The following is a 136431-nucleotide window of genomic DNA, read 5'->3' on the forward strand; positions in this document are numbered from 1 at the left end:
AGATTTAATTATAAAAATTATATTTAAGCTATTTTGTCAAACACTATTTGGGTTTTTTTTTAAAAAACTCTACACTCTAATACCCTAAAACCCTACATCTTACACCCTAAATCCTAAACTCTAAACCCGAAATTCTAGTTCAAAATCATCAATACCCATAAAGGTCATTTCACAAATAATAAAAATATGTTAAATCATAATTTTGATGTAATAAATCCACGCGTCGGAATATAACAGGTAAAGATGACCACTAGACATTATCACGTGGTATTACGGTAACATATAAAAATTTCTCGTATTATATAAGCGATCTAGCGGCATTAACAATAAGTGACTCTTTCAATTCATCAATTTTTTTGAATTCTGAAAATTTATAAACATTGCACAAATATTGAATTTAATTTAAAACTTGCGCAAGCAAGACATATTGCTCTCTTGTGTACTAAATGAATCAGTGTTGGAATTAGTGGAAGACGCAGTGGTTCCCCTTAGTTTATGAACTACAAGAAACAAATAAGTAGAAGCAACAACACCTATACAAGCAGAACCAGCAAATTTGTGAACCAATATTGATTCTAGATATATGGACCTGTCGAATTCTGAATGCTAACCGTAAACTTCAGAAAACTTAAATGCTCACCGGGCTGAATTCTGAGCAAGGGAAGGAGAAAACTGTTTTTGTATGGTGACTAATGTGTCTTTGATATGCCTAGTCTTTGTTTATAAAGCAAGAATCTTATGTGCTTTGTTTGTTTGTTGATGTGATGCATTTGTTTAGGGTTGGCTCGGAATTCGTCTATCATAGGCTTCCTTGGAGAGAGCCGGATGCGCCTTACTTGCTCGAGGTTCTGTATGAGGATGATGATATGGTGAGTTTCTTGATCCTGTCACAGTTTGCTTCATTTTCGTCATAATCAATGATGCTAAAGACCTAGGATTAGTGTATTGGTATTTAAGATGAGTTACTTCACACTATGTGGATACAGTTGCTAACTGAAAGCATGAAATTTCTGCACTGTAAGAGATTTAGGCTACTGTTGTTTTGTGTTTGGTAGTATTAGATAATTGAATGCAGGCTTCAAATATCTATATATCATTATAGATTATAGTTGATTTGTATGCAGTTAAATTGGATGACAAGAAAGCTTTAAAGACTTTCTTCAAGCAATTCTAAGCCAGAAAGTTTCTCTTAACAAGCATGTATTAGTTGAAATGAATATCTTAAGATTGCCATTACTGTTTGTATTAGGATCAACTTTTGGAGTCCATAACAATTAATCATTCAAGACACATAAGTTGCATGTTCAAACCTGTTCCAATTAACATCCTCGGTGAATGCTGCATTTTACTCCGAATTTTGAACTTTTATTATAAATTTCCCATTTCAAATATTTATAATCAAGTTGCTACATTATGTCCATAAATCATAATGAACAAGCAGGAAGTGTACCTGATTAACTAGCTGATTTTTGAACTGTTCAGGATGCAATTTCCTCTCTGAATGAAACGCATATGATACTTCAGCATCCATTCCTAAGAAAACCATGAAGAAGTAGGGTTAACTTCAAAGGAACACAGTTTTGAGGAAACTACCAGCAATTAGTCAGCCTATACGTGAAAGAAAACAAAGAGATTGAATTATATGGACTCAGAAAAGGAGATGGGCACTAGAAAGAATCAGGTAAGTTTGCATATTAAACTTCAAACTTTGTGAAAGAATCCAAGGGAAAGTACTGGAGCATTTGTTTGGGGTTTATTTTTCTTAGCTAACACCGCCAATTTGTTTCTCTCCTTTGAGCATCATCATTCTATTTCTTCCATTTGACCTTGAAATTCTGTTTCTTTAGTGCTCATTGAATCTGGAGTACACTGAAAATATTCATTCCTACTGTTAGAGCATTACACAAAAAGAAATTTGTTCATCATTGCAAGAAGCACACTGATCAAGTACTTCTCTGAGAGTTGTGTGGACGTAGCTACGACTATGGAGGATTGAAGCCAACAACAAGCCAACTTGACGGATCAAGTTCAAGATACGATGAGTGTTTGCACACTTCTTACGACTTAAGGAAATTTCGAGGGCGAAATTTCTTTAAAGTTGGTAGAGTGTAAACTTCTAGAAATTTTTCTTTACATTCCGGCAACTAAGACTAATTTTTCCGACATTGACTTATATTTTTACGACTTTATTATTAAGTCGTATGTTGCTAATATTTAGTTGTGTCTTTTTTAAAAATTGTTTCTCTTAAAGTTTTTGTCTAAAATCATTTTCTTATATTTTTATTTTGTTTCTTTAAAAAATTATCTTTGGGTTATTTTTTTTTTAATTTGTGACACATGTGGTAATTGTATTTCCCCACCTCTTCTCCACCGAACCAACACACTTTTCCCCTCCTTTAATTATTGTCTCTTTCATTGTGTGAAAGCCATGTTTCCTCCACCTCTTCATTTTGTCATTGAGCCGCCTCTTTAATCATCCTTTTTTTTTCCTTCTTTTGGTGCGACACCACAAATAAGACCAGTTCCTTCTCTTCCTCCTTATCTGCTCGCATCACCATCATCTTATTCTCGGTTCTATTCACCTACACCAACAAATTAAACATGCAACCAAATATGCAGCTTTATTGGGAATTTCTGTTCAATTTGATTCTTATAATTTCTGTAATGGATCGAAGCTTCAATCCCTCCAATCTTTTTCAATTGGTAAGCTCAATCATTTTCTTTAAAGTTCAATTCGATTCTTGCCCAGATTTCTTATAATTTGATTCTTATTTATGTTTTCTTCTTTTTCACCTCTGTTTCTGGAACCGACGCCATCACCCATTACTATCAGTTTCTTTAATCAGAAAGATCATTAGAGCCTCGTGTTGAGTTCAAGGGAAGGATTAAAGTACTGATTTGCAACTTAAAAGTTTTGGAAAGGAGGAAACAATTCTGTGAAGACCAAAAGCCACCGATATTTCAATCTTCTCTTTTATAAAATTTGCTGAGGTAAAGAACCCAGTCTTTTTAGTTTTTGATTGATGTTTTTGTGTTCCTGTTATTGGAAATTACACATGGTTTAGCTTATGTTTAATTTTAGAATTGTTGGCATTATTATATATTGTGTTCTTACATGTTGAATGAAGCCTTAGATTTCCAGATTTTTGAAACAAACTTTGTAATCGGTGATGAAATGGGTCAATCTCTGGGTTTTTATTTTATAAAAAGTTAACCTTTTACAGTTTTACGGTCAATGTGAAATGACCCTTTTACCCTTAACATAAATTACCTTTTTACTGTTTTATTTTACTTATTTACTATTTTATTTAAATAACTTTTTTACGGTTTTATAAATTACTTTTACTGTTTTACTTTAACCTTTATTTTTAGTAAAACCTAACTTTAAAATATGGCGATAAATGACGTAACGTCATGTTACGATTAAACGTTTGTTTAGATTTACGCCCGGTTCGGAAATCGTGAACTTGTTAATTTAGAAATGTGTTGGAAATATGTTAATAGCCCTCCCGTTGTGATATAGAATGCTATCGAATTTCCGATAGTTATTTAATATCACGCGGACATTAAGTTTGATGATTATTGAGTTTCTTGGGTTTTCAACTTGGTCTAATTCCTGGTCATACTAGGAATGTCTTGGTCAACACCAAGTCAACCTTGGATTTCTCCTGGTCAAATCAGGAGAAGGACAATTCGACCATGATAATCGTCATATTTTCGTATTCGAATCGTTTAAATTACTAACCCTTTTATCAAACGAAATTCAGGACTTCATCGTTTTTGGAACACATGGATTGAAGTACGAGACGTGGACTTCGACGCTGCTATATCAGGTAAGGGGAGCCGCCCGTTAGGGTGAGCCACTCTCTTCCAGGTTAGTCTTTTCCAATTTGTATAATGCTCTATTTGTTTCTATTTCTTGTGTTTTATGCCTATATCCGCATTTTAGTCTATGCCTTAAGATTTACATAATTCAAATTTACTATTTTACCCAAGGACTAAAATATCGACGAGAACGGAAATATTGAAGGTCCAAAAATTAGAAATTTCGACTGCAATTTCGAGAAAATATCAATTTTAAAAAATAATTAAGTAAATTGATGGAAATTTAAATAAAAACATGGAAATTTTGAATGAAATTTTGAGAGATATTTATTTTATCAATTATCTACTATATTTCATAAGAAATTATTATATAACTATTAGTCTATAGTGAGTTGTAGTCATTTAAGGTGAAACAATCATCGAGAATTATTAAAAATTTACTTCAATTTTTTTAATGGCTAGGAACCCAAAGGGAGGCTATGTCATCACACCTTATATACATACGATACATTAAACATGAAATTACATGAGTGATTTAGAACCACATAGAAGATCTATGAGTTACAAAATTTTCACCGTCTTCATCATCTCCTTGAGTAGATACAACATATATTACACATATAATATATATTATAAAGCGTCAAAACATAACACAAATTGACTTAATAGAGTTGACTAAGTGATCCATTTTCTAATGAGGTGAACATGGTTTGATTCCCCTCAAGGGTTTTATTTGAATTTTATTTGAAACATAGAATGAAATATATTTAAAATGTCTTTATAGAACAATAACTTTTCTTGGTAGAGTTGGCTACACATCTTTTTTTGCAAAGAAATGACCAGGGTTCGATTCCCTTCAAAAACATATTTGAGTTTTAATTTCTAGTGGCGACACGTGGGCGATGAACATTATATTTTCCGTAGGTGTATAAATTTATATATACTATAAAGATCATATATATAACAATGTGCATGCTTAGCTGGGTTAGCTAAGGCTTTTAGCCTTCTAGCTGGAGAGTAGGGTTCGAATCCCCCTACTTACAAGTTTGATTTTGGTGGAAATTTTGGTGTAGGGGAGGGGACGGTGCCACGTGGCATCCTCTTCGTATGGTCAACGGTCAAATTTCCCATAATATCGTGATATATCGAAAATATCGCGACATTTCGAAAAAATTCTATAATTTCATTCGAAATCAAATTGGTAAGGAGAAGATATATCCTCATGTGAAAAAAAACGAAAATATCACCGATATTTCGACTATATTTTCGATTTTTCAGTCCTTGATTTTACCAAGACTAGACTTCATTCATATTTTATTTCTTGAGTAGACCTGAGAGTGAATGAGAACCTAGAAATATGGACACCCTCGGTGTCGATAACCGTAAACTTTCGGAGGGGCAATGTCATGTTATCATTCTACATTGCGCACTATATTTTTAGGGTATTGTCTTAAATGGACACTCTTGCTTACTTATTGCTATTATTAGCAATAAACATAGTTAGCCTCGACTTAAGGGGTGGTTATATTCCCTCCTCGTCGCTAGGTCCGGTCACCAAATTACTAAAAATTCTGCGGATTATTATTCTCAAAATATTCTATCTATTTTGGTGTTAGCATTTTTGCATATGAGTTTATGCCAAGAGTAAAACCTTCATAGTTTCTATCTTTTATTATTTTACATGAGCGGTCTAAATATGTTTTACATATATGAGCATTACCACCTTTCATAGTTTTCAAATCTGTTTCGGTTGAGTTCAGCCCTTTCCAGGTTAGCGAGGATTAATGCTCACCCTTACATTTTCAGGTACCTTAGTTCGAACTTAGAGGAGCCGATCTAGGAGTTAGACGAGGCAGCACATAGCCTTCCTTGTTCAACGTTCATGGTTCATTGATCGAGTTCACCTCCGAGGAGTCATTTGTTTGCTCGATGGTATAATTGTTTTCTTTGATCTCCGAAATGTTATAAGATATTTGTTGGGTTGCATTCTTGTTTTTGAGACTTAAGTTCTATTTTCTTATATCCTTAAAGTCTCATGCCACCTTCTGTAAATTTGAAATGGGTTATTTGTTTGTAAATTATCAACTCATTTCTATCTACGTTGTTCAAGCTATTTAATTCTTTCCTTTCAGCCTTCGGGGTTCGGGTTAGTAAGTGGTTAACACGTCTATTTGACATGTTGGTTATTTGCTAATTCGGATTCACGGCGGTTATTGCCATGTTTCGGGTCCTGAAACGGTCCCAGGATGTGACATGTATGACTCTGAGTACTATTACTGTTCAAAGATGATTGTCTTTTGTTGATATTTCCTATATACTATTTCCCAATGCACTGTTCATCGGCTAATGAACAGTGCGGCTCCGAGCCGAGCCAATGATAAAAACATATATTTGCTGCCTTTCATCCTTATCTTCGTTTCCAGCACCTCTTCTTCTTTCTCTCCCACCAGCCGATCATCATACGTATCTTTCTCCCGTAAATTTTATGTACTTTCTGGATTTCTTCCTCAAGCATTGGCAGTCGTTCGTACCCTCGGAAGATCTACCACTTAACCTCTCATCCAGTCTTCATAGGTATCTGGGGCTTTATCTTTTCTTCCTTAAATTTGGTGGGTTTGATTAGTCTCGATGTCTCTAATTTATTTTTCCTGTGATTTTTTGTAAGAAAATTCCTCACAGTCAGCCGAGATCTGGGCGACTTCCGGCTTCTCAATTTATATCTTACCAAGGTTAGTTTCTCCATGAAATTCAATTTCTTCTTCTGGGTGCTTGGTTGCTGCGTGTTTGGTGCTGTTTTTCTCTATGTTTGGAGGTGGATTGTGTCAATCTACTCAATTTCTTATGCACTTTAATTTCCAGCTTCCCTTAAGTTTCCTTCTACTCAATTTTACAAGGAAGTCTTGATGGAGGAAATATGTAATCCTCACATACAACTGATCTATCGACCAATCAATTTGATGTCCATATTTGATTTTGGTTTCCTAATCATTACCAATCAACTAATAGTTTCAATATGAGTATAACCAATCAATTTCAACCCATTCGTCCAAATAAAACAGTGGACAATAGAAAGCCACTATTAGATATAAAAAAAAGAAGCACATGCCTAAAATTACAACTGACATGTTGTAAGACCTGCAACTACAATCAACCAATTCATTATAGTTAATTAGATTTCTCTATTAAATTGGGTTTATTCTTTGTTTTAATCCATGTGTTGTGTTATTCATCTTGGTGGTCATAAATAGAAGAAGCACAACCAATACAGAGATTCAAAAAAATTATTTTGTAAGGGAGGGTGAGTTGGGTTATCCGGCTTTGTTCATATAGTTGTGTTGGGAACTCATACTATTTGTTACTTCATACAGCTTTGTTTTGTTTACTTTTGGGTTCTTTTAGGGCTTTTAATAAAATTTTGAAAAGTTTTTTTTCTATTGGGAAGCTTATATGATGTGCATGGTCCTTATGCTTTCAAATTTAAAGATATTCTTTTTTTTTATGAATTATTAATATATACAGCTGAGCAGCCACCTCTGTATATATGCATTAGCAACCTAATATATAGAACATGGTGTGATTATGTTAATTTTTCCATTGCACATATAGAACATGGTGTTATCTACTAAGAAAAATGCATTATTTCAGTTATGCCTCCTAAGAATAGAACAAGCAGAAGGAATAGAGTTATTGGTGAGTTAAATAGTGCTGGTCATCAAGCTGTGTGCCATCAGCCAACAATTTTCCTTCAAACTGATGAAGGGGGTATAAATCATTTGGTTACTGCTGCAACAAATCGGAGTTCAACTGACACGTATGGAACAGGTAATTGTAGCACAACTGCTTGATACAATAATTTATTTTCTATTTGTGACTATTAATATATATGTTGTGTGGTTTATTAAGTAAATATTTTGTGCCTTTTTAGCTATGGTTCCTAAGTATACCAGCAAAAGAAAAAGAATGGACAAGAAGTGTAATCTTGATCATCAAGGAGCATGCCATCAAACAACGGCAACCTCACATCAAGGAAGTACGAGTCTGACAACAAATGATGCAGAAGGTTGGCCTTTTAATTTTCCCTGTGAAATTACACATTGGTAGTTGATTATGGTCTGCATAATGGTGTATACAGAATGGTATACATAATGATATTTGATTATGGTATGCAGGGTTGAATCTATCATCATTTGGCCAAGCATTATATCAGAGGAGTCGACAAGGTTGATTACATCACTATTATGTTTTTCCCCATTTGTATATAGATAATTCAATTTCTAAAATTTGATAGTCATGTAGGTGGTATTATAATTTATTCTGATGGCGGTGATGATTGTTTCCGATGTGGATACTGCAGTGCATTCTTTTGGTCAGGTGAGGCACTTAAACAATCTTATAGGAATGCACTTACTTACACCAATTGTTGTTTGCAAGGAGAGATTAAAATTCCAGTACCGAATCCCACACCGAGATATTTGGAGGTATTATTGGATCCAAAAAGTGGTCAAGAAAGTCGTTATTTTCGAGAGAATATTAGAGTTTACAATTCAATGTTAGCTTTCACTTCAATGGGTGCAAAGATAGATCATCATATAAATGTTGGATCAGGACCTTATGTTTTTAAAATATGTGGACAAGTACATCACTTGATGGGTTCTGTATTACCACCTGAGGGTGACAGTCCAAAATTTGCCCAATTGTATGTTTATGATACGAGAAATGAGATCTCCAATCGTATAAATGCTGTTGACCCATCTCATGTGAATAAAAAAATAAAACCAGATATAGTGCAAGGATTAGTGGAAATGCTTGATGATGTAAATGAATTAGTGAGAGAATATCGAAATGTTAGAGCTCAATTTGAAGATGCTTCATTGGCGTCATATAATATGAGTCTAATCGGTCCACACCTGAATAGTTACACTTCGAAACAATACGAACTACCAAGTGGGAACGAGATAGGCGGTTTAATTGTTGGTGACATTGGAGAATTCAATTCGAATAGAGATATTGTTATACACTCAAATGATGACCGTTTGCATCGGATCTCTAAAGTACATCCAAAATATGTCTCTACAATATCCGTTACTTTTTCCGTACGGTGAAGATGGATTCAAACTGTATTCTAGATTGCAACCAATCGTAGAACGCCGCGGCAAAAAAAGGCTTAAACTGACAATGTTGAAATTCTTTAGTTACCAAATTCATGATAGAGATGATTATGCAAGTACTTTGTTAAAAGGTGGAAGATTGTTCCAGCAATATTTGGTCGATGCTTATGCAACTGCTGAAGAAGATGCTTTAGACTATTTAAGAAAAAACCCACCCAAATACAGAAGTGAAAAGCGCAACAAAATTTATGAGGCTATTTCTGGTGGAATTGATGAAGGTCGTGATGTAGGATGACGAATTATCCTTCCGAGCAGTCATACTGGTAGTCCTAGAGATATGGTTAATAATTATCAAGATGCAATGACAATTTGTAGACAATATGGTAATCCAGATTTATTCATAACTTTTACTTGCAATGTTAACTGGCCCGAAATAAAAAGATATTGCCAAAAAAAAGGTGGGTGTAGACCTGAAGATCGACCAGATATAATTTCGCGTGTTTTTAAATTGAAACTAGATGACATGCTTTCTTACATTAAATCAGGCGAACCATTTGGTCATGTTGAAGCAGACGTTTGTACAGTCGAATTTCAAAAACGAGGACTGCCTCACGCTCATATGTTATTTTGGCTTTAAAAGGCTTACAAATGTTATACACCGGCTGATATAGATTCCATTATTTCAGCAGAATTACCAGACTATAATGTTAATCCAGAACTTTACAAAATCGTTAGTCAGTTTATGATTCATGGACCATGTGGACAAATAGATTTAAAAGCTCCTTGCATGCGTGAGGGAGGATGTACCAAATCTTTTCCAAAACCATACAATGCCTATACACAGTTCGACGCAATAAAGCCACTTGTATACAGACGACGTGATGATGTTACAAGATTTGTAGAAAAAAATGGAGTTCGCCTTAACAATAATTATGTCGTTCCTTATAACCCTAATTTGCTACTACGATATAATGCTCATATTAATGTTGAATCATGTTCTCAATCTATGTTGATTAAATACTTATTTAAATACATCAATAAAGGTCCAGACCGAGCACGAGTGTTAGTACATGAAGATATAAATGATGAAATTCAAACTTATTTAAACTGTCGCTATTTAACTCCTCATGAATCAGTGTGGAGATTATTTGAATTCTCTATTCATTCTAGACATCCTGCAGTAATACGTTTAGATGTTCATTTACCTTATGAGGAAAATGTGGTTTTCGATGAAACTAAATCTCTAAAATCGGTACTAGAAAATCCAAATATAGAAACTTCTATGCTAACAGGCTGGTTCGAGGCAAATAATACTTATGAAGAAGCAAGAAACTTAACATATGCTGAATTCCCCACAAAATTTGTTTGGGATAAAGGTAAAAAAATATGGACACCAAGGAAAAAATATAGAACCATTGGGAGAATTGCTCCAGTACACCCTATGGCAGGTGAGTTATATTATATGAGAATGTTACTGAATATACAAAGAGGTTGTGAAAACTATGACTCAATTAAGAGGGTTAATAAGATATCATACAGTTCTTATCAAGAAGCTTGCCAAGTATTAGGACTGTTAGATGACGATAAAGAATGGGTTGACGCACTAAATGAGGCTACTTTTATTGCAACATCTAATGAAATACGTCAGTTATTTGTTACAATCCTTCAATTTTGTCAAGTTGGAAATCCAAAGTCATTGTTTGAAGCATATTGGGCAAGTATGTGCGACGATATTTTGAAAAAAACTCGAATAGAACTCAATATGCCTAATCTGAATATACCTGAGTCAGAGTTGAAAAATAGTCTCATGTTTGAACTGGAAAAATTACTAAGTGTATCGTCTAAATCATTAAAAGACTATCAATTGCCGATGCCAAACATGAATAGAATTGAGGAACTTGATAACAGATTATTAAGAGAAGAACTTGATTACGATTGTAATGCTTTGAAATACGAACACTCAAACTTAGTCTCAAGATTAAATGTTTGCCAAAAAATTATATACAACGAAGTTATCAAAACAGTTAAAGAAAAGCAGACTGGAACTTTCTTTGTCCATGGTTGTGGCGGAACAGGGAAAACATATTTGTGGCATACAATAATAACTAAATTGAGATCGGAAGGAAAAATTGTTTTAGCGGTAGCTTCATCAGGTATTGCGTCATTACTACTTCCAAATGGTAAAACAGCACATTCGCGGTTCAAAATACCACTGGATGTATTGAAAGATTCAACATGCCCAATTAGTAAAGGGACTCATCTAGCAAAGTTACTCCAAAAAACAGATCTGATTATATGGGACGAGGCTCCGATGTGTAACAAATATTGTTTTGAATCATTAGATGAAACTCTTCGCGACATTGTAACAGATTCTAACAATCAAAAATCAAAAACAGTATTTGGGGGAAAACCAATTTTGTTAGGTGGAGATTTCAGACAGCTCCTACCGGTTGTACCGGGAGGAACAAAAGAAAAAGTGGTTGAAATTTGCATAAATAAATCGTACTTATGGAAGTCATTTAAAATATTTTACTTAACAGAAAATATGAGATTGTCCAAATTAGGTTTATCTGAAAAAGAAAAAAATGAAATTGGCGATTTTGCAAATTGGATATTACAAATAGGAGAAGGTCGATTGCAATCAGTTTATGACACATGTGACATTGATGCATCTTGGATTAATATTCCCATAGATTTATTAATTTTTTGTAACAAAGATCCGGTTAGAACTATTTTTTTAGCTACTTACGCAAATTTTGATATGAAATATAATAATATTCAGTACTTAAAAGAACGTGCTATTGTAACACCACGAAATGCCACAGTTCATGAGATAAATAATTATGCAATGAATTTATTGCCTGGTGATAAAACTACATATTTTAGTTCTGACTCGGTCTCGCTGAGTTCTGGAAATAGTGAAAATATTGATCTCCTATATCCCCTAGAATTTTTAAATCAACTTGAATTTAATGGATTACCAAAACACGAGTTAACTTTAAAAGTTGATATGCCAATTATGCTACTTAGAAATATAAACCAGACCTGCGGTTTATGTAATGGCACAAGATTGATTATAACAAAATTATACAACAGACTAATAGAAGCGAAAGTGATAACAGGTAACAATGTTGGACAAAAGTTTTTTATCCCAAGAATTGTGTTAACTGAAAAGGAATCTAGATGGCCATTCACATTTAAAAGACGTCAGTTTCCTGTAAGACCCTGTTATGCAATGACAATTAATAAAAGTCAAGGTCAATCGTTGAACCAAGTAGGTATATATTTACCAGAACCTGTTTTTACTCATGGCCAACTATATGTTGCGTTATCGAGAGTCACATCTAGAGAAGGCTTGAAAATTTTGATAAACAATAGTGACAGCATACCGAATAATTATACTAGAAATATAGTCTACAAAGATGTGTTGCAAAAAATTAGAAATGAACACAATATATGATATGATATTTTATTTAAAAAAACCACATATGATGGTATAAGGAAATTAATATAAAGTTTTATCATACAACATATTTTGGACTTATACAGTATAGCTATGTTTTTCTTTTGACTATCAATAAATAGAGCCATACGGAAAAAATACTGATTATAAGGCTATAAATCCATGGTCATAACATCCAAGTAAACATGCATGCTTCAATCCAAGTGAGTTGTTAGAGTCAAATTAATGTCCAAGTGAATTAGGTGGATATATATGCTTCTATCCACCGATTAATCTTACATCTTGCACCCTAATTCTATTTGTTCTTATCTCCTACAACCCTTACTGGTGAGGTTTTCTCCTACGGCGGCTACAATTGTCCAGCTCCCCTTTTTAAATTAATAACCTCCTCATCTTTTTTCCATTCATCGCCCTGTCCCTCTCGCTGAACTCCACGAAAACCTTCAACCCCTCTGCACTTATCACCTCTTTTTTTCCTTCATTCATTTGCCGCTCTCTCTTAATCCCTATCTCTTCCAGCAAACGGTGGATGCATCTATTTAAACCTTGTTGCCTCAGCTTTTTCATTCAGCGCCTTCATTATTCTACTCTTCACAGAAACTTTGATCTTCATCTGTAGGTAATTAATTGATCTGAATATAACTATTATAAATATTAGTTATTGTCTGCTTCTGTTTGAATTGTATGCAACATGTTAAATAATCTATACGAACCACGGAATTCAATTTCGGTTGTACATATAAAATTAGCTTTTGTTAACTATTAATTTGTTTTGTTATCAGTGTTGACAACTGATGGAGCCAACTCCGATCAGAAATTTAGTACCCTTTCAATTTAACTTCAGAATAAGGGTCCGGGCATCAAGAGTGTGGCGACCAAGGAAATTCAATAGCAAAGATTACGATGGCTTGCACTATGTGTTGGTCGATCAAATGGTGAGTGACCAAACGGGTAATTGATGTGAATTTAATTATAAAATAGAACACAACTTTAACATGTGTTCCTTTGTACATATACAGGGAGATGGAATCCATGGTATGATAGTTGAAAACGTCTGCGCTCGCGTTCATAATAGGATGGAGGAAGGACAAATATATGATGTTTTCTGTTTTTCGACCCAAAGGGATGCTGCTAGATACAAGGTCATGCAGCATGGAACAATACTGTTATTCAATGCAAGAACACAATTAGTTATAGTTCCAGAGACTTTCCCACCAATTCCACAACACTCATTCCACCTGCTTGAATACAGTCAGTTGGAAGAAGAAGTAGACCACCAAGAAGTCCTTGCAGGTACTTAGTTTTCTGTCAATAGAAAGACAACATTCAATCTTTATATGGTATTTATACATTAATATTGATATATTTTATCCCTATCAATGCCAGATATCTATGGTTGCATAAAAGAAGTCATACCCGAACGTTCGATATATGTGAAGTCTGAAAAGAAAGTCGAATCAATCTGTGAGATTGACATACAGAACCTGAGGTATTACACTACAAATTCCTTTGCATCACAGTTTCATATTGCAAGACAATATAACTAGAACTCACGTTCTGATATTTGTCATGTCATAGGAGGGAGGAGCTTAGAATCACCCTTTGGGGGGATCCTGCTAGGTCATTTCCTCTAGGATTTGTACAGAACTCCGGGACACCGGTATTTGCTGTGTTCACCAGCCTAAGGCTGTCAAAATTTAAAGGTACACGCTGAATGTGAATCATTAACTGCAATATGTATCTATCAAATTTATCTTCACTATTTATTCGTCTTCATTTCAGATCACATCAAGGCATCAAGCACCAACCACACATGCATCATCATAAACCCAGTTGTTCCAGAGAGAGAGCATTATGAGCATGAGTAAGTTGCCATAAGATAACCATGTAAAAGGCAAACTAATAAACATGTGCAGATGTCTGATTAAATATGTGGATCTTGGACTTATAATAACCTATCTAACATGTTATATCATTTGTATGATTCATTTTGGAAATATTTGTGATGCTTATCTCACCTTTAATAATTGTGATTTTTATTTTATTTTCAGATTTACTAGACCTGGAGATATGGCAAGAATCATCCCAATACCGGTTAGGTATCAGCAAAATGAAGAACAAAGGCAACATATTCAAATGTCATTGTCTGAACTGAACGCTTTGAACCCGGAGGCATATGTGGTATATCTACATGACACAATCTGACACATGTAGTTCATTGTACTCTTTCAGATGATATTTAACACCATACTATCTATTGCAGAGAGACACAGTTTTATGTGCTGCTAACATTATCGCATTCGACAACACCCTTTGGTGGTATAAAGGTTGTCCGAAATCCAACTGTCTCAAACAACTAAAGAAGAGAGAGGAAGATGGGGGGTACATGTGTGCAGCGCACACCGACGAGGTTCATGAACCACTTCCATGGTAAGCTAACTTATTGTACACCACTTCCCTACTCTAATTTATATAATAACTTTACCCTTTCCTTTGATATATATCCATACTACATCAAGATAATTCTGACCACCATGCTTCTTGCCTCTTGCATACAGCTACATGATTCGGATGACAGTTGATGACGGGGACAACGAAGCAACGATGACTGTATTAGGAAAACAAGCAGAGCAACTGTTCAATGCAACTTGCCAAGACCTGTTGAGCAAGAGATTTTATGCAACTGAAACTGATTTGCCAGAAGAGATAACACAAACAATAGGTCAAAACCACATTTTTGAGATCAAGGTCAATTTCAACCGTGAATTAGTGGTGAAAGCTGTGCTTCCAAACCCCCAGGCCGTCCTAAACCCAACAGATGAACTACCAATTCCTATTACGGCACCAGATGATACCCATTGGGCAAGGAAAAGAGGAAGAGAGACAAGTGAAACAACCCTGTTTTCATCAGAGGCTGGCAAAAAAACCAAAAGGTGAGTACAATATCTCTAACAAAATTATATGGTTGGTCCATCTCTATTTTTATGAGGTCAACCGATATAGTATTTGGTACTCATACAATCATTATTTTGGCTGCTTTCTTACTGTTAAATTTGCATATGACCCTTTGTTTTCCTCAAATAGCTCTTTACTTCATTTTGGATGTGTCAAACTGACAGGGAAGGAGACCATGGAGCATCATCATCATCTACTGGTCGTAAGTTAGGCAAAGAGAAGATGAACTAGATGTTTCATCTCTTTTTTTCGTAGGCTAACATCTTCTCCACAGCTGCAACTAGCTACTGATCAATACCTTTTGTGTGATGCACACCTCACCCATAGTAGGAGCCTTTTGTTGTAGCAGCTCCTCATCCAACTCCAATATGCAGCTGTTTTCCTAATGTATATAAATGTATATATGTATGACAAGAAAGTCTAATGAAGATGTAGCCAGAAATTACTAATGTAAGGTGTGAGTGCAACTAGAAATAAATAAAGCAGATCGTTATGTAAAATGATTTTAACATCTTATTTCATCTTATTTTGAATTTTTTTTAACCTTCAAAATAAATAAGAGCTGTTATGAAGATTTTTTTCACAAACCTCCTGCTGTAGCTGAAAATTGCCAACCAAATCATAAATCATTGATTCATTAGATCCAACATAACATTTCTGAAGGGTAGAAGAAGAATCAAAACATGCAGCACATAACCGACGATATACCCCCGGGTCATCAAACCCGCAGCAATTAATTAAGGAAGAACAACTGAACAAACATAGCACATACCATCAAACACAAACATAGCATTCCCAAAGAGAAAGCAGGACGTCCTATTAACTAAACCAACCATCAAATCACATTCATAGCAAACAATTAAGGACTCTTTATACACGCGGCTAGCCGCGGGCTATCTACCTAGTAAGATACCATAGCATAAAGATTTATTTTTATCATACGTTTGAGTACCTGATTCGATCATGTCTATATAATTAGAAGTTTCAAACTTTCAAGTTGCAATTTTTGGGTTGGAATCTACATGGTATGTTGTTGACCTCTTTCATTTTTCTTGATTTCTGCTAATCAGTTTCAATTTCATCTTGAATTAGGGTTTTTAATTTGTTTTGCTTTTGGTGTAGTGTTATAAGATTTAGGTTTCATTTACTATATTTTAAAACGCAGTAAGAGAGGAAAGAATAAACGCACGTGCAGGCGCTGCCCTTTTGCACACGTATAGCGAGTGTAGAAATGCTAGTATTAAATGATACGTATATTAATTATGAAATTGGACTATAAAATGGGTATATTGAAAACAATATAATGAATGCGAGAGAATAATGTTAGTTTTATTAATAGATATAGAGCCTTATATATAGTCATTACATCAAAGATCCCGATGAATCAGAGATACGATATTATTCCTTAACTAGTTAGGCTATACTAATTAGAACAAGATACACCAAGAATATCTAGGAGATGATTCTCCTACAACACACTCCCTTGTATCACGATTCTAATGTGTCATAGTGCAATATTCTTACCTCGATAAAAACCGTACCAAGCAAAACAAAAACCTCTTGGGTAAAATTAAAAGCTTTGATCGAAGGAGAAAAAAAGTACAACGCACTAATGAGAAATGACCGATGCATGTGACGTAGACTCCCACAGATGTATACAAAACTGCTCCCTCTGATCATTAACTCAATTTTGGAGCTTTGATAAATGACGCGATCTAATGCGTCTCACATGCTTCACAAATGTAGATTTAGGTAAGTGAACAAATCTGTCACATTATCCTCATAACGAATCTGATCAACTTAGATATTCAACATCTCTTGTTGTTGCTGATTATAAAAGCACTTTGGCGAAATATGCTTTGTGTTATCACCCTTAATGTAACCTAACTTCATCTGCTCAATGCAAGCCGCAATCTTCATATATACAAGTTGGTTCAACTATAGTAGAAATTAATCCACTAGCATCTCGAATATGAGTAATTATTGCTCGAAACCAAATGCATTATTTGACGGCTTCATGTAATGCAATGATCTCAGAATGATTTGATGAAGTAGCAACAAGGGTTTGCTTGGTTGATCTCCAAGAAATCGCCGTATTCCCCATGGTAAAAACATAACCAGTTTGGGAACGTCCATGTGTAGATCCGAAAGGTATCCAGCATCAGCAAATTCTATCAACTCATCACTGGAAGTTGTAGGAAAGTAGGAATCACAATTCAAAATGCTAAGAACTAGCACTGGCGGTGGCAGCGGTAGAGCTGTGTCCGGCTTTTCAGGATGTTGTGGCGGCGACACGGTCACATACCAGTCTGACATCGCCATCAATTCTTGTCGAAATAACACTTCTCTTGTCGGAATACTGATGTGCTTCTATTATCCTGTAAGTATATGCCTCATATCCTTGGTTTATATGTTTTGTTCTCTAATTTATTATTGATTTATGTTATTTTAGTGTGTTTACATGTTTGAGTGAAAGAGAGAAGAAAATAGGCTAAAATGACCTAACAAAGATTAAATAACGATTATATTTTTCATTGTCAGAATCTGTCTGTGCAGAACATCCAACTTTACCGATGTCTTGAGAGAGTTCCAGATCGAATCAGACCATGAGCCATATATCACTCGAAAGATATGGATGTCTATTTTCTGTAAGATTTGACGGATCTTGATTTCGATATTCTGAGAGGAAGTTATGATCGTATGAGTGACGAGCGGTCAGCGCTGAAACCTGCTCGAGTTCACTAGCATTCATGAAGAACTCAAGTTGTTTTGCCAAGTTCATTCAATTCCAATACATCAAGATCAATGATTCAGATGAAGATGCATATGATACATGGATTCCTACTTCTACAAGAGATATTTCAAGGTTTTCCCATTTGATATCAAGATAGGAGTCTAAAACCAAGTCTTATAAGGAAATTGAAGTCAAAGATGAGCAATAATCTTCTCTATATAAGGGAGCGCGAATTTCATATGAGATGAGGTCTCAAAAGCATAATATAGACGCCTGAGGAGTAGAGACCATCCATCCATCTTCACCATTCCATTCTTTTATGTTTTTGTTATATTTTTCTTAGTCGTGGTTTGTTAAACCTTTTTCTAGGGTTAGGATGATGCCCTATCATGATTATTTATGTAGTTTGATGTTTTATTGATGGATTTGTAGTTTCTTTATGATGAATTTTTAGTCACTATTTGAATTGATGCTTTATGTTTAAGTTATTTGATTGAACACCTTAGGGCTTTGCATATAGTAATTAGAAGATGAATTTGAGGCGTACCTGCAATATAATTCAACTTAGTCTCTTATGAATTACATTATTGTCGTACCTGAGGTAATTGTTTGCATGGTTCTTTTATTTTCTAGAATGTAAGGAGTACTGCATGGTAGGATATACGACATTTGCCGTACCTAGAGATATTATACACTTAAGGAAAGCTGTGGTCTAAGTGTCGTATCTGGACTTAGATACGGGAATTGTCATCTAGAGATACGAAAGAATCCTTTAGTTGCAATACATAAATAAGAGTATGAGTGGTTGATTCTGATACCTTAGATTTACATCTTGTTTGTTTGTTATATTATCTCATTTATTATTTGAAAATCTAAAAACTATATCTTGATTGCTTTTGTGATTTTAGTTTAGATTAATTAACTTAGGATTAAATCGATTCTCAATCCTTAGTTGGAACGACGTCGTGCTTGCACACTATAGTAACGACGATTCGTGCGCTTACAAGTTTTAATTAAAATTTTACAACAAATACTGATAATAAAATCCCATATTAATAGAACCATTCAAACACCTGAAGATGTTCTTAATACCATTCCAATGATGAATGGTTGGTGTAGAACTCAACCTGGCCAATAAGTAAAGCTAGATAAGGTAAAGCTCCTATAGCACTCAAATATGGATATTCAGGACCATGAATCTCTTTATCATCCTCTTTTCTGACGAAATTGATCTTTCTTGGTATCCAGACTTCTTATGACCATGGGAGTACTAGTAGGGTGCACAACTTTCTCCATACATAAGCATCTGAGCATCTTTCGGACACATGCAAACTGGTGTACAAGGATTCCACCAACTCTATGCTCAATTTCCAAACCTAAGTAAAACAGAGTCTTTCTCATGTTTTTCATCTCAATTTCTGCTTTCATGTAGCTTATCATCTGATGAATCTCATTCAGAAAACTAATTATATTCATATCATCGACATAGAAAACTACTATAGAAAAACCAGAACTATTGTGTTTGATAAGTACGCAAGGGTACAGTTCATCGTTCTTGTATCATTTCCCAATCAAGTATTTGCTCAAATGTTTATACCACATTCTACAAGATTGTTTCGATCCATAAAGTAAGTGTTGTAACCTAATAGCATAGGCTTTACGTGGTTTACTTGACTTGGGTACTTGAAGTCCATCATAAACCTTCACGTATATTTTTGTATATAGATCCCCATAAAGATACGCGGTTACCACACCTAACAGCTGCATGTCTAGCTTTTTAGAAACCACCAGACTTAATACATATATCAGAATGTAATGATATCCATAACTGGAGAATACGTCTTTTCATAGTTAACAGTAGGATGCTAAGAGAATCCTTGATTGTTGAATTGTACTTTATACCGCAGGACTTCGCCTTTCTCATTCAGCTTTCAAACAAAGACATATTTATGTCCAACATGCTTAACATTCGACGGTATTTCAACAACCAGACTGAAAACTTGCATTTTATTCAGTGAGTCTAGTTTTGTCTGGATTACTTCCTTCCATTTCGGCCAATCTGCTCTTCGTCTATATTTTGTAACTCAGCGCGGTTCCATATCGTCGTCGTCAATGATTTCCTGAGTGACGGAATAAGCAAACATATCATCAATCAACATGGAATTCTCATCCATGACTTCTTGAGCATTTATTTCGGTCAATGAGATTTTTTTGCTCTCTGATATCAACAATGAGTCCAAAGCTTCCTTCAAATCATCAAGTGTTGATTCATGGACATAATTATGATATGTGGATCTATTTGTGCCTTGACTTTAGCTCTTTTTCTTGGTTGTAAGTCTGTGGAACCTATTGGTTTCCCCATTTGATTAGGAGGGGCTGACACCGTTGTCGTACCTCTACCTGGGATATGCTTAACTGAGCCATGCCCAAGTACGTCGGTATCTTGCCCGAAGATCGAGACTTCTAACCTCGCAGGTAGAGGTTGCAAACGGGCCGGGCCGGGCTGGCCCGGTCCATTTTAAACGGGCCAAAAACATGCTCGTGCCGTGCTCGGGCCGGCCCATTTATTTATCGTGCCGGGCTCAGGCCGGGCCATTTCCTTAAATATTAAGCCCGGCCCGGCACGGCCCATTATTAAGCCCGGCACGGCCCACAGGCCAAAATATCTCGGCTCGGCACGACCCATTATAATAACGGGCTCGGGTCGGGCCGGGCTTCTAACGTGCTCGGGCCGAGCCGGGCCGATTTATAACGGGCTGGGTCGGGCTTTTGGGCCCATTTGCCACCTCTACTCGCAGGACAATTTGCAGTAGGTATACTTGATCTCGTCACTTTTATAAAATCTGTAAAAGCATTAGGCATCGAATCTGCCACCTTATATAGTTATAAAACGTTGCGCTTCAATCTCAAAATGAGATGTGCGGGGATCATAATGAGACATAGTGGGGGGACACCATATCCGTTCTCGATGTTTATGTTAAAGAAATATGTTCTTTTCTCCCCCTTAAACGCGAGAAGTGTCTCATCAAAGTGACAATCTTCAAATTTAGTAGTAAAGAGACCTCATGTCTCATCTATGTAGACCCATTTTCTTACTCAGTGGAGGCCACATAGGCACATAAACCGCGTAACCAAATATGCTTAAATGTGGAATGTCATACTCATATCCAGTTACCACCTGATACACATGAAAATGTTGCTTGGCGGTAGGTCTGAAAACGAATAAGTACAACTGCATGCAAAATTGCATATCCTCAGGCAGTTATGGGTAAATTACTTTGCATAACCAGAGCCCTAGCTATAAGCTAAAACCGCTTAATTATCTCTTCTGCTAAATAATTCTACGAATGAACATAGGGTACGGAATGTTTAACATCTATCCCGATTGACATGCAATAATTATCAAATGCAATAATAGACTTAATCGGATGATCAAGGTGGTGAGCCCTGAGCTTTATTATATGAGCAAGTAGATTCAGAAATGTAGCATTGCGTGTGGACAATAAATCGATGCATCTACCATAATCATAAAGTATCTAAATGGTCCGCACTCTGGTGTTATAGGTCCACATATATCACTTTGGATCCTTTGTAAGAATTGTATGTTATGTATATTATCAACTACAAAGGAAGGCTTAGCCTGCATTTTTGTGTACCCACAAACTCTACAAAATGATTGATGGGCATTAGAGATCACGGTAAAAGCATTGCATAACACCATAGGATGCATCACGGCCACATAGGACCGTGGGATAGCCTTGGTAGGCAGTGAGGCCAAGCCATGGCCGGACATAGGTGCCACGGGTTTGCCACCATCATCTATTGCGTGTGGGGTTCCCACATGCTTTCTAGCCTTTTGAAAAATGGATAACCGTTTGAAGTATATGAATTATCATATCACATTGTCACACCCCAGTTCCGCCGGTCGGCGGTCCCATGGAGCGCAACATAGATGTTACAGTGCGGTTTGTAATAATAAAGACAACTTATTTCTAGGATCTTCACTCTAGCTAGGATTGTCAGATCCTTTCCAACTCGACACACTACTATTATTTGCAAAAAGAGTGTATAAATGGGTGGGTGAGCAAAACCACACGCTCAGTGAGTGTGTAATGTAATATGCCAGCAAAACCATGTTATTTCACTCACGCTATAAGAAAACAGTATATCATATGCACATCGATCACAACAATTCATCACATCGTATCCTTCCTTCTCATTGATTATCCTTTAATTTAGTAATCCCCACGGGTCACCTAATGTACTCTTACCCTATATCTCCATGTGCCACATCTTTATTTTAACATAACCCAATCAGGAAGTTCACTGTTCCATGACTTGTCACATAGTGGATCTAGCACCATAATACATATAATTTTAACACAGTTCACAAATCAACATGCTTCATTTGAAAATAGAGAGATATTTAATAAATAGATCAAAATTATGCTTAATACATTACAAAAATCACTCACCTCGAGAATATGAATCGTCACCCGGATCATAAATCGAGACATTTAAACGAGCATTCTAAAAATCACTGTCGGATCTAGCCCAAACCCCAAGGATGGAAAGAGTACACTGATACAAATCCGTCGCCAGTCGTGGATTGCAAATCGGAGTTACAGATCAAAACTTATGATCCGTGGAATTTTCTTCGCAAAACTAATAAAATAATATAAAAAACTTAAGAAAGAAAGTATTTAGGAGAGAGAGAAAGTCACGGTTGAAAAGAGGGGGCTGTCCTTTTAGAGATGACACATGTCAACACAAGAGAGGACCACAATTCATATTTCACTAAGTGACAAATATCACATGACTCATATCTGATGATGATGTCAGCATCCCACATGGGTCAGTTGAGAATTTACCATGTGTCACCACGTCATCCATTCTGAGCTCGAGACGTCATCGAACGACATAAGTTAGATGAAATTTCGATAAATCGTTAAAAATAGATCGGGACTCCAAAAAATTGACCGAAACATACGGAAAACTCGTGGCGACCTCCATTTTCTATTTCTCAAAAGAAAAATAAAATTTAACCTACATAAAAAATCAGGTTGTTACACACGTCCAAGATGACTTAGACGATCATGTCATAGCTTGTAAGTATCAAAATCACAGAAAGACTCGCTACTACATTAGATTCAATGCCACATAGTGTGGTAAAGTACAATCCACTACTAACATGCGCAAACCTCTCTAGAGCACGACGATGACATCTGAATCCAGAGATATTCAGTTTCATTCACAACTTTTGTGTTCATGTGATAATTTTGGCACAGATATCCTTCAAATTGAGTAAGGTTTGGTTCCTTTTTGGTGCATAAAGTGCATCTTTGACTGTTATAGGAGTAACATTAGGTAGCAAGAATGACACTACTACGTCCTTAGATTAACTGATCATTCCCAATAAGACAAGTCACAGAGGATTTGTAAGGTATAAATTTTGTGAAAAATTGCTTATCACCGGTTGACATCTACAAGTAAATTGTAAAAAGTAATTATTATTTTTTTGAAAAAGACAATGCGAACGTTCTCTAATGGACGATAAAAATATGAATACTAAGGGTCAAAACAAGTTGGGATCCCTTAAATGTGCATAACAACATCTTAGGTATGTAGAAAAATCACATGACAAGCTCAATTGGTTGCCAAAGTGTAAGTATCATGTCATTTGATCTAAAACTATGATCAGCATAAGACAATGAATATATAAATGCAAGCCCTCGCGGGGGGGGGGGGGGGGGGGGGGGGCTGCGGGGAAGTCGTGCAGGTGCTACGGGGGATCCCTGCATGCGACAGTAGGGGCATGGCAGTGGGGTGCAGGGGGGCTTAGCAGCGCAGAACAACTGCAGGGAGGCCTGCAGAGCCGAGGCAATGCAGTTGCATGGTAACAAAACAGGGGCCGTGCATGGCATCTGCAGGGCTACAACAGGGAGTCTGTAGGGCTACGGGGTAGCTTGCAGGGCTGCTGCAGGGGGGGCTGCAGGGCCGAGGCCGAGCATGGCAGAGCTAAGGCAGGGAGGTCTGCAGTGGCATAATTTGCGGCAGTTCGGCAGGGCTCAGGCGGTCGGAAAAAAAAATTCTTTTCCTTTTCATTTAACGTTTTTGTGGGGATAAACCGAGCCATGGACTGAACTTCTCAACCGAGGTCAAGGGCGTGCAACGCAAACTTGTTATAATTTTGCCACTCCCCTAAGCTTTCATGTGTTAGTTCAATTCGAACGATAAGTTCTCAAACATCACCATAATTGTAAACCGTTGGAATTCAATTCTATGAAATTTTCTGTCATAGATTCCAAACCATTCGAGCATTAAGAAAAACAAAAATAACGCTTGTCCACATTCTTGTAACAAATAACCAAAAACGAAACTTTTATTAATATGCCAAATTGAAAGTACATCAACATTGTTCTGAAAAATAAACATTTGGCTTAATAAAGCCTTATTGTGGGCAACATTGCCATTATAAATCAAACTTAAAAACTTGAACAAAGTAAGCAGAATAACGATAGTCAATCGACATGGATCTAATCGAAATCAAGAGTGAACTGAGCCTCGGGACCAGCTTTCTCATTCTCCTTAGTCTGAAAGTCATATACTTTGAGCATGATAGTAGCATTAGCGTCAGGCATCTGCTCAGAATGCACCGTTCTTATATAGAGAGAGGCGCTTTCACATCTTCTTAACTGACACATTTTCAACAAAGTTAGCTTCCTCTAACAAGTACTGCTTACATTTCTTGTGAGCTTGAACAATCTCCTTAAGAGCACGATATTACTTATGAACTTTTTTTGTCCTTGCATTGTTGTTATTGAGAATGATCTCATGGTGACGTTGCTTCTTCTTGAGAAGGTTAATCAAATATGCAAAACTGTTGATTCTTTTGGCCTCATTATCAAGGTGATATTGGTGAGCTATTTCACTCGCAGATTCTGGGAAAGTCTCTAGGGTCTTCTTGATCATGTCATCGTCAGTTTTCTCCTTGCCACACATGCTCAAATATTCCTGGAGATTTAGCATTTCCTGATGGTAGTCATGAATCTTGGCATAGTCATGTAGACATATTGATCTCCATTCTGCCAACAAAGTTGACTGCCATGCATCATGCACATTGTTAAACCGTTCCTTGAGAGTATCCTAAAGAACTTTTAGATCTATGAGCTTTAGGCACTGTTTATTGAGCACTTTGTCTATATGGCGCTTGAGAAATATCAGGGCCTGAGCTTTTACCTCTTTGGACTCTTGGTCCTCTTTTTCTTTTGGAGGTTTGATGACAGCAGTAAACTTCTTTCTGACTAACATGATTCCCACTTGGATACCCATCGATGATACTCAGTACCATGAGAATCTATGATGTCAAACTATGTTCATGTATTTTCAGACATCTACAAGAAAAAATTTAAGATGTTTGTTTTGAATCAATGAAATAAGTTTGATTAAATAAACTATTTAACAACAATTGTAAGGGTCAAATCGATGCGAATTTGCGGCTATGACTGCCACGATCGAAATTTTCTTTTATTGTTGTTCCTTTTTTTCATATTTAGCTACACACAACGGTTACATATGGTAATAATGGCAATCGCAGCCGCTCCTAAAACACTATATCAGTTAAGTGGCGAGTTCCCCTGATATCTACTCGAGAAGCATAAGAATCGGGTTGATAAGAAAATGAGTTTGAAAGTCCCCAATGCAGGACAAAAATCTCATCAAAGTAAATTCATTGTAAGTAGGAACTTTAATTTATAAATTTACCTTGAATTGCAAAAGTCTTGTAAAATTATTACTCTTCTTCTGCTTTTTCTTTGCTCGGCAACAACTTGAAGCTTGATTTTCTTCTTCTCTTGGTGCGGCTGCAAAGGGAGCTAAGATTACCGAGGAGCGGCGGCCGAATGAGGCAGGGGGTGGAGGCTGGCGGCGCTAGGGAAGGTGCGGCCGACTAGGAAAAAGAATAAAAACTAGGGTTTTTAGGTTTTGTTTTTCGGGTTCTAGGTTTAGGGAAACTCAGTGCAAGAGATGTGCGCTTGATATCATGAAACAATAGAATGAATTCGAGAAAATAACGGTAATTTTATTGATAGATATGAAACCTTATATATAAACATTACATCAAAGGTCTCCATGAATAAGAGATACGATATTATATCTTAATTAGCTAGGCTATATTAATTAGGATAACATACACCAAGAATATCTAAGAGATGATTCTCATACAACATATATCAGTACATGATATATTTATTAATTACATTAAATGACGAGTTGTCTATTTGACAAAGTTTCCCAATAGAAGACAAGCGAGAAAAATTAGCTTGCACACGGTTGACATATATTGCACGTGATGCCTGTGACACTAGCCAACCCGCATAGCTATTGCCACACATAAGAACAAAGATTACCTCTAAAACTTGGAACGATGGCATTGTAACGACCCTAAAATTTCGAGCTTAAAAACTCAAAATTTCAAAGTCGTTAAACACTAAACAATTTCAATGAAATCGAAATCATTTAAAATGCCAAAGCGGATCATCTCTGAGTTCAAAATACAACTCAATCAAACCGATTATTACAACCCAAATTATAATTCAATATTATAACAAATGGAATTGCGTAATCCTCACAACAAACTCACAAGATAGTCACACAAAATCCTCACACCAGCTGGAGATAAATAACTTCAAGTCCACTGAGCGGTACGTCAATTCCCACTAATCCACACCTGCGGAGTTATCCACTACACCATCGAATTGGTGCACCGGGATTGTAAACACAAACCCGGTAAGCTTTACAGCTCGTATGAGTAAAATGAAAATATAACTCGCATAACAATATATTCGAAAATCCAGAAATCAAACAAATATAAATGCACTCATGAGTGAATGGACGGCCCATCTGGTTGTCCCAAAGAAATATGAAATGAAACGCTCATGAGAAATTAAGTAACCCTTCTGGTTACCCAAATGCATTTATAATACGGGTACCAAGAACGCTGGTACACATCTGTTACCCCTTTCGTAATACACCGCCGATATTGGGCAACCACCCGCTACCCAATATCCAAAAATATGAGTACTCATGAGCAGATAACCACCCGTTACCTCACATGCAGGACTCTGGCAGACAGACTAGAGCTCTAACTGCATCGTAACTTTCGCCCGGCCAAAGGCTAGGTTCCGACTTGCCAAACACGTACAATTATCTCACATCATATTGTACCAAATCAAGTTCGAAGACAAATCAACATTTTAACAATCTCAATGTTAAAATCACGTACAATAATCTCACATCATATTGTACCAAAAATCAAGTCCGAAGACAAATCAACATTTTAACAATCTCCATGTTAAAATCACGTAAAATAATCTCACATCATATTGTACAAATCAAAATCACATGCTCGATATATAAATCTCGTCATCAAAATGACATAAATCACGATAAAATCATAACAGTATATTATATAACAAACTATATATATGTACATATTTACCATTTATACAATATATATATATAATCCATTATATCATATACATGTCATATTTCACAAACACGTCCGAAGACAAAATTCGTCCGAAGACAAAACTTATTCGAAAACAAAACTCGTCCGAAGACAAAACGTTTTAACAAACACCATGTTAAAACCACGTACAATAATCACACCTCATATTGTACACATTAAATCACATGCTCAATATTTAATTCTCGTCATCGAAATGACCAATTCAAATGAATTCATAACAGTATATAATATAGCAAACTATATATATATGTACTTATTACCATTTATACAATATATATGTAATCCACTATATCGTATACATGTCGTAATTCAATATTAAAAACTCTTGTAAAATCTTGAACCTCCGCAAGGGTATATTCGTAAATATGTGAGATTTTACTCACATTCTTTCCTCCGTGCAACTTCCACGACCCTGAAAGTAATTTCCTCACTCGTTTCGTCAGTCACCTAATAGCACGATAAATGCTTAGAAAATGATACTTAAAATATCAGGTGACGAGTTCAGCACAGCTAAATGTTGTTCTTAAAACATTGTTCACGGAACACTGTTCATGTTTACTAATCACTGTTTTTACTAAACAACTGTTCACAGTTACAGTTTTGCCAAAACACTGTTCACAGTATTGTTTTACCATACCACTGTTCACATTCACTGTTACAGAGTACTATTCACATACACTATTCATGCGACGTCACTGTTCACATGAACTGTTACAAATCACTAATCATAGTTACTATTTATGCGTTGGTACTATTCACAGTTACTATTCATGCGGCGTTACTGTTCACCGACTGCCACCAATCATCACCAAGTTTCACCACCACAACCTAAACAACATTTCTAACAACTTTCTAGTTGACACCAAGGTCTAAATCCGAGCTTAAACAGTCCAAACAACGAAGAACATAAATTCGGCACTATTCACAAACCCTAGAAATTGAAATTTTGATTCGGGTACTTACACTTCGATTTGGCTCGATTCCTTTTGTGGGAACGTTGCTGGGACTGAGACAAGCAAAACCCCCCAAGAATCTCGAGCTATGGTGGCCGGAGGAGGCGGCGCCGCCACAGCAGCAACTTCCGGTGGTTGCTACACCATGTGTGGTTGTCGCCGGTGTGCAAGGCGTAGCCTAAAAGATGGGGATCGTCGAGTCCGTCAGTTTGATAGGTGGCACGACACGAGGCAACGTCGGATGGTGGAGAAATCGGCCAGAGAAGGTTTTTGGTCGGGTGAACAGTACCCGAGCTGATTTTTAATCTCCTCTCCTTCCTTTTATACTATTTCCAAAATCGGAAACGAACTTCCGACGTTAATAACTTTCGCGTCCGACGTCCGATTCGAACGCGTGACGTGCCCACGAACTCGTATCGATGAGCTCTACGACTTTCGTGAAGGACGTTTTCGGAACCGAGCGACAAAATAAAAGTCGATCTATATATTGCGGTAACGTTACGTTTTCTAATTAAACGATCCGAGAACGTTTCCGTTTTCGTTTCGAAATGTCGCAAACCTCCAATTGTCGTCTTGAATTAATTTCACAAGTTTAACACTTTGAAAATACTCGACATTTAGTTTCTAAAAATTCGGGTTATTACAGGCATGGCCACGCAAGCAACTGAAGAAAGAATCCAGAAGTTTTGAAGCCACAATTTTGAATTAAATGGGTACTGGTTCACTCCCTGTTCATTATCATGATATGATTTACAAGTCAGAAACTACCATATAAAGCTCAAATTGCTCAATAGGAATTAATTCGCATAGGTAGGGTTTCCGTGCTACCCAGAAAAGGAATGGATATCATATCATTCATAATTTAGGACATTTAATTTCTCCCAACTACTGTAAAATTGAAAATCAAATCAAAACAAGAATCTCACAATTAGCTCCATTAATCAATCCTAAAATATTCAACACCTCACTGGAGGAAGATCAGATCTCTTATCATCCTCCACAGATTTCTTGAAAACCCTACTGCCAAAAAGGAAGAACCCCAAAGTATGCCCAGCAACAGCAACCAGAAACACACCAGCGTTAAACGACATGACAGCCAACATGACCATATATCCCAACCCGACCCTCAGACAGTGCAACAGAGTCTGGACCAGTCCGGCGGCCACGTGTCCCGATCCGGCCTTGATGATTCGATAATGGGAGAGCCACTCTACGAGGACAGCAAGGGCGAAGACGAAGAGTAGGGCCACGTAATACATGCCGGTGCTGGTGCCTGGCCAGTTGGAGAAGAGGACCTCAGCGGCTGTGCCCCAGAAGAAGGTCATGTGCATCATAATTTTCCGGTGAGGCATCGTCGTCGACGAGCCGTTCATGGATGGCGGTGGTGCCATGGAACCCATGTCATGGTTACCATGATCCATACCTTCTATTTCTCACACTCTCAGCTCTCTGGAAAATTGGTGAAATCTGTGTTTTGGGGTTAAGATAAGATCAATGAGGCGGTTTAAGGATTGGTTGTATGAATTTATAAAGGGTGTTGGGGTGTCTTAATGAAGACTCTGCTCGTACAATATTGGGGCTCGTAATGTGTAGTACAGTTCCAGAATTGGGAATTGCAAAGGAATTAAACGTAATAGTATTTTATTTATTTCTTTATCAATGATAATCAAATAGATAATTGACTTTTATAAATTAATTTCTTTTTTAGAAATTAAACGTAATAGTATTTTACTTATTTCTTTATCCAATGATAATTAGATATATAATTGACTTTTATAAATTAATTCATTTTTTTGTTACATTTAATTTCGGGTTCTTACGTGACCTGAATGTATGATAATAATAAAATGTATAATAAATATAAAATAGCTCGGGAGAGTGGATTTTACACCACATTTTTAAATTTAGTTCTAATAAGAAGAGGACTATCCTAATAATAAGAGGTCATTGGAAAAAAAATTCTGATTGTTATGAACATAGTCATCACAAATTTCACTTTCTGATATCTCATTCTAATGAGATAGGGTAGGGGTGGCACTTAAGACAGAAAAACCGAAAACCGAACCGAAAAAACCGGACCGAAACCGAAAAAAATTGAATCGAACCGAACACAAGAAAAACTGAACCGAACCGAATTAATCAGTTTTGTTTCAGTTTGGGCACATAAGAAACCGAACCGAACCGAAAAACCGAATTATTTATAAAATAATGTCGTTTTACGTTTATCTTACCGAATATTTGTTTTGATTAATGTGATTTTAGGTTTATATTATATATAATTATATGTTTTTTTTGTAGTGTTATATATGTATATATAATCATCTATGTTTATATGTATGTTTCAAATAAGTTTGCTAAAACAAACACACACATATATATACAAGCGGATGTGTAATTACTAAATCGCCTCAATATGAAGCAACTATATGAAGGAAACTTCTCAAGATCGATCGACACCAGTCGATATGATTGATATGTATATATAGTCACCTTGTAAAAATTTCATCCAATTCGGACATCGTTTAACCGTCGGAATTTCTGGTAAACCAAAAACAACATTAATATACCCTAAGGGAGAACCCATTACTAAGATGCGAATGAGAAAAGTTGTTTACATATTTGAAGTCACATAATTTTTGTCATCGATCGTGCGTGGTCGAAATAAGGAAACTCATTTGGCAAACTCCCGGTCAATGGGATTTTATTATGTGAAAACACATGTTTTTTGGTTGACCGTTGGTACGGACGGTCAAACCATGTTCAAAACGGACGAAATTTTTACGGGTTCCCTAAATATATATACCGATCACATCTACTGGTGTCGATCGACCATATTTCAAACTGGAGTTGTCGATCGCTGAAGTGTCCACTAATGTACCATAACCTTTATATTAGGGTTATAATAAAACTATCACATTATGAAGCGACTATATGAAGGAAACTTATCGGAATTGATCGACACCATCCGATGTGATCAGTATATATATTTAGTGATCATTTTAAAATTTCATCCAATTCGGACCTCGTTTGACCGTCGGAATTTCCGGTAAACCAAAAACAACACTAATATACCCTAAGGGAGGACCCATTACCAAGATGCGAATGAGAAAAGTTGTTTACACATTTGAAGTCACATAATTTTTGTCATCGATCGTGCGTGGTCGAAACAAGGAAACTCATTTGGCAAAGTCTCGGTCAATGAGGGTTTTATTATGTGAAAACGCATGTTTTTTGGTTGACCGTTGGTACGGACGGTCAAACCATGTTCAAAACGGACGAAATTTTTACGGGTTCCCTAAATATATATACCGATCACATCTACTGGTGTCGATCGACCATATTTCAAACTGGAGTTGTCGATCGCCGAAGTGTCCACTAATGTACCATAACCTTTTATATTAGGGTTATAATAAAACTATCACATTATGAAGCGACTATATGAAGGAAACTTATCGGAATTGATCGACACCATCCGATGTGATCAGTATATATATTTAGTGACCATTTTAATATTTCATCCAATTCGGACTTCGTTTGACCGTCGGAATTTCCGGTAAACCAAAAACCACACTAATATACCCTAAGGGAGGACCCATCACCAAGATGCAAATGAGAAAAGTTGTTTACATATTTGAAATCACATAATTTTTGTCATCGATCGTGCGTGGTCGAAACAAGGAAACTCATTTGGCAAAGCCCCGGTCAATGAGGTTTTATTATGTGAAAACGCCTATTTTTTGGTTAATCGTTAGTATGGACAATCAAACTATGTTCAAAATGGATGAAATTTTTACATGGTCCCTAAATATATATGTTGATCACATCTATTGGTGTCGATCGACAATATTTTGAAACTAGAATTTTTTTTAAAAAAAAAAACCATAAAAACCGAACCGAACCGAACCGTTCGGTTCGGTTTTCAGTTTGCCTTATTGAAAAACCGAACAGTGAACCGAACCGAAGTTTAATTTCAGTTTGATTTATGGTTTGACCCCAAAACCGAACCGTTTAAACCGAATGCCACCCCTAAGACAGGATCGCCATTCTTCGACGACTCTCGCCCTTGCTTTGCATCGAACATACAATGCAGATATTAATTGGAGATATCCATCAATATTATGTTACTTGCACTCAACTAAGCTTCACTTACACCTGTTTTTCCCGTTGTAAAAACCCATGGATTAGTAACGGTTAACAAAATATTTAAGTTCCATTCAGATAAGATTGACTTGATATAAATAGTGGTCAAGAATAATTGAACAAGGGTATTAGCTGAAGTCGACAGTGACGAGGCATCAGGCATGTCTACCAAGACGGCAAGACCATGTCCATAAGTCCATTGTGTCAAACTTTGCGTGCATGCATAAGCCGCATAAGCGGCTTGCAATATGCCAAAATATGCAACATGCATGTTTCTCTATCAGCCTGCGGTCTGCGGAGCTGCTTAATTTGATAGTACAATACTGCAATTCATCCACAGAGAAATCAAAATCTAAGCACCAGGTAACAATGACGGAAGTATTAATCTAGAGGGTTAATTCGATGCAGCCATGACGTACTGATGAATCAAAGACCATGATTGAGTACTTTAATTAATATTTAGAAGGGTTCTTATCTAATTATAATGGACTACTGCATTACAATATCACATTATTCACACACACACACACACATATATATGCATGAGATCATTTTTAATTTTCTATGAAAACAACTGGGTGATATATGGCGATTCAAATGGATGAAGGGGCGGTATGAGGTTATTACTCAAATGTAATTAATAATCTATATAGATAATCTATGATTGATTAAGTTGTTATAAGATGCACAATGTTGCATTCATGTTATCGAGTTAAAAGAGTTAAAGATATATATTTAGTTTAGAGTATAAACTTTACACTTACAAGTTACAAGTGTGGTAGTCGTTAATTATAATTTCAATTTTTAGAGGAACACCATAGTAATTGGTTAGTGTGTGATGCCTCTGATTGCCAAATGCTGATATGACTTTGAATCATCTTTTTTATGATGTACGTGAAAAAGTTATATAACATTTCAAATAGTTCATGTTTTACCATGGCATCTGGCCATCTGGGAATTCTTGCATGGGGCTTGCGTAATATATATATATATATATATATATATATATATATATATATATATATTCTTTTCGTTTCCATAGAAAATTGATGAAATTAACAAGGTGTATCACCCTGGTGTCGAGCTAAATTTCTACAAGACCATTTTCTATCTTTAGTATCTCATTATCATCATCACGTTAGATCCGTAGAGAAAGTGTTTAACCACCAATTAAGTTCGATCCAGATGGTTTCTACTGATACTAGTCGTTGGCATTCAGAATGTTATACTAGGTTTTGGTAACCATTGATAAAGATAACAAGGTGCACAATTGATGCATAAAATGATTCGTGATGAAGAGTCAAAGGATGCTGAGGTACCTAGTAGATTTAGTCAATCAACTAGATTATGTCCTCCGATAGACTCCTTCAAAGTATTGGAAGAAAGAAAAGCAAGAATTACATTAACCATCTTACATTCTTTATGTGCGCGTTCCATACATAGGTGGTGCCTAACTACTATATGTCTATTCTTTTTTACGTTGGTACTAGGGATGTTAATCGGTCCTGGTGTCTGAAGGAACCATTGGAACCGAACCATCTAAGCTCCGTTCTGTCACGATCCCACAATTTCGAGTATGGAACTCAAATTTCGAAGTCATGAAAAACTCTAAAACAATCTCAATAAATCGAAATCATTTAATGTCACAGCGGATCATTACTGAGTTCAAAGTACAACTCAGTCAAATCGATTATTACAAACCAAATTTATAATTCAACATTATATCAAATGGAAATGTAAAAATCCTCTCAAATCCTCACCACAAGATAGAATAAAACAACTTCAAGTCTTCAGAGTTGTCCGTTGATTTCCACTAATCCACATCTGCGGAATTATCCCCTACATCATCGAATAGGTGCACCTGGATTGTAAATACAAACCCGGTAAGCTTTGCAGCTCGTATGAGTAAAACAACAATATAACTCGCATAAAAATATATACGAAAATCCACAATCATCAATCATAAATACATTCATGAGTCATTAGAAGACCCATATGGTTGTCTAATAATATGAAAATATATGTGCTCATGAAATTGGGCAACCCCTCTGTTTACCCAAATGCATTTATAATACGGGTACTCATGAGCGCTGGTACACCTCTGTTACCCCTCATGATAGTACGCCGCCGACATTGGCCAACCACCTGCTACCCAATATCTAAAATATGGGTACTCATAAGTCGATAACCCATATGTTACCTCTCATGCAGTACACCAGCAGACAGACTAGAGCTCTAACTATATCGTAACTGTCGCCCGGCCAAGGATAGGTTCCGACATGCCAACACGTCTGAAGACTGGTCCGAAGACAGAAAAACACGTCCGAAGACAGAAAACGTTTTAATCAATTCAATGTTAAAACCACGCACAATAATCATCACATGATATAGTACAAATCAAATCGACATGCTCAAATAAATAAACATCAACGCTAAAATGAACTCATTCGCAAACGGAAATTATGACAATATATAATATAGCAAACTCTATATATGTACCTATTTTACCAATCATACACATATACAATCCACTATATCATATACATATCACAGTTCATTTCATTTTAATAAAGCGTAATCATGAATCTCCACAAGGGTAGATTTGTCAATGTGACAGTTTTACTCACCTTATAATCCTGATGGTAATTTCCACGATTCCGAACTCAAATCCTTTACTTGTTGTGTCGATCACCTAGAATAGATAAGAAGTGAATTTAAAATCGTTACGTAAAACCTTAAATGCTGAAACAGTAATAATATTTAACTGTTAAGCAATTTCTGGTTTTTATGAAATTACCGTTCACGTAGTTACTATTCACGTATCAATGTACAAATACATATTAATTACGTATTCATGTATGAGTACATACTATTTACATATTTCTGTACAAGTACATAGTATTTACGTATTCTTGTACGTCCATGTACTATTCAATCGTATATAATGACTCAGTAAATAATAATTACTGATTTACCCTTCAGAATTTATTTTTACAATTACTATACGTAAAAATTATTTTACATTCACCGTACGTAAAATAAATTTATATTTACTGTACGTAAATTACTTTTTACATTTACCGTACGTAAAAATAAATTTCACAAAATTACTGTTTTAAATCACCGTTCACGCGCCGCCGCATGTGGGGGCGCGTGGAGTACACGCGCCACCTCCGGCGACGGTGCATGGCGCTCACGCGCCACTCACTGTGGCAGTGCGTGGGGCCAACGCGCCGACTCCGAAACCGGCGCGTAGTACGTCAGCGCCGCCCCCTAACCTCTCCATTTTCCCTCATCTTCTCCTCCATGGCCTCCTACCCTCCTCACGCACCCACACGCGCCGCCTAAGGCGGCAGTATTCTCCCCTCCTCCTCCTCCTCCTCTGATCTCCTCCACATCCTCCTCAAATCCATCCTATACAACCAAAATCACACAAACAATAATCACAACAACCAATTTAATCGAATCCTCACCTATTTCCTGCCTTGGAAGCACCAGAGCTCATTGGAGAGCTTGGACCGACTGTGCTCGGTTCGTGTGAGGAGAGGCGTGGCTTCACGGTGGCGAGGGAGGTCGTGCCTTGTTCGGAGGAGAGTGGAGTCGAGCTGGTGAGGACCTAGGAGCCGGCGGTGAGGGCCTCGTCGCCCGGAGGAGGGAGATCGCGGTGCGATTTGCAGAGGGAGGGGGAGCTCGGGGAGAGAGAGAGAAGAGGGAGGCGGGGTGAGGTGAGAGAGAAAGGGTTTCCGAAAATGGAAACCCTACTCCTAAAAAATTTCCTTTTATACCCACTTCTAAAATCAGAAACTAACTTCCGTCGTTAATAACCTTCACGTACGACGTCTGATTAGAATGCGTGACATGTCCGCAAAATCGTAACGACGAGCTCTACAACTTTTGTGAAGGAAGTTTTCACAAACGAGCGACGGAGTAAAAATCGATTCTTGCGTCGCGGAAACGTAACGTTTTCCTAATTAAAATTTCCGATAACGGTTCCATTTTCGATTTACAAAATCGTGAGGCGAAACCTTGCGGTTTATTAATCATACAAGTTTATAAAAATTCTACCAATTCAATAAATCGATCCCGAAAAATCGGGTCATTACACATTCAGTTCGGATCCGGCAAGAAAAAATGCTTATATTAGTAGAACTGAACCGTATTTAAACATAAACGGTTCGGTTCAGTTCTAGTTGATGAAATTCATTAGAACCATTGGATTTTTACTAATGTATTCTTGACCGTTAGATTTCCATGAGTTAGGATAATGAAGTCTTCACTACAACTCTGCCGTACAGACCTTTCAGACCTCTTTGTCCTCTTCTCTTAGACCTTTCTTTTTTCTCAGACCTCTTATAATCTCTCAAATACTCATACCCATCAATTCTCTTCTCTCATATAAATTTGCGATAGCTCACTCATTTGATGGCTCGATCGATTGATTTAATTCATTAGATTGAGGGTGGAGATTTTTCTGGTCTCACACTCTGAATCACTCACTCACTGAGCTTCAAATCGAATCTTTCTTATTTGGGTTGGTAAGTGCACTATATGTTTAAGACTTCCTCTGTCTAATTTTGGGTTTAATCAAATCTGTCTAATTCAAATTGTTTTGTTTCTAATTGGAATACAGAGAGTAAGAGAGATAGAGAAAGCGTTGGTTGGGAAGTGAAACTTGCGGACCATTTCAAAATTAAGAACGTTGGTGGGTATTCCTATTTATCTTTGGTTTTGTAATGTTGTTCAATGATATATGTTTCATAACTTTGTTTCTTCGGGTTTCAGATTTCCTTCGTTATTGCTTTGTTTGCTTACTTAATGTGAAATTGAATACGAATGGATCATTGTTCTGAACAGTTTTGGTGTTTGTAGCATGATTGAGAAATCCAATTGTGATCTTGAACTGCATTTTGGGGCTTTTGGTTTGAATAATGATGGCTTAGATTGAAGTATTGTTCTTCGTTTTGAATTATTGGTTAATTTGATACGTAATTGTGTATGGTTTTTCCTTTTGATAGTTTTATATACAAGTTGTTGTGGATAAAGGCCATTCTTTTGTTCTTGTATTTTGTTATAATAAGAATATGAGATATGTATGTACTTATTGTAATTTGCAGGTATTCAATGTTTGGATCAAATAGGAGCTATTATTTTGATGAGTCTGATGAGTACAACTATGGAAGTGATGACTGAAATGTGATTATGGTTGTTGATCATATAGTTCAAAGGTAGGAGGAAGTTGCCAAAGCTCGGAGTTGAAAGAAAGCAGTAGTTAGTAATGAAGCTGCTTAACTTCCTGAACAACCCGAACCTGTAAAAAATGGAAGAAAAGAAGTGCAGAATGTGTATCCTCATTTTGTAACTAAGAGTCATCCATTGATGGGGGATATTGATGGTGTTCACAAGAAAGTTGGCTCATTCAAAAGAATCCACTGTAAGTATTGTGACACATCCTTTGTTGTTAATGCAGCAACTCATGGTACTTCCACACTTAGGAAACATGTTGAGCAGATTTGTAAATTTTATCTCAGTAGAGTTAAGGTAGGATATAGGCAGCATGTATTTTTTAGTAATGTGGTAAATAGTGAGAGCACTGTCATGATGGTTAATCGGACACAAAAGAACTATGTTAGAGTTGCAACGCATATGATTGTTGTTGATGAGCTTTCGTTTAGTTACATTGATGCTCCTGGGTTTAATTACTTTTGCAAACAAGCTGTGTCTCTTTTTAATGTTCCATGTAGGCAGACTATAGTGAAGAGATTCTTAGAGATGTATGATTCTAACAAGGAGGAGCTTAGGAACAAATTCAAGTCTCGTAGTGTTTGTTTGACGATAGACACTTGGACGTCTTGTCAAAACATTAATTAAATGGTTGTCACTACCCATTTCATTGATAAGGGATGAAATATGCATAAGAGAGTGCTTGCATTTTGTTTGGTACCGAATAATGAAGGTGTGACAATTGGTCAGATTTTAGAGTTTTGTCTCTTTGATTGGTCAATTGATAAGGTTCTATGCACTTCTATTGACAATGCATCGGCAAACAAAATTGCCATCAACTATGTGAGGGATAAAACGTATAGTTGGGAGATTAAACCGGTTCTTAGAAATAGGTTTATGTATGTGAAATGTTTAGCTCACATAATAAATATCATTGTGAGATCTGGTTTGAAGACCTTGGAGAAGTATGTGGTTGCAATAAGGAATGTTGTGAGGTATGTAAGGGGTTCTAGTGCAAGAAACAATGAATTAGAAAGTGTGTCGAGAATGAGAACATTGATTGAAACAAGGTTTGCACCTTAGATGTTCCAACAAGGTGGAATTCCATCTATTTTGGACTCGACTTGGGGGTATATCAAAGCTTTTGACAGATTGTATTATGATGATATAAGGTATACAAATTATTGGGATGAGGATGAACCTCAGGATGAAGATGAGATACATATGGCGAGTGAAGTAAATAGTAGGGTTGAAACAACAACCAAACTAGTTAGTGGGAGAAGGGCTGCTATGCAAGAAGATTGGGATATGGTAAACAAAATGAGGAAATTGTTGGGATATGAAGTTGATAGATATTTATTGGACCACATTGAAAGACCTATTAAAATACCTGGTGAGGAGGAGGATTGAGGGATTTTAAACTGGTAGGAGGTGAATGGTGATAAATATCCAAACTTGCAATCACTTGCAAGAGATGTACTTGTAGTACAAGTGTCTACAATTGCAAGTGAGTCAAGTTTCATTACCAGAAAAAGGGTGATAGATCCGTACCGAGCCTCTCTACTATCTAAAACTGTTGAAAAACTTATTTGCCTTCAAAATTAGTTGAAATCTGAGGCAATTATAGTGCTGCAATACGTTCTAAAACCAGGAGAAATGGAGACATATCAAGCCCTTGAAGCTAGTATGATTCTGATTTGTTTTCTTAACAATTTAAAGATTAAAGTTGTTTATTTAATGCCTTGAAGCTTATATGTATTTACATTCTTCATTCTTCACATTATTGTGTTTTTTTCTTGGTGTAGAACATATAAAAAAGGCTCTTAACAAGGCAGCTACTCCAACTAGTGCTAATGGTGCATCTACATCCTCACCAAGTGTGAAAACTACCAAAAGTTCGGAGGCTCTAGCTTCAGCCCCTACAACTACCAACAACAGAAAGAAAATGCAAAAAAGAAATTAAATGCGGAGAATCAAAAGCATTTGAGAGTGTATGAATTGAAGATGTTATATATGATTAGCATTGTTCTTTGTTTTAAATTTTTGAGTTTTCATTGATCATAATCTCATATTAGCAAAGTGTTTATGTTTTCTTTAAATTTTGGTTATGAATTTATGACTGATTGCAAGGTGATCTAGCAAAGTTTTGAACCATAATTTATTTTTGTTTAAATAGGAAAAGTAGATGTGGGACTTAGCTAAATGTTGCTAAGTTACTATCTTAACATAAAAGCTTATTACAGATTTGTCAAGTTCCCTATTTTTAGCAAGTCTTGACATGGAGATATGCACATATGTAACTAACCTCAAGTACATGCTTAACAATTTCTTGAGATTATGTTTCGTTGCATTATAATGATTATATAAGTAAAATTTAAAATTGTAAACATAATGCACTGTTGCTAAATTGCTATGCAGTAAAGGAGTTGACTTGGTGGCTACATAACTTTCATTCATGGAGGCTAGAGAGTGCCAAAGTGGTCCACATAACTTGATTTCAATTTACAAGCTTATTTTTAATTTTATGTTATATATTGCAACTTTGTTTTGTTGGTCTATAATTTGCTATGCTTTCTTGACTATTTTATGAGTTTAGTACTATGGTTTGTAATTTGGTGAGCCTCCTTAGTTTACTCAATGAGACTCAGTTCAGTATTTTATGAAGAAAACTTAAATGTTGATTGAATGATTGTAATCATGAAGCATATTACATTGGATAGTAGCACTATTATTTTATTTACTTTGTTACAAGTCTTCCACAATTGCATATTGTCAATATCATAAAAAAATATTAATGTTTAATTGTTTATACATAGTTTCAACTACATGTTTTGCAGGAATCGTTCGAAACCAAATGGAACTGTTTTGGAATTGAAACCATAACGAAACTATTTTAAAACCGAACTGTAACAAAACCGTTTGATTCGATCCCTAACGGTTCCTAGTTAAAAAACACAAAAACTGAACCGTTTATATAACACGATTTGATTTACGGTTCCAGTTATTTTTCGCGATTTTGGAATGGTATGTAGCTCTAGTTGGTATTAAAGTTAATAAGTCTATTATCGAGAAGTGGAAAGGTCAGCAAAAAGAAAGGTGGAAGAAACCAACGATAACATCACTAACATAATGTTGAATAACAGGACAGGGCCACTCCTTCCTCTGAGGAACATTATAATTTAATAAATCAAATGTGAATTGTCTGCCAAAAAGAATATGAAGAGCAACTCAATTTTTGTTCTTCTTCTTTCCAGGAAAATGAAAAGAAAGATTAGTTACACGTACGAGCTTTAAATAGATCAATAAACTTGTATGAGGTGGCGTTCACTATATGCTAATTCCATGCAAACTACGATAAGGGAAATTACAAGAGAAAGAGCAAAAGCAACACTATGTTCTATCAACACAGCAATATATAATTTCATAAAACTTTGCTCTAATTAAATTTCACAAAGAAATTGGGCAAAAGTACATATATATAGTGCCTACATCCAAATTAAAAGGGTTTGAGGAGATCAAAAGGCATGAGTTTGAAGACAGAGAAGAGGAAGGTACACGTTTTCGGAGATTCTTATAGAGTTTGTCCAGTTCGAGTGGCTGGGTCTTGATATCGTACATGTCCTCTCGACTGGAACACCTCCGTCGCTTGTCCTCCAAGCAAATGCAAACGCAAATGCAAAAGGGGGACCATAAAGTTAAATTTCAGTTGGCCGGAGGGAAGAACTTTCTCCACTTATATAATAAATAGAGAAATTATTATATATACTCGTTACATATCCCACGTGACATACCCAGTTAATGTTATTGGTTCATTTTTTACTGTGATTATTTCTGATTAGTTCATATATGTAAATAATTTTTTGCAATTTTCACCGCGTGCATGTTAATTATACCATGACATAATATGATTGGCTGTGTACACCACATGACAGTTCCACGTGGTGTGGCGGGTACACAGAATAATTACTCAAATAAATATATGAATCATCTAAATATTCGACCTCTGATTCCTCCGATGTAACAACTTGCAACCATTTAAAGCAGACTTAGACCATGTGTAGCTGAAGAATTAGAGGAACACCACCGCATGTGCAGATGGCTTCTTTCCTTTTCTAGTTGGATGTCGATCCCGTAACTGGCTGGAATCACATATTTCACATATGAAAAAAATTCACCATAGTACCTGAATTCTAATGGCAAGGCCAATGTGGTACCTAGACTTATAAAATTAACATTGTGATACCAAACTCATTATTTGCTATCAATGAAGAGACGAATGCCATTTTTCGGTATATACTCATGTGCGCGGCATGTGCCCATTTAAAAAAAGATATAAATGATTTTTCTATCTTTCAGGTTTTAACCACAGAAAGCTCTTTTTCTTCTTCTTCTTCTTCTTTGCTTTGCAGTACTCCTGGCGAAGGCTGCAACAAAAACTGACCTCCAAACACCCAATAAGAGATTCACCTCCCGTTTGGATCTCAAATCCTCATCCCCTTCTCTCCCTGCTACTCCGGTTTCTGCCACTCCCTGCCACTAGTTGAAGTTCCGGCAATGAAGAGGAGGAAATCTCTCGGACCCCACAATTCGACACCGCAAAAACCAATTGAAGATGCCAAGACCTCCAAATATGTTCATAAAGGCATGAATCAAAGAAGTCCAAGCACGAGAAGGAGCACTATAAAGTTCTCACTGGTCTCGCCGGAGCTGTTGGTCGAGGGTCTATTCGCTGTGGCAATGGGCGCGGAGGTGGAACTTAGCGGACTAGTACTTACACTGGTCGTGGCCATTGCAGGCGTCACAATCACATGAGAAGCACATGCTCATGGCGCAGTCATTGGTCAAAGGGATGAGGCCGAGGCGGTGGGCGATGAACTCGTCATTGAGGACGAAGGATTTGATTTTGATCTCGACAAGGTCGATCACAACGTTGGGGACCTTGGTGATCATGACACGGCGGAGCACGTTGGTGGCGGTGTCGCGGAGCTCTCGAACTCGAGATAGTCATGCCTCATTGAGATAGTCACGTCGGATTTTGACTCGTGGGAATCTATGGTCTGATTTCCCTTCCATCTCTCCTCTCTCTCAGACTCTCTACTTTGTCTCACAAAGATGGGTTTTGGTGAAAGAGAGTGATATACAGGAAAAAGGTTTTGGCGTTTGTGGCTTATATCTTGTGTTTTTGCGGTAGGGGCCGACGCGACATGAGCTGGTGTGGCTGTAGCAAATTCGGCGGCAACCGAAGAAGGAGATGGTGACGACATAGAAATCTGGGAATTTGGTTCGGCTTGATTTGGTGGTGTATAATAGTGAAGGATCGAGAGGGGGGGAAGCAGCAGCAGTAAGAAGCGTCTAAGCAGCCCAAAAATGAACATAAGGTTATTTTGGTATTTTTGTCCTTTTTAAAATGGGCACGTGCCACACACATGAGAAAACTGACAGCTCCTGCTGGAAAATGGCCTATGGCTCCTCGTTGATAGCAAATACTAAGTTTGGGTACCACAATGGTAGTTTTGTAAGTCTGGTACCACATTGACTTTATCGCCAGCACCAGAGTTCAGGTATTGATAGTGAATATTTTTCTTCTTATGTATATGCATTGTAGAATTTTCCGTTTTGTATAAGGTCAATGGTGGAGCCATATTGGAGCCTACTGGCTCCTGTGCCCCAGTAATGCTTCATATAATTTATAGTTAGCAAATGTTTATGTTTGTCAATTTGTTTTGGTGGTTTGGAGTTTTCCTAGCTTATTTTAGGTGCTCAGTTCGACACCTAGCTTTAGCGTTTTTTGGTTTTGCACAATTAACAATACGTGGCATATATAACTGTATATTATACTTCCCTTTAGCTTTAGAACCTTTAAAAATGATTTGATCTAGACTAATTTTTTTAAGGACGGATCTCAACTTTATATATCAAGTCTAGCGGTGATAGAGTACTAATTGTGAACCGAATGAAGTGTTTAAGACCCCATATATAGTTACTAGTATATTTGCACTAGTTTTTCTATATATATAGAACTAAATAATTAAATTATATAAAAAATATTGTATCTTCAGTTTTTTTTATTTTTTATTTCTAAATAATGTGATTCATATGAAATCCTACTTGTACTCGATATGGCCGCAATACATATATATTACATAAAAAAATTTATAACCGTAGATCAGTGAACCAAAATTCATGGCAACGCCACTGTATAAGGTTATCATATATTCTACATATTTGTTATGTAACTTCATTTTGTTTGAAGGGGTGTACGTGTTATATACAACTCCTTACCTCCTTGATCATTTGGAAAAATTAAATATCTGAAGGTGTAGCTAGCTAGTTACTAGCTGATCAACTCAAACAAGGATCTCCAAATTTTCATATATATTAAGGTCTCAATAGAAAAACTAACGAATTAATCCATTGCGATTGCCGCTCAATGTCATGACATCGATATCACGAAAACATGTCCATAAACCTGTCAACATGTACGTATTTGTCAGCAAAACAATGAAATAAATTCATGATAATCTCTCAAAATAGCATCCTTTCAACAATAAAAAAGATGATGAGTTCCAATCCGATCTGATTCATGATCAGGGATGGACCGACCCGTAATAATTAAGTACGTAGACGTTCCACCGAACAAGCCACAAGAGGCCAATATATCTTCCAACTAGAATTCAAATACATGAAACTACAAGTAAGACTGTTAGAGTGAGTTCCAGATCTTCAAAACCAGTGGCTAAGAATGAGTTTCAAATCTTCAAAAACAGTTCTATCCGGCTTGTTTTGTATCTAGCTTATTCATCTCTGTTTGCTTACCTAGTATTACTACAAATGGAAATGCTCTGCTTCTAAAATCTCAAGGGAATCCCAAACACTAGTGCATTAAGCCATCTTTCATCTTTGTGTGATATCTGAGATTGAAGAAAAACAGAGATGAATAAGCTGGTTCTAGTTCCATGTCCATACCAAGGCCACATAAACCCAATGCTTCAGTTAGGTACGTTTCTTCACTCCAAGGGGTTTTCCATTACCATAGTTCACACCCAATTCAACTCTCCCAGCTCTTCCAACCACCCTGAGTTCACCTTCATCCCTATTCCTGATGGTCTAACGGCTCCTATAGTCTCATCTGGGAATATTATAGCTATTCTGCAGACTATCAATGCCTCTTGCGAAGCAAGTTTCGAACATTGTTTGACCACTCAGATAATGAAACAAGATCCGGAGAAGAAAATCGCCTGCATCATTTACGACGAATTCATGTACTTTCCTGCAGCAGCTGCTACTCATCTAAACATCCGGACCTTCATCCTCCGTACTACCGCTACGGCCAATTTTCTTGCTCGTAGCACTGTCATAGAACTTCACTCTAAAGGCCTCATTCCCTTCCCAGGTATGTGTCATACTTGAGTTCCAAGTCATATATGGAAGTGATATTGCTAGCTAGATCATTTATGCAAACTAAGATGCTTAAGCTTTGTGGTAGAGTTCATGTACACTTCACTTTCTATATCACAGAGTCTGTGTCATCGGACCCGGTGCCCCAACTTCATCCCATCAGATTCAAGGATCTGCCAATCTCACCCTGGGATACAATAGAGAAGTTTCTGGAACTAATAGTTAGCTCACATGATGTTAGGAGATCTTCGGCCATCCTCTGTAATACCACAGTCTGCCTTGACCAATCATCACTAGCACGGGTCCAACAACATTGCCGAGTACCGATCTTCTGTATAGGCCCTCTTCACAAAATCACAACAGCTGCCTCTAGTAGTTTACTTGAAGAGGACGCGAGTTGCATCGAGTGGCTTGACAAGCAAGCACCCAAGTCAGTTATCTATGTCAGTTTGGGGAGTGTCGCATGCATTGGTGAGAAAGAACTTGCAGAAATGGCTTGGGGATTAGCTAACAGCAAGCACCCTTTCTTGTGGGTGATCAGACCTGGCTCCATTACGGGCTCAGATTGGATAGAGCTACTGCCTCGAGAGTTTAGAGAGGCTATTGGAGAAAGAAGTTTCATAGTGAAATGGGCACCCCAAAGGGAAGTTTTGGCTCATGGTGCTGTTGGCGCGTTTTGGACCCATTGTGGCTGGAATTCAACACTTGAAAGCATATCCGAAGGGGTTCCGATGATTTGCAAACCGTGTTTTAGTGATCAGAAGGTGCATACAAGGCATGTTAGCCAAGTGTGGAAACTAGGTTTAGAATTGGGGGACGAGTTTGAGAGGGGAGAGATCGAGAGAGCTGTCAGGAAAATTCTGGAAAATAGTGATGGGGAGGAAATCAGGGTGAGGGCCAAAGATATGAAGGAGAAAATAGACGTTTCTATGAGCAAGGGTGGATCTACCTACAATTTCTTGAATGAACTTGTTGAACTCATTATGGGATTCTAAATTGCAGCAATGGAGTCTTCTCACAATTAGCTAGATCAGGCATTTATAGGCTCCCTTGAGTTTCTACATAAGGATATTTAAAAAAAAAAATTCACGATTGACCGAGACAAGTATTTACCTTTTCTTCTCAATATATAAGAGAGAAGTATTTACCTTGCTCATCATAAAGCTTTTATAGATCTGGCTGTGTAAAAGAAGCTTCTGCTCTAATATATATAGCAATCTGCTAAAGTCTGAAACATCAGACTATTGAGCAATAAGCCTCAGCATACTCACCTTATATAAGATTTCAGATAGGAGAAATGTTGGACCTAATGGAAGTACTAGACTTGAGAAGACTAGGAGTTGACATCTGCAACAAGCGGGAATTGAAAACTGCAGCATGAAGCACCAAGTACAAATAAAAAGTAGAGAAAATTAAAGATATACCCAATATTGGAGCCCCTCTTTTAAATTAAACACACACCTAAATGTTTTTTCAATCTAAGCCTAAATTCTTTTTCTACAATCCTATTTTGCTCTTTTGATCATTTTAGTTTCCTTAATCGTAGCATCTATTGATTTTTCACTACTTTCATTTGCTGAAAGATTTGATTTCAAAAAAAAAATTATTTATATAGCTCATATGAGAGTTTCAGAATACAAACATTACTCTAACTTTTATAGATCGTACGAGAGAACACAAAGGTTGTTGTGGACTTGTATCATTTGTCATTTTTTTCACTCTTTTGAATCTATCAATAAGGTACGTATGTTATCCATTATATATATATTTTCTCAAATCTTTTATTTTCGTATCATTGTACCATGAATATTTTTCGTGTGGTAAATCTTTTGTTCTAGGTTTCAACCTTCATATTTTTTCACTCTATGTTGTTACCTAATAGATAGAAACATGCATATTAATATAAATATTCAACATATCGAAGAAATCTTTAAAATTAGAGAATCTCTAACAAACAGGTTGATGTAAAAATTACCTAATAGATAGATACATGCATATTAGTATAAATTTCAAATTCAACCTACAAAAGAGATCTTTGGAATGATAAAATACCTAACAAACATGTTGATGTAAAAATTCATATAAGAGATGTTAGCTTTAAAGATAAATACCTAATTTTTAGGTTGTAATTAAAAATAAAAACCTACTAAATAGGAATTAACAAAACTTATCTCTACCTCAAACTAAAGTTGTAAATAAATAGTTGAAATGAACTAAATTACCTATGAAATTATAAATTATAAATTATTCAACAAAAATAAAAAAGGAAAGTTCAAATCACCATAAAGTGATTTCGATTTTGAATTGATTTAAATTTTAAAAAATTATGAATTCTAGATTTGTCAAAAAGGAAATGCTTCATTATTTCTAAATTTGTGATGAGTAAAAGAAAATCTATAATTAAGGCAGTTAATGAGAGCACAATTTATTGATTGATTATTCACTAATTTTTATCAGATTTTAATAGTGGCATTTTGTAATTTAGATTTAAACGAATAATTATAATTTAGTGCATAATGAAGAAAAAATAAGTGGGTTTATTTTAAAAGAGCTTCTAAAAATTGGGTATACATTAAAATACCCCTAAAAAGTAAAGGTGAGCTACGATCTCAACCGCTAAAAATAGGAGTGAGTTCAAGTATCTTCAGCAAATAGCTTCTATATTTCTATTTAGTAAGGACCTAGAGAGAGAGAGAGAGAGAGAGAGAGAGAGAGAGAGAGAGAGAGAGAGAGAGAGAGAGAGAGAGAGAGAGAGAGAGAGAGAGAGAGAGAGAGAGAGAGAAGCTATGTTGCAACTTGCAACACAAACATTACTCTCTTCCTCTGTTGCATCACCTATTCATCAGAGGTAAATGGAAAAACGACGACATCGTGCTGCTTTCTGTGCCTAATCAATGGCACACAACCAAAATAACCCACTCTTATAAAAGAAGAAAACTCTTAGGTCATCTCTAATAAGAGGGCTATACTGGGGGATTCGTTTATGGTGCAGCGCTGCATACCATACTTGCAGGACTTATGGCACAAAAATTGTCTCATTATCCTAGTATTGACAACGATGAGTTATACTTTCTCGTTATGGACATAATTGCTTTCCATACTTAATCAATAGTAGTGTCCATGAAAACTGATTTGCAGCATATGATAGTGGTCATATAATAGATTGCGACGCTCGAGAGAACGTAGTATAATCGGTTGCAAGAACTCATACCCATATATGTTCATATGAAAGCTAATTTTTGATTCTCGATTCCGTCTAAGTATAAATGATGAAGAGATTCAATGAGCTATACATTCATACATGTTAGTGTTGTTGGGACGCTATTTATTTCATTATGACGTGATTAACTATACACCTATGCATCGTCATTGGACTTGCATTGGTCCTTTGACATGGGTTTAGTTCTACACTTAGTGAACCAACACAAATTCTATCCACACCAACGCCGCCAACAGCTCCAACAATATCAACGTACGCCTTGGTGTAGCAGTCGACACTGGTAGCATAGAGGATGCATACGGTTCTGTCTCAGACCAAAATCAGTCATTCATTGGTCCATCCCTCATTCCTTTGTGAAAGACACATTGAATGTGACAAATCAGAATCTGTCCAGTTTCATAGGTCAATTTCAATAAAACCTATAGGACACCTCGCTCACTAAGTGTAGAACTAAACCCATGGCAGAAAAGCAATGCAAGTCCAATGACGATGCATAGGCGCATAGGTAATCACGTCATAATGAAAGCAATAGTGTCCCAACAACACTTACATATATGAATCTATAGCTCATTGAATCTCTTCATCATCTATACTTAGACGGAATAGAGAATCAAGAATTAGCTTTCATATGAACACATTGGTATGAGTTCTTCCAACCGATTGTACTACGTTCTCTCGAACGTCGCAATCTGATTACATAAGCTCTCCGTGGTCTGGAGGCATTTAAAGTCCCTCGGGCACTCTCATATCTGTGTCAAGATCCCTTTACAGATATTTTATGACCACTATCATATGCTGCAAATCAGTTTTCATGGACACTAATACTGATCAAGTAGCGGAAAGCAATTATGTCCATAACGAGAGAATGTAACTCATCGTAGTCAATAATAGGATAATGAGACAATCTTTGCGCCATAAGTCCTGCATATATCGCATGACTTCATCTTTCTCATTACACTTACGAACAACGACCAACATAACAAGTCTAGTTCAGCCTGTATTGATTTCTTCCACTTTGGTCAAGTTGCTCATCGTTGATGCTTTACAACGGAATAAGAGCATAAGCAAATACATCATCAATCATGAGAGATCAATCCATTAAACATAGGCGCGCGCTGTATACGATTAATTCATGAGATTTATATTCTTCTCTAACATCAACAAAAGGAGTCTGTAGCGTCCCACAGAAACTTAGTTGATACACATGTTTAGAGAATATCTCTTGATGATGGGCAAAATACTTGTGCCTACACACTTCTCTTCTTTCTGGTTTTGATTTCAGAGAATAATGGTCTCCCCCTCATCTAGGTAGGAGCCAAGACCGAAGCTATGACCCTTACTAGTTCTCTTTGCGTTTGTCGCCCTTGTTTTGTGGTGCAATACCACGGGCGCCGACAACACCACAGCGTACAATGGTGCCATCGCCGGCTTCCTTCCCACTGTCAGGGATGGTGCCAACAGTGCTAGGACCAGGTCAGATGAAATTCTCCCATATTCTGAGAGTTCCAACCTAACTGGCACATCACAGCATTTATGTGCGATCTCGTCACTTTCGCAATATCGGTAAAGTCATTGAGCATCGAATCTTTGACTTTCTGGAGGTAGATAATGCATTGCACATTTGCTTACTTTGAGTAGTGTGGGATCTTAATGAGACATAGTGCCACACCACATCAATTCCTGGCGTTAAAACCGGAATGGGAGCATTCCATATCTCCCCCTAATGACGGGAAGTATGTCTCATCAAAGTGACCGTCTGCTAATATCGCAAGATAGAGATCAACAATTGTAGATTGGAAATAGCGGACAAGTGTTGGTGATTCATAAATCATAACCAACCAGAATACTTAATCGTTTCAAGTAGACCCATTGAGATAACTACAATAGAGGCACATAAACAACTTTAACCAAATAGGCCTTTAATGAAAAGAACGTTGGGATTGTATCCAGTAACCATCTGGTACGCACTAAACGCTTGGCAAGTTGTGGGTCTAAAACGAATAAGGGTCACTGCATGCAACATCATTACATATCCCCATGCAAAAATCGGCAGTTTAGTACCTATAACCAAGTCCGAGCTCTGCTAGATCGTACAGTGAATGAACATGAGAAATAATATGTTCAACGACGATCCCAGTTGACATGCAAAACGAAATCATCAAAGTCGTGGGGGTGAACTCTCCAACGGTATCCATTCAAGTAGATTTGAGAGGATAGGAAGGGTGGTGAGCCCTTAGGATGATGATCATAACTAAAAACTTTAGCAAATGCAGCGTTTCTTGTGGAAAGCAAAGCGACGTGTGACCAACGCGTCGATGCTCTTAACCTATACCATAAAAATACCGAAAAATGTCCACATTCGGTTGGATAGGGTCCACTAATGTCACCTTAAATACTTCGTAAGAATGGAATGTTCTCGGTTGGAGCCTTAGCAAATAAGGACTTCCTTGAAATCTAGCAAAAGAACAAGCTTTGCAAAATGAGCGATGGGCATCCGAGATTACCATGGAGGCATTAGAAAACATGGGAGGCATCACAAGCTCCTGTGAATGAGGGGATGCCGCCACCGACGGCCTTAATGCCATAGAGCCGCCTAAATAGGCAGGCTCGGCCTCACCGTGTGGAGTATGGGTGAGGTGGTCCTCCAATCGATTCGTGAACATGCAAAATAGATGATAATGTGAATTTCAAAGAACTCGAATCATCATATCTTGTTCAAAATGACCAAAAAATGATCATGTCAAAACCGAGAAGACAGCAAAACTGAATCCATGATTCAAAGAATCTTGAGTTACATAAAGCTACTGCTGTAGGCAAGCAAAGCTATGTCCACAGGCTAACAAATCTACTGTCTAAGCTTGAAAAAGCTATTGTCAATGAAATCTGACAGATTTATTCCTCTTCATTCTTAACACAAATATCAAGATGAAAATCCATCATTGGCATGTATGGCCTTTAAAACTTAGCAAGACACGAAGATATAGAACACAATATCCGCACGAGATCCGTAAAACAACTACCTGCGCCGTAGGACAGTGTGGGTGGTTACGCAATTAACAAGACACTCGATTTGACGGCGGGACATTCTCAAAATGAAGATTAAGAGAGTCAACGACGCGGTGAACTTCTCTAGACAATACGCCGTAGGATATTGTAAGAGGGGACATTGAAACAAATGTGCAATCCAATCGAGTGTATCACATGGCAATAGAACTACATTCTTCAACGTAAGAGTTGGAAAAACATGGTATTGGAGCAGTTGAATACCAAAAAATTTGGGTGGTAAAAACCATCTAATTGGTGCGAGTGGTCACCAAAAACAATAAAATCGTTTGAGCAATGCACCAGTGGTACAATTGTAATATTGTAGATTTCGGTAATACTGGAATCCAAGCAATGCACCAAATGGTCTAAATAGCGGTTATCGGTATCGTATCGGTTTTGTAAAATAAAGATATATCGAGATATATCGGATTATATCGGATTTCTCGTTTTTGCTAATTTTTAATTAAATTTAATATATTTTTAAACATATACATCAAAATATACTTAATAAACTTGAGAAATTAAAACTTATAGAAGTAAATGTACTAAATAATCTTCATAAAAAATATTTGTTGTTTTGACAATTAAAATACATAAATAGTATTAATTAATAAAAATAGAGGTGATCATTCATCATAAACTCTCTCGTCATCAAATGATATCGACAAAACTTCTATTTTCTTTAAATTATTTTTTCAAAACAACGTGGTTTTAAAACAAAATTTTAAAAAGCACTGATATATCGGGTCAAACTCGGTTTGACCCGATATTATCATTTAACTTGATTTTTCGGGTTGACCGATATAATAAACAGATAAGCAACTTATCGTATCGTTTTCTTAATATCGGGGATATATCGAGATTTTTAGAACATTGAATGCACCCTAGATCTTGTTGTCGAGGGATGAAGAGGGTGGTGCTCCAGCGGCGGCGCCAATAGTAGATGAAATGGCCGGAGAAGCGTTGGGGCTGGAAAGAGGGATTTGTTGTATGATTAATTCCCACCAATATCCCAATGATGTAGATATCTAATTATCTATACATGTACGTATATGAGGTAGACATGTATTTATATGAAGTATTCCTAGAGCATGGCTACCCATATTTGCCAAATTTGCTTCCCATATAAAGTCTGTGCACACCTTTGACGTTCAACCAACACAAATTCTGTTTGCCCCAAAGAAAACGTTTTATTGGCAACTGACAATAGGAGAAACTTCGTGTGATTTAAAAGTTACCACGGTTTCTGTAAAAAATGTAAGAATTGATATTTAGGAATATTCTCTTCTGCACCAGAAATAAACTCACATTACTTGTCACTGTTGTTCTAGCTATTTCTCAGGTGTAGATAACAAAAGCAATGACATTGTGTTGCTTCGTTGCACTCTACACAGAAATAAACAATCACTAGAAAGAAGATCAAGAAAATGATAAGCATAACTTTGTATTTCACTTTTGACTTCCATATCCTTTTATTAGTTCATTTTCGTTTACGTATTGAAGCACAAGACGTATTCTATACATTACTTGGTAATCAAGCCAGAAACTAATTCTTGGTCTTAACTCCTTAGTCGTAAATCTTAATTAATATCAATTTATCTATTGTTAGCTCTCAGCTACGATTTTCCTTCCCCAGACTTTGTCCAAATGTCTCTTCTGATCTTTAGTCAATATTTAAAAGAAAAGACACTTTCCAGGAAATTCAAATTTTCAACTTTTATATATTAAACAAACAACATATTTTCTCAGATAGCATCGAACTCAAGTCTAAGTTTCGAGGTAAAGTGTCTATATAAACTACATAACAATGCATTTCCAACTCACCTGAGAAACACAATACCTCGTTTCTCTGTTTTGCAGGCCCCTCTCGGTGCTAGGATGGAATATCAACAAGCGAGACGCTGCAGAGTGGTGTTGGTCCCTCTGCCCTTTCAAGGCCACATAACCCCAATGCTTCAGTTGGGGGCTATCCTTCATTCCAAAGGCTTCCACATCACAATTGCCCACACCCAGTTCAACTTTCCCAACCCGCTGAATTACCCTCATTTCGACTTCTTAGCATTGCCTGATGGCATAGGGGCGCAAACTATTTCAGCGGATAACTTTATAGCAACGATAACAGCTTTCAACACCAAATGCAAGGACCATCTCCAGGATTCGCTGGCTAGGATAATGGAAAAAGATGATCAACACAATAAGACTGCTTGCATTATCTATGATGAATATATGTATTTTGCAGAAGAGGTCGCCAAACATTTAAGGATATCTAGTATCATATTGTCTACCAGCAGTGCAGCAAAGATGCTAAGTTACATTGCGGTTCCTATGCTCCAAAAGAATGGTTACATTCCCATTCAAGGTGTGTAAAATTAAACATGTTTGAACTTTGAACTTTCTGAATGCTGTATTGACGTACGTAGAATTCTCTATGACAATCCCGTTCTCTATGCTTCTCTACTTCTCATGCATATATTTAACATGAACTTTCTGAATGCTATATTGACGTACACAGAATTCTCTTTATGAGAGTTCCGTTCTATGATTATCTACTCTTCATGCATAAATTTCACATAATTCGTAAGAACTCTGATGCTTTACCTATATGAGTGCAGATTTTCAGATGCCTTAACATGAACCCCAACTCTAATGCTTTGCCTGTATTAATGCAGACTCTAAGATGCTGGAACTAGTACCAGGACTCGAACCTCTCAGATTTAAAGACCTAACCATCACATATTTCAGAAAATTGGATGACTTGCTACAACTAATGGCAAAAGCCCTTGATCCAAGGTCATCCTCATCCATTATCTGGAACACCATGGATTGCCTCGAGCATCTGACGTTGGCAAAGATCAAGCAAGAATACCAACTTCCGTTGTTCCCTATTGGCCCTCTGCATAAAACTGTTCCAGCCATATCCAGCAGCTTATTAGAAGAGGACCATGGTTGCATGTCATGGCTTGACAAACAACCACACAACTCTGTCATCTATATAAGCCTTGGAAGCGTAGCTTCCATGGACAATAAAGACATAGTTGAAATGGCATGGGGGCTTGCAAACAGTGAGCAACGTTTCTTGTGGGTTATTCGAACAGGATCAACAGCACTCCCAGAAGGTTTCCAAGAAACTGTTAAAGACAGAGGTTGCGTAGTAAGATGGGCACCCCAACAGGAAGTCTTGGTACGCACTGCAGTTGGAGGCTTTTGGAGTCACTGTGGTTGGAATTCAACCATTGAGAGTATCTCTGAAGGAGTTCCGTTGATATGTCAACCATATTTTGGAGACCAACGAGTGAATGCAAGGTACTTGACCCAAGTTTGGGGAGTGGGGTTAGAGTGGGAGAATGACATGAACAGAAAAGATATAGAGGAAGCTATACGAAAACTTATGGTGAGTAAAGAAGGAGAGCTGATAAGGCAAAGAGCAAAAGAACTGAAGGAGAAAATTGAATCCAGTATGAATCAAGGTGGTTCTTCCTACAATTCCTTGAATGAATTGGTGAAGCTTATTTGGTCATTCTAATTGTATTAGATGCTGTAGATGCAACTGTATGTCTATATTACTGCAAGTAGAATAAAGATATGAAATTACTATATCAGCAATTTCAAGTTTACCTCAAGACAAATCCAATGTCTTGGCAGACATCGAAGGGAAGCATTACATTCTTGAACATACCTAAAACACACAAAAACACAAACTTTGTGTTATCGGTTTCAATAGCCTAAATTAGATCATAATTTTGGTAAACTTTATACAATTTCATGTTAAATGCCACATTTTCTTTATCAAAGCATAAATATATGAGACCAGTAGATGCAAGTTTCACAGTAAGCAAACAGTACTCAAAGATGAACCCCATTCCATAATAGATAGCACACCATATAAATTATCAATGCACTACAAAGTCGCCCCACACATGCAAAACAGATGAAAACACAAATTTCATTCACATTCTGACATCATGCAGCGTCAGCTAGGGAGACAAACATTTACCTTTAAAATCTACACGTACTGATACAATTTTCACATTATGCATTGCAAATTTACACCTAAATATACAACATAACTTATACTAGATTACACTACGTAACTCACATTATGCATTACAAGTTCAGTGTAGGATTTGATCTCATAAACCTGATGTCGTCCATATCATATTTTAGCCAGATAATCTGGACGCATTTACACAGTAATACACACCATATTCAGTTGCTGCAAGATTCAAAGTATACAAGCAGTCATTGCTGATAAACCCATTTTCATTATATAACTACATATTCATGTTCATAGAAACATTACAAACTGGCACCACACAAACACATACAACGACAAAAACGTCACTCAGTTACTCACATTTCGACATCAAGACTAATCTTATTTAGCCAGAAGTGGACTTAATCTTCCCATATTAATACAATTTCAGACTACCTGGGACATAGCACAATATAAACACACAAAGCCACAGACTTTATTGACACTGTGCATTAAACTCGATTACCAACACCTTACTTTACCCAGATGATCACCTCAATCTTCACCAGAAATTTCAATGACTCTGACATTGGGTCTCCTAGCCTCCACCTTAGGAACCGTAACAGTAACAACCCCATTACTCATAAAGGCCTTGAGCTCTTCAATCTTGGCGCTCTCGGGGAGCTTAACCTTGGTCATGAAGCTACCGCTGTCAGTGCTGATCTGAAGCACTCGCTCTTCTTGAAGCTCAACAAGAACGTCCTCGTCTGCAAAAGCAGGAAGAGCTGCCTTGAGAACATGAGCGTTTCGGGTCTCGCTCCAATCGAAGCGGGAGTTCAGTGAGGAAGAACTGGGGTTGAGTTGGTGGAAAACGTTGGAGAGTGAAGAAGGGAAGAGCGGGAAGTCGAGGAATGGGTCCCAGAGGTCGAGGGCCGAGGGATCGAAGTCTCTGCTGCTTCGTTGGTCGTTGATTGGGATGATTGACATGTTTGTTGAACTGGGTTTTTGTTGGGGATTGATTGGAGGTAGAGACTGAGGTCTGAAACAGGGGAAGTGAAAGTGAGCGAGTGAGACAAGTCACAAGTGAAGACGGTGGAAACTGGAAAGTGCTTTTAGGAGAAGCAGTTTGAAGTTTCTGGTAGGTTCTTCAAATTGGGGTGGGCCGGGTGAGGAGGGTTGGATACTTAGCTGATTTGAACAGATTGTTATCTGACTACACCCAAAAACTTGATCACTCTACCCACAATTTGAGAGTTTTTTTATTTGTTATACAAACGCCGTCCATACAAATTATTTTTAGACAATGACTTTATTAGTCAAGGTAATAATTGTACCAAAAATTGTAAAACTTGTCTAATTCGAGTTGTATATCGCTCGTTTTTATCTGCACTAGTGTGTATAGAGTTGTATCTTTATGAATTTGTTCATTTTTTGAGTTATCTTTAAAAATCAGTCGGTTCGTTTGTCTAATAAATCTTTGATCACAAACGGTAATGTCTAACATGCTTCAAACACGTATTAGTAAATGGGAAACGGATTCGATGCACCTTCTGTTTTAATGGTGTATGCACACCAGCCAATATATTTGTAACACGTGGTCTTTCACAGTTTTCCATAAACAACTGAAAAACATTAATCATTTATTTTGTCATTAGATTACTCTTTTGCCCCATTCTCTCTCTCTCTCTTTGTTGAATCAAATCTCGTCTCTACTTGGGCATCATTCTCGGATTAGTCGGATAACGGCGGTGCCGGACCATCATTCTCTTCATCCTTTTCTTCATTTGATCTGTGCGAGATCTCTCTGCTTTCCTCCTTCCGGAAAAACCACAACACGCCGGGAATCCAAACGATGTCGTGACAAGTCGGCGGCCGAGCGGCGATGAGAAGCGGAAGAGCCGAGTGTGTGGTTTAGAGAGAGAGAGAGAGAGAGAGAGAGAGAGAGAGCTCAAATCACCGAGCCCTTAGCTTTTGTGAGAGCAGAGATGAAGGTTGTCGCCACTTACTTGCTCGTTGTTTTGGGCAGCAACGCTAACCCATCCGCCAAGGACCTCAAGTCCATTCTTGCCTTTGTTGGAGCTGAGGCCGATAGCGACAGGTTTGAGTTGCTATTGAAGGAGCTCAAGAGAAGGATATCACTGAGATCATTGCGTCTGGAAGGGAGAAGTTGGCTTCCGTGCCCTCTGGTGGCGGCGGCTGCCTCGGCAGCTGCTGCTGGTGCTGCGGCGCCTGCTGTTGCTGAGCAGAAGAATGAGGAGAAGGTTGAAGAGAAGGAAGAGTCTGATGATGACATGGGCTTCAGCCTCTTCGACTAAGAGATTTTTCAGTCAATATGCTTGCATCAAGGCGAGTTAGATCTTTTAGGTGGAATGGATATCATAATGTTTTAGTTTGATATGCTCACATACGTGAGAGAATGATGAATAAAAGGGTAAAAATGGAAACTTAAAACAAAGTATTAATTTAATATCAACAGTTGAAACCCACCCGTCATCTAAAGCATTAAATTGTGTAGTGTGCACACACTGCTAGAGCACACAATACACTCCCTAGTAAATGATATGAATCTATAAAATAATTGATATGTTTGCCGAGATGATGGTAAATGGTAATGCAATCTCTAAAAAATACTCATTTCTTTTGGAGGTAATACAAATGAATGCGATAAAATTGATTTAGGAAAGAAAATCAAAATCTCCACTGAAGAGAGTCCTTTTCAGCTTCCAATATTAAAACAGTTGTCTGTTGTAATCGATAAACCACCAAAGCTTATCCTAATCTCATGATAATGGCAAGGACAGCCTTACGATTTAGGAGTTAGGACTTTTTCATCTGTCAGAAAATCCCTAATACATTTTACTGGGGAGAAAAATGGCCTCAAATCCCTAATCCCGTTTTAACTTCTGTTTCTCACTCTGAGACGTCAGAAGACTCCAACCCATTCAAACCTTTACTTCGCTTTCTCAAACTGAACCTCAAGTTTCTCCCTTTCTCCATCATAAGATATAACTACCACAACCTCAGTTCTTCGCATTTGTTGCTCTCAGAATCTGCCTGGAGGTATGAAGCTTTTCCAGCTCTTGAAGTTTATAGTGTTTTGTTAGATTTCTGTCGCTATATTTTTACCTAAAATGGTTGTTTTGCGGTCTATCTTAATGCTTGTAATGGTTTGTTGAATTTTGTCAAATCTAGTGATTCAAGAATACTTGTCCTTTATTTGATCTGCAGTTACAGATTTATTGATTTCTATGATACTTTGATGGCTGAATACTAAAGTAATCAACTATAGAAGACTAAGTTACCTAGCTTTGGTTTGATTAGTGGATCTTAGTTGTTAAAACTAAGAATGGAAATTAAGTGTATCAAGTTGTCAACTGTTATTGTGATCTGGATTCTGGACTGTGTTTCTTCAGTATAGGAAAAAAAATATTGGGAGCTTGATGATGTTTACTATTTTGCATTTTGAAACAGAACGACCATGGAGAAATATTTCAAAAGAAAATCAACGGAAGGGTTGACAGAGTCATCATCAGCTCCAAAGAAAGTAAAAAAACAGTTCAAAAGAAGCTAGCTTGGGTATAAACTTGGAAGATTTCCCCACTGATCCGGGTCTACGTACTCGAATTTGGAGTTACCAATCTAATGTCCGGGAAAAGGTTCGAATGGCCTATATACAAAAAGGTCCTTGTCAGCCTCGAGACTATAAGTTTCCCAAGAAGACTCTTGCAGGAAACTCAGAAAGACGGTTCAATCCTGCTTGGTTTGATGAATTTTCTACTTGGTTGGAGTATAGCATTGAGAAAGATGCTGCTTTTTTTGTCTCTGTTGTTACCTCTTCAAACCCGAGAATGGAGAACAAGCAGGGGGTGATGCTTTCACTAGCAAAGGGTTTTCGAATTGGAAAAAGAAAGAAGCTTTGCAAGGTCATGTTGGAGGACCTAATAGTTTCCACAACAAAGCTTGGGGAAATTATGAAGCCTTATTAAAGAAAAACCAAGCTCTACGTGATTGTCAGACACTTTTGGGTGCATCAATTGATTCTAAGTTTCTTATGCGACGTGGTCTTCTACTTTATGGACATGATAAAAATGAAGCTTCAAACACCCAAGGAAGTATTGATGGACTTTTGAGATTTTTATATGATCATAGTACAGATATAAATTATAAAAGCCGCTGCATTGAGAAATTCTACTGAGAATCTGAAGCTGACATCATGTGATATTCAGAAGGACATTGTAAGTGCTATCTCAACTGAAATCATACATATAATCACCAGAGACATCAGCGATTCACCATATTCCATTCTTATTAATGAGTTTCATGGCATGGCTTCAATGAGTCAAATGGCTATTGTGTTACGTTTTGTGGACAAGGGTTCTGTAATTGAGAGATTTCTGGGTATCGTGCATGTTACTGATGCTACTGTTCTCTCCCTTAAGGTTGCTGTTGATGACTTTTTTTCTAGTCATGGATTAAGCATGTCTAAATTTGCGTGGACAAAGCTATGTAAGGACAAGTAATATGCATTGCGAGTTCAATAGTCTTAAAACACTGATAATGGAGGACAATAAGTCTGCATATTATGTTCATAGCTTTGCTCATGGTCTTCATTCAATTCTCATGGAGGAGGCGAAAATCCATAAAGAAGTCATGGGTTTCTTTACTGAGGTTACAAATGTAGTGAATGTTGTTGGGACCTTTGTGCAATGTCGTGATACACTTCAAAAGAAACATGGTGTGTTAGTTCTCGAAGCACTCAGTACTGGTGAGTTTTTAAGAGGACAGTGTCTCAATGAGGAAAGCTCAATATTTAAGACTTTAACAAGCTTTCTTACTGTGTTTTCATATGTGATAGATGTGCTTGAGGTCATAGCAGAGTTTGGATCTGATTCTGAGCAGAAATATAAAGCAGAGGTTCTATTGGATTCCCTCCAGTCTTTCAATTTCATATTTTGCTTACATATGATAGTAATGATTCTGCGAATCACACTTGATTTGGCACAAGCCTTACAAGGAAAAGATCAAGATATTCTGAAGGTCATGAGATCGGTACAAATATGCAAAAGAGAAACTGAAAAGGATGAGGGAGAGTTGGGATTCTTTACTTGATCGAGTTTCTAGATTCTGTGACAAACAGCATATTGAAAAGATGGATGATGTGTTTCTAACTCGAGGGAGGCCAAGGCATAAAGCTCAGATGATCACAAACAAATACCATTATTGTGTTGATTTGTTCTACAATGTTACAGATATGCAGCTCCGAGCGTTAAACAGTCTATTCACTGAGACGACTACTGGGTTGCTTCGTTGTGCGGTATGTTTAAGTCCAAGTGATTCATTCTCTGCTTTCGATAAACTGAAGTTGATTCAACTTGCTCAGTATTATCCAATTGACTTTTCGGCAACTGACCTTATGGTTCTTGAAGACCAGCTTGAGAATTACATTTTTGACATGCATTCTAGTAATGAGTTCTCAAGCTTGAAAGGAATTTCTGATCTTGCTGAAAAACTGGTTGAGACTGGGAAAGATCAGGTTTTCCCTTTAGTTTATTTGCTGGCGACTTTGGCCCTGATTTTACCTGTTGCAACTCCAAAAGTGGAACGGCTGTTTTCTGCTGTAGATTTTTTGAAGAATCGATTACACATGCAAATGGAAGATAAATGGATGAGAAATAGCTTAATTGGATATGTTGAGAAGGACATTCCTGATAGTATTGATAACAAGGTCATACTGCAGCGCCTTCAGCATGTTAAGAAGTTTTCATGGAAGCTGTAGTATTGATAACAAGGTCATACACTCATACTGCACAGCGACTTCAACATGTCAAAAAATTTCCATGGAAGTTGTAATGAATGAATATATTCTATCAATCAATATCATTTCACATTATTATCATTTTCATTGTTTTATTTCCGAATGTGGTTATTGTAGATTGATATACCTGATCTGCATCCTTAGAAGTGAACAGGTCTTCACAACAAGTAATGAGAATTTGATGGCACAGACAAGGTTAGTGCTTATGAGCTAACATGAACGTTGTTTTCGTCCTTATCAAACACCAGCTGCGAGCATTGGCTCATCTCCTGGTAAAATGCAACTGAGGTTCCTTAGTATCCTGCTCCAATTTCTCCTTGTTGTCAACTCTTTTCAGTGAAACCTAGTTTGTTTTAAATTACTGTTCTAACTGCTAATCAAGATCACCAAAACGGATTTATGCACTCAAAGATATGAACTTTAAGACATTAACATTAGCAAAACAAGTTTAAATATTAGATTCTCAAATACATGATATTACAACACAATGATACTTGGTCACACTCATAATACGCTCTTTATTTGGTACTCACAATATTCATACTAACAGAGAATTAGTAAAGGTGATGTAAATCTCTGAAATTTTAACCAGAGATCTCAATGGCTTTCACATCAGGCTTCTTGATCTCTGCCTTAGGAATCGTCACGCTGAGAACCCCATTCTCCATAGAAGCCTTGATCTCTTCAACCTTGGCATTCTCAGGAAGCCTGAACCTCCTCGAGAACTTGCCGCTGCTCCGCTCGACCCGGTGCCAAGTGTCGTTCTTGTCCTCCTTCTCTATCTTCCTCTCTCCACTGATCTGAAGCACCCTGTCGTCTTCGACCTCCACCTTGACCTCCTCTTTCTTCAGCCCAGGAATGTCAGCCTTGAACACATGGGCTTCCGGGGTCTCCTTCCAGTCGATCCTGGTGTTGACAAAAGCCGAGTTTTCGCGAGGGAGTTCGGGGAAAGCAGAGAGCGATGAAGAAGGGAATGGGAAATCCTTGAAGGGCTCCCAGAGATCTAGGGAAAAGGGGTCAAAGATGTTGCTGCTCCTGTTCCGTCCGAAACTGGGGATGAGTGACATGGTGAATGGTTTGAAACTTTGGATGATGTTACGAACTTGTTACTGTGAGTTAGCTAGCTTTGTTGTGATTGGTGGAGAAGGAGAGGATTGGCCAAGTATAAATAAGGATACCAAGATGCTTCTAGTACATACTCGGTCCTCAGATGACTTTGTTCCTCCTTCTATCCAAACCTTTCTAGGACCTGCGAGAAGGTACGGGACAAAGCCTCCTTTCAATTTTTCACTTTGGATCAAAGATATTAAATTCGGCCCACAACCCAAAAACATTGCACTATCCTTTTGACAGTAAGAAATCCAACTAACATCTTGGTAAGATGAGATTTTCAGCGGGTCGCTAGCCCAATATTTTTCACCACAAAAGACAGCTGCTATCTAAGAGCATCTGCACTAGCAAGCATCTGCAGGTGGTGTGCTCGAGCAGGAGGAGGGACCGGCCGGAGGAGCTCGAGTAGGAGAATATGAAGCTCGTACCGGCGAGCAGGAGGAGGCGAGCTGCTCGCCCAATCAACCGAGCTGATTTGCTCGCCCGATCGCTCGAGCAAGTTTCGCTCGAGCAAGTTTTGCTCTGGCGTTTGCTCATCCGCCAGGCGGAGCCCACTGCCCGTGGGTGATGTCAGACGCGGGCCTCTCTTTTTTCTGTTAGGCGCGTGCAATGCACGCGCCAGTAAAAAAAACGGGGGCAACGGTTACTATTTGATCATAACGGAAATAAACCCAAAAAATTATTTAAAAATCCCAAAAATTTCAAAACTCCTCCCAAAAAATTGCCTATAAATACTACTTCAATTTGTTATGAACTCACACCAATTTGTGCACAAAAAATTTCACATCTTCCTCCATCACCTCTCTCATTTCGTTTAGCATTTTTTTCCAAAACAATGGGCACCCATTGGCTTCCTTCCGAAGATTTACAAATGTGCATTTCTTTTGTCCATCATAGCATTGATGAATATGACGGTAACAAACAAAAGAGAGACAAATTGTTGGAGACAATTTATGGCGATTATATGTAAAATTGGGTGCTAGCACCGGGTGAGAAACCTCCAAAGGAGCCGAGGACCCGAATCGCGCTCGCTTCTCACTACAATAAGTTCAAGCTACTCTTGCAAAAATGGGGCGAATGTTTGGCGGCATCACGACAACGTATAGCTAGCGGCACTTCGCTAATGAACGAAGTAAGTACATTTTTTTATCATATATTATAATTTTTATTTGATTATATGAATTAAATTATGTAATTTATATCTGATTTGTTTAAATATGTAGCATTGTTTACATATTTAATTATTTAAATATATCTAATTTTTTTACATTATTTGTTTTATTTAATTTGTTTAAATATGTAGCATTGTTTACATTATTTGTTTTAATATATCTAATTTGTTACCTTATTTGTTTTATCCAATTTATTTAAATTATGTAATTAAATAAGTAATTAATATAAGTTTTTTACATCATGAACGACAAGCTCAATCATGTACTATAATGCCAAGAAGAAAAAGTTGACACACTTTGAATGTTGGGAAGTGGTTAAAGATCATCCATCTTTCGTTGCGGTGTTACCTATTACTTTATCTCCATATGCAAGTAGTTACCACGGTACTCCGTCCGCAACTGAAATTTTGGATAATATCGAGTCGATAATGACATGTGGCACATTATTATTGGTTGTAAATATATCTGGTAAAAAAATTAATTATTTCACAACAAGACAAAATTGAATTGCTCAAGCAAATTGTAAATGGGTGTGTGAAAAAATCGATATGCTTGAGCAAAATATGAAATCGATTTGCTTGAAGCAAAATTTGTTTCTAGCCCTACCATTTGCTTGAGCAAATCCAATTTATGGATGTGGATACTCTAAGGAGTGAGGCTGGTAAAAGCGTCATGCCCGTTAGGACCCCAGTACTCACTAACCTACCAATAAGAAACTAATGATGTTTGGGCTCAAATTTGAGAATGGTTTCCACGCACGATACAGAGTACATTTTCATTCAAGCTACATGTATCAGCCCAGAGTATAATTTATTTCATCTAGAAACACAACTTGGTGGGGGGAGGACCCTAGAGCATAGAGAACTTCCCGTGTGTTCTTTCCTTGAATGACAACGAGCACTTCACTGTCATTGGACATGCTTGGTCATCCCCGAGTAGGAGTTGGTGACGTCATGCTCCTTAATTAAGGAACGTAGGGAGATGTTGGCAGTGGATTGTGTTAGAAGAAGGCAAGGTTTACGACAGTGGTCGAGTGTGGTGGCGTAGCCATCGTGGGGCGCGCAGTGAGATTAGATCGACGAGACCATCCCAAATCGGTGTCAGCGGCCAACTTTCATCAGATTTGACCCTAATTGATGTTGGATCGGCGGTGTGGAGGATGTTTTAGTGAGGTCTGGTTTCCAAATCTAATTAGTCCTTCCGACTTAGTACGACGAAGAGGTCAAAGTGTCGAGTTTTGGTGCAGGCTTGGCGACAAGTGGATGGTGGCAACTTAGTGTTTATGGAGGGGTGGCTCTACCACGGTAACCTCTTGACCGCTGGCGGTGTTCTCATCTCGATCTCCCCTTAGTTTGGGGTTTGATTGGATTAAGGAAATAAACTCATTTAGGCCAATTAAGTTTTTTGCTTTACCTTGTTTTATTTTATTAGATGTTAATCATTTAAGTGCTTTGTGTTCTCTAGGTATGCAGCAAGTTCATTGCTTCGTCAAATGTTCATTGACGCATACTAACTGTGTGAAACTTAGTGATGTCGGATATATTCTTTCGCGGTAACATAGTTAGAGAGCTTTATTATTAGACATTAAGTTATGTAAGGTTGTTACATGATCACTCCATTATGTAGCCGCATTTAACCAAATATTAGAAATGACAATATAGCAATTTTCTCTGCTAATTAGTGTTTTGTTAAGTTCTTATTTGTAGAGATTTATATTATTATTTCAAATCTTTATAATCAGGAATTTAGGTTTAACGTCTCTATTAAATGAGTTGTTCCAATTTACAACAACACAATACTAGAAGCAGCAAATCTAGACTCTCTACTAGACAAGATTTCTACTACATTAATATGGTTGTAATTGTAAGACTTATAGTATCTATGTTTTATACATAGATCTACTATTATATCTCTCATTCATACATAGCTATAGGTATATATGTACTGCTATAAATATCCTCCAATCTGGAATTCTGGTGATGGCCATCGATTAGAGTTTTAGATAGAAAACATAAAAGTCACCGTGAGTGTGTGGGATTGTCATAGACATGTGGACTAGAAAGAATCATGTGTGTGGATGTGTATATTAGTAACGGTCTACATTAGTTTCTTGTTTAAATCTCAGGTGTATAAGATAATTAAAATTGATAACAAGAGCTATACTTCTTCTAAAATAGATCAAGGAAAAATACATATGTATACGTGTCCATCACGTCTCCGTGTCTAACATATTTTATGTTTGACGTGTGCACGTATCGTATTGTGTTCAATACGGACACTCGTGTCCATGTCCGTGCTACTTAGGTTACCAGTGTTATAACCCCATTTCGAAACATTCCTATGTTTCCATGGATGTTACATTTTGTGAACATGAGCTATATTTTTCCCCAAAGACTCCTCTTTAGGGGGAGAGTAAAATTGAGGAAGAGCAGTCTTTAGGAGATTTCTTGGGTCCCTCATTTCTCATGGTTGACCGAGTACATGAAGATACTTCAGTGATAGAATCTAACATGAAGATGTTGAAAGGAGTAACCAGTCACCTCAGCCACCCACATTAGAAATTGATCAACCAACTCCAAAATCACCAGATAGAGATTGTTTCCCCCTTCCAATACCTCATTAACACCAATACTCCCTAAGGATGATCGAAGGTAATTATTAACCATGTGTCTGAACTTCATGATATTTATGAGCCTAACTCTGGAATATAAGTAAGTAACATTGTAGAAGTGTCAAGATTGTCGTTTCGAAAAAATCGTGGCCAACCAAAGGCTCAGTATGAGCCAGATCCTAAAACCAAGGCCAAATATCCGATAAATAATTACATGTCCTCCCATAGATTATCGAAGTCATATGCGTCTTTTTTACTTCATTTATCTACTATTGTCATTCCAAATAAAGTACATGATGCTCTAGCGGATCCTAACTAGACCAAAGTTGTGGAGGAGGAAATGTAAATCTTGCAAAAGAATCACACATGGGAACTAGTGCCAAAGTCAGCAGGGAAGAGAACAATCGGTTGCAGATTGATCTATACCTTGAAGTACACGGTTGATGGTACACTAGATAGATACAAAGCTAGGTTAGTCACTAAAGGATATACCCAGATATGACATGGATTATCAGGAGACCTTTGCACCAGTAGCCAAGATGAATATTGTTCGAGTATTGTTATCATTAGCAGCCAACCTAGATTGATCTCTAAAATAGTTTGATGTGAAGAATGCTTTCCTACATGGAGACCTCAAAGAAGAAGTCTACATAGATCTACCTCCTGGCTATTCTCTACCTTCAAAAGCATGAATGGTGTGCAAGTTGAAGAAGTCTATTTATGGACTAAAGCAATATCTGAGGGCGTGGTTTGGAAGATCCAGCCAATTTATGAAATAATTTGGTTACAAACAAAGTAACTCTGACCATACATTATTTATGAAACGCTATAAAGATAAACTTACCGTATTTATCATTTATGTGGATGATATGATTGTGACAGGTAATGACCTAAAGGAAATAAATAGACTTCAATAGCATCTTTCATATGTTTTTGAGATGAAAGATCTTGGAGGATTGAAATACTTCTTGGGCATTGAGGTGGCTAAATCAAGTGAAGGCATTTCCCTATCTCCGAGGAAGTATGTGGTTGACTTACTCATGGAGACTGGTTTTGCTAGCATGTAAACCTACAGATACACCTATGGCGCAAAATAATAAATTAGCAGATCCAGACCAAGTGCCTACTAACAAAGAGAGATATCAAAGGTTAGTAGGAAGGCTCATTTATCTCTCACATACCCGACCTGATATTGCATATGTTGTAAGTGTTGTAAGTCAATTTATGCATGCACTAAGTGAAAATCACATGGATGCGGTGTACAAAATTCTGAGGTATTTGAAGGCTAATGTAGGTGAAGGGATGATGTTTTCAAAAAATAATCACACGGAGATACTTGGATACATATTTGCAGATTGGGCTGGTTCCATCACTGATAAGAGGTCTACTTCAACCAACATTACTTTTGTGGGAGGTAACCTGGTCACATGGAGAAGTAAGAAGCAAAAGGTGATTGCTAGACCTAGTGCATAAGCCAAGTATAGAGGATTGTCTCATGGACTATGTGAAATGTTGTGGCTTCGTCATTTGATGAAAGAGTTGGGATTCAAACCCGAGATATGGATTTGTATTGTGACAACAAAGCAGCCATCGACATAGAACAAAATCCAGTTCAATATGATAGAACAAAATATGTTGAAGTTGATCGACATTTCATCAAGGAGAAGTTGGAAGCATAAATCATTAACATGCCACATGTACGCACTGAAAATCAACTCGCATATATTCTAACCAAAGTGTTTTCTACTAAAGTGTTCCACAACTCACTAGACAAGTTGGGTATGCGAGACATCTACTCCCCAACTTGAGGGGGCGTGTTAAGTGAGCTGCTCCAATCTACATTAATACAGTACTAGAAGCAGCAAATTTGGACTCTCTACTAGATAAAATTTCTACTGCATTAATGTGGTTGTAATTGTATGACTTATAGTATTTATGCTTCATACATAACTCTACTATCATATTTCTCATTCATACATAGCTATAGGTATATATGTACTGCTATAAATATCCTCCAATTTATAGAAGAATGCATCTGGGAATTATACCATATCTATTTTTAATAGTCTCTTCTTAATTCGACAATTTCATTAATCAAGACTTAAGAGCAACTGCAGAAGTCTCATAAACAAAAACACAACCTTTGGAATTTTTTGTTTGGATATTTTCCTAAACCAACCAATTGTTGTCCATGAAAGTATTGAAGTTTTTTATTTTTTGAAATAAGCGACGATTTGTCATTGATAGGAAATGTAAGAGTACAATATAAACATGATCCACCTGCGGTAGGATTTTGTAAATTAATGGAACCATGCGAAATAAACCAAACAATGTCTAGCAATCTCAATGTTGTAAACCCTAAACTTGAAATCAAAAAAAGAACCATAGAACTATGAGATGAGGCTCACTTATTGCTTGGTCAAAACTGACTACGAATCTGTGAAACCAAGCCTCTAGAGCTAACTTATAGGAGCCACCCTCAAGAAGGAACCAAAGATGCAACCACCAGCCACTGCCAGGATCCCACACACAAGCCCAGCAGTGATTGGGCCTCCAAAAAAACCACCTTATCCTAAACATCTTCAGCCTAAACCCAAAGATTCGCTCCAAAATATGATCTGGGCACCTACCAAAGACCAGTAGCACCCACATTGGCCCCGCCATCTCCACCGTTGTCTATGTTCTAGGACCGACGTCTACAACAGGTGTTGCCACAGCTTAGATGGCCAGTCGTACCTTGATGTTGACCGCCAGACTGACCCACTATTTAATCATAAAGCAATCCATACCAAGCGATCAAAAATCAATGGTCACTGAGTCAGGACATCTCACCACCAATGCTGATCTCAATCGGTCCTTGATTGGCAGGAAAACAGTGGACAAAGCCAGCACCCATGGCGAACTTGGATCCCACAACAAGATTTGAAACCTCAAATCCGGCAATACCAGGCAAGAATCCACACTTGCCCACTTCAGATCCACCCCCATTGCCCAAATCATGCCAATGTGACATGAGGCTTGGACTCAGGAATGATTGAATTGTGACGTCAAAGCTCTCTAAGGAGTTGACACCAAGAGAACCCAATACTCATGGAGAGAGCAAAGGGAGAAAACGACCTTGGGAAGGCCAATGGAGAGACATCATGATGGAGGTCGAACATCCAGTGTCATAACAAGCATAACCCATAAGCTAGGGTTAGTTGCCGCCTACTGAAAGAGAGAGCCATATGAAAATATTGAAGTTAATCTCACAATTTGTATCACATGAACAATTTATCATGAATACACAACAACGAAAATAAATAAAATTAGACTTATGTGAGTTAAAAAGTAAATTCTTTATAACTTTATTATCTATTCAAATAAGAAATTATTACATAATTTTATTGTCTTATAGAATTAAAGTAACCGAACTGATGTATTAGTAATTTATTATTTGGGTCGATTTCTTTATTGTTCTGGACCCTTCATTATATTAGGTACAACAACACATAGGGCCACTTATACATTTGACATTGTTAGTGTGGCCAACTACATGAACACAAGACTGACTGCAATTGTCTATTGCGCACTTTGCGAAAATGATACGTTCATCACATTAGTGTGCATCTATTTGAGCCTCCAGTGTACCTGAGATTGACAGGAAAATCCATAAATCCATTAGAAAATCTAGAAAAGAAAAAGAATAAAATGAAAGTGATATATAGCATGACCGGTTGAAGGTGAAACAGTTAAGTTAATGATTATAATGTGTAGTCTTACATTCTAACATTGTTGTTTCAAATATTCTCCACTTGTTTACAATTAGAGGCTTCTATGCAACAGTTAAGTTCATCAATACTTGGAATTTAAGCTACTTTAATCTCATTCAACAACAAATTTTTTTTTTATATCAATACTAAGCATGATTGTTGATTTGTACTCACTATTTGAGACCATTTTAACTTTAGGTTAAATCTAGCATTTGGATTAAGCCCATTTGGCCAATACCTATGGCTCATCTTATCCTAAGATGAATTTTAGGAAAAGATTTCAAATCCTAAGGCAGAAAGGAAGTTGTTCGTGAGAAATCCTTGTTTGAATACAAATAAAACTCTCTAAGGAAGGCAATCAGATAATCCTCGATAGCGGAGGAACCACTGAAATCCTAGCAATATATAAACGATGGATAGCAGCAGAAGATACACACAATCAATCTCAACAACAAACTAGCGCAACACATCAAATTCCCCTCGGGCACCTCAAGTCCTCCTCGAGACATCTATCAAGATGTTTGGCAACAAGGTGAATAATGGTCTACTACTCAAACCTATCACATGCTTGTCAACACCATATTAAGTTGCACAAACAGCCGTTTACTGCCCAATCCATGAGCTCTGCTGCACCCAATGGTCTAAATATCGGTTATCGGCATCGTATCGGTTTTGTAAAATAAGGATTTAACGGGGATATATCGAGATGTATCGGATTATATCGGATTTATAGTTTTTGTTAATTTTTAATTTAAATTTAATATATTTATAAACATATACTTCAAAATATTCAAAATATACCAAATAATATTAACTACTAAGTACTAATTGAACAAAAATAGGTGCACAAAAGATAGATTGAGATATTGATTATGCATTCATGCATTATAAACTCTCTCATCATCATAATCAAAGTCAAAATCATCTTCTCCATTATCTTCATCCTCATCTTCTGAGATAAAACCATCTTCATAAATCACCTTTTGTCTATTTGCGTTGAAATTCCTCAAAACGACATCATCTCCTTAAAAAAATCACCGAAAAAAAGTAATAAGAAAAAAAGTCACCGAAAAAAAAAGTCAACGGAAAAAGTCTTCGAAAAAAAAGTCCACGGAAAAAAAATCCACCAAAAAAAAGTCCACCGAAAAAAGTCAAACGAAAAAAAATCCACCGATATATCGCATGTTGACCCGATATATTAAGGCGATATGGCATTTATCCTATCGGTTTCTAAATATCACCGATATATCCCGATATTTAGAACACTGGCTGCACCAGATATATGTTTAAAGCTCTGGTTATGTCCCGGCTTTGGGAAGTAAGTATCGACTTTTGTTCCTTATGAAGCACGAAAGAAGTGTTAATTCACCATTAGGCAACCTACCGAAGAACTTGGCAAGGTTAGGATCTCTCCATGTACACTTTCGCTTGGTTCAGAAGTCAAAAGTGTAACTCATCTACCATAAACAGTACAGATTGTACGACAAGTACCGGCACACCCGCATCCCAGCGACCGGTTCAAGTACTTAACCTAGCACCACCACATAGAGAGCGTGAACACTCACAACTAACTAAATTACTTGTTTGAAAAATAATAATAATAATAAATTGACTATACATATCTCTCAACTACCAGGTTTGACTTTATGTGGTAGTATGCAGAGAGTGGTATATGAAAACGTGTCCATCAACTGTTACAAGATATTTGAATATGCCTTTAAACCCCACAAGATAAATTCGCTAAGAAACTTGAATACAGTTTTGTAGAGTGTATGTCCGCTAATAACCAAACTCGTATCCAAGATGTACAATCGAAGGTAACCAAGAGTGATGCCAACATGTCACATCGACATACGATCCTTGACAAATATGTATGATATCAGTGGATTCATCAACTAAAAGTAAAACAAAAATAATGGCCAAAAGCCTAAAACCACCTATATTGGTCCAACAAGAAATTGGGATTTGATTTATCAGCCCCGCCACCTGATGGAATCCATCGTCATAAACATTTGAAGAGAAGTACAACTAATAAAAATGATGGATGGACGAATCGCTAGATCTTGCGATTCAAACAAGGTTGCACGCACAACTCAATTCAGATCCAAATAATTATGATCTCACCATCTGGGGATCTCACCGCTTACTTCATGATCCATAGCCGCTCCAGCCTAGTATCCCACCTCCGAATATCAAAATCACCGCCGACAATGTTATCTCCTCCCTTCGACAAAACAATGCTCCATGCACTTCATCAATGGGTGTTGGTAGACTGAAATCAAGCAAGAGTGGGAGGTTTTTTGTCACTACTTTAGTTTGGTAAATTTGTTCAATCTCTCAGTGAGAGAGAAAGAGATATGTTGATATTATTTCAGCTTTTATAAACGCAGACGCCATGCATACAAGATTTTATGTTATACATAATATCTTTAATGCACAGCGTACATCTTTACATGTATTATGAACAACCTAGATTAGAGAAAATCATATACATATAAACCTTGAATATGAAGTACTTTCAATTATTAAGATTGTGTCTTGTATCATACACGTCGTTCATATAAGATTTTCTATTATAAACGTAAATTAGAAGCTCTCTTAAATCCATTGTGGGAGTGAAAAAATATCAATACCCAACAATAAAAATGAAGTAAATACATCGAGTAAAGACAGATTAAGTGTGAGTAATTGTTGCGGTGAAATGATTACGACAATGAAGGAGGTGGTTGATTGAGACTTGAATAACAATCATAATTAAGTCGGTTGTAATGACTAATGAATATTCGATGTAAAACCGACACATTAAGAAGACATGAATGTTGTAACCAACGGTAGAATGAATGAGAATTGATGGAAAACAAACATAAGTGTATATGAGTGTCTCAATTTCATAAAAATTATTTAGTGATAAAGGAAGAGCTCCACTGAATTGAGGGGTAGACAAGAGGTAAGACATATGATTCTGATTACTTGAATTGAGAACATCTAAGATAAACATTGACTTTTGACATCAGAGGGGTTTTTGCAGGTACCCCCTCCTCTTGTTAAAAGACAATTGTCCAAATTGAGTGAAGAACAAGACAAACGATGATCCACGTCAATTCCCGTCCACGAGTACTAAATTTGGTGAGACAAACGCCTACTAGAAATTTTTTATCACCGACATCCATCGATTCATGGAAAAATAATGTTTCAGTTAAGTTGAAATCAACAACGAAGCAAATTTATATAATTTTATTGCAATGTCGTTTTCTTTTTAACAAATCTTGTCTACTAAATTTAAAGATACATTATTGAGACATTGATAATTATTTTATGGGTAGATGTCCTTATTGCTTTTGACCCTTGATTCTATTGGCTGCAGCAACACATAGTGTTACTTACGCATCTCGCCATATCACTATGGCCAAATGAATGAATGCAAGTTCGACTACAAAGGTCTATATCGCACTGTGCAAAAACGATACGTTGGCGGCATGGTGGTGGATCATAATCCTGGAATTGCAAAGTACCTAAAAGTATGACAAAATCATAAACATACTAGTCCAAGAGAAAAGTATATTAATTTATTGTAAAATTTACAGATGAACAAAATTGATAGGAATATTAATGGACGAAAGTAAGATTTGTATACCATTAGAGTAAGCCGAGAAAACCGATAGAAGCAATACGAGCATTCGGAAAAAATATTGAAACTTCATCTTTTCAAAAACACCTATGCCAACCAAATCTTAGCCCTCTCTATGTTTGAGTTTGTGATCATAGATGATACCAGAAAACCATTATTTATACCCTTGTTCCTTTCATCAGTTTCTCAACCATTGATTACTGAATTAATGTCGTTACCTTTTACACTCTTATGTCATGCATGTACTCAATAATAATTTTCAATGAAAGAATTTAAATTCAACACAAAATTAGAATTGTTTCATGTTTATGTTATCATTCCTAACTATCAATTAATATTTGACAATAACGTCTCTGTTTCAAAAAGAATACAAAATTGGAATATTACTTTCTCACATTTCTTAATCATTGAATTGATGTGGTAGGGTAAAGATGATCTAAAAGGTATAGGGCATTAATAAATGTCACTAAACTTCATGTTGAATTAATGGTATACAACATGAATTTAAGCAACAAAATCATGAACTTTGATTTAAGATGTTGAAATTTAAGGATAAAGTAAAGGAAGTCGAAAATTAAATACACAGATATTGGAGGAACGTAAGAGCTCCACTTTTTCCATAGCTACAAACTGAACCCCTAGGCTTCATGAAGCAATGCTCCAGCCAAAGTTGAGTTATTGTAGACGATGGGGCAAAGGTGGAAGAGGTTTATGTTGGCATTCGGTGTCAAAGTTAGCGTCAATTTTGATTTGATTTCAAGTCTCGTTGATTGCTGTAGTGATTGATCATGTCTTAGATTTGGTTAAGGTAGGACAAAGGACTACTAGAGGCAATGGGCTCAAAGTTTTATGAGGAGAGAGCAGCATGACATTGGTGTGTTATGGCTCGAAGCTAATAGAAGAATGAACGAAATTGGGCCTCTGGGTCCTAGTGTTTTTGGGCTACATCAATGCGGCTTGGAGTGTTGGGCCATTGGACTTTCCATTTTCCTTTCTTTTCTCATGAATTGTTCCTATTATGGTGACAATAACACAATTAGTCCAACCTATCGCTATATCAAAGCTGGTAACTGACCAATTGAGTGTTATGACCAACTATTGCTACGTTAAGCAGAATCAAGTTGATATGCAAGCTACAACAGTGCTCATTATTGAAACTAGAACTAAAGACATACAAGCTATAATACAAACCATTATGAATTAAAAATAAGTATGACCAAAATAAGTAAACAAAGTCGGCTATTTTCTTATAAGGTTTCTCCATACGTGATAGAAAACGTACGCAATCCAGCAACGATGACTAGCTCTTCTTCGACAACACATTAGCTCTCTTTTGCCATAGTGGCTCTCTCTTCATGCTAGGTGAGGTGTGTTGCGACATGCAAGGTGCCATGAGGATAAGGAGTGTTATGATAGGGATTTCTAGAGTTGATTTAGAAGGTTGATCTCATCGTTTGAGCATGTTGACATACAAGATCCACTTGGATTGTAGCGATTTTGGGTTGCAGCACTACATCAATGATTTAAGGAAGGCTAATCTAGTTGTATTGGCCTTGTTAAGGCTATTGTTTGGTGGCAGGTCATGTTGCTGGTTGGTTTGAACTATGTTATACGATTGTCCTAAAATTTTCAAATAACTACAAATCACAAGCGCTCGTTTCTCTTTTATGTTAACATTTCATGGATTCCGCAATAATAACTTTTGACACTCATACAAAGAAATATTGGCTACACCACTGCTTGGCAATGACTTTGAGTTGAGTAACCTTGTTGGGTGGCCCTGGTTTGGTTCCATACTCGAACTTTGTTCTTGACGACTAGATTTTGCTTGGTGGTGGTTTCCCATTTCGACCACAGTTTTAGGGTTGTTGGATAGTTGGTGGTTTTGATATGATGGTGTATTGAGAGCAAGGCGGCACACCAGAGATGGCGGAGCAGAGGCTAACGGCTTCTGCAAGTGGTGACGGGGTTTGTGTCTAATTTGCTATTATGGACTTGGCTTTAGGGTTTGGTTGATTGGGCGCTAGTGTTATGGGCCAATCAAGAGGGCGTTTGCCATCCTAATTTATCACACCTCACAAATTAGCAAAGTATATAAACAGTCGCTGACCTTTCACATAATATATATATATATATATATATATATATATATGCACTTTCGTATCTCACATTTCATAAACTTTAGAATGGTGTCTGATGTTACATTCTCAATCCAACTTTGGTACCTTCATTAAGGATGCGTTTATTAATAAGCAAAAAGAATGAATCCATGGAGAGTTATTCTCATTCCCTTTTAAATTGGTGTTTACTAGCATTATGGGGAAATCAAATTTGTGCATGTCCCACAGTAAAAGTGGAATAATTCCACCATTTTCATTCTTTAGAGGAAACTTAGTATTGATTCTCATTTTTAGGTGAATCAAATTAAAGTTCAAAGTTAACCTCAAAAGTTCATGAAATTTCAAACTACCCGTACAAAAATCTTATGAATTTTTATTCTCATGGGTATTTTTGTAATAATTTTTTTAATTATAATTCCTATTGTTTCATTCTTTGAGCAAGTAAACAAATGAATATGGATGATTCTTGAACTCTCTCATTCATTCTCTTTCACATTCTTTGTTTTTTCCATTCCTTGTCAATCTCATTCAAATTTAGTAAATGCCCCTAAAATGTAAGTGTGTTGGTCCATTCAATTCATGCATTTTGTCATGTCATTAGTTTCCTTAATGGATTAAACGAAATGAGATACCAAAGTTAGATCGAGAATGAAACATACAAATTTATGAAAGAGCACTGGTAGGGCATCATAATATGGCGTCAGATTCGGCGTCACAATCATACGTGGCATGCCACATAATCTTGTCACGTCAGTAATTAAAATAATAATTTTTAAACAAAAAAGACAATTATATCCTTGTTTAATATTTATTCATCATGATTATTAAATTAAGAAATATTTTCGTGTAAAAAAATATATTTTCATGGACATAATTCGGATACCATATTTTGTAAATAGAAATTAAACTCCAAAGGATTTAGTTACCTTCTTACATTTATTCGAAAATTATTTTATTATATTTGTTCAAAAAAGTATCTTAGAAATAATGAAAAACAACATTATAATCTTATGACAATTTATTAGATTTTATGGGACATGTAAGGTAACAAATTATTTTTTCCATGAAAATTAATACTGGCCGAGAATGATCATATATGGACGATAATTATATAGATATATATATATATATATATATATTCTTTATCGAATTAAAAATCTCCAACAAAATTATTTAGGACAAAATAATTTTATTTTTAAATATATTTTTCGCACACACGTCTTTATTTTTCGCGGTGAAATAATTTTATTTTGAAAATAAGTTTTACGCCCACACACGCACAGATATATATATATAAGCATACTTCTGTAAAATATCAAAATAATAATTATTATTATATTTTGAAAGCATTATCGTAATGAAAAAGATTAGAATAAATTACAAAGAAAAAATTATATGTTTATAATAATCTAGAGCCGTTGAATTAACATGGATATGATTGTCTTTTTATTTAAAATGACATTTTATGACTATTTTAATTACTGACGTGATAAGGTTATGTGACATGCCTCATAAGATTGTGGTGTCAAATCTGACGCTATATTGTGGCGCTAAAATATTTTCCTTTATGAAACATGAGATATGAATATGTATATTTTCACAAAAGCCAGACATTATTTACATAATTTTTTCCGCGAATATAATTAGAAAACAAACGTACGTAAACCATTTTATTCAGGGGACTTCATGTAGCGTAGGTCTGACGGCGCCCATACTAACAAAACACCAAGGCTGAATCAAATTTTCGGGTTGGAGGCTAATACTGAATCCTTCAGCAGAGCCTGGATTGTACAAAGACATGCCAATCATCATCTTAATTACTTAATTTTGGCCATTACAAACATATCAAAAGTTCAAAACTAAGAGGCACCCATAGGCAAGCAATGACTAGAGCAGAGAAGTAACAAGACATGCATTGTAGAAAAAGGTATCACCTAAAGGAAGGAAGATGATAAAACACAAGACGATAACTTTTTGAACAGTCACCCAACGTTTCTGAATAAGTGAGAATTGATCAAACGTTTAGTACCCATGAATCCATGATATGTCAGTAATGCATTGGATTCAGCAAAACAAGTCAGCTGGGAGGCAAGAATACGAAACAGCTCTCATCAAAGTTATTCACAATTCCCGAATCAAACTACAGAAAACATGAAATAGAGAAACGTACCAATTAAGAATTGACCAAAGAAAAAAAAATTTGAACTGTCATCCAATAATTCTGAGACAAACCAGCTTGCTCACTCTGTTGATGGTGCCGCCCCTTTCAATATCTCAGAATCCTCTTCCTTATGATGATCTTCCGCTATCATCTCTGATTCTTCTTCAAAACTAGTATCTTTACGAGGGCAAATAGGAATTGGGGTGGCCAAGTAAGTAGCGTGCTCATTTCCGGCCATTATAACCAAAACTTTGTCTTTAAATACCTTCACCGACTCGCCGCCTGGTTCAACATCTCTGACGGCACTGCTGCCTTCTCCGTTTCGCTTCCAGTACGAGCAAGCCAAGATCAGCAGAGCAGAAGCAACAAGAATAGTCATAGTCACTAGACCGCCTAAAAGGAATGGGATCGGATACTTCCAAGGTGACCCCGTGGGAGCCATGTCCGGTGGTGCTTCCGTCGAGGGTTTTGTTGGTGAGATAGTAGCCGTTACGGTGGTTCTCATTTATTTTTTAAGAGATAGTGGGGATCTAGCTAGGTCTTTGTTTCGAGGAAAACCAGGTGAAGAATGTGAGATTGGTAAAGACGTACAGCTGGTATTTATATCATGAGAAAAAACGTGTATGTCGACATTCGATCAGAGTAACTGAGATGAAATCTTGCACTGTTAATTCTGACGTCACACCGATTGCGATGAGAAATCAATACCTTATAAATCGCTGAATATCTCATTTGCTTGGGGAGAAGGTAAAAGCTCAATCCAGAATCTGGTCTCATTAATAGTGGTAAAAAAATATCACATAACTATGAGTTGGACCCGAGCTGTGACAGTAGACAAACCGCGATTTGACTATATAGGCTGATTGGAGTTTACCATATGGTGTGGGTTGACAGGGTTTTACTTACCTTATGGACTTACCCGATCTGTCACAATTAATCGTGTTCAATGTTTTTGTTTTTATGGTGTCAATGTTAGAATAAAATCTAATAGAAAATGTAGAATCATAAATGATGAATTAATTCACCTAGTCTGGAATTTCTTTTCAACCTGTTATTGACTAGGAATTTGAATTCATTGTTATTTGTTAACTAGGTTTGGACTGAATGGATTGGACTTTTGTTATGGCCCATCGTGAAAAGGAATTTGAATTCATGGGTTTTCAACACTGTACGCTTGAATTCTCGAAGTGTATAGAAGTTTCTACGTTTTAGTACCAGTATCTCGTTAACCGCGAATAATGGAGCAAAACAATTAAATTCTTAAGAGATCCCGGAGTCTCGAAATGTCCAGAGACATCTAGACGAGCTCCCGATCGCCGATCAGAGCCTGGTACGTTACTTCTAGAAACTTCAGTTCCGTTATAAATAAGTAACCCATCTTCTCCTCCCTCACCAGACCAGTCAAGAAAACCAAAGCAAACTTTTTAGCTATACCCATCATTCTAAACCTTCCCCGACATTAGCACTTCTACTTTTCAAAACAATGTCGCTCATCCCCAGCTTCCGACGTAGTAATGTCTTTGATCCCTTTGCCCTCGATCTCTGGGATCCTTTCAAGGACTTCCAATTCCCTTCTTCCTCTCTTTCTGAATTCCCTCGCGAAAACTCGGCTTTTGTTAACACCAGGATCGACTGGAAGGAGACCCCGGAAGCCCATGTGTTCAAGGCTGACATTCCCGGGCTGAAGAAAGAGGAGGTCAAGGTGGTGGTCGAAGACGACAGGGTACTTCAGATCAGTGGAGAGAGGAAGATAGAGAAGGAGGACAAGAACGACACTTGGCACCGGGTCGAGCGGAGCAGCGGCAAGTTCTCGAGGAGGTTCAGGCTTCCTGAGAATGCCAAGGTTGAAGAGATCAAGGCTTCTATGGAGAATGGGGTTCTCAGCGTGACGATTCCTAAGGCAGAGGTCAAGAAGCCTGATGTCAAGGCTATCGAAATCTCTAGTTGAAGCTTCACGTACAAAATGAGATCATGTTTGTAATAAGGACTAATAAGAGTCTATGGCTGTGTTTGGTACAGCTTTGCTTATAAAAAAAGTTGATTTGGGCTGATTTTTTAGAATAAGTGGCTGATAAGTAAAATAGCTAACTGTTTGGTAAATTAACTTATATAAGTGGTTGTTAGTAGCAGAAGCTATGACAGAGCGTTTGGTAAACTCAAACTGACTTATGCTTTTAATTTGTCAAATGACCAATTTGGGCATGTAAAATAATTTTTGGTCAATTTGAGTTTTGCTTGAAAATATATGACATCCAATTATTTAAAATTATCTTAAATAAATATATTCTTATATTGATAATTTGATTTTAATTAGGTCATGTAAATACATAAATACTCATACAATGTATCCATCAAACTTTGAGTAATCATGATTCTTAATGTATCCATTTCTTGTGCACCATGATGATTTTGTTGTTAATTTTGTTCTTCTTGGAAAATTACAAGGGATTTACAAGCCCTGTCAAATAGAAGTTAGCATGATAAAAAATGTGGAGACAAAAACCCACTCCTTTAGAGACAACGTTAGATTACAAAGTTGAGTAGTTAGATCTAGAGCAAAAACTCCTATGCTTCTTGTTCAGGCTTCAGTCATGTCTAAGCCTTACCTTCCTTTTCAGCAGAACCTGAAATTGTACACAACACATATTAACACAAGGCAGAACACCAGCATACTCTAATATACTTAACAAGAGTTAATAACAGAAACGTAGAACACCAAAAGAATGTGCAGCAGTGAGTACCTAACTTAAAAAATTCATCACAAGTTAACCACTCCATAGAAATTCATCAAAATTTCCAAATCATTAGTACACACATAAAATAACAACTCCACCAATTTTCAAGCAAAACATAGTCTTATATCTTAGTTAAATTTGAATTCAAATGAGCAGGGATTAATGGATGTGGGATTGTGCTAGTGCTGGGTGGTTTGGTTCAAATGTGGGTTTTACTTTCTGCTTCTTTCGTTTGTGTGTGGACATTGTTGTCATCATAGATTAAACAGTATTTTAACTTTAACGTATGTTAAGTTTGAGATTTCTGGTTAGTAGTTTGTTAACAAAGATGAGTGGAACTACCTTGTTTTTTTTTTGTAGAACTGAATGCAGAGTCGATGAGAAACATGCCATGAAGATGGAATTTTTTTCCAGATTTCTTCATCTGTTCACATGCGGCGTTTAATCCCTGCATATCTTCGTTTGGTCTTATCCAACTTGGCTAGTTCTAAATATATAAACAATGGTTTTTTTTTTGGTAGAAATCATGGTATATTAACAGAAAACTTTAATATAGAGTGGAGAAGATGTTCATCAATATATAACTAATAGTAATAAGTAAACGGATTTTCGAATAACATGTATATATAATGCAAAAGATTCATGAGTAGTAAACAGATTTCTCGCTGAAATAGGGGATGTAATAACTAATAAGTACCCCTCATGACCACAATACAATTACATCATAAGAATCATATAGATTACCTCCAAACGTGCAGCTAACCCTTTATATTGTCGTTTGGAAGCCATCAATTGAAGCTGTTCAACAACAGAGACTGCTAAAGTATTGTGATGAGAACGAGTTCAACTTTACATGACTTCCTCAGAATAATATAAAATCTCTTCTAATCTAACTAGATACGAAAAAGTAATGTCAATACACTCCAAACCGTTGCATGACTAAGCCATTGTACTGAAAAGACTCACTCAAATCACAAAAGACTGAATACATAAGCTAACCTAGTATGGCCAACCATGAAGAGCAGTAATCGTCATGGTTATATGCTTCTTTGCAAAATCTAACTTCTTAATGTCAGGACATATCTCCTGAACCATAGTCTCACTATGCTAAGCTTTTGTTTTGATCTCTCTGATCTTATACATGAGTTCCTGCCTTAGAGGATCACAAAACAAATAAATAAGTAACAGAAACCACATAAACCAAAACAAATCAGCCTAATTTAACAAAACATGAATGCTAATGCACAAAGTCTCAATCAACACACCTCCACAGCTTGCCTTGTGGCAGCAAGATCCTCCTTGGCCTTGGTCCCTGAATTTCTCTGAAACAACACAAACCACACAATCAATCAAAGACTACAAAAATGCAAAGAACGAAGCTATTTCGGTGAAAATTCGCAGTAGCTGAGTTGAACAAGATTGAGATGAAGATCACCTGTTGACAAACGGCGGCTAGAATTCCTGCATCGACGCGGAGTCTCACTGTGAATCTTCTGCATTAGCGGCTCGACGCCGGCGAGCGATTCTCTGTTCACACACACAAAATTCAACCTACACATCCTTCTTCTACATTGTATTGTGTAAACACTAGGCTACTAATTCGTAGAAAGAAATAGATATACAGAGAGATTGAGAGAGAGTGAGAGAGATGAAGAACCTGTGGGGAATATATGGTTGATGTAATCGAGAGTGGTGGACTTGTCCATGGCTAAAGCTCGAGAGGTTCCGAGTAGAAGAAGAAAGAGATCTGAGAATTGAGGAGAGTAGTTGGTTGCTCTCTCTTGCGATCTGAGGGTAGGAACCGGTATTATGAAAGATTCATTTAGCTACAGTATTTAGCGCTACAGTGCAACGCTGGCTTCTGCTTCTAAAAGGAGATAAGGAGGAGCTTTGGCTTTTATTGAGAAAAAGCCAGGGCTTTTGGAAGCTAGAGAGAAAAGCCAACTTACCAAACATAATTAGTGGCTTAGCTTATAATCACTAGAGGTGATAAGCTTTACCAAACACAGCCTATATCCTTGTCTTGTAGTCTCAAATAACTCCTTGTCATTGTAATATTGTCGATTTGTTTGTGTTTTTCTGCGTCTTTGTGTCAATTGTCGTGTATGATGAAGTGAACCACTCATCAAGTGAGTGTTTTTCTTTTAAATTAATTTCTACTTTCAGTACGTTATGGCATTGTTTTACACATCAGAACAGACCTCTCTTTTGAAAAAAAAAAAGTTAATATTTAACCTCTTAATTGTTTGCGTGAAGGAGAGGGATGATTGTTGTTAAAAGTATATATATTTTTTATTATATATATGATATTAATATGTATAGATCGATTAAGAGTGAAATATACTTTCTATTTAGTATCAGAGCCTTGCTCTGTTCTTTCTAGGTTTTTTTCTTTGTTTTTACGTTTTTGGTTCGAAGCTCGGTTGGTATCCCTTCGTGGAGCACAGCCCCTTCTATTGTAATGTAATCAGTTTTGCCAAAACAGCAGCCAGAGCTGTGTTTAGTTCGACGGAGACCGCCCACGCGCAGCCCTTCCCTCCATGGAGCACACTCTCCTCGTTTCAAAGGCCACCTTCTTCTCGCCGCCTCCGACGACTCACTTGACGACGACTGAATGCCTCTGCATCGCGCTAGCTCCTCTTCAAGCCTGGCCAATTCCTCCAAATGACACACCATCGCTTCTGAGGTCCTCCTCCGGCAGCGAAAACAAAGCGTCGATCGTCTCTCCTCGCCTACGCCGAGTCACCGCCTACGCCGAGTCTCCACCGCTGCCCTTTAGCTTCCGCCGCTGCTGTCGCTGGTCTTGAAGAGGGCCTCCACTGCGTCGATGGGATCATCGCTGCAAATCCAGCAAATCCTGCAAATTCTGAGCTCCAAATCTGACCCGATACCGTCCGGATTCGACTCGCCCGGCCTGACTCACATCCGACCCGCCCGGCCCGGCCCAAATTCGACCCGACCAGCTTCGACCCGACTCGACCAGATTCGACCCGACCCGACAAATTTGACCCGGTCAAACCCGACCCGACCAGCTTTGTCAGTGCAAGTTCACCGACGATACCCGTGCACCCACGATAGGTTCATTTCAGTTTTTTGGTGTTTCCGCTGTTTAAATCCTAATTTTCACTTTTGTTTTTTCAATGGGTTCTGGAGACGAAGCTGATGTTCCAAAATTTGAAGTATCAGTCAAGAGTTCTGACAGTAGTTCCTTTAGGGGAACCAAAGTCAATGGGACCAATTTTCGTAAATGGAAGCGAATTATGGCAGCTTATCTTCGAGGAATGCACAAGATGGGGCATGTAACTGGAGTAACTAAGGCTCCTAGTGCAGATGATATTATTGCCTACACTAAGTGGGACGACGACAATGGTCTTGTGATGTCAGTTTTGTGGAAAGCTATGAATGACGAAATAGTTGATTTGGTGTAGACATGTGACATTACGCAAGCAATATGGCATACACTTGAAGGATTATATACTAATGACTCTGATTTCATCCAGGTTCATGAGTAAATGTGCACCGCTTTGGCGATGCAACAGAATGGGCAACCGGTAGCGCAATATTTCACCAAACTCAAAAATATTTAGGCTGAGATTGATGTGAAATGTCCTTGCCTGATCAAGAATCAGGAGGATATTGTTTGGTACCAACACGAGAAGGAGCTTGAGCGAGTTCACCACTTTCTGAAAGGTCTTGATGCAAAGCATAACAGTGCAAAAGAGGAATTGCTCCGAAAGACCGAACCCCCTAGCCTACTTACAGCTTTCACATATATTCGTAAGGATGAATCTCACTAGGAGAGTCTTCATCAGACACAAGTTGAAGTTTCTAGCCTTACTATTCTTGCTAGATCACAAGCACCACCTCTTCAGCAGGCCACTCCAGCTCCACTTCATCACCAAGGACCACCACCAGGCTTCGGGAATCAGCCTCGCCCTCCTTGCTCTTATTGTCATGATACTAACCATGCTCGTGCGAGCTGTTGGAAACTGTATCCACACCTTCGGCCTAAGAGGCCTAATTATCGTCCCAAGGCAAAAACAACTATTCAATTCATCCAAGAACCCGATATCTACGGTGTGGTTGACCATGATCATCATACCACGGGAGGAGCAATACCTACCGCATCTATAGGAGGTCGTGGCAAAATTGGTATGGCTTTAAATATTTCTAACTTTTTGGTTTTGATACATGGATTATTGATTCTAGTGCGTCTGATCATATGACTTATGACAAATCTTATTTTACCGTGTTGTCTCCTCCACCAGTACCCTATGTTACTAATGCTAATGGTGAGGCCTTCCCCGTATTAGGGAAAGGGTAGTTCGTATTACCCCCACAATAGAGCTTCACAATGTGCTCTATGTACCTGCTTTACCTCATCATTTGATATATGTTTCCCAATTGAACACTGACGCTAAGTGCTCTGTGACATTTTTTCCTATGTATGCGATATTTCAGGATCTTCTCACCGGGGAGTTAATTGGTCGAGGGTATCTGATGGGCCGGTTGTTTCATCTGGATCAGACATATGCGAGGGAGAAACCAGGGGCACAGTCTCGGACCGCTTTAATCTCCACTTCTGACAAGCTAAGTGAATTTTGGTTATGGCATCGTTGCTTAGGGCATCCATCTTTTAGTGTCATGAAAAAATCTATGCCTACTTTGTTTATTAGTGTGGATGAGTCACTTTTACGTTGTGAGACATGTGTTTTAGGCAAGAGTCATCGATCTACTTATTCCCTTAGTACTTCTAATAAACATATTCTTCATTTTGAATTAATTCATTCTGATGTTTGGGGACCCTCCAAAGAGTCTACTGTGTCAGAGATGCGGTATTATGTGTCATTTATTGATGATTGCACCCGTCTTTCCTGGATTGTTCTTCTCAAAACTAAAGATGAGGTTTTTCTGGCTTTTCAAGCATTTTATACCACTGTCCAAACACAATATAATGCCACAATTAGAGTTTTTCGTTCTGATAATGAGGGGGGAATATGTGAATCATATCTTTCCGGAGTTCTTTAACACACACGGAATTGTTCATCAAACAACATGTCCTTATACACCCGAGCATAATGGAGTTTCTGAAAGGAAAAATCGTCATTTACTTGACATGGCTCGGTGTATTCTTTTTAGTGCCCATATGCCTAAATACCTTTGGGGTGATGCTGTCATAACTTTTGCCCACCTCATTAATTGTCTTCCCTCTCGTGTCCTTCAGGGAAAAGTTCCATATGAGGTGCTTGCATCTCATGTCTCCTTACCTTCTTTTCATAATCTTCCTGCCCGTGTTTTCGGTTGTGTTGCTTTTTTCCATCTTCCAAAACACCAGATATCTAAGTTGGATGTCCGGGCCGTTAAATGTGTGTTTGTTGGGTATGGCGAACATCAGAAAGGGTACCGGTGCTATCATCCGCCTACCGGGAAGTACTATGTCACTATGGATGTTACTTTCTTTGAGGACATGAGTTATTTTCCCTATTCTGATACTACTCTTCAGGGGGAGAATTCATATTTTGAAGAGTTGTATCATGGAGAGGGGAGACAAGTAAGCCAGAAGATATGGGGACATGATCAATTGAGATTACCAATATGTCCGCTATACATGCACCACTGGGTGATTTCGGTATAGTTACTCCAGAGATTCAAGTACCAGAAGATGACAACACAACTGCCCCTCATGTCTCATGTACTACTGTTTATACACCTGACCAATGCTCTCTTGGTACGGAAGATTACTCATCTGAGGTTAGTCATTCTATTGAGACTAATACTAGTGAGGCTAATAGTAGACAATATGTTTTGCCAAATAGGTCTACTCGGGGTCAGCCAACAAAAAAATATGAACCTACCCTTCAGGCTAAAACTAAGTATCATGTGGCAAATTTTATGTCTACCAAAAGATTGTCTAAGTCATATGAATCATTTGTGAATCAAATATCTACTGTATCAGTACCTAACAAAGTGCAGGATGCATTAAGAGATCCAAAATGGAGGAAGAGATGGAAGCATTACAAAAGAACAATACTTGGGAGCTTGTATCTCCACCACATGGCAAGAAGACTGTGGGATGTCCTTGGGTGTTTACAGTGAAGCATAATCCAGATGGGTCAGTGAGCCGGTATAAAGCACGCCTAGTAGCAAAAGGGTTCACCCAGACATATGGCATAGACTATGATGAGACATTTGCACCTGTTGCAAAGATAAACACTATTCGGGTATTGCTCTCTTGTGCTGCTAGCTTAAACTGTCCACTTACACAGTTTAATGTTAAGAATGCATTCCTTCATGGAGAACTTACAGAAGAAGTGTACATGGATCTTCCGCCGGGGTATGCGGCCGCTTCTCCAAGTAACTTTGTATGCAGATTGAGAAAATCTTTGTATGGTCTTAAACAGTCACCTCGTGCTTGGTTTGGAAGATTCTCACAATTCATGAGGAGAATTAGCTACAAACAGAGTAATTTAGACCACACATTATTTCTCAGACAACAATAAGGGAATGTAACAGCCCTAATTATATATGTTGATGATATGGTAGTTACTGGGAATGATACTGTTGAGGTGAATAGATTACAGAAACAGCTAGCCACATAGTTTGAGATGAAAGATCTAGGTACACTCAAGTACTTCTTGGGTATTGAGGTAGCCCGGGGAAGTGATGGTATCTATCTGTGTCAGAGGAAGTACATCTTTGATCTACTAACAGAGACCGGTATGCTAGATTGCACTCCCATTGATACTCCTATTGAGCAAAACCATCGGTTAGCAGAATATCCAGATCAAGTGCCTACTGAAAAATCTCGTTATCAAAGGTTAGTTGGACGTCTGATTTATTTATCACATACCAGACCAGATGTTTCGTATGCAGTAAGTGTAGTGAGTCAGTTCATGCATAATCCCAATGTGGACGACATAGATGCTGTTGTAAGGATTTTGAGGTACTTAAAGTCAGCTCCAGGGAGAAGAGTAATGTTCTCTAATCACAATAATATCCTTGAAGTTTGTGGCTTCACGGATGCAGACTGAGCTGGAAATATAACAGATCGGAGATCTACATCAGGGTACTTTACCTTTGTTGGGGGTAATCTTGTTACATGGAAGAGTAAGAAACAAAAAGTAGTAGCTCGATCTAGTGCTGAAGCAGAGTACAAATGTATGGCTCAGGGAGTATGTGAATTGTTATGCCTTAGAAACTTGCTACATGATTTGGGTATTAAGCCTAAATGTGCTATGCAGTTGTACTGTGACAACAAGACAGCTATTGATATTTCACAGAATCATGTGCAACATGATCGTACAAAACATGTGGAGGTTGATCGTCACTTTATATAGGAGAAGCTAGATGCGAAGATTATTAGTTTTCATTTTGTTCCTACAGAAGAGCAACTTGCCGATATGCTCACAAAATGAGTGTCTAAAAAAGCCTTCTATGATTCACTTAGCAAGTTGTGCATGGTTGATATGTATGCACCAACTTAAGGGGAAGTGTTGGCGTGAATCACATAGGGGATTGAGGGATGATTGTTATTAAAAGTGTATGCTTTTTGATTATATATAGGATATCAATATGTATAGATCGATTAAGAGTGAAATATACTTTCTATTTTAATTGTCAAGGTTAATAAGTTGTCAAGAAGCGTTCAAGAGTGTCTTCATGGCATGGCTTGTGTGATGCAGAGGAAGAGTTAGACGTATCATGCGTCAAGAGCGAGATATATCGATCGATCATGTCTCACCAGAATAGAATATTATGGTGTTTTGGCAATGTGTTTTTGAGGATATATATCAGATATGAAACAAAGAAAGTTTATGGAAAATTCTACTATTCGAGACTTCTAGTATACCATTGATCCAAAACCTTTCTCTCCAGAGTAACTGAAATCTTACGGCTCTCATGATATTGGTACATCACTACAGCCATATCATGATTGGTAAAGCTTTAATGAGATGTTGGACGATATTAAATTCTTTTTTTTGTTAATATGGAAGTGAAGACTGGGAGCGCGGCGATGGGATCGGCGGATTCGGCAGGAGAAGCGAGCGGCGGGAGGGGTTGTTGATGAGCGGAGGATGCGGCAGAGGGAGAATGAAGCCACGACGGTGACAATGACTATTAGGATGATGATGAGAATGAACGGGCTTAGAGTCTTGAAGCTTAGTGAGCTGTGAGATGTGGAGGAGGTTGGTAACAGCGGAGACGGGGGTGGTGGTGGAGCTCCGGACAAGATGGTAAGTTCCGTTGTATATCCTAGATGTTTGGATACATTGTGTGGTGTGCTCATCTCACTTTCTCTTGAAATTGTGCTAGCCAATTAAAGATCAAACATCAAAGGATAAGCAGTCGATTTTCTAGGAGTACGTTGTGATCTTGGCCTCTTTGTACCACAACCTAGCAGTTGAACGGAGCAGGTGCAAACCTTGATGAATCAATATGTAACTAACCAAGTTTTCGAAAAAAAAAAAATATATATATATATATATAGCTTTTATAATAAATTTTCGCAACCTTGATGTTTTTCGTGTTATTTTTCCTCTATACAATAGAATATATGTGTCACATTTCCAACTTGTGCACGTAGACTGAAAATTAGACAATTATCAGCCATGGTAATTAGCTAGGATTCCCCTATGGTCATACCATGCATGATTTGATCAATTATTCAGCATACAATTATAACAGGCTTTGGATCAAACACTGCAATGATGAGGGCAACTCTTGAAAGCTTTAAAAGCTTCCTTTACATCATTTTCGTTGCTCTCCTATTTTATCACTTCCTCTTATTCGTGGCAGCTTTCGTTCCCCAGCCTTTTTCCTTTTCTTCTTCTTGATCATCCTCACTCCTTTGCTTGGTCCCGTTTTGATTTTAAAGGTGATTACTTTAAACTTTGGCGCGGGATCAAACGCATATCCTCTTCTACCTTTTTGCATTAGTGCATCTAATTTTCTGGGATGAAAAAGTGAAAATTCTGTTGATATTTTGTCCATCTAATCTTCAACTGTAACAAAAATCTTATCTCACATTGTTTGTGGTATCTAAATATAGTTAGTCTACAACAGAATCCTTTGAAATTTTGTGGATTCACTGCTGCTGTTGTGAAATATGTGTTTGTCATTGAGATCATTTGAGAAATGTGTGCCACTTCACATCTCACTTGCTTTTTTGTTTGTCACTTACCTCATAGTACTTTTTCCTTTAAAATATGTAACAAGTTCAAGTTTTGTACAAATAATTGCAAAAATAGACCATGACAATAGCACGTTGTCGTAAATTTTACTGTAATTTAAGTTTTTTGTGGAAAATTTAATGCCTAAATGTCATGACTCATACACATTGTCGCAAAGAGGTCACTTGTTGACAATGGCTAGCAAACTAAGTTGTTAATTCTCAGTTTTGTTTTCAGCTACAAATAACACCTTTGTTGTGTTGATTTTATTAGCGTCGCAAATTAAGAACTACTAGCAACGAAAAATGGCTTCCATAGAAAAATTCGGTAGCAAATTGAATTAATTTTTGTAGTATGATGGAAGTGCTATAACACAAGACAAGTTCATAGCCTCCTCATCGATAATCCTAATCTTCTAAAGTTTCTAATGGGCGAAATAGAATCAACTAGTCTATAATATGGGGTCCGAATCTATATTGATTTGTTCTCATTTGCGTCATTTCCAGGGAAGATCATACAGAAATAGCTAGTTGAAGGCTGTTGAACAAAAAGAAAATGAGGAAATTATTGAACAAAAATATAATAAAACACTCGCAAACAGAGAATAAACCAAACCTTAATCGTCACAAAGTCACCAACCCGACCCAAGTTTATTTGGGCCCCCACAGTGTTCATCAACAGTAGCAAAAAAGGTTATTATACACCGAATTAGAATAAATTAAAATACGGCGAATCAAATATATTAAATACGGGTGGCTTTCAAGGTAGGGCCCTGTACCATTCTGTTTTTCCTTGCTCACCACAGAGCCAATCAGAAGTGACCGCCCGATCATCCAGGTCTTCCTCTCAGCCGTCCGATGAAAACGATTGCCTCATTTTCTCTCTTTTGACTGCCTGTACTTCTCACAACAAAACAATTCAAGCTCTCCGTTATCAAAACCAACCCACACTCCCACATTTCACACTCCTCCTCCTCCTCCTCCTCCTCCCTTCTCTCTCTGAGCTTTGAGATTCTGAGAACCTCTCAGAGTTTGTACAAGTGAGAACAGAGGCTCACGGCATTTCGGATTTCGAGGCCGGACCTTATCGTTAATTTGACCTGATAAGCGCAACATATTTCTCTAATCAAATTCTCCACCGACACGCATTGCTCCGTCTCCAACGCCGCGCAGGGATTCAGTCACCGGCGTCTCTTCCCTCCGCATTACCACCGCTTCACTCCGGTGAGCCGTTTCATCTTCCAGTTTATTTCTCTTGAACTTTCTTTCGGAATTGTTCGATTTTTTGCTCGGAATTTGATGAATTTAAAGTCTTTAGCGGTTGTTTCGTGACCGGAAAAGTTTGACCTGAAATGAAAGGATATAGTTTTTTTTTGTTGCTGATTAATTTGGATTGTAAATCTGTACTTTTCATTGATATGTGTGTTTGATTTTGGCGCTGATTTGATTATCTAGTGTGATAAGTTGGAGATAATTTTGAGAAGGGAATTACTTCCTTTATTGATTTTGTTGGTGTTGATAACCAAACTGTTTGGAGATTTTGAAATATGAAAGCGGCTCTGGTTTTGAATTAGCTGGCCAGATTTGTCTTTACCTTTAGCTGTGATAAGATAACACGCTCAGCGGCGATAGTGATGGTGACGACTACAGGTCGTTTTTACCTTATCTCACACTTTTTTTTCCGAAATCGGATCTTGATTTTTATTGGACCACTAACTGACTAAAGTCCTGGTTTTGCATTTCAAGTATTTCTCCGTCTTTGTCTATGTACTGGAGCAAGTTGTCTTGTTGCATTAGATTTTAACTTGGCGCCATTAAAGTCTGTTTCATCGCGTGTACGATTTGCGTGGTGATTGATACATTATGTAGTTTGCTTAGTTCCTAGTGCTGCTGAGTTGTGTGGTCGCTCAACTTTCTCAAGTTGATGTTGTGGAGATGAAAATAAAGAAGCTGAAAGTGGCTCGCTGGCTAGTTGTTTGGCTTGTCAACTGTGGTTTTCTTGGATTGATGATGAGATATGAAATATCTGAGAGGTTATGTTCTTGAGTGCTTGCAATTGCGAGCTTTGGTATTACATTAGACATATGAAGTACTTTTTTCTCTGTATATGCTTTTTGGATGCTAATTTTAGCTAGTTTTTTGGAGTTGATAGCATTAGTTCGTAAATTGTGGTGTTATGGTTTTTCATCTTTTGGTTCTAATTTTTGAAATTTAGAATCTCTGTTGTGATAAATTTAGACAGCACTTGTCACTTAAGAGTGAGAAACTGCCTCCACTTATTAAAATACTTGTTTTTTTTTAAAAAGGGGTGTGATTTTATATCTTTGCTTTTTTGAGTTTTGACTCGTGCAAAGTGAACGTTCGAATTTGCCAATGTAGTCATTGAGAAAAAGAAAGTTGACGTGGTATGTCTTTGTGTATTTATCAGAAATATGCTCATTATTCCTTGTAGCATTACCATTAGTTAATCGCTGGATACTCTTCTTATGATATCTCTTTTTCATGGGCTTTGCATATAATTTTCTTCCTCATTTCCTTTTCAGATTGGCCTGCTTCTTTGTGAATCAATCCTAATGTGCAGCTGAGTTAGAAATAAATGGAGATTCCTTGTACCAAGGTTTTCCAGGTACGATAGACAAGGGCATCGCAGATATTATCATGGATGGGCGTTTTGAATCAACAAGGAATTCTAGTGACCAACAATCTCTAGGAACAAGTGGAAACACATTTCGCCAAGCAAGCCGATGTTTGAATCCACAATCCAAGTTCAGATCAGAAAAGCATAGTTTATCCTATGCTGATCTCCATCATGAAATTACCCGAAATGTGAAAGATATACCACCCATGTCTGATGGAAACCACCGGAAGCAGTGTATTGATAGAATGACAACTGAGGCCGATGAACTTGTCAAGCATATGTCGAAGTTGCCAAGTTATCTTGAGAAAGGGAAAAACCTCCAGGAGAAAGCTTTGAATGTTGGAGTTCTTGACTGGAGGCGCCTAGAAAAATGGCAGTATAGCCAAAAGCATATGCCAAACAGAAGTGACAGGTATTCACCGTCCAGCAGTAATACAACCTCATCCTTTTCGACAGATGAATCATCAACCCATTCTAGCGGAGGTCACAGCTGTTCACCTGCTCGACTTACGGTTCACCGTACTCCCCTCCAATCTCATTTCACGACTTCTCCAATGGAAGGGCCTTCTGAAGTCGTCAACTCATTTAGAGGATGTAATGGAGAGTCTGTGGATCTTAAAGCTGACCAGAGTAACAACATGAATGGACCGGAGAAGTTCATTAGGCCAGATAAGTCTCTCTGCAACAATCATATAAATATAACGGTTGCTCAGGGCAAGAGAAAAGACTCAGACCCAAAGACTCAGCCAGAAAGAGGAAATTTGCGGCATGGATTACAGCATGAGGTGGTAGCAACAAAGTTAAGGGTAAAGAAAACTTCTCAAGGTGAGTCTCTGAAGAAAGTAGATAAGGCCCAGCAGCCATTTTCAGAAAATCTTGAACTAGATAGCCCAGAAGGTTGCAATAGAGTTGTTTTGCTTGTGCCTAGAGATCTTCCTGAAAAAAAACATTCTGGGTTGGGGCTTTCCCACATTTCTGATTCAGAAAGACTCCCAGGTCAAAGAGCTGCAGAAATGCCAGAATTAACTCGACTAAGCTTGCCAGAGAGGCCCAAGGAGGCCTGCCTTGCAGAGCTCAATTCTGGTCTCCCCCACTCGTGTCGTTTTCCTTCTGAAGTTGATCGTAAGCATTTTAGGGTAAAACATCTTGGCTCCGCTGCGGCAGCAAGTGGCAGCTTTCAATCTAATACACTTGGCTCAGCATCACAGTTGGCTCTTAGATCCTCAACAAGAATGAGTCCATCCAGACATAGAGTTCAGGAAAACAAGAAAATGACCGGAGTATCAATAATGTCAACTGCAAATGAGCCTTCTAGAGGATCAGATTTAAAGCCAGGGAAAGTAATTGCTGAAAAAGTAAGAAGCTCATCACCTTTCCGGCGACTAAGCATTGCTGTGGGTAAGATGAGTAAAACTTCCAGTTCTAAAGACTCTTCAGATGTACAACAGCCTCGATCAACAACTTTCAAGGCTAGACCTGGTTCTAGGAACAACATTGCTTCTGGTTCCCTGGATACTTCGGACACTGATAAGTCCAATGCCGGTGGCAGAGCCAGGTCCAGCCCGCTGAGGAGGTTACTGGATCCACTGCTGAAGCCAAAGGTAGCCAATCATCATTCAGTTGAGCCCCTGGAGAAGAATTCCATATCAACAAACAAGGCCTGTAAATCGTCTGGTGTGCGGGTGGAATCTTTGTCTGAGCAGCCAGGGAAAGTAAAGCTAGGCATGTCTGGTTGTAAGCAAATAAATGTCAATGAATTTTCTATGGATAGGAAGACTAGACCATCAGTGGTTCAAGCTCTTCTACGAGTTGCAGTTAAGAATGGCCTGCCCCTGTTCACATTTGCAGTCAACAATGACATTGACATTCTTGCAGCCACAATGAAGAAGTTGAATACCTCAGGCAAGGGTGATTGCAGTAGTATTTACACATTCTTCAGCGTGCGGGAAGTCAAGAAAAAGAATGGAACTTGGCTGAATCATGGAAGCAAAGGAAAAGGTCATGATTACATCCGTAATGTTGTTGCTCAAATGAAGGTTTCTGATTCACAATTTCCCAATTTTGTTAGACTGGATCAGTTTAGCTTTAGAGAGTTTGTTTTATTTTCAGTAAACCTGAAACAGGCAGATTGTCAAACCTCAGACTTCCAGCCAAATGATGAACTTGTAGCTGCTGTTGTCAAAATCCCAAAAAAGAAGAGTCAGACATCATCTACAGATGGGTGTAATAATGATACCTATAGTGACTTGCCTACAGTTGGTTCAGAAGAGTGTTTGTCAAAGGTGAGACATCACTCTTATTCTGTGGCAGATGTACAGAGCAAGCCTTTTGCTGGTAGTCAAGGCTTCATTAGCACAACAGTCATACTTCCTAGTGGTGCCCATAGTCTTCCGAGTAATGGAGGACCATCGTCTTTGATTGAAAGGTGGAGTACAGGTGGATCATGTGACTGTGGTGGTTGGGATTTGGGTTGCAAACTACGAATATTGGACAACCAGAATCAAGCGAGTGAGAATTTAACTTCACATAATGCTAGTTCAATCCCAGATCGGTTCGAGCTTTGCTATCAGGTATGGTGTTCTCCTTAAACCAGCTAATGTTAAAATTTTCCAAATTATTGTGGAAACCTTCAACCGATGTTGATTTTCTGCTTTACATATCCACAGGGTCCTCTACAAGAAAACCAACCTACTTTAAGTTTGGCTCCATTTAAGGATGGGATCTATTCAGTTGAGTTTAATCCTTCACTCTCAGTCTTACAAGCGTTCTCCATATGTATAGCAGTGTTAGATAGTAGGAATCTATGTGAGTTCTCAGAGTTCCGGGAAACCAAAGCAACAGTGCCAGTTGATGGAACAAGTGAGCCGAATCAAACAGAAGGGGAAGTTCCTGCAAGATATGCCTCGTATCCCCCTCATTCACCAGTAGGGCGTGTCTAGTCTTACTGTGACTGCAGCTCGGACTTACGATATATATTTTCAGTTGGTCGGGTTGCCGGGTTGGCATTGTATACCATCTATAGTTGGTGCCTGTAGTTGGTGCCTGTACTCGATTTCCTGAGCGAAGTTATATTTAGTTCAACGCATGTACTGTAAGAGGAACTCTCTCATCAATTTTAAATGTGCATATAGTGAGTAGTGGTTAAGTAGGCTATCTCTTAAATCTTAATGAATCCTATTTAAGGTAACAATATTCATCAAGGAGAATAATGAATACAATAACCGGAGAATTGGGTGCAAGCCCCTCCTTTATATATGAAGGTCCTGCAATATATTTATATTTCTTCTTGCTTACTTATTTGATGTGTATTTCATCAATTGCTTATTTTCTAGAAGTTGAAAAATGATCACCTAAATAGGCTTATACAGTGAGGCTGTGCAGCCTGTATCAAACTAGTTTGGAGTGCTCAGAGAAGGTGTTGTCAACTGGCATTCCTTTGCTGCCCAGGAAAGCTAACTTAGCTAGTTAGCTTTGCTTGATTTTGAATGCAGTACAAGCTTTACTCAACAACTCATCATATTCCACTGTTGAGTGAAAGCCTTGCCTCTTTTTCTCCATCTTTTCCCCTTTTCTTTAAATTTATTCCTTATTTTCTGAAATTATGTCTTTAATTTGGGTACACCATATGTTTTTCAGCAAAGTATTTCTTTTAATTATATTCGTATTTAAGTAATTAATAATACGAGCGACAAGTAAGATAATAAAGACATCATCGGTGATATTGGTAGTAAACGCTTATCAATTTTTCGTCCCTCCTTATTTTCCTCGTTTTAGAAACTATGAAATGGATAGTGACATTTAGGTATGATGTATATTCATTCGCTATTTATGTATAAAAAAACAATTTCCACTATTTTTCTCCTACTTCCGAAATTTGAAAAAAAAAATTAACCATCAGCTAAATCACGTGAACACGTTCCTACCTCCGACTCTGAAGTCTGAACACCAAACCAGGCTTATTTGATACGTCATCACTCATGCACATTGCTGATCTTCTTCTTCAATCCCTAATACAACTCTCAGAAAACAGAAAATTTTAATTTCTTCCATTTCAATTCGGATTTGAAATTAGGTGAAACCCGTTGCCGGATCATATTTCAATCCTATCTTCTTCAAACAAAAATCAGACGATATATTTTTAAAAAAAAAAAAAAAATTCCGGTGAGGTTGTGATTATATAAGTTTGAAATTGGAATATAGAGCGGTTATATTGGGAAAGCTTCCAATGCTCTGCTGATTGATGACGAGCTCTATCCTCCTTCCCCAAAATGCCGTTTTACCTTGCTCGTGAGGCTCCCAAGGTTCTTTCTCTCTTTTTCCCCCTTAATTTTATTAAATTTGGTTTCTTTTAATTTCAATACCATTGTTGTTTATTTTGATTTTATATTGGTCAGAAGCTATGGAGGAAAATATGCAATGAGTCGTCGGCTGAAGCTTCGCTTCTTGCCGGGAATTGGAAGTTTGTTCTTGCTGGTCTCATTTGTCAGGTTTCATTTCTTTTTTCTTTTCTTTTTTATCTCTATTTTATTCAAATTGGATTTCTGTTTAGTGAATTGGTATTGGATTTTAATTTTATGTAAAATGTGCACGGCGCACTTGGTTTCGTGTTCGAAGTGATTTTCGCTAAGTAGGTGCAGGATGGCTGTGAAGAACTAGTACTAATTGTAGCTGTTTTATAATTTAAGGGGTTCTTTATATTGAATGACAATCATGGTATATGATTATAACATATATATTTAGGCATTTTCATGTTTTCTATTTACCATCGCGATGCTAAAGTATAAGGTAATTACGATGCTGAATGTGTATGAATAGAATGCCTATATGATATTGATTTAATTGCATATTTATCTTGGCAATGGAGTGTTCTGTGATGTGTGATGAAACTTCTGTGGCGGGTTTTTTTTTTCTTTCTTCTTTCATTTCCTTTATTTGGTTGTTTAGTTAATACTGGAAAGGCCTTTTATGGAATTTGCTAAAATGCTAGGACACATAAATGTAGATCTTCCTATGTTTACATACTCTGTATCAACACAGTATCTTCATGGACTAGCTGCGCACGGAATACACTATCTACATCGGCCAGGACCCGTACTTCAGGATGCTGGCTTCTTTTTACTCCCGGTGTGTATGATTTCAAGGTTATAGGGATGCTTCAATATATAGTGCGGCATCACTTTCATGTCATTTATTGTCTATGTTTTCCTGATATCACAGGAACTTGGACGAGACAAAAATTATCTGAGTGAGACTCTGTTTGCTGTTGTATTTTTCTCTTTTATATTGGTAAGTCTTTCTTGGTGCTACTATTATTGCTTGCTTAAAGTTCATTATGAACTTCTAAGTTCAGTGACTAATTACTTGTAGAAGTTTGGTAGATCCTAACTTGTGCTAATTTGTGTCAATGTATTCTATTGCAGTGGACATTTCACCCGTTTGTTTTTCAGAGCAAAAAAATCTATACAGTTCTGATATGGTGCAGGGTATTTGCTTATTTAGCTGTAAGTAAAGATGATATACATACCATTTCAAACAAAAAAACAAAAAAAATACATGCTAATTTTGTCATTTCTTTCTTGATATGCTGGCATACAAACCTTATTTTTCTAAACGATGCTTCTCCTGTGAGTTCTTCCTTATTCTTTTATCTGCTGGAAATGTGAGCAAGAAGCTGCATTATGTCTTGCTCTATAAGGAGAAATTCAAAACTTAGCATAAAGATTATCAGTGCTTGTGACTAAATCTTTCTTCTTTTGGGTTTTTACTAGCTTTTATTTGGTATCAATTTCATGAGTAGATATATCGTCCCTTCATGATATTAAAATATTCTTTAATTTGCCATTTGCTTCCATAAGAGGCAAGAACATATTGATGGCGATGAATACTGACATAATCCTTATATATACTAAACGTAGTCTTCTTCTATCTTTGTTTTACTTAAGCCTCATATCTGCTTATGATCATGGATTGTTACTTGCTTATAGGATTCATTCTTGAGCTTGGTAGATTTTTTGAAGCATCCGATTGAGAATTGCACTCACTCTTTATTAAAAAGGATGTTTGACTTGGTGCATTATCCTACTAAAATTTTGTCTGTGCTATTGACTTGAGCTAGCTCTCTATGGATTAATGGAGTTTAACAGTATACTATGGTATCTTGCTCTAATCTCTGACAATATACTATGGTATTCATTTTGTCAGTTGTCTCAGTTTTTACGGGTCATCACCTTCTACTCCACTCAGCTTCCTGGTCCAAACTACCATTGCCGCGAGGTAAACTTCATAAAAATTTGTTGTTTTGCCTCTTAGTTTAAGGTACTCAAGATTTATGAAGTTGTAATTACATATGTTTTACAATCAGGTACAACTGTCTCTTTCAGGGCTCAGAACTTGCCAGGCTGCCCCCTCCGAAGAGTGCATTTGAAGTTCTCTACTGTTAGTTCAAATGCTTCATTTTCCTTAGGTGTAAGGCTTCTTTACCTCCATAAATCACAACAACTTGACACTTATGTTGCTTAGCTCTTTCTGCAGTTCCCCGAGCTGTTATGTATGGCTGCGGTGATTTGATTTTTTCATCGCATATGATTTTCACTTTGGTATTTGTGCGCACATTTCAGAAATATGGAACAAGGAGGTAACAACAATTATTCGAACCTCTTCTTTCTTAGGTCATGAGATCTATCTGATTCTTATTATATTTCAAGTGGGCTTTATTTGGGGAATTGTTGAATGAAATTCACTTGTCAATTATTCTGAGGTTGATACATATCTTCAGTCATTTGATGTCTCGCTATTGGGTTTTTGCTCATTTGACAATAATGTAATTTCTTCTTTGTTCTATTGTGTTTATCATTGTAGGTGCATCAAACAGTTTGCTTGGTTGATTGCTTTGATTCTGAGTCTCTTGATTATAGCATCTCGCAAACATTACACTGTTGATGTTGTTGTTGCCTGGTAAGATATAGATTGTGTATTGCTATTGGAAAATTTGAGTCTGCAATATTATCTTTCACTTTATTCCCATGCAGGTACACTGTAAATTTGGTCGTGTTCTTTCTCGACCAAAAATTGCCAGGTTAGCAAATGCGCTCCCATAATCTTCTGTCCCTCTTCAAAGTTTGTTAAACTTTTGTCCTGGATTCCCTTTATTGATCGTATATGGTGATATCTAAATTTGATGCAGTTGCAATTGTATTTAGACAATACAGTTTTTCGTTGGACAATAATTTTTTATTTCTTTAGGATTCTCGAAATTACAAATCCCTATATATTTATTTCCTTTACAGAATTGCCTGATCGGTCCTTGAGTTCGACATCCCCGCCGCTGCTACCGACCAGTACCAAGGATAGGGATAGCAAACACAAAGAAGAGCTTGAAAAATTCCGAAATGGAAATTCTTCTGACATCACTACAGGAGTCTGAAAAATCAGTAAATATTCTCAATCCCATGCAGTTGTATTGTCTTGTCTTGTTGATGCTTTCATCTGATTGTAGGACAGAGAAACCTAATATCTTCGGGATATTAAAATACTTAGCAGTATATGGTAAATGCATGAATAGCACAAGCTGAAGATGGCTTTGCTTCTGTTAGTCGTAGGTTTGTACTGAAGTTGTTTCAATAGATGCAGTCTCTTTGTCGAGTGAGGCTGATAAACCTGATAAAGATAATTGCTGGTAATGGAATGGAGTTGTTTTAACACCCCTTCACCCCTTAGGAGTTCCAGTATTTCATTTTTGAATGTAATAGTCACCCATCTCTTATTGGTGAAGTTCACTTTTTTACATTTACATGTGTCATCATCATTACTATCATCATCATCTTCATCTTGGTGCTTATCATCATCATCATCTTCATTGTCCTCGTCATAGAAATGAATCACGGAGAGATTGTATGCACAGAAATGAATCGGGAAAAGTGGTGGTTATTATGGCTGAGATCCAAGTCATCATCTTGGAGCACCAGGTTGTCATGTTTAGGGATCATTGCTACAAAATTTTATCCACAGAAAATAGATGTGTGGATGATGGCTTAATATGATGAAGGGGAATAGTAACTAGAGGAGGGAACATGTAATATCTCCTTAGGCAATTAGGGCTGGCATGATCCAATAATGCAAGATTTAATAATGCCTCCCACTTGGATCACCACCCATTTGCTTGAAGAAGTGCCTTTTTTCCCCTATGTTTAGTCTCTTTTTCAGGGGTTTGGAGACATCAATTGTTTATATCACATGCCTCTTTTGGTTTCTTTCACTATCTATCTGAGGAACTCTGTGTTTCATGTTTGCTTAGTATTAACATGATATCTACTCTGTTCAACCCTACCAGTATGCCTAAAGTATCCAACAGACAAATTGTGGCATACATGGACCTCTATTCTGAGATTTTTTTAGTGAATTGCAAAAGCCTGCCTTCATTTCTGAACCATTACCAGTGAAAATAATAGAAATGTAGAATTCTGATCAAGTTTTTATCTTGAAATTCTACTTCCTTATTGAATTTCTTCACGTTGTGATTGAAAATTACGCGATACTGGCACATCCGCACATATAAGAACTATGTTCATCGGACTAAATGTGAATGTTACAATGACAATAGATTGCCCAACACTTCAATTTAAGGAGTCCTTTTGCCAGTCAGATCGAATGATACACAATATATAAATTGTATCTTCGGACAAAGAACTTAATTGATCAAAATAATCGGCCAGAAATTTACAAATCGGCTACAGGATGTGCCAAAGTCTCTAGTATAGGAGGATATTGCTTACGTGATAATCTTCTCTTTCACATACATCTCAACACAGAAGGAATTGCTTTTCTAATCTCTTCAGCTCTTCTAATTGGTGAAATCTTTGACCTACTCCTTATGACTTTATCTTGGTTTAGGTCTAACTAAATCTCTTCTAAACACTTATATATTGTGGTCTAACGTTAGTTTAAGATTATTCTACAGACCTCACCAACCAAGAAAAGAAAATGATAATAGTGAAGTAGCTCATGTATTTCATTGGTCAAGGCACCTTTCTTGAACATATCATGCATGTGGTCCAGACACTAACATGGTCATGCATTTAAAAGTATATTAGTACATAATATAAGGTGCATTTGTTGTACTATAATGTAGGATTAATTATAAGGTACACTTCATGATTCATGAGAAGTAGCTATCTTTACGTACCTTCATGCTTCCCAAATCGAAGAACAGTGCTTTTGAGAATTTGAGACCCATATTGAGCAGTTCACATACATACCCTAGTCTCCACGCTGAAACCTGACCACATTAGTATCTAACTAAGCCTGAACAGCTGCCTTTTACTAGTTTTGTGTTGCAATTTTATGCATAAAGATTAAGGGAGCTGGAAAAGTTGGTTATGAAGATCCTGAGATCTCCTCAGATTTAATGCATTCTTCATCATCTGAGGTCGGCATGCCTGCCTAAATCAGTGCAGCTTACTTTAGCTTCAATGCTTCATAGTTTATGTGCACTGAAACTATGCCCTTTACCTGCATACTTGATCGTCCAACTCATACAACTGAGGGTGTGATCATATCCACAATAATGCAACGTGTTCGAGAAGGAATGAGAGGTAGAAGTGTTAACTAAAATGTGCGACTTGCTGGAACATTTACGAGTTGCAACTTACATAAAATATGGTTAACGAATCAAATTATGATAGGGTAATAGTCAGCTTCAAATTTGACATGCTAACACAGCCACTTAATTTGTTTATTCTCACCGTTGAAGTCTTAGGGTTCATAGTTTACGAAAATGACAGAAAATCACTGTTTTTTCTTTTTCTAATTGATGGAACAATCAACTACGTATTAGAGAACGTGCAACTTTAATTACCTGATCGATGTTAAAAGTATATGGAGTAAAAGGATTCGAAACTTCGAGCCTTAGCATGCCGATGCCAAAAAACGACCCGGAATGAAGAGAAAGAATCATAATCGTGTAGAAAATTAGTCTTAAGACGCATAGATTAAATTGATATTTTCATAATGGAAGTTGACCTTTCTAAGGGCCGTGGATAAACTCATGAAGCTATTGAACGAAAGGAGATGATGCAATCAATTTCTTTTGTCTATGGAACTATTGAACTACCCTGAATAGGTGGACTGATTACGTGATTGTCTTAACTACGACTTAGAGCATCATATTTGTCCTAACTCGACAACTAAACTTTATATATTAATTACTTGATTTCATTATATACAGTATTAGAGGAAAAAAAAGTTATATAGGAAAAGAGCTGCAAGTCTAATGAGCTAATATTTTTGTAATATTTTTGTTCACTAAGCATTGGAGTAGCAAATATAAATAAAAGAATGAACAATTATATGTAGTAGATGAATTACTCTCCGTAGTCTTTTGGTGTATTTTGTCATAATTAATATAAATTAATTTAGATAAAAAATATATATATAATTATTGATTTTACAAGATACTCGATGTAATGCATATATAAAAGTCTAATTATCAATGAATAAATATAATAATTCTTCATATTCTGATGAATACTACATTCTTCTTAAATACGTTATTAACACGTAATTCTAATCATGTGCTTGATAAAACTATAATTTAAAAAAAAAATTCTGCCATGAAAAGAATATTCGGCAGAAGACATTTTTGGGTAAGCTAACTCGACTTTGTGAGGTTTTTCTCGAGCACATACCTACATTTCTCCTATAAATAGACTAATTATTTGAATTATGTGTATAACGGTATAATGTTTTAAATCACGGTTTATTAAAAAATAGAAATGTCCCTATCTTTCTCAAAGTTAGAATCTTCATTAGCGTATGTCTCCCTCATTTCGCCTCCAATTCATGCATGCACACCAAGCCGAAAATGAAAGCAGAAAAGAGATGAACAAAAAAAGAAACCGTTACAGAAAAAAGGGAGAGAAAGAAAGAAAGCAAAAGGCAAAACGAGGATCAGAATGCAGAAACGGGGGGAAAGAAGAACGGAAATGACAGCTTCAGGAACAAAAACACAACACAAAACACTGGATCCAAAAAGTGTCACTTTTCCCTTTTGGGGTTTTCTTAAAAAGAATTCCCCTCTCACTTTCTTGCTTTCCATCCAACTATTAAGGCAAAAATAAAATAGGCCCTTAATTGGTTCCTGTATTTATCTCCCTCTTTCTCCATTTCATCTTCCTAATCCTATCTATCTACTACAAGTAGTCCTCCAATTCCAAACCATTTCTCTTCTACTAGTTCCCTGCAAGAACAAGAAGAAAGTGACAGAAAAAAAAAACAGCACAAAGCTTTCTAGAGAGAGAAAGCACAGACATTCCCAAAGCCTTTTTCAGCTGTTTTCTCTCACTAGAATTTGGGTTTTAACTCTTCAGCCAATGGGAGCTCGCTGCTCCAAGCTATCTCTCTGCTTCTGGCCTTCTACCCTCAAATCCAATCCCAATGATTCCTCAGATAAAGGTTCAATCTTGGGCTTAAACTCCACTTCTTTTTGTTATATTTGAGCTTCTGTGTGTTAAAGTTTGCGTCTTTATGTAGAAAATGGGAAGAAAAACGAGAAAAACTCGCTTCCTGGGTTCGTTGAGTTCAGCTTGGACCAGTTAAAAGCTGCCACGTCGGGATTCTCGTCGGAAAACGTGGTCTCCGAGCACGGAGAGAAAGCTCCCAATGTGGTTTACAAGGGTACTCTCGACGACGGCCGTTGGATCGCCGTTAAGCGGTTCAACCGATCCGCTTGGCCTGATTCGCGCCAATTTCTGGTGAGTAAGTTTTGGAAGTAAAGTTGGCAACTCTGTAAACTCTGGCTATCTGGGTTTTTGGTTTTGTGTGAAAAATTTGGATTTGGATTTTTATTAGGAGGAGGCTAGAGCTGTGGGGCAGCTGAGGAATGAGCGTTTGGCGAATTTGATTGGGTGTTGCTGTGAGGGTGATGACAGGTTGCTTGTGGCAGAGTTCATGCCTAATGAAACTCTCTCTAAGCATCTATTCCACTGTAAAGTTTCTATCTTTCATTTGATTTATGTTGCTGTGTCGGTGTGTTTTCAATTTTTTGTGCGAGTTTCCACGAAACGGGGTTCATTTTTAATGCTGGAATTTGGGAATATTTTGGTTGGGGTTATAGTGGATTGGTTGAGGTTATAGTGGATTGGTTGAATTCAATGCAGGGGAGACACAGCCGATGAAATGGGCAATGAGGTTGCGGGTGGCTATGTATCTAGCGCAAGCTTTGGAGTATTGCAGTAATAGTGGGCAGGCATTGTACCATGATCTTAATGCTTATAGGGTTCTGTTCGATCAGGTAGTTGGGGAGTTTTTGGTGTTTTGAAAATTGTTAAGGGTGATCTGTTCTTGGCCGATATGTTATAATGAGTGGGAACTTGGCAGGATGGGAATCCTAGACTTTCTTGCTTTGGCTTGATGAAGAACAGCAAAGATGGAAAGAGTTATAGTACCAACCTGGCTTTCACCCCTCCAGAATACTTGAGGACAGGTAATTTCAACATTTGGTTCATCTGAGCAATCCAATGTTAAAAACAACGCACTAGTGTGTGTGTTGGGGTTTTTTTTTAAAGAATAGTGCCCTAGGTTTGATGTGGGAGTATGGAATGAGGGATAGGAGAGGGAAATGTTTAGAAGAGTGGATGTCTTCATTGTTCCTACAAGGGAGATAATTATGAAAGGGCCAGTTTCATTTATATTGTCTGCTTAAGATTGCAAATGTCATGCCGTTTTAGATTGGAAAGATGCATTTGTTGTTTATTTTTATACAAGATGATCGAGGTTAGCTATCAATATAAATCATATAACGAGGCTTGCCATAGTAGCGGCCTTTTAGGCTGCAGCATTTGTGTCTCTGGACTCACTCAATCATGTTCCATTGCTTCCATTTGCATGCTTCTTAATTGGCAAAGTTGTTAAAATACACCCTTAATTTGGCTCAAATTGTCAATTTACCCTCCCGAACTTGTAAATGCGAAAATTTGCCTCCTCAACTTGGCAAAAACTGCCGATTTGCACCCTCACTGTTAAATTTAATATTTTTCATCTAATTTGTGGTCACATGTCATGCACATGATAGACATTTTTGTTATTTAATATTTATTTCATTTTTTAATGATAAAAATAGAGAATTTAAGTTTTGTACAATTATATTTGCTCACTCATTCACTTCACGATATTTTTTCTTTCTTGATAAATTTTTTCAAAATAACTATACATAATTACGACCATAAGTGAAGAACTAAAACTAATTATGTCTATAGTCTCTAGCAATCGTCAAGTCTACTGCTAAGGTTTTGTCAATTTATAGAGGTTTGAGTTTTGTCTTGTGTTCTCACTTAATTAGGTGATGATGAATGTTTAGTGTACTGGTGGGGAAAAAATATTAAGAAAGAAAGAATATCATGAAGTAAATTCCTTGTGTTGTTATTAAAATGAAATAAATATTAAATAACAAAAATGCACATCATGTATATGACATGTGACCACAAATTGGATAAAAATGTTAAATTTAGCGCTGAGGGTGCAAATCGGCAGTTTTTGTCAAGTTGAGGAAACAAATTTTCGCATTTACAAGTTCAGGATGTAAATTGACAATTTGAGCCAAGTTCATGGTGTATTTTAGCTATTTTGCCTTCTTAATTCCATTAACCAAATGTCAGTTGCTTAAGGTGCTTATGTGTATATCTCTTAATGCATGAATTTGTACATGTCATGTGGCGATGAATTCTTTTGTTGTGAAACTGCAATTGAAATCTTTTAGTTTTGGGTTAGTGTATTGATATTTATTTATTAATAAAAGGATTGCTTGTTTTTTGTAAATGCATTATAATTGCATTTTCTTTTAATTATTTTTGACTTGTGACGTTTAAATGCATTAAAAGACTTGCTGGTAGAGGTTTTGGGTAGTATTATCTTTTGCAAAAGGGAGTGCTCTAATATTTGTATAGAGTTTTACGTGCTCTAAATGTTAGTATCTTTTTTACTGGCAGGAAGAGTGATCCCAGAAAGTTTGGTTTACAGCTTTGGAACCCTATTGCTCGATCTCCTCAGTGGCAAACATATTCCCCCAAGCCATGTACTTCTCTTTTCTTTTACATTTTGATGATAGTTTACTCTGAAATTTTTACTAGACATCAAGTTGAAAATTGTCACAGACAAAAGTAACCTGTGTCCTTCACCTGCTCTCTACGTGACCTGTTTGGCTGTCTTTCATTCTAGGCATCCCTGATAAGATATTCAGCTACATGATAAGATTCTCATTCTAAACCTGATTGTCTTTTTAGGTCGGTTACTAACTATTTTTGTAATTTTTTCTCTTTAAGGCACTTGACCTGATACGGGGCAAAAACTTTTTAATGCTGATGGACTCGTGCTTAGAAGGTCATTTCTCAAATGATGATGGAACTGAGTTGGTGCGGTTAGCATCACGGTGTTTGCAGTATGAACCTCGTGAGAGGCCAAATGCCAAGTCTCTTGTGACCGCCCTTAGTCCTCTTCAAAAGGAAACAGAGGTGCGTCCAACTTTTTTCTTCTGTAATGATTAGTGTTAGTTTAATACTTTGGTGGTTGGTCTGCTATGCATCTGTTTGCAAAGCTGCAAATGCCATGAAGGTATAACATCATTTGATCTACTGGTTCACAGCAGGTTCCATCATACGTTTTGCTTGGTATTTCACATGGAAATGTGCCTGCAAATCAGATATCACTGTCACCTCTTGGTGACGCTTGCTCAAGATTAGATCTTACTGCCATACATGAAATCTTGGAAAAGATTGCTTACAAGGATGACGAGGGGGTTGCGAATGACGTTAGTGATCCTCTAAACTAGTTCTCTTTATATTAATTTTTGGACATCTAGAAATGGAAGGAAAAACCTGATGTTCGCCTCTCATCTGTTACTGTCTATTTCTTGGGGCCCTCCTTTATACTTGACATATTTTTTATTATAAAATTTTATTATATCTAATCAATGCTTAAAGCACTGCCTTTAATTTTGATATTACTTCGCAGCTTTCTTTCCAAATGTGGACAAATCAAATACAAGAGACGTTGAATTCCAAGAAACATGGGGATGCTGCATTTCGAGCAAAAGATTTTGCTACCGCCATAGATTCTTACACAGAAGTAAGGCACTCATTAGAAGAATTTGAGTTTTGTCAGTGCAAATGACTTCTCATTACCTCATTTGATTAATTGATCATCCTAGTAACTTGAATATGGCAGAGAAATAGATAAATTTGATATGCTTATCATCTTACACCTTGGTGGGTTTTGTTTCTTTCAATTGCAGTTCATTGATGGTGGGACCATGATATCTCCAACTGTGTTTGCCAGACGTTGTTTGTGCTATTTGATGAATGATATGGCACAGGAAGCTCTTGGAGATGCTATGCAAGCCCTAGTAATAAACCCCGAGTGGCCAACTGCCTTCTACCTTCAAGCGGCTGCCCTAAAGAGCCTAGGAATGGACAATGATGCGCAGGAAACTCTAAAGGATGGCGCGTCCTTGGAAGAGAAAAAAGATAAAAACTGAATGTGTATAGGTGTTTCCCCCCCCTTCTTTTATTTTATTTAAACCTGTATGTAGTTTTGTTAATTCCATCTTTGGTATTTGAGTTCTGATCTGCAGCACCAAATTATTCATTGTAACAATCTTTATATTTGTCTTGATGTATTTTCATTTATCTTGATCAATAGGATTCCGATATACTGTACTCAGATGATGGCCAAGTTTTATTGTTTTGTTTTTGAAAGTTTTGGCAACAGCCTTGAAATGACTGAAGGCTTGATGCTTCAACACACGATAGTGAAGGACATATTCATAATTCAGGAGAAAAATATAAGCCATAGAAAGTCTTGCCTTAGGTAAACTGAAGGCACGGGATAAAAATAATCCGTGTATGTTGGGCAACTAGGCATAGCTAATCACTGAGAAACTTGAGATGGGTTTGTAAACGTCGTCCAAACTTGAAAATACAAGATAGAACAACAACGAGTAATAGCAGCGGAATATGTAGAAGAATTTTACTTTTCTATTAAATAAATGATATTATAATGATTACACCTTAATTAATAATAATGTTATTCTCAAAAGTAAAAATACTTCTTACTTGATAGTCACGATCAAACATGAAACAACCTCACTAAGATCGTTGCTTCAAGTGTCGATACAATCCCACTAAGATCGTTGTAGTCACACGGATGATCAACCTCACTAAGAACGTTGATGTTGTCACTAAGGTCTTGAATGGAGTCACAAAGATCTCCTAGTACTAAATTTCTCTTTGGATTCACCTCTTTTCTTCTTTTTCTCTCTTTTTCCTCCTTCTCTCTTTTTCTCCTTCTTTCTTGCCGTGTGTATCTCCTGGAGGCTCTGACACCTACTGCCTATATACATCATATATATAGCAGCCGGCCATCCAACCCTAACCCTAGTACACATAGGTAATCAACCTAATTTCCCTTCCTAATACATCTCACATAGAAAAGGAAAATATACATATGAATATGGAATACACCTTTTATTTTAAATCCTTTTCTATAACAATTCCCAAACACCATTTAACTAAATATATATTCCCAAATATATATCAATCTACCCATAATCAAATCGGTGGAGACTTCTTTGGAAGAAAAGCAAACCATAATCTTTTCCTAGTCCAATTAGGAAACAACTTAAATTCTCTTTTTGCATATCAAATCTTCATGACTTGTCCTCCACACCTTTGGATCTTCATCAACTATATGGAGGCCAATATATGTACCTTCAATCTCCCCCTTTGGCCTTCCATGCAACTTTCACCATCAAGTACCTACAAGACCACCATGAACAATGTAAGTACAAATTTTTTTTTTCAATAAACAAACTTCAAACAAAAACACTAATGTCGTAGGGACTTGATTCTCCCCCTAAGTTGATGAAGCCAAAGGAGGGGAAAGCAGTCTAAACATCATCTCCTTTTTGTCGTCGTTGAGCAGCAATAAGTTTAGCCTCTTCCGTCTCATGTCGAGTTCTCCTTGCTCCACTCATGATAATTGACTGTACACTTAACGCACTATGAGGAGAAAAAAAGAGAGGAAGAAAGAAAACATATGTTCTAATCGTCTATATAAATTTTATTCCAAAGTGAAGAGAACCAATAAGAAACGAGAAATCTGAAAATCGAATCTAGCATGAAATCATGCATGTAATTAGGACACCAATGACCAAGGTAAAAATCAATCAACCGCATTCTATAATGAAAGGGTACATAAGATGCATGCAAACCATAGAGAACAAGCATACGACACTTCAAAATGAAAGACCTTGGAAGATAATTGCTACTAGCCGCACAAAAACAAGTCCAATTTTTAGATGACAGCAAGATAATCGAACTTGGAGCATGCAAAACATACACAGTCGTGCATATAGACATTATCTCCTACCAAATATTTTCACATGACATAATGATCTCGAAGGCACATAAGGCAAAGAAAAGATGTCCTACCCTAGTTAGGAACCAATAAAGCAGAATAACATATTTGAGGTAGGAGACGTAAACCACTAAGAGTAAGTCACCATTCAAAAAATCTTGCAAGACATTAGTATCATAGAGATCAAAGAGTAAAGCCTCAATATGCATGATGAAGAAATAATTCATGATTCGAATAAAATTCTGGCATTCAAAATGACAACCGTTTCGGGAATAGCTTTTGGTCCAAACTTACAGACATGTGCAAGAAGTCAGATGCATACATATTACTATCTCAAAATAACTATGACATATAAGAGATATCCTTCCATAAAAGAATGCACATCATAAAAATCAAGCACACGGCAAGAAAACCACACATGTAAGAAGTAAAATACTCTATATACTTCCATATAAACAATTATCATGGAAACCAAACTCTAGAAGCATTTTCACAAATAGTCACTGCATGCAAATCACATATATATTAGTACACGACTACTAATAAATAAGAACCTAGAGAGAACTTGCAATACTAGTCACACACATACGGTTCAGTTTTGAAGAAGATTGCATGTAATTAAAAATAGAATGAGAGTACGTTAGTTTAAACCACCCAACATAGATATTATTCAAGGCATGAGGGAATTTTGAATCTATAAATAAGAAACAAGCAGACCACTCTAAGGATATAAACCATTTTAGGACCTTACATGCACTTAGCTCTCAACACTACTTGTAGGGGCAGGACAGAGACCACAATGACACAGTAACACAAACAGGTCCAAGCATATCATACAACCATAGTAAGAGTTAATACAATGACCTGAACATTCTTGTTGAGCAAGACAATACACTTTATCAACCGCACAAACAAACATCCTCGAGTAATATGCATGATCATTAGCCAATAGTAAGATGTGATGTGCATTTGAATATACTTCATAATGGGAATGAAATAGAGGAGTAATTAAATGCGCAAGCCAACTTAAACGACGCTCCCCTCTATCTCTCCAGAAAATCACCTTGTAACACCATAATTTGTATTATATATAGAATTTCTTTTTCTTTTCCGATAATGAGAATATATGCTCAGTACATTGCTGAGGCAATTTTTCAACCACCGTGGAGACCAAGCCAGCCCATTCCAACATGTATCGAGTAGTTAGTCAATCCCTGGAGAGGAGAGCTAGCCTGGCCTAAAAATATCATATCCTCCGGGGAGACCAAATCAGTCCATTCCTTTAGGAGTCGAGTAGTTAGTCAACTCCTGGAGATGTAGAACTAGCTTGGCCTAAGACTGCATGCACAAATTCCTTACACATTTTTTTTTCTTGCATGCAATCACAATCTATAACATGTATTCAACTACACCAGCTCCTGATTAGGTGACTCAACTCATATTTGTCCACCACTATGAAGTATGCGTACGTGAGAATCAAACATAAAGGCTAATGATCATGAATAATATCCGAGAACACTGGATGGGTGATCCAAAATAACAATGTCAAGAGCCCTAAAGAACTAACAGGTAAAATGCAGTAACTCATCTATAGTAAGATAAGATCAAGGACAAGGAAAAGTTACCTTGACATATGTACTCACCAAAGTTGTTATTTGTCAATATTGAGAGCAAATGCCAATGGCATTACGTAAGGTCAGAAAGCGTTTTGTATCCAGTGGTTTGGTAAACAAGTCTGCCCATTGATCATTTATAGAAACAAATTCTAATGATAGAATATTCTTATCAACAAGTTCACGAATGAAATGATAACATATATCAATATGGTTAGTTCTAGTATGTTGAACAAGATTCTTGGAAATACTAATAACACTTGTATTATCACATAATATAACACGCTTTTCTTGCGGAATACCATAATCCTTAAGCATATTTTTCATCCAAAACATTTGTGTACAACAACTACATGCAGCAACATATTCAGCTTCTGCTGTAGACAATCAGTGCAAATTTGTTTCTAATTATGCCGTGCAACTAAATTCTTAGCAACGAAGAAACAACCACCACTAATACTTTTCTGACCTTGCAGATTACCTGTCCAATCTGCATCAAAATAACCTACAATTTCAGCGTTAGTTCCTTTAACTTTCTCTTTAATAAAACTTACTAGAGTTTTGTTAATTTCCATATTTTCAGTGTCAGAGCTTTCTGCATTTTCTCCTTTGTGTGACACAATTTCCATTGTTTTTCTTCTGGTCCGAACGCCTTCTCCAATGACATCTCTAGTTGAATGATCTTTTTGAACCTGTTTAAAAAATGTACGAAATTTTGTTGCAGGTTGTAAACTTTTATCAACTTTTCTTGATTCTCCCTGTGACTGCACATTTGTATTATTAGTTCTTGGTAACCCATCATGAGATAATTCAGACAAATCCACATAATGATCAGCAGTTACATTTATAGAGTCAATTACAGTTCTAGTTTCTTTACCATCAGATTCATAATCTATATCAATACAACACAGATTACAATAAGCTTCTATGTGACTCTGGTCTTCCTTTTTCCTCCAAACTTTCTTACATGGATATCTCTGAGTCTTTTTCACATCATGCTTAGTTTCTTTATAAGATTTAGATAAACCGACAAAGTGAGAAATATCAAGTAAAAACTGACCATGTTGTTCCAACTTACTTCGAATATCTTTAATATCTTTCTCATATCTGTCATTCGAGTTGACCACTTTTGAATTGAAGGAAGTCTGAATATTCTCAGTTTTTCATGTTTTCCAACATATGTTACATTTGCTTTTGAACCTGTTTGTTCACGAACAAAGTTAGTAGAGAAATTATAATTTCTATTTGAGCTAGACTTACCAGTATATCCAAGTGAGGTTCTATCATTGTAGCTATTTCCTGAACTTAAAATGTCGGTTAACGATTTCGAACTATTTTGAAATTTTCCAACCTTGTTATCTGTTCCATCAAGCAAAACCTGCAACTTGCCAAGTTTAGAGTTTAATAAATCAATTAGATTGTCTTTTTCGATTACCTCATCCTGGAGCATTTGAATCTTTGCTAGAAGCCGTTTTCTTTCAAGCACATGATCACCATTGTCACTTTTCTTTCTCAGGTTTAGTTTCTCCACTTCCCATTCCATTTTTTCACCTTCCAGCTTTTCCACTTGTTGCTTTAATAGAACATTCTTTTCTGAAATTTTCTCAGCAGCTTGATAACTTTTGCTTGATATTCAAATATCTCATTATCCTCATAGCTGTTTTCTCCATCTTCTTCTTGATCCTCTTCATCCTCAGTTTTTGAACCTGCATAATTTAAAGAGAAAGAAGACACAAGAGCAAAAGTTTTGTCCCTTTTTGGAGAACTATCATCATCATCACTCCAAGAGGACTTGTAAGCCTTATTACTTGAATCAAATTTTTTATTTCCACAGTTAGTAGCAACGTGACCAATGCCACCACAAGTATAACACTTCTTATTACTATTACTACTACTTCCATACTCATACTTCTTTTGTGAGTAATTATCAATTACGTTTCTCAAAACGCCTATTATTTCCATTAAAATTCCTCCTAGAATTTTGATTATTTTGTTCATTTGAAATTGACTTTCTCTGACTCAAAAATTTCTCAAATTCTAAAATCAACAGTTCATTATTTTCAGCCTCCTCAAACCTTGATTTAGAATTTTTTGTAACACTTAAAGCAATATTTTTAGAATTCTTACCTTTCGGTCTTTCATTCTCTTCAAGCTCCATCTCCCAAGCCTTCATATTTCCAATCAACAAGTCCACAGAATATTCATTGAGATTATATTGTTCTTGGATCGTTATTTTTTTCATCTTGTATGACTTTGGAAGAGACCGTAATATTTTTCTTACAATATCAGATTCATGTAAAGGTCTTCCAAGGCTTTCACACAAACTAGAGGGATCAGTAAAAAGATTGTAAAAAGCATCAATAGTTTCATCATCTCTCATTTTTAAAGCATCGATTTCAGAATAATATTGTTGTAATCTTTATTCTTTTACAATATCATTACCTTCATTTAAAACACAAAGTTTATCCCAAACCTGTTTGGTTGTAACACAATTCTGAACTCTTTTCTTTTCTTCTCTGCTCATTGATGCATATAGAGCATTAAGAGCCTTGTGATTTCCTTCACTAGCCTTAATCTCCTTTTCAGTCCACTCATCTTCGTCTTTTAAATCAACATCTCTCATTGGAGGTTCCATCCACGTTCAACGCTTCTCCATGCATGAAAATCAATACCATATAGAAAGGATCTCATTTGAAGCTTCCATTGAGTGAAATTCATACTGTAGAGCATGGGTGATTGATTCAATCCTTGACGTTCCATCTTTAATCCCACATATCTCACTAAGTACGTCTAGTGACCTGCTCTGGTACCAATTGAAAATACAAGATAGAACAACAACGAGTAATAGCAGCGGAATATGTAAAAAATTTTTACTTTTCTATTGAATAAACGCCTTAATCAATAATAATGTTATTCTCAAAAGTAAAAATACTTCTTACTTGATAGTCACAATCAAGCATGAAACAACCTCACTAAGATCGTTGCTTCAAGTGTCGATACAACCTCACTAAGATCGTTGTAGTCACACGGATGATCAACCTCACTAAGAACGTTGATGTCGCCACTAAGGTCTTCAATGGAGTCACAAAGATCTCCTAGTACTAAGCTTCTCTTTGGATTCACCTCTTTTCTTCTTTTTCTCTCATTTTCCTCCTTCTCTCTTTTTCTCCTTCTTTCTTGCCGTGTGTATCTCCTGGAGGCTCTGACACCTACTGCCTATATACATCATATATATAGCAGCCGGCCATCCAACCCTAACCCTAGTACACATAGGTAATTAACCTAATTTCCCTTCCTAATACATCTCTTATAGAAAAGGAAAATATCCATATGAATATGGAATACACCTTTTATTTTAAATCCTTTTCTATAACAATTCCCAAACACCATTTAACTAAATATATATTCCCAAATATATATCAATCTACCCATAATCAAATCGGTGGAGACTTCTTTGGTAGGAAAAACAAACCATAATCTTTTCCTAGTCCAATTAGGAAACAACTTAAATTCTCATTTTGCATATCAAATCTTCATGACTTGTCCTACACACTTTTGGATCTTCATCAATTATATGGAGACCAATATATGTACCTTCAAAACTTGACAGTGGTAGCCAAGTCCACAAGGCATTTTACAGAAAGACGTGTAAATGGTGTAATGACATTGTTATCTCTAACCGAAACAGATTTGAACACAATAGGAGTCAAAGTCCATTGCAACCATTTGTGCTATACGCATGAAACATTAACTAGAACATCTATCCACGCACTAGAAATAGAATATCCGAGGAAACCGGAAGCAGCTCAGATTCTTCAAACAAACAGGTAAACTCTCTCTAAATGATCTCGCATACCTGGTTTTGTTTAACTTATAGCATGAACTGTAAAGTTCAATACTTTAATTGAAGTCAACCTATAGTATGGTGATTTCCTAGTCCAACTAGGTAAACCTAGATACTTATTTATTGCTTCTGCTTTTTGGTGTTTATCCAGTTTGTGAAGTTTAGTTGTTATGCGATTCGTTGAGGTTATCATTAAGTTTAAATGAGAATTTTCATACTGCAATTATACATGCTGAGTGCAAATGCCAACATAAGACGGTTGCTTTTCCATGATGAAGTTGAAGGACAAGCTATCCTGGTTTCTACCATTTGGGATTCATGTCACTCTCTTTCATGTCTTGGAAGCAACATATATAAGTATATGCGAAGAAGACAGGTCAAATTTTTTGAAAGCAACATATAAGATTCACACACACAATACATATCAAAGTCCATTGTCCACGAACTAGAAATATAAAATTTTGTGGAAGAAAAGAGGTCTCCAGTTAACACAACAGTCGGATTTTAAATACAAATCCGACTCAATTTCATTATGTTTCTAATCGGGAGACAATGCTCTCATTTCTCATGAGTCCTTGTGAGACCAAGATTGAACCGAGTTTCTCTGAATGATCACCATGTTACTAGAATGAACCTGCTAGACAACGGGATAGGAAACTCCCAATTCTGTTTCATTGTCACTGTCAGAAAAGGGACCGTCCTGGGTCCAGTGTCGAGCCTGCGAGCCTCAATGAGTGCAGGTCTTGATACGTTCCATCTGACTTGCTTTGTGTTCATCAGTACTAAGCTTACAGGGGGCATGGAAAATGAAACAATACACATTCCAAATCCTCTCGACTTCTTGGGGACGTTTTCACGGGTGTGACTGCGGAGAACCATCTTAAAACAGATGATACAATAGTGGAAGTTTTCATCATAAGTATCTTCTATATGGTCATCAGAGTAATTATTCTGTGTACGCCAATCAGAAAAAAACAGTAAAAATGAATCAATAACATTAAAATGGTGCGCCACGTAGACTATGTACCTGGTACATATAATAATTTTTCAAGATCATCATACTCGCTATTGCTCTGCAGTGCCATGGCTACAGCACCCAAAACAAATAGTGTCGTAAGCAATGGCGGAGGCAATGAGTGTTGGCATTTGCCCTCACTCAGATTTTGATTTTGCAACTGTTGATGCCTCTTTTTTCCACAAGCCCAAAGTCAAGGGCTGACATGCGAAGAACCGAATCAACGGTCCTAAAATCACGTCAAACTTAATATCAAGTCAAGCATAGATTAAAACACGTCATACAATTCTCGTAGACCCAAGCTACGTTTTGGGGCTTACACGAGGGGTTGTGGTATGGAATGTAACTATAATATTCTAGGTAGCACGAACACGTCCCTCAGCTACCGTATCGTGTGTCCGACACAGACACGTCTGAATACGCCCGGACACGAGTATTGGAAATGGACACTGCCCGGACACGCAAGTATCTGTATCGGACATGTGGACACGCACTAACTCATGATAAAAGTGAAATTGCTTATGGTGAGATTCGAAACTTGGTCATCCAAAGCACCCAACAACTCCTCAACTATTTCAACAGATTTAGTTTTTGTTATATTTATGCACACCTTAATATATATAAGGAGAGAAACTTGTGATAAAAATAAAAATGCTTGTGGTGGGATTCAAACTTTGGTTATCGAATGTACTTATAAAGTCCTTAGTCATTCCAACAAGTTATATTTTCATCATTTTAATACACACTTTGACATATATATACATCTAAATACTTTCAAATTTATAAATTAATTTTTCAAATAAATATATATTAAAAATAATATTTAATTAACGTGTCCACCACGTGTCCGTGTCCAAACAAATTTCGATATGTCGTATCTACGTATCAAATCGTGTCCAATACGTACACTCGTGTCCGTGCTACTTAGGTAATATCCAACATCATCCAACGCAGAGGGGGTGATGTGCTTTATATATACATGCTCACTTCCATCTAGCACGAGGTCTTTTTGGGTCTCAATGGCTTCATAGGGAATAAGAACTCTGAAATTAAGCTTACTCGAGCCAGAACAATCGCATGATGGGTGACCTACTAGGAAAGTTGCTCATGAACTCCCATAAACAAAATCGTGAGGGCTATGCCCAAAGCAGATAATATCGTGTTACGGCAGAGCTGGTCCCAAGATGTGACAATTTGGTATCAGAGATACTCTGTCGTGTGGTGCGAGTTTGCTGACGAGGACGTCAGACTCCCAAGGGGGATGGATTGTAATATCTCACATCGGCCAACAGAGAGGGGGTGATGTGCCTTATATATATATATATAGGCATTGGCTTTATTTGATATCAAAGCCACTCTGACGTGTGGTGTGAGTGTGCCGATGAAGAAGGGGTGATGTGCCTCATATATACATGCCCACCTCCATCTAACACGAGGGATACCAAATTGTCACATCCCGGGACTTCCTCCGCCGTAACACGATATTGTCCGCTTTGGGCACTCTCATCTCTAGCCCTCACAGTTTTGTTTATAGGAGCTCACAAACAACTTCCCAGTGAGTCACTCATCCTAGGATTGCTCTAGCTCGAGCAAGGATTGCTCTAGCTCGAGCAAGCTTAACTTCATAGTTCTTCTCTCCTCCAAAACCATTGAGCCCCCAAAATGCCTCGTGTTAGATGGAGGTGGGCATGTACATATAAGACACATCACTCCCTCTCTGTTGGCCGATGTGAGATATTATAGATTTATAGTAACGGAGCTTATGAGGCTCATCGTCGAAATAGAGCACGTAAACAAATTTTGGGCTTGGGAACCAAAATTCATGCATTATTTGGCTTTAAATTTGACATTAGGGTAGTGGAGAAATGGATCTTCAACCCAATAAAGCCAATGCCTATTTTTGGCCCAAAACCCATCACATAACCCATATCTATTTCCCATTTCAGTTGCTTCATCCCCATTTGGCAAACACGTTCTTCCACTTTTGCTGCTGGGATTGGTGCTTGGCTAGTTCCAGCAGCACGAGAAAATCAGGGAGAGGCAATCACGCCTAGATCTTCCAAGATCTTTTGACACATCACCCCCTCTCTGTTGGCCGATGTGGGATATTATAAATTTATAGTAACGGAGCTTATGAGGCTCATCGTCGAAATAGAGCATGTAAACAAATTTTGGGCTTGGAAACCAAAATTCATGCATTATGTGGCTTTAAATTCGACATTGGACTAGTGGAGAAATGGATCTTCAACCCAATAAAGTCAATGCCCATTTTTGGCCCAAAACCCATCACATGACCCATATCTATTTCTTATTTCAGTTGCTTCATCCCTATTTGGCAAACAAGTTCTTCCACTTTTGCTGCTAGGATTGGTGCTTGGCTAGTTCCAGCAGCATCAGAAAATCAGGGAGAGGCAATCACGCCTAGATCTTCCAAGATCTCTTGACACATCTCCCCCTCTCCGTTGACCGATGTGGGATATTATAGATTTATAGTAACGGAGCTTATGAGGCTCATCATCGAAATAGAGCACGTAAACGAATTTTGAGCTTGGAAACTAAAATTCATGCATTATGTGGCTTTAAATTCGACATTGGACTAGTGGAGAAATGGATCTTCAACCCAATAAAGCCAATGCCTATTTTTTGCCCAAAACCCATCACATAACCCATATCTATTTCCCATTTCAGTTGCTTCATCCCCATTTGGCAAACACGTTCTTCCACTTTTGATGCTAGGATTGGTGCTTGGCTAGTTCCGGCAGCACCAGAAAATCAGGGAGAGGCAATCACGCCTAGATCTTCCAAGATCTCTTTGATTTCCTATCCCCACAACTTCCTTTGAGCATGATTTAAGGAGCCCATGATCTTTGGTTGGTCACAATAGCACCAAGGTGCCGACCTATCCCTGCCATCACCGCCCCTATCTATTGACCACGCATCTCTCCAACGACGAGATGAAGAGAAGCCTTAAGGACCATCGGTCTTCGAGGTTCATCCTCCCTTCCCAACTCCACTATAAAGAGAGAAGGGAGGGGATTAAGTCCAACTCATTTCCAACCCGAAAGAATTCCAACCCACAGGGATTCATTTCAATTCATCCAAACTGGTCCCAACACACAGAAAATCCAGAAACCATCAAAAGCTTCAAGCAAGAGAGCAAGCTATATCTCTCTTATCCAAACCTTTACCCACCACACCTTAGTCATCACCTAAATCATGCGATCACATCTCTACTAAACTCACAAGTATCCAACTCCCATACCATGCCTTCTGTAATTTTCATGTGAATTTGATTTGCTACTATGCCTTCTTTAAGTTTCATGTGAATTCGATTTGCTGCTGTTACGGTCAAGAAAATCTCTGTTGTTACGGTCAAGAAAATCTCTGTTGTTACGGTCAAGCGAATCTCTGCTGTTACGGTAAAGCAAATCTCTGCTATTACGGTCAAGCAAAGCTCTGCTGTTACGGTCAAGTGAATCGCCGCTGTTACGGTCAAGCATATCTCTGTTGTTTCGGTCAAGTGAATTGCTGCTGTTACTATCAAGTCAAATTAATCACAACAAAGTCGTTCTTAGATCATTTCCTCGATCGATTTTGGATCTAGTCGCATCACAAAAACACCCTCTTACAGGTTCGATATGATACAATTGTGCCCTCAGTGGATTTTGTAAAAGAATAGTTTTATCCATAATTAAGCATATATGTTTATATAAGGTAACCAAAGTGAAAACATTTAACAACACATGTTGTGAAGCTTCTTTTATACTCTACTAATACATAATTAAAAAGCCTATTTATTAAAACCTATAAAATTATCTTCCCGATGCTCTAACTAAAGCTTCAACATTTGTTCCTCATACCCCCCAAATTTCAATCTTTTTAGATCAACAAGACTCTTGCCTGTAGGTGTTCTATCATTGTATAGATGAATTATAGTTGGATCATAAGGTTAGCTACCATCTTCTATTCTTCTTATTATTTTATTATTATTTTCATTATTCTCCGTTTTTCAATTTTGAGAACTTTGTACCTTGAGATAGGTTCAATGTCATTGACAATGAAGTTATAATTCAACGATTTCAAAAATGGCACCTCGCCGAGGACAACTATAGGTTGTTTAATCAATATTTTGCTTCGAAAATAATTTTTGTATGGTACATGGATAAATATGAACTTCTTGAGATGTATTGTATTGAATTGAAACATTTTCCATCACATCTATATGGTGTATGTATTTATTTGTTAAAAATATTTTGAGTGAACAAAAAAAAAGTGCCCCCAGACACATTTCTTTCTCCCTCCGTCACAGGTCGTAAGAGACAAGAGCAAACATGAAAATTTTGACCAATTGATGTCACAAAGAGAAAAGAGCATATCTGATCCGTTGATGAATATCTGATGTGTTGATAAAACTAAAGCATGAATATCAGTAGAAAACATACGAGATCAACAGGGGGCTGAGGATCGCCGGTCTTCGGACGCTTCGGCTCCGGCTGCTCTGTGGTCGGGATCAGATCGGATTCCGGCCGCTTCACCAGCGGTCCCTCAATTGTGAGGCTCATAGCGGATGAAATATCTCTGTAAATTTCAGTGGTTTCGGGTTTGTTTCTTTTTCTAATCAAACAAAAGATATCGTGCAATGGGCCTGATGGTTTTAATGGACTTGCTAGTTTTGCAATTCCATTAGCTAAACGCCGAAGACCGAAGTATAAAGTATAAACACGATTATAACATCAAGTAAAGGCTTCCGAGAATATTATGATGATCTTGGGGTAGATTGATTACGAAGACTTTTTAGCACATGAGGGCAAAGCTTTGGGTCAAGGTATGTACCCTTCCATTAAATTATGCTTCCAAAATGTAAGCTTTTAATTTGTTATACTGACATATTCTCATTGTCGTACATATTGATGTTTAACTGATACAGGTGTTGATGTGATCTTGAATGTTCTTGGGTACTTGGTGAATATGCATTTTCTCGGTCAAGGTTCCCTCTAATGTTTTATTTGCTTTCTAATTTTTTGTATATATTTTAAATCACAATTTGTAGCTGTCCTAGTATTCAAATAGCTCTTTGCGAATTGGTAAGAACGATCTTTAGAATCCTTAGATTGGTCTTGTTTACCAGAAACTTGCATTGATGTTACTCTTATTGTTTTGTTATGAGCATTTGTATCACAGTCTCGAAATTTCGAATGATAAAAATTCGTATTTGAAATCATTAAAACTCTAAAACAATCTCAAATATATTGAAATCATATTATAATAACAGTGTATCGAAACTGAGTCCACAACATGACTCAGTTGACTTGAATAAATACATAACCAATTTATACCACAGTATTATAACAAATGGAAATGTAAAATTCACTCAATCCTCACCACTAACAGAAGAAAGAAATCTTCAGAGTAACCCCTCAGAATCTGTTAATCCCCACATGCAAAACTATCCCCTACACCATCGAATTGGTGCACCGGGATTGTAAACACAAACCCGGTAAGCTTTTCAGCCCGTATGAGTAAGCCAACAATATAACATACATCGCATATAGAGGAAATATGACAAATAACATTTAAAGACAAACATACTCATGTGACATTGAGCAACTCATCTATTACCCAATATCATTTAAAAATGTGTAATCATGAGACACTGGGCAACCCATCTGGTTACCCAAAATCATTTAAAACACGGGTACTCATGAGACCCATGTACCCATCTGTTACCCCTCATGCAGTACACCGACAGACACTGGGCAACCCATTTATTACCCAATATCACTCAAAACATGGGTACTCATTAGACCCAGGCAACCCATATGTTACCTCTCATGCAGTACACCGACAAGCACTGGGCAACCCATTTGGTCATCCAAAATCATTTAAAACATGGGTAATCAGAGACCCAGGTACCCATCTGTTATCCCTCATGCAGTACACCGAAAAATACTGGGCAACTCATCTGTTACCCAATATCAATAAAAAATATGGGTACTCATGAGACCCAGGCAACGATGTTATCCCTCATGCAGTACACCAGCAAACAGATTAGAGCTCTAACTCAATTGTAACCGACACTCGGCCAAGACTTGGTTCCAATTACTGCCAACAACGTCCGAATACCATAAAATGTTTTAACAAGACTCAATGTTAAAACCACGTACAATATAAAAATCCACACATGTTATTGTACTACAACCAAGCGACTTTTGCACAACAATATTAATATAGTCACCACAATATAATCTCATTTTTGACATAAAAACCGTAACATTATATAATATAACAACCTATATATATGTATCGTATTTACCATTTTTGTACACATACACAACCCACTATATTATATAGATGTCACAGTTCACTCTTTTTAATAAATCAAACATATAAGTCAATGTTAATGGTAAACTTGTCATAGTGAAATTTACTCACATTCACCATAGTCCATAATCACTAAAACTTTTTAAAATCATTTATTAAAATAACGATTCACTTACCCATGAACCGTAGATGATCAAGTTCACGTAATTTAAACCAAAACATATTTTTATAAGCTAGTGATGCAATGACTATGTTAACAACTCAAACTAAATTCAATAATTATAACACTACTTCGATCATGATGATCATTGTGAGGTTTACTCACCTTATTTCCTGCGTGCAACATCCACGACACTGAAAACGATTCCCTCACTCGTTTCGTCAGTCACCTAATAGCATGATAAAATGCTTAGAAAACGATACGTAAAATCTTAGGTGACAATTTCCTAACAGTTGAACACTGTTCATGGAATAATGTTCATGAAACACTGTTCATAATTATTGTTCATGCGCCGCTACCGTTTTCCGACCACCAAATTTCACCACCACAATCTAAATAACATTCCTAACAACTTTGTAATTCACCACGAAGTCCAATTCCGAGCCTAAACACTTCAATTTAACAAAAACTTAAAAGTCCCAATTTAAAACCTATGATTTATTTTCTTCGATTCTCCTAGCACAAAACGATTTGAGTTACATCTTTTGGAGTGTTTGTAGTATGGAATGAAACCTTCAAAATGAGACAAGAATCTCACTGATTGGGGGCCAGAGGAGGGAGATTTGGCGAGGTGAAATTCGGCGAAATGTGCACTTTCGGGGGAACTTCGGGTTTCACCGCTCCCAAACGGCGGCAAGATGGCCGGTAGCGCTGCCACCAATCGACATGGGACGTAGTAACCTTTCAAATGGGCCGTAGTAACCTTTCAAATGGGCCGGTGCACTGCTCTATGGTGGCCGGACGACGGTGATACGGCTGCCCAAAGTCGGCCGCTTGGGAGGAAAAAAATCTGAGTTTTGCCGGAGGGGGGGGTGAACAGTACCGATCCGAATTTCTGATTTTTCTTCTCATTTTTTTCTTTAATTCCCCTATTTTATTCGTAACTTGTTCATACGAACTCCGATTTAGGTGTGTCACGTGTCCACGAATTCGTATTGACGAAGTCTACCACTTTCATGAATGAAGTTTTCTGAGATTCCTCACGGATAAAAACTCAATTCTTGACCTGTCACGGTAACGTTTCTGTGTATAAATCGATCGAACACTTTCATTTTCTCCCTCGTACTATATAATCGGATCACCACCAATTTAAATATCTCTGAACAATAATTATAAATTTTGGGATATTATAATTTGTTCTCATCAACATTGTCTAATTACTGTGTTGGATTGCTCTTTTCTCTTCTATGTTGACTTATGAGACTAGGTTTTTCCCCTTTCTAAACAGATGAAAATCATTCCCTATCTTTTTTATTGACCAATTTTAATTCTTTCAAGTACGAACTATGTAAATTGTAAAGTACAGTGTAAGACATTCACTCGACTTTTAAATATGTATCTAATATACAATACCAGTCAACACAATAGAGAATTGAAGGAATCGATCGTCAAGGCGGTGCAACAAAATGTGTGGCCTGATATTGTTAATGGCAATTTGAGGCCTTTATTACCCTCCAAAACTTTCACATTTTCTGAAGTAGAAAAGGCTCATCAGCTTATGGAAAGTGGCCAGCATTTTGGAAAAATACTCTAGTTTCTGATATATAATGCTTAAGGTTGCCAGAAAGTTCCTAGAAGATTCTTCACCTTATCAAGTAGCTTTCCTGCTCCCTACGATTCATCCACCAGATCTGCTTTTCCTCAATGTGTTTCTGCGGCAGAATGAACAGTCCCTATTGGTAGATCGGCTGTGGTTTGGGCATGTAATTGGATGCTCCCGGTTCAAAAAAGGGTTCTATCATTCCTAGTGAGTCTAGGAATAATATTCAATAAGGTGATATGGATGGGGCTTTTGATTCTACTGCACACAGAGAGGTTGGATTGGAGTGGTGTTCCTATCATAGTGAGACTGCACCCAATTCAATGGGTCTAGGAATAATATTCATTGGGCGGTGGTACTTTTTTTACTTACTATGTTGGCAGGCGCAACCTTAACCCCGTTAAGTGTATTGATTCAGTATTATCAATGAAAGTTTTTCTTCGATCAAAACAAAAAAAATTACATGAATATAACATGAAATTATATTTACTTTGCGGTGAGGTATATAAGTTAAAGTTGACGGAAGTATGACATTGATTGCAATACACATGTTTGCAATGGTATCAAAATAACAGGTGAAAAAGAGTTCTGGGAATTGATGGTGCACTTTTCTCTATTTTATGAGAAGGACAACAATAGTTGGAATCGAAGAAAACTGAAGAAACAAAAACAGAAGGAAGATAGTGCCTCTGAGATGCAGCTTCTCAGAATTCAACATGGACTGATGGTACATTGAATAAGAAACATGATATATTAATCGACCTCATTTGTGTAACATAATTCCTGTATGTGAGCTCTTCTCGTACTACTTAATCATTTTCATTGGCAATCTTGTATAATCCAGATCTATAATGATCCAAACGAGGTGTGGAATTGATGTATGGATGATTCCATTTGCAACATACAAAAATTTCTCCTGTCTCACCCAACTTTTTAGTAATTGTAGGCATTGGATATGGGCACAAGGGACATGAGGGACAGACGTTCAAGCACTTGACAATACAAGCTGAATGATAAAAGTGTCTGCATGGCAATATAAGTTCTTCAGGATCTTCCGTAAAATCCTCCATACAAATAGGACAAGAGGGGGTTTCTTCCAAACCATTTAGCCTTGATGTAGCTGCAGGAGTAACCTTATTGAGTAACACATTGGCAAAACTATAGTACATTGAATTCTCAATGCATTCCCTAATATCACTTCTAGTCCTCTCAATGTAATCATCGTCATCATCCTCTAAACAACCCAATCTGGTAACGGTCACGTCCACTATTATCATATGTATAGGTAGTTGGGGGATGGCTACATCAACCACTCAAATATTGACTCAGTTAATCTAGGATGCTCCCACGGACGGATACCCATGGCCTCAAGTTCCCTAGTCAAAAGAATACGTTTATATCTCTCAAAAGGGAGATGAATCTTTTTCTCCCCTTTATTTTTCAGATTTGGTTCACCATAAGTATTGATTCCAGTATTTTTGTTGCAGACGACAGTTTGTTCTGACAGATAGAATATGATGTTTATACTGTTATTTGCTAATGGTGGTGGTGGTGGGATCGGCGATGTGCGGAGTTGCAATGTGTGGCGACATGTACAAGCGTTTCAACCTGGGAGTCAAGGGGAAGTAACGGAGGACTTTCCTAGCAATCTTGCTGTTATTCCTACCTTCACGTGGATTACATCTTGAAGTGTGGCTATGGGACACTCAATATCAGTTGCATACCTTTTATAAAACAACACACAATTATACTCACAAGCATCAATAGTCTCATAACCCAGACCGATGTCCCTAACAATATTTTTCATCTTTCCAAAATCAAGAGGATAGTTGTGTTCAGGAGGAAGCAAGTCTCTAATGTAATTACAAAGGTCGTGAATACTTTTATCCGACCACCCATTTTCCACTTTCATTTTCATTGCATTTAAGACAGCACCTAAAACAGTCTATGTGCTCCTAGGATACAACGGGGTCTGTGCTTCTACTAAAAGTCTGTCATACTTCTGGTAGTCATCATCTACGACATCATCGAAAGTAGGGCCGGCATTATCACTATTGTCTTCACCCAAACCCGCCTCGTATCTATCATGATAAGGAAAACGATCATGTAGAATGTCCATAATGGGATCCATGGAAGAATCGGCAAGACCGCTAGAAGATGCCCTTTGCTCCAGCAATTGTCTTCGAAGCTCGTCAATTCTCGATTCATTTGTTACTTCACCGTGTTTGTCACATACTGTATAATTAGGCCACATACCGTGATGAGATAAGTGTGAATACATGACTTCAATCGTGACCGGATCTCGACTGTTACGACAACAGTTGCATGGATAATAGTGCCAAGTCTTCCCATCTGCTGTATCTCTGACCCAGTTCACGAATTGATAAATCCCGGTAAGGTATATTGGATCAACATGACTGTACTACATCCAACTCTTATCCATATTCTTGCCTACATAAATAGTAAATGTGCATTAAGTTAGTAAAAATATACAATACATGCACGTAATATACTTATTCTTATTGCTCTTCTTCACCTTATACCTTCGGTTAGGGTCCTATCCCATTCAGGAGAACACTTCCTTTGTTAAGCTTCTTGCTTTCATGAGTTTCAATTTAGGTTTTGGAAAAATTTCGGCAGCATCTCCCTATAGTTTCCCAAGTGCACAAATATCTAAACCTAGTTTGCACTTGAGGAACAATATAGGGAGATCCTGTCGAAATCAATATCCAAAACTAAAAATGAAATCACATGAAGTGCAAGGTCGCTCAACAAAGTCATGTTCTCCCAAACTGTCCAAAAATGGGACAATTCAAGAATCAAATGTCGTACAATTGATTCTCGAACGGGAATTCTAAGCTAAATGTAAACCGGTGCATTATTGTGAGGGTGGATTCACTCTCACAAATGCTAATCCGGATGATAAACACATACAAAATAATGAAATTGAAAAACAAGCGCAAATGAGCATATTAACACACAAATCAACACTAAATAAATCTCATGAGCACATTAGATTACTTTAATTTAATCTTGCACTTAGTTTAACACAAATCACATGAGCACATTAAGGCCCCTTACTTTATTCAAACACTAAATTTGAAGTTAAAAAACTAAATAAACCACCAAATTAATCTAACACTAAATCAAACACAAATCACATAAGCATATTAGATTACTTTAATTTAATCTAACACTAAATCTAACACAAATCACATAAGCAATTTAAGGTCCCTTAAGTTATTTAAACACTAAATTAATTTAGAGTTTTCAAATCAAATAGGCCAAACTTGAACATATTAATGTCTTAAATCCTCAAGATCCAATACATATTGAGCAACAAAACACTAATTCTAACACAAACTAAGAAATTTAACACTAAAACTAACACAAAATCACAATCTAAACTCTTACCCAAACAACCAATATACTCTAATTTCCAATTAAATTCAAACTTCAACCTCAATCTAGCATTATATAGGACACCAAGAATGAATGAAGTGATGAAGTTTATACTAACCTCCCTACAAATCAATGGCAAAGGAGAAGAACAAGCTTTCAATCCCAAAAATTAAATTTTTTCACTCCATGAACAGTATATTGCAGTCTGTGAACTGTGATAGTCAAGTGAAACAAAATCGTAACTATATAGATAGCGACGTAAAAGCATTAAAGAACATGTTATATTTATATTAATGGATCTCATTTGTGTAACACGTACAATTCATGTACGTGATCGAGCTCCTCTCGTGCTACTCAATCAGTTCTAATTGCAATATTGTATAACTGAGATCTGCGATCCTCCAAATGAGGTGTGCAAGTGATATATGGATGTGTCCATTGGCGACATATAAAAACTTCTCGAGTCTCACCCAAGTTTTTAGCAGTTGTAGGCATTGGGTATCGACATAAGGGACAAGAGTGACGGATGTTCAGGCACTTGACTATACAAGTTATATGATAATAGTGTTTGCAGGGCAAAATAAGTTCTTCAGGGTCTTTTGTGAAATCCTCCAAACAAATAGCACATGAGGGTGTTTCTTCCAAACCATTGAGTCTCAAATTCTTTAAATGCTCGATTGATGATGTAGCTGCAGGAATAACCTTATTGAGCAACACATTGGCAAAACTGTAGTATATTGAACTCTCAATGCATTCCCTAATATCACTTCTAGTCTTCTCAATGTAATCATCGTCATCATCCTGTAAACAACCCAATCTGGCAACTGTCACGTCCACTATTATCATATGTACAGGCAACTGCGGGATGGCTACATCACCCAGGTCATATAATGATTCGATTAGTCTAGGATGCTCCCACGGACGGATATCCATGGCCTCAAGATCATTAGTCAAAATGGAATATGTAAGAGGGAGATGGAAAGAAACTTCCCTTTTTTTTTTCAGGTTTGGTTCGCCATAAGTATTGACCCCTGTATCTTTATTGCAAACGACAGTTTGTTCTGAGAGATAGAATATAATGTCTATGCAGTTTACTAATGGTGGTGGGGGTGGGATTGGCGATGTGCGGAGTTGCAATGCTCTGCGACAAAACAAATGGCCCTCTCTTCTTTCAAAAAATACCAGACGACCGTCTCTTCTTTTAAAGGATACCAGATGACTCTCCCTTCTGGACGACATGCTAACAAAAAATGGAATGTTGTATATGTGATATGGCCAGCAGATGCATCATGCACGGACTATATATATAGGCACTATTGCACTAGGTCATCCAGTTACTATGTCCTAAATCAACGAGGAGTAGGAGCCTCACTATTCTTCTATGAATAGGACAAGGTTAAGGCCAAACACGCTATCTCGAATTCTCCATTATTGAACCTCCCTAGAGCAACTAGGAATCCATCTCACTGATGAATAACGACCAATTAAGCTTACTTCGTTAATTGAGCCGGCTGCGGATAGACATCATGTCCGTGGCTGAGTGGCATCTGCATCACCCAAAAGAACCAATTGTTTACATTTTTTAGTTTGTTTTGGTGTATCAATTGTACTATCCCGATCATCTGTACTAGGATAGAGGAGCGAAAGCAAAGTTACGTGTTTGTTTTTCTTTTCTTTACTAGAATAGTATAATATGATTTCCAAAGTTACGGCAACAACCTTGAAATGAATGATACTGATTCTTGGCTTGATGCTTTAACATTTAGATAAGCATACCGTCATATTTCTCCTGAAATCCTAGAAAATCCATGCCTTTGGTGCCTTAATTATACAGCTTCTTCAGGCATATTATTACATGACTTAAAATTGAAGTTAGGGTACCAAAGGATTCTCAATGAAGTAGATAAGAACAATCTTTTATGTAAATCTATATTACTAAGGCGAAAGAATGAAGCTAGGCAGGTTTCCAGGTTATATACTCCAAAATACAGTACAACAAACCACTGTATACTAGTGCATCAATCTATAGTACATACACTAAGAAACAAATTGGTCTATAAGAATTGAAAATCAACAGTGGCGTATTTAGTTTTAGCAATGGTGAGATAAGCATCAACATCATCTTTCACCAAGTAGAACCTTGTTTGATATATCCTCAAAGCTAGAAACACATTCCTTGTTTCATGAAAAAAAAATACACAATCAGCAAACTGTTGAAGCCAAGTGCAACAGGAAACACCCAAGATGCAAACCAAGTAGAACCTTGTTTGATATATCCTTTACAGTCAAGGCTAGAAACACATTCCCTGTTTCATGAAAAAAAGAACACAATCAGCAAACTGTTGTAGGTAAGTGCAACAGGAAACATCCAAGATGTGAACTCAGTATATAGACTGTCAAGTAGGTAAAATGGAACCTTCTCATTATGGGAATGAATCGCCAAATGGCCACTCTCCACAGATTTGGAAGTTGCAGATGCACCACATGCTGTAATTCACCTCTGCTTTGAAGGCATCCCATGGTCCCCAGCTCATTATTGGGTATCTAACAGGTCGACCCCGCAAAACCCCATAATACTCAGCATCTGTAAGAGCTGCTTCCCCTACTGGTTGCATAGTTTCCTGAGCCCTTATGACTTCTTCGACCGGTGGAGCATGCGGACATGTCTTTACCTCTTCGATAAATTTCTTCAATTTATCCTACATAGATGAAACATAAAACATGAGAATAGGATCAAATGTTTAAATACTATGTTTCATTTCTGTTGGGGCAAAAAAATATTTTCAAATGCAAAGAATATTCCCTTCAACCGTTAAACAAACCTCTGCATGAGTCGGCTTTTTCCCTGCATGTCTCCACCAGTAGCCAGAGTCGGCCTCTTGTGCTTTCTGCAACAATTACTAGAGCTATAAATAGAAATGCCGACAATAATGAATCAATGAGCAAAAACAAAGGATATGAAACTCACCTTGGGTTCAGTGCCAACTTTCAAATCAGAAGTAATATTTTCAGTTTCCAGCTTAGTATCACCAGCCAGAAATGTTGCACTTTTCTCTGTTTTTTCCAGAAGATGTGGTATCCTGCATACACAAGACCAGAGTAATGACTATCACAATTATAGCGACTTAAGTAGCAGAGAAAAAAAAAATATCTGGAAGGCAGATATAGTCTGACTGCAATTTATAAGAATTCACTTAAAATTTCATCAAATCAACTCCATCCCAAATTTTATTTCTTATCTAAAACCCAAACCCTCATTGAGGAAACTCACATCCAAACATTTCAATTCTTCTTCGAAGTATTTCTCAATTAGAAGCTTGTACTCATCAGCTTCAATGTCCTCCCATTTGTGGTCAACAGCCTGCAATAGGTTCTTAAGGACAGGTTTAATTGCCTCTTCAAGAATGCCGCAGGTATTTGCAGCTTCATAAGCATCGGCAAGGTCTTCCTTAGTCTCATTGCCAGAAGCCATTGCCAATCTAAAAGTCAATGAACGGCTTTAGTAAGTGCTGCTACCTGCAAAAGTAAGTGCAGCTTGTGAGACAAAACATACAAGACAGATTCTTAACATTTAACACACAATCTGTTTATTTTGGACGCTCCCTATAGTGGAAATCGATAAGAGTCCTTGAAGCAATGAGAACACAGGAAAATCACTTGATAATTAAGCTTAAACTAAGACTACAAACTTTCACACAGACACAAGGGAATCCAAAAACCCAGAAAAGAAGTATATCACCCTTCACTTTTCTTCCTTGGAAAATGCAACAAATTTGATGATACCTTGGATAGCAAGTCATCAAATATCCACTACCCACACAATTCTGACCAGAAGCTCCATTTGAATTATCTTCCTTTAACATAACAACCCAAAGAACCTAAAACCGCAAACAAAGACAATATTATAAGCCTTCAAAAACCTAAAACCCCTCTCTGGTTCTAACAAAATCCAAACACCCAACAAGAAACCAACCCAAGAATCCGTCTGAGACAAAGCAATGCAGATTGCACGGAAAAATCCAGACACCAATTAATAAAAGATGAAACAACATCGAATTTCATCAAAGCTACACAGGTCCCAAAACACAAATAACAATTAACAAAAGATTGCAGATTCAAAACCCTAATCTCATCAAAGCAACTCAAACACCCTAATGTCATTAAAGAAACTCAAATCCCAAACTAAAACCCTGGTTCCGTCAATCCGAAATTGAAACCCTAATGATGAGCCGAGACCCATACCTTGAAGTGCGTGGCGAAGAGCGAAAAGGGAGCGATGAGGGTTTAGTCCTTTTCTTTTCTCTGGAAATGGAAATGTTGTTTCTGGGGAGAGGTTGAGGTTTGGATAAGAACGGGGATTAACATTTGGGGCTGGGCTGGGTTTATATAGGTCGGAGTGGTGAACGGGATTAAACCCACATGGGTTAGAGTCCGGGATTATGTTCGGGTGTGGTTATGTATGTATGTTCGCGTGGTCCGCACTAAACCAGAATTGGTACAAACGAATGCAAAGAAGTAAGGATTTGAGGATTTGGTGTTGAAATCTCCTCCCCCTCCTACGCATGACAAGTGTTGAAAGGTATCCTCGATGGTACTTTGTCGATCTCATGTCCATTTGAGAGATGGTGGATGGCAATTTTTGAGAGATAAAGGATTAGAATTCGGTCAAGTGTGGGGAGAGAAGGGGGAGGTTCTGCAGAAAGGAGACGTATCGAAGAACAGTAGAACACTAGTGCAGGTCTGTGTTTCATATAGAGAGAGGGAACTGAAGGGGGTTGGTTTTCTTTCTTTTCCTTTTAAATTTTTTGTCTAATGGACAAATTAGTTGGACCACTAGATCATAGGCCAAGGAGATTCTGACTTTGGCATATTAGTCTTCGAAAGCATGTTGGCCCAAACTAATAACAGACAATTAAGAGAGGCGAACCATGTACATCTTGGGATTGCTCCTCATTTTCGTTCTTTATACTCGTCGACTTTCTTAATAATTAGTAATCTAACATATTTTCCAATCATATATTTTCATTTTAACTGTTTAGATTTTAAGTCTATATAAAAAAATTATTTATACAAATTTTCAGTCAATCGTTAAAATATTAAAATAAATTAAATTAACGTACAAACGAAATAGTAGACCGCTGTTAAAAGTCGGTATATGATAGTCTTGGTGCAGGCGGTTAGTTTTTTTAGACTACGGTTAGTTTCTTTTTGGACTGCGGTTAGTTTTTTTTTTTAGACATCTAGAAATGGAAGGAAAAACCTTTTCTAAGAACCAATAAATTGTGTTTCTAAGTTAGTTTCAGAGTATTAATTCAAACCAATGGATTTCAACAGCAATACACGTCATGTTTCAGCCTTCTATGCAGAGGTCGATCAAGGTTTCTAAATTTTGTTTCTTCATCCAAGTGTCATCTCTCATTTTACTCACAACATCCCAACCCTCTTTGGCCAAACGGAAAAGCGGCAGATTATAAAACAAGTGAAAAGTGGATATCCATAGTAGGTAGGCAATTGCTTCAAATCCTGATAAGCTGCTGCTCCAACTATCTTTCCTGATCCTTCCATCCCTATCGTATAAGCTCGCTTAATTGTAATGAAAAATTCAACGAATTTGAACAAGATAGCATATTTTAAAGCATAAAAATTTAGAACACATTAACCATTTTGAACCATTATATACAAATTCGTGCATATTACACTATCATCGATATTATACCATTAATCTTTGAGTTTCAAATAAAATCTTATTGGCACTATTAACTAATTATACTATCATTTTTAGCTAATTGGTTCTAACACAAAAAGATATGAATTCGAAATTATTAATAATCTGTTCTGGTCAAATGAAATAGTATTTATACTTGGTGGTAAAGTTTATATAACATTTCAGAGACAATCACAACTACTCGCACATAGAAATAATTGAGAATACTATATATCTGTGTGTGTGTGTGTGTGTGTTCAAGGTTTTTCACATAAGGAGGTCATTATCTCAGCTTAAGGTACGAATTTTCATTTTTGACCAACTCTTTGATTGAATTTTCACATCTCCACCATCCAATATCTAAGTTATAACGTATAGATTATCTTCACAAAATTTCAGCTAATTTTATGATCATTATGGTATCAAACTAATCAAAACCAATGGACGTATTGAATTTGTCGAACCTGAACCATTCATATTTTGAGTAGAAAATCAAAGTTATGAGTACCTTAACGGTTATGGAATCGGATAAAATTTTGTGGAGATGATCTATACGTTGTTACATAAAGATTTGACGGTAGAGATGTGAAAACTTCATCGAAAAGTTGGTCAAAAATAAAAATCTGTACCTTAAGCTAAGATAAGGACCTCCTTATGTGTAAAGCCTTGTATATGTATGTATACATATGATGAGTTTTTTTTTCTAACCACTAAAAAACTCACCTAGGCAAGCTCGAAGATGGCCGTTGGGTCACTATCAAGCGCTTCAAGTACTCGGCTTGGCCTGATCCCCTCCAATTTCTTGTACGTATATTTGTTGGCTTTAACTTCTTTTTCTTACAAGAAGTTCAATCGATCTATTATTTTCGTATGAGAAAGTGAAGTGTTGTGTTATATAAATTGGCTGAGGCTAGAGCGCGCTGTGGGGCAGCTATTGTTGTAAAAATCAATGATATATTGCATATATAATTTAATAAGCTGAATTATAAATAAATATAAATCAGAAATGAAGAACACGAAAATAAATTCAACAAAAATACCGAACGATTTGTGATGGAAGAACAAGTCGAGACGTGTGTGATACCACACTGTCCTTAAGACGTTTACGCCTCCTCTACCGGTGCAAGGATGCTTGGTGCTTGTCTCCCAGGATATAACGACTGAACAATTCTAAAAAGTTGCACTACTAACTAGAACCCTCAACGAACTCGAAAGGTACCTCTATCTATCACCAGAGAAGAACTAATAACTTTGAGAGTGGGAGAGAAATGTATTTCGAATTGGATCATTTTACAATGAAAGGATGGTGGCTATTTATACTGTGAGGATTTGCAATCAGCAATAAATAAGATGGCGGTTATAGAAATCAAAAGATCATAACATACATGAGTTACATATGTTACAAATATTGATTTCAATTCTGTTATAATTCTCCATAACACACAATAACTCAGTTGTTACAAAAGAAGAATTTGAACAGTCAAGAGAATTTGAAAAGTCAAAACCGAATTTTCGGAAATGCAAAAAGAATCTACGTTCCGACTCTCAATTCGGTGTTGCATTCGTGTCCGCAGGTCGCACGGGCATACACGAGTTTCCCTTGCGACCTAGGATTTGCACCCCCCCCCCTGCGCGTGCGCGAGAGGGTATAAGGGGGCTTACACACTTTACAATCCATACACAATGGATTCTATATAAAGTCTTTTCAACACTTCTCTTTTCCAATGTGGGACAAATACCTTTCCCTCATTCTAAGTGGCCATCTTTGAGTGACAATTTCTTATTCACCCGCAAACCAAATTACACAAACAAACATATGATCTAGTAGCCCTCATTATGGAGAACTCAAATCTATGTTCACCTTTGATTAATTATAAGTTTAACTTAATTTAATTAATCAATTAAAATTTGGTTTTAAATGGTTTTTCCAACCATTTTTTCCAACAATTCCCCACATGAATGAAATTGGCCACCAAAGACTCGATAGAATTTGGTGATAGATTTCTACGATTGAAACCTGCATATGATAGGTAGGTTTGACCCTTTGAACCTTCCTTTATAAAAGTGTGCTTACTTTACTAACTAAATAGTAGACGAGATGTCTTTGAACTATTCGTCATTTGTGTAAATGATAACATACTTTACACAGGAGTCTCCCTGGTACACTTCGGTTCTCATTTTTGTGCCCATTTTGGCCATGGAACACACGCCTGGTTCTGCAAGTAGTTTGATAAGAGTTATGCCATCATTAACTCCCCTAGAAGCGGCCCCACTTCTCTCTTGCATAGGTGATCTCTTAATTAAGAGTAACCCGCATTACTCTGCTCGATTTCTCGATGCCTAAGAATCATTAAAAGTTTTAACTTAACCTCATCCTTTACGGGTATCACTGGTTTTTATCATATGAATGGACTTGGGGAACTCCCCACAGTGATCCGAACTAATCTCTACAGTTTGGTTTTCCCTTTTGAACCTAGATCTTGGGATCTCCAGTCAGCTAGGTTGGGTATCCACTGTAGTGACTTTTAATTTCCAATGGGCTTTAGTCTCATTCCCTTCGATGATTTTTCAACTAACTCTCTGTTTAACCCTTTAGTTAAAGGATCAGCAATATTATCCTTAGACTTTACATAGTCTATAGAGATAACTCCAGTTGAGAGTAGTTGTCTAATGGTATTATGTCTTCGACGAATGTGTCTAGACTTACCATTATACATCTTACTCTGTGCCCTGCTAATTGCAGATTGACTATCACAATGTATACCGATCGCAGGCACAGGTTTTGTCCATCTAGGAATGTCCTCTATGAACTGGCGTAGCCATTCTGCTTCCTCCCCACATTTGTCTAGTGCTACAAACTCAGACTCCATTGTGGATCTAGTTATAACTGTTTGT

At 37.3% G+C, this 136431-nt stretch overlaps 12 protein-coding genes and 1 pseudogene across 19 annotated transcripts; 9 read left to right on the forward strand and 4 right to left on the reverse strand.

The window, feature by feature from the left end:
* Nucleotides 1-2532: 2532 nt before the first annotated feature.
* Nucleotides 2533-15851, forward strand: LOC126786629 (uncharacterized). Of its 5 annotated transcripts, XM_050512507.1 has the most exons (15): nt 2533-2703; nt 2834-2991; nt 3768-3874; nt 5632-5757; nt 6338-6399; nt 6491-6554; nt 13179-13331; nt 13416-13689; nt 13783-13885; nt 13975-14099; nt 14179-14260; nt 14448-14577; nt 14660-14826; nt 14955-15329; nt 15516-15851. In XM_050512507.1, the coding sequence occupies exons 7-15, from the start codon at nt 13191-13193 to the stop codon at nt 15580-15582; spliced, it is 1464 nt and encodes a 487-aa protein (XP_050368464.1). In that variant the 5' UTR covers nt 2533-2703; nt 2834-2991; nt 3768-3874; nt 5632-5757; nt 6338-6399; nt 6491-6554; nt 13179-13190; the 3' UTR covers nt 15583-15851. The 5 variants fall into 5 exon arrangements, with proteins under 5 accessions (XP_050368464.1, XP_050368463.1, XP_050368465.1 ...); XM_050512506.1 differs by lacking the exon at nt 3768-3874 and having other exon boundaries at nt 5632-6399; XM_050512508.1 differs by lacking the exons at nt 2834-2991; nt 3768-3874 and having other exon boundaries at nt 5632-6399.
* A 13361-nt stretch (nt 15852-29212) lies between these two features.
* On the reverse strand, nt 29213-30052 carry LOC126788421 (copper transporter 2). 2 transcript variants are annotated; one of them, XM_050514412.1, is made up of 2 exons: nt 29531-30052; nt 29213-29295 (listed from the first exon to the last, which is right to left on the reverse strand). In XM_050514412.1, the coding sequence occupies exons 1-2, from the start codon at nt 29986-29988 to the stop codon at nt 29289-29291; spliced, it is 465 nt and encodes a 154-aa protein (XP_050370369.1). In that variant the 5' UTR covers nt 29989-30052; the 3' UTR covers nt 29213-29288. The 2 variants fall into 2 exon arrangements, with proteins under 2 accessions (XP_050370369.1, XP_050370368.1); XM_050514411.1 differs by having other exon boundaries at nt 29494-30052.
* A 14687-nt stretch (nt 30053-44739) lies between these two features.
* Nucleotides 44740-46325, forward strand: LOC126788165 (UDP-glucose iridoid glucosyltransferase-like). The gene is made up of 2 exons (XM_050514128.1): nt 44740-45320; nt 45446-46325. Exons 1-2 carry the CDS (start codon nt 44861-44863, stop codon nt 46318-46320), a joined length of 1335 nt encoding a protein of 444 aa, XP_050370085.1. The 5' UTR covers nt 44740-44860; the 3' UTR covers nt 46321-46325.
* A 6994-nt stretch (nt 46326-53319) lies between these two features.
* Nucleotides 53320-55186, forward strand: LOC126787268 (UDP-glucose iridoid glucosyltransferase-like). Its single transcript, XM_050513179.1, has 2 exons — nt 53320-53949; nt 54260-55186. The coding sequence occupies exons 1-2, from the start codon at nt 53469-53471 to the stop codon at nt 55111-55113; spliced, it is 1335 nt and encodes a 444-aa protein (XP_050369136.1). The 5' UTR covers nt 53320-53468; the 3' UTR covers nt 55114-55186.
* Nucleotides 55187-55912: 726 nt separating this feature from the next.
* Nucleotides 55913-56641, reverse strand: LOC126787270 (17.8 kDa class I heat shock protein-like). Its single transcript, XM_050513180.1, has one exon. It carries the CDS (start codon nt 56548-56550, stop codon nt 56119-56121), a length of 432 nt encoding a protein of 143 aa, XP_050369137.1. The 5' UTR covers nt 56551-56641; the 3' UTR covers nt 55913-56118.
* Nucleotides 56642-57276: 635 nt separating this feature from the next.
* LOC126788151 (60S acidic ribosomal protein P2B-like) lies at nt 57277-57945 on the forward strand (annotated as a pseudogene).
* A 2175-nt stretch (nt 57946-60120) lies between these two features.
* Nucleotides 60121-61339, forward strand: LOC126787449 (uncharacterized). The gene is made up of 3 exons (XM_050513332.1): nt 60121-60328; nt 60419-60612; nt 60701-61339. The coding sequence occupies exons 1-3, from the start codon at nt 60121-60123 to the stop codon at nt 61337-61339; spliced, it is 1041 nt and encodes a 346-aa protein (XP_050369289.1).
* A 473-nt stretch (nt 61340-61812) lies between these two features.
* LOC126789585 (18.5 kDa class I heat shock protein-like) lies at nt 61813-62546 on the reverse strand. Its single transcript, XM_050515784.1, has one exon. It carries the CDS (start codon nt 62443-62445, stop codon nt 61963-61965), a length of 483 nt encoding a protein of 160 aa, XP_050371741.1. The 5' UTR covers nt 62446-62546; the 3' UTR covers nt 61813-61962.
* A 15465-nt stretch (nt 62547-78011) lies between these two features.
* On the reverse strand, nt 78012-78374 carry LOC126787450 (protein GLUTAMINE DUMPER 5-like). The gene has a single exon (XM_050513334.1). The coding sequence runs from the start codon at nt 78372-78374 to the stop codon at nt 78012-78014; it is 363 nt and encodes a 120-aa protein (XP_050369291.1).
* Nucleotides 78375-79386: 1012 nt separating this feature from the next.
* LOC126786076 (18.5 kDa class I heat shock protein) lies at nt 79387-79920 on the forward strand. Its single transcript, XM_050511784.1, has one exon. The coding sequence runs from the start codon at nt 79416-79418 to the stop codon at nt 79878-79880; it is 465 nt and encodes a 154-aa protein (XP_050367741.1). The 5' UTR covers nt 79387-79415; the 3' UTR covers nt 79881-79920.
* A 10914-nt stretch (nt 79921-90834) lies between these two features.
* LOC126786068 (uncharacterized) lies at nt 90835-95719 on the forward strand. Its single transcript, XM_050511773.1, has 3 exons — nt 90835-91060; nt 92380-95044; nt 95141-95719. Exons 2-3 carry the CDS (start codon nt 92495-92497, stop codon nt 95411-95413), a joined length of 2823 nt encoding a protein of 940 aa, XP_050367730.1. The 5' UTR covers nt 90835-91060; nt 92380-92494; the 3' UTR covers nt 95414-95719.
* A 753-nt stretch (nt 95720-96472) lies between these two features.
* LOC126786100 (phosphatidylinositol:ceramide inositolphosphotransferase 3) lies at nt 96473-100264 on the forward strand. 2 transcript variants are annotated; one of them, XM_050511813.1, is made up of 11 exons: nt 96473-96775; nt 96872-96961; nt 97512-97598; nt 97692-97760; nt 97895-97975; nt 98676-98747; nt 98855-98909; nt 99006-99108; nt 99333-99428; nt 99503-99549; nt 99761-100264. In XM_050511813.1, exons 1-11 carry the CDS (start codon nt 96743-96745, stop codon nt 99895-99897), a joined length of 870 nt encoding a protein of 289 aa, XP_050367770.1. In that variant the 5' UTR covers nt 96473-96742; the 3' UTR covers nt 99898-100264. The 2 variants fall into 2 exon arrangements, with proteins under 2 accessions (XP_050367770.1, XP_050367769.1); XM_050511812.1 differs by having other exon boundaries at nt 96474-96775; nt 96869-96961; nt 99761-100263.
* Nucleotides 100265-103608: 3344 nt separating this feature from the next.
* LOC126789131 (serine/threonine-protein kinase BSK5-like) lies at nt 103609-108179 on the forward strand. 2 transcript variants are annotated; one of them, XM_050515204.1, is made up of 10 exons: nt 103609-103922; nt 104001-104221; nt 104319-104454; nt 104627-104760; nt 104847-104952; nt 106454-106539; nt 106787-106975; nt 107107-107271; nt 107475-107588; nt 107755-108179. In XM_050515204.1, exons 1-10 carry the CDS (start codon nt 103841-103843, stop codon nt 107995-107997), a joined length of 1476 nt encoding a protein of 491 aa, XP_050371161.1. In that variant the 5' UTR covers nt 103609-103840; the 3' UTR covers nt 107998-108179. The 2 variants fall into 2 exon arrangements, with proteins under 2 accessions (XP_050371161.1, XP_050371162.1); XM_050515205.1 differs by having other exon boundaries at nt 103612-103922; nt 107110-107271.
* The last annotated feature ends 28252 nt before the right edge of the window (nt 108180-136431 follow it).

The sequence above is a fragment of the Argentina anserina genome, chromosome 3 (assembly GCF_933775445.1).
Source record: "Argentina anserina chromosome 3, drPotAnse1.1, whole genome shotgun sequence".
NCBI classification, from domain to species: Eukaryota; Viridiplantae; Streptophyta; class Magnoliopsida; order Rosales; family Rosaceae; genus Argentina; species Argentina anserina.

Bases quoted from the DNA above. Each gene is read 5' to 3' on its own strand.
- LOC126786629 (XM_050512507.1), top strand. From the start codon at position 13,191: ATGGAGCCAACTCCGATCAGAAATTTAGTACCCTTTCAATTTAACTTC. The intron at 13,886-13,974 runs GTATTACACTAC...GTCATGTCATAG, and splicing joins ATTGACATACAGAACCTGAG to GAGGGAGGAGCTTAGAATCA. The intron at 14,827-14,954 runs GTAAGCTAACTT...TCTTGCATACAG, and splicing joins GTTCATGAACCACTTCCATG to CTACATGATTCGGATGACAG.
- LOC126788421 (XM_050514412.1), bottom strand. From the start codon at position 29,988: ATGGATCATGGTAACCATGACATGGGTTCCATGGCACCACCGCCATCC.
- LOC126788165 (XM_050514128.1), top strand. From the start codon at position 44,861: ATGAATAAGCTGGTTCTAGTTCCATGTCCATACCAAGGCCACATAAAC. The intron at 45,321-45,445 runs GTATGTGTCATA...TCTATATCACAG, and splicing joins AGGCCTCATTCCCTTCCCAG to AGTCTGTGTCATCGGACCCG.
- LOC126787268 (XM_050513179.1), top strand. From the start codon at position 53,469: ATGGAATATCAACAAGCGAGACGCTGCAGAGTGGTGTTGGTCCCTCTG. The intron at 53,950-54,259 runs GTGTGTAAAATT...GTATTAATGCAG, and splicing joins TGGTTACATTCCCATTCAAG to ACTCTAAGATGCTGGAACTA.
- LOC126787270 (XM_050513180.1), bottom strand. From the start codon at position 56,550: ATGTCAATCATCCCAATCAACGACCAACGAAGCAGCAGAGACTTCGAT.
- LOC126787449 (XM_050513332.1), top strand. From the start codon at position 60,121: ATGGAGGACAATAAGTCTGCATATTATGTTCATAGCTTTGCTCATGGT. The intron at 60,329-60,418 runs GTGAGTTTTTAA...CATATGTGATAG, and splicing joins TCTCGAAGCACTCAGTACTG to ATGTGCTTGAGGTCATAGCA. The intron at 60,613-60,700 runs GTACAAATATGC...TGTGACAAACAG, and splicing joins TTCTGAAGGTCATGAGATCG to CATATTGAAAAGATGGATGA.
- LOC126789585 (XM_050515784.1), bottom strand. From the start codon at position 62,445: ATGTCACTCATCCCCAGTTTCGGACGGAACAGGAGCAGCAACATCTTT.
- LOC126787450 (XM_050513334.1), bottom strand. From the start codon at position 78,374: ATGGCTCCCACGGGGTCACCTTGGAAGTATCCGATCCCATTCCTTTTA.
- LOC126786076 (XM_050511784.1), top strand. From the start codon at position 79,416: ATGTCGCTCATCCCCAGCTTCCGACGTAGTAATGTCTTTGATCCCTTT.
- LOC126786068 (XM_050511773.1), top strand. From the start codon at position 92,495: ATGGATGGGCGTTTTGAATCAACAAGGAATTCTAGTGACCAACAATCT. The intron at 95,045-95,140 runs GTATGGTGTTCT...ACATATCCACAG, and splicing joins GGTTCGAGCTTTGCTATCAG to GGTCCTCTACAAGAAAACCA.
- LOC126786100 (XM_050511812.1), top strand. From the start codon at position 96,743: ATGCCGTTTTACCTTGCTCGTGAGGCTCCCAAG. The intron at 96,962-97,511 runs GTTTCATTTCTT...GTATCAACACAG, and splicing joins TTGCTGGTCTCATTTGTCAG to TATCTTCATGGACTAGCTGC. The intron at 98,748-98,854 runs GTAAACTTCATA...TGTCTCTTTCAG, and splicing joins CAAACTACCATTGCCGCGAG to GGCTCAGAACTTGCCAGGCT.
- LOC126789131 (XM_050515204.1), top strand. From the start codon at position 103,841: ATGGGAGCTCGCTGCTCCAAGCTATCTCTCTGCTTCTGGCCTTCTACC. The intron at 103,923-104,000 runs GTTCAATCTTGG...GTCTTTATGTAG, and splicing joins CAATGATTCCTCAGATAAAG to AAAATGGGAAGAAAAACGAG. The intron at 107,272-107,474 runs GTTAGTGATCCT...ATTACTTCGCAG, and splicing joins ACGAGGGGGTTGCGAATGAC to CTTTCTTTCCAAATGTGGAC.